This window comes from Dipteris shenzhenensis, chromosome 7 (assembly GCF_047967505.1).
Source record: "Dipteris shenzhenensis isolate YYH24624 ecotype China chromosome 7, Dip_SZ_1.0, whole genome shotgun sequence".
Lineage (NCBI taxonomy): Eukaryota > Viridiplantae > Streptophyta > Polypodiopsida > Gleicheniales > Dipteridaceae > Dipteris > Dipteris shenzhenensis.
Genome location: NC_141602.1, coordinates 39,629,375 through 39,773,553, shown reverse-complemented (window position 1 = coordinate 39,773,553; position 144,179 = coordinate 39,629,375). Strand labels below are relative to the sequence as shown.

Genomic DNA, 144,179 nt, shown 5'->3' with positions numbered 1-144,179 from the left:
TGAAGCCTATGGGAGCAGTCAAAGGTGTTCACATGAAGATTGGTGGAGTTACATTCCTGTCCAACTTTGTCGTTCTCGATATGACTGAGGGTGAACAAATGTATCCTCTACTTCTTGGTAGAACATGGTTGCAGGTAGCAAGGGCCATTCAAGATTGGTCAATTGATGAAGTTTGGTTGCCCTCAGGATCCACGTCCTTACAAATAGATATGATTACTGGTCAAAATTGGGGAAGAGGATTTTGAAGAGGAGGCAAGAGTGGAGGAGTGATGGGCTCTTGGGGATTGGCCCATTTGGAAAAAACAATTGGCCTACGTTGAGGACTCACCCTTTCGAGATGAAACCTATTATGTAGCAGCTTGAGATGATGGTGACAGCTTGACATATTTGTTGCAACGTGCTGGACCATACGAGCTCTCATCTTGGATGGGAGCCTTGGGATCCTTAGTAGTCAACATGGTGGAGTTATGCCCACATGAGGATTTCGAAGCCCATCTTGGTACTTCAAGGATAGTGCAAGATGTAAGCCAGGAAGCATCTGCACCTGGTTTAGCTAGTGTATGAACATATGCCTTTTTGTCTTTGTAATAATCCCCACACGTATCAGCAAATCGTGACTACAAGTACAAGACAAGGTGGTGGTGAGGTCAGCTGGGTGACTCAGGGACAGGATCATGACGTGGCAATGGAGACACAAGATATGGATACCTCATACCAAAAAAAGGACCATGTGGCACGAATAGAGGAAGAGGAATCTGATGAAACTGCTAGTACTACAGAGGAAAATGATGATTCGCTAGAGCACAATGATGCTATTGTAGAAGACACAGATGGAACTGTAGAGGCTGTCAACCCATGGGATCCCTGTGATATCGAAGAAGAGGATGACTAGATGGTGACCACTGCTACCCAAAGGCGGGTAGTCCCTAAGATAACTCCTTGAAGGACAATTGGCACCATTGTGCATACTAATGGACCTAGGGGGGGCTAAGAGTAGCAAACTGGACAACTTGGAGGAACCGTTCACATTCATACTGAGATGTGGAACTTCAGGAGCAATGGGCAAGCCCACATCAAACATGGAGAAGAAGATGTCACGAACCTTGGCCTACTCGACTGTACCTGTGTGAGGATGACCTTCTACTGATAGAAGATGTTCTCAGAACTACATTCGAGGTGGAAGGATTACCATATTGGGGAATGCTCAAGTAAGCACAAAGAGGCAAAAAGAAGATGCACCCACGTGTGGCCTCCATATCTCAACCCATTCAAGAGACACCCAGCCATCTTTTCCTAAGCCTTGGTTGGAAGAAGTAGTGGCAGATTTTCCTTTGGATGATAATCCTACACATCAGGCATTGGGAGAAGTAGAGCCGAACAACTCCACAACAACAAGCATGCCTTAGGTTTATCATGCCTGGGATTGGAGGTACCTCATATTGCAACAGAGGACCAACCGTGACATGTCAAGGTAGCCAATTGGGTTTGGGAGCATGATTATCTTCTTGATATATTGTCCGACTTTTTTCAAGAGTATTTGGATGTCTTTTCTTGGTCATACAAAGATTTAAAAAGAGTCCTTGTTGAGTTCATGGAACATTGCATCAATTTGTATCCGAAAGTAGACCCAGTGATCAGAGGACCATACTGTATGAATCCCAAGTATGGTAAGGCTGATATTCAAAACATGGAGCAAGTGGAGTTGATCTTCCTAGTTGACTACTCTGACTGGGTCAGTGGAATTGTCGTTCGAAAAAACTAGACGAGAAGGAAAAATATTTTCTTTGACAAGTGAGGGAGGCATGGTACTAATTTATTTAGCAGCAAGGGGAGGCAAAGGAACTAGATGTTATGGAAGAGAGGAGGAGGCTCTGTTTGTGATGACGATGAAGATTCAAAAATCAATTTGAATTTGAAGGAGGTTCTAGCCCTTCAACAGGTAGACTTGACTTGGTTGGCTTTTGAACATATGGTACTCATGTGGAAATAGGAAAAACTAGCTTGGAAATAGATGGGGTTGGCTTGGAAGCTGTCGTCGGCTCAAGAACCAACTCAATCAGCGAGAGAATTGATGGGGAAGTAAGCTAGTTCTCGTCATTCAAGTTTGATGATCTAGTTTTATACATGAGAGCAAGTATTGAGGGCCCAATCTACGCTTCGGCATCTGAAAAGGTACTTCTCCAATTATCAATCTGTGGTGGATCATGCAAAAATGATTGCCGAGCTTATAGTGTGCCTAACCCTTGCCCCTTATTTCCCAAAGTTGGTGCTCAAAGTTCTTTTGGAACACAATGAGCTAGCCAACTAGAACTTGCTGATAGTGCTTTTGCAACATATGGTCAATTTTTTTATTGGATCTACTTGGAGAAGAAACAAAAGAATGGTCGGATCTCGAGATCCAGAGTATTATTGATGAGATAGCCATGAGATACTGAGTAACTATTTCCTTCTAACAACCTATCACAAGACATTTCTTGGCACTAGTGTGGTCTTTGGACTATTTGGGGGGATGGGAGGAAACATGAATACTTGTCAAAGAAATGGCTTGTTGATCTAAACGTGATGATTCCTAACCAAAAGGTTGTTGTCCTTCTTTATATAAGACTCTAAAAGGTCCTCTACTACAAAAGTGTTCCAAACACCAATCATGGTATCTCTGAGAACTACCCGAGTTCGTTGCACTTTATAAACACTTTGCAATGTTATTGATGTCAAATGGGTGTGGCTTAGTCGACTTCAATACCACATTCTATCACTTAATCGAATATTCCTCAAGCTCATGTGAATCAGGAAGGTTGTTGAGACATGTAGTCTGAGAGCACAAAAACTAGCCTAGTGCCTTGGCTACAAACAGGAAAATGAAGTGGAAGCAATGGAGATGACAAAGATCTGTAGGTGCAAGTAATGATGCAGGGAGTGTAGAGAATAAAGGAATACACTAAAAATTGTGAGGCAATATACTTTGGACTCCCCCTTAGTCCCCATGCACTAATGGGTGGTTTGGGAGATGCTTGCTAGAATTAATTACTACACATGACACTTCGACTGGAGTGATATGCTATTCCTCTTGGTGATGATAGATTGGTAAGGCTCCCTTAATTACTTCACCTCCACGTGGCAATTCCTCATGAATTTTTGGATTAAACAATACTAAAAAGCAAGTAGATGCTCGAAACGGCTTCACGCAGCTTTCATTAAAGAGCTTGGGTATGATAGGCCTTACAAATCTACGAGTTGTACCATACCATTGCCAAAGATCTTAGTTAAGTTGTAGGGCCATTTCAACCAAGTTTGAGATTGGTTTTGAGTGGCCCTAGCTAGGCATTATACAATAAAATGAGCACACTTTTCTTCAAATGCTTTCACACAATGTGTCAATTTGCCAAGCCTTTTGCCTTCTCTGGATTATTTGTAGCAACTACGCTACTTCGATTCTTGATCATCCAAAAGTGCTAGTAGTTGATGAAATCGCCCCTTGATTGCCTCAGGTTCCCCAAGCTTATGCTTGGTTGACTACTCAAAGACTCAAGACCAAAAGTTCCAAAGGAATCACTACCTCTAAGCCAAACACCATTTTAGAAAAGGGTCAGGTTGGTGGTCATCTTATATGCTTCCCGGTTTGGCATCCCAATCTTGTCGATGGGTACTACCTTCTTTGCAAGAATAGACTTGAGTCTCATTGGTGGACTCAGTTGGTGGACTCAGTTTAGCAATTGCACTAGGGGTAGGGTAATAAATTGTGGCAACTTGGTGCATTGGCGTAAGCTCCTTTGTCAAAGTTTGGAGAATGTGATTCATAAAATGTATCCCCTGATCACTGACACACCTGCCAGCTATACTTATAAATGATATTTTCAAAAAGGAACTTGGCTTGGCTATGGGCTAAGTTATCCCATAGTGCTTTAGCCTTTGAATGGCAAAAATAATGTACTTGTTTTAGGTGCACTAAGCCACATTTTTAAATGGGCCAGTATAGTCCAAGCCCCATCTCTAGAATGCATCCCATGGATGGCTTGGTTACAATGGCATATGATGCTGTGGGCCTACTTGAGCTAATAAGTTAATAATTTAAAAGCTAATAAATAAGTTAATAAGCTTTAATTTATAACTTCAATAAATGATAATAAATATCTTAATAATAAAAACATATTCATAACAAGTTAAATATATACTTGCTAATAAGCTAATAAGTAAAATAAGTTGAATAAGTAAAATAAGTCTGAAAGCTACAAAATTTATCATTATGAACTTTATAAAAAAATAACTTTATAATTTCGGGATCCGAAGCCAAATCAAATACAAAATTTTGCAAATCCGCCATCGTCAAGATTTCCCTCTGGTGTTGATTCTCTAATACGAGCAAGGCTATATTGTGAAAAGAATTTCAAAGCTGGTGGCATAGTGAGACTCCAAAAATTGTACATGCATAGGTTGAGGGGCCCTATCCCTAGGAACCCTAATCTCTCCACCACTTATTCTCCATCCTTTCTCATTTTCCTTTTCCACTTTGCAACCTCCTCCACAAGCGTCTTCTCTGTTGCTGCTTCCTCTCTATTGTTGGAAGATGTTTTTTTCCATGCCCAAGAGTTATTCCAGAGCGACACTGAGGTAGGCTTACTTCAAAATTCATTCTTGCTTCATCCATTCTCGCAACCTCTCGTTCAATCTGGATTTCAAAGACCTCTTGTTTCTTTTGTGGAACCACCTCATGCAGAATGCCTTCCCTGAGCTCAAGCCAGGGGTTGAAATGCCCCCATATCTGCAACAAAACCATGCTCCAAAGAGGGCACGCCAGTGCCTTCCCTGAGCTCAAGCCAGGGGCTGAAATCACTCTAGACGAGGCCAAAAAAGGCCCCCAGAGAGGGCGCACTGGCGTGCCCTTTCTAGGGGCCTTTTTTTGGCATCAGCCAGGGTGATTTCAGCCCCTGGGCCTAAGCTGGAGTTTCCCCATAGTTCAAGTAAAAAAAAATTGTGCTTGTATCATCAAAAAACAAGAATCAATCACAAAAACCACAGTCAACATAATCGACATTTAGAATTAACTTAGATATCCCTTTTCCTAAAGCAATCCAATGATCACACAAAAGTCACTCATAGTCAATGAAGATGCTTTGCCCTATTCCACACTTGGGTAAGACACTTTCCACATACCAAAAAAAAAGAGAATGAGATGGCTCAAAGGCAAATTTGGTTAATCTTTAGGACATTTCAACATCACCAATGCATCTGGAGTGCCCCAAAATGACTTTTGAAGCACCAAAATTGGACTCTGGAGGAGGGAGAAATTACTTTTTAAGGTAAATTTTTTTACTTAAAATAGGGCACGCCGGCATGCCCTCTCTCAAGCAAAAAAATTTGCCTCTTCTTCTTGAAACTTTCACATGCAAATTTTTTTGCTTGGGAGAAGGCACGCCGGCACGCCCTGTTCTAGGCACAAAAATTTGCCTAAAAATGTCATTTCTCCCTCATTCGACATCCGATTTTGGTGGTTCAAAAGTCATTTTGGGGTGCTCCAGATGCATTGGTGATGTTAAAACATCATGATTCTATAACCATTTTTTGGTACAAAAATTGATGCAATTTTAATAATTTTTAACATGACCAATGTATTTGGAATGCCCTAAAATTCTGAAAATGACTTTTGAATCACCAAAATCAGACTCCACATGAGGGAGCAATGACATTTTTTGGTGTGTATGACATTGGCGCGCTCTCTCTGGGGGCCTTTTTTTGGCTAATTTCAACCCCTGGTTGAGCGGATGCCTGGGGCTAAAATGCCTCAGGCAAAGGCAAAAAAAAGCCCCCAGAGAGGGCGCGCCGACACGCCCTCTCTGGGGGCTTTTTTTTTGCCTCTACCTGAGGCATTTTAGCCTCAGGCATCAGCTCAGCCAGGGGATGAAATCACCCTAGGTGAGACAAATTTTTTGTAAGTTGAAGTTCATGAATTTTTGAAGTTGAAGTTCATGCCTTTTTGTTTGCTTCAAGTTCATCTTCAAGTTCCAAGATGCAAGTTTGAAGTTTGAAGCTTCATGCTTCATTTTGGTTTTAAAGATTGGAACTTTTCTGCATTACTATTTTAGTACTTGCTTTTAAGTTTCAAGCTATTGTTTGTATTTTGTTTGTTTTACATTTTGTAGAAATGTTGACCGATCAAAAGTGGGTCCTAGCAAGCGTGGGAGGTGAGGAGGTAGGGGAAAGGGAAGAGGAAATCATGAGCCTCTTGAGGTTGTTGCCCCCATTCCTAATGTCCATTCTATGGGAGCAGAGGATATGGGAGACATGAGCGAGGGGCTTGGAGAGGGCTCTGGAGCATGGCATGATTTTGACCATGCGCTTCCTTTTGAAGAGTCCTCCTTATAGATTGTGCCATACATAGTTCAACTAGAGATCATACCTCCTAGAGAAGGGGGTTCTTTGTCTGAGAACTCTGGATAGGGGGGAGGAGATTCTCCAAAAAACAAGAATATTTTCTTGTTTTCAGTGTCCTCTAGTTCCTTTGTGCAATCTTATCCCTTATGCCAAGGTGAGAGGGCTAAAGGATGATGTATCTGGATTGAAAGACACCTTCAGTAGAGAGGGTTATGTGCAAAAGAAGGGGACTTTTATTGTTTCTCTTTGGACTTTTGGGTGAGAGGACTGCGATGTTAATGAGGCTATCATGTAGGAATGGGACCCTATATGGGTTTCCATTAATGCAGAGTTTAAGGCAGTGCTTGTTGGGCATCCTGCGTGGCAGGTTATGTCGAACAAAATGTTCTATGTTTGGGAGGGCAACCATAGGACCGTTGCATGGCAAGCAGCAATCAAAGAGCGATTTTCATAGACACGTGAGAAGCATTACAGAGTCCTCTGCACAGTCATTGATCCTACACATGTTAGTGAGATTGCTCTGCTATCCATCTTGCAGAGGATGACCTTGTAAGAACTATTTTCCCTTTTCTTAGAAACATTCTTTACTTGGTTTATGAATTCAAAGAAGTCAATTGTTTCCTTTTAGTAGAAAGAGTATTTGATGGCTGATTGCTTTTATTACATACCTCTTATTTGAACATTCATAGCATGAATACAAATGCATTGGATGCTACCTCTTTGAGAGATGAGCTCGTGAATTGTAAAAACATTTGTTCAATCATGAAGAGTACATCAAGGATTTTCTAGATAGAGACAAGAGGATCATTGCCAGCATTAGGCACAAATACACGAAGGGGAGTGAGAAGTGGTATCCTCTTACAAGGAGATACCTTGGCAAGTTGGTTTATAATGTATGTTCTTCTCTTTTGTTATTTAGCAATTAAGGTGCTTTTGTTTGCAGGCTAACATTTGAAGAGATGTGCTTCATGCTACTTGAATATTCAAATCTCTCAAGCACTTAGAAAGAAGCTAGAGCAAGCTAAACAAGCTATGTTAGAGGAGGAGCTTGGGAGGGTGGAGGACAAGGAGTTGGAAGAGCTTGCCACACGATACGGTGAACATATTGGGATGTTGATAGTGTCAAGGAAATGTTGGTATCAAGAGCGAAGATGGATCCTTTTACAACACCAAAGCAGCTGGAGACAAGTGTGGGTAGGGACATGATTTTGGATATGCTTATGGGTGATTCAGCCGAAGAGAATAAAGAGATTGGGGAGGATGAGTTCAAGTTGCTAGAGTATGCCACTCCATTGTCCAGTGGATAAGTGGATTGAGAAGTGCTTATAACATGCTAAAAAGGCACAATGTTTAACATCTAAAGGACTTGAGGCCGTCATGGAACTCAAGAAGAAGTGCAGATATCCTTTCATGCATAGTGTTTTGTTTCCAGGTCAATTGGGTGCACAACACCAACCCCATGTGTTTAAAATGTCCACCAAGGGTCTAGGAAGTGGTGTTGACCTCGTCAATAGAATGAGACCGAGGGGAACTTGGAGAAAATGTGGGTGCATTTGGATCATGTTCAAAGAGTTCCACATTGGCCAACAATGTCAGCACATGTGTATGATCCTTTTGTGCACGAGCTTTTGAACATTGCAACATGTGAGTTCAGGGTTAAGGATAGATTTGCCCAAGCTGAATTTTGGAAAATGCTAAATCATGCTGTTGAAAACAATGGGTTTGCGAAATCCGAGTTCAGAGGTTTTATGGCAGATGAGGCAAATGCAAATTGGCTTGCAGTACAAAATGTGTAGTGTGATGGAGCAAAGAAAGAGGATCCAAATAGGGAGAGAAGTTGTGTTTTCCACTAGGAATAGAGCATGGTGCGTCACACATATGAGTGCATAAGGCCATCCTTCCAGAAGGAGCACAAATCGCTTGGCAGGAAATGGAGGAATGCACCATCTGCCAATTTTATTAACGTGTGCAAGAATGAGTTTAGGAAATTTTGGCATGTAGGTCATGGTATTTAGGGGGAGATTCCTACATTGGAAACATGGTTGGCTTGGTGGGACACTAGAACATTTCACTAGGGCTCTTGGTTTGTTTCACAAGATGATTCAGGTATCTTTGTCCCTACAACAAACCTCTCTGAGTCCAAGAACCAAGCATGCAAGCATGAGGGTGAGTGTGGGGCACAAAGAACGTATCTCTCTATTTGAGGCTAGTGGTGCAGATTTATCCATGGCCATTCTTCAGAGTGTAAAATATAGTGCATATCTAAAGGGGGTCAAGTCTGGCTGTGGGACTAACATGGATGATATGGCTGAGCATTTTTATAGAAGTGCTGGTTCATCATCTAGAAAGCAATTGGTTGATATGGCAAATGCTTCCATGAATGAGATGGGTGTGGCTAAAGATGGTATGTAGCAAACGAGTGACTATCAACGCAGTGTCCAGAAGAAAAGGCCAGTGATTGTGCAAATCCTGATGAACTATTGGATGAGGATAGTCATAGACCAGAATATGTCATGGCTATAATAAGCAGGCAATGCAATCAATCTAGCCATAATGAAGGGCCCAATCAGGTGGTGGTGGAGGAGAGAAAGGTGCCAAAAGCAATGTGGGTGATTCGAAAACTAAACCAAACAAAAAGATGACTTGCTTTGGTAGGTTGCATGGACAAGGTGGGCAGTGTGGATGGTACATTTGTGAAGGGGAAGGTAAGAGTGCTTTGGGTGTGCCTGCATCATGCTTTTGGGGGCGGCACAGATATCCTGGAGGCACAACAGAGGGATTTATTTGGTTTTGCAATATTTCAAATACTCACTCCTTGAATGTCGATGAAAAGGCAATCGTGGGAGTGCCACGTCCTACACCTGGAGTTTGGCCTGTTGATGAGGATTCTCTCAAAATTGGATGGATTCGCTGGGATTCCTCCTTCGCTTGGAAAGTCTTGCTCAGAGTACAAAAGATTCCTTATTTCTTGGAGTTTGTTATCAAACAAATGGACACTGACCACAATTGTTTGTAGCTCCTTAGTTATCCAAGGTTGAGTTCCTGAGTTGGTTTGTTACACCCCAAGAGCAAGAGCGGAAGAAAGGTTGGAATAGGAATGGACTATTGCCTTGGCATGGCCAAGTGGTTGTAACATAAGAAATAGGGAGAGTGGCGAGGAGGAGTAGGGTTGGCCCTCCCTTCAAAAGGTGCTATGTATAAAAGCTATAAAGTTGACTTTTGGTCTTCATTTGTTTTTTTTTTTCCAAAAAAACAGTGCTAATTATATTACTTCGAGAACAAGATACAAAAAGTCAGCTTGTAGCTGACGGGCTGCGTACACAAATCGGACACAGCCCTAAAAGGTAACACAATAAGTCACTCTCTCATGTCGGGATGAGGCTAGTGTGAATGAACAGCCATCGGGGTGGTGAATAGCACCACCGAAGGCCCTGCGAGGTTTGCTCGAAGAAGAGGCCCTGAGTGTTCCAAGCCCGAAGGAAGCGTCTCCGCTTCTCTTAACCGGACCGGGAATCTCCCTGAATCTAGTCCCACTGGCCTCTGAGGGTATGAATAATCTCGCACCAAATATCAGTCATGACCTGGGCAGTCGATAAGGAGGTGCCACCGAGGATCTGCGCGCAACGCGAGGTCCAAATGTGCCACCCTGCTATGCTGCTGATAATCTCCCAGACTGGCTGCCTCTCCTGAACTCCTGTATCCGCCTCTGCTAGGTGCTGCGGGATACCCTCGAGCAGCCCCCATGTACCCTGCATGATAAGAAAAGTGGGGTCCTGCTGGCATGCCTCGAATAAGTGATGTAGACCAGGTGCGGTGCTGCACCAACAGAACGCGCCCCACGTGATCAAGCCTAGCTCTGGTGCTGCGCGAGTGAGAATCCCGAAAGTCCACCTCCACACTTCCTGGGCGCGAGTGCAGCTCCACAGGCAGTGCTTTGGTGACTCCTCAGCCACATGGCAGATCTGACAGCGTCCGTCCTGGCCTATCTGTCTCAACCAACTCCCCACCGGAAGACCTTTGTGGGCGAGAAGCCACAGGAAGTAGGAGATCTTCCGCGGCCGCCAGCTCTCCCACAAGGCCTTCCAGAAGGCCTGCAAAAAGAATCTGGAAATACCCTGTGCATACCAGCTGGGCCGCTGGGTGGGGGGGCGACTCTGCATCCTCCCAAGAACTCGCCTGCCCAAAGTCGTGTTGTAGGCGAAGAAGGAGGTCGGCCCCTGTCCTGTCACAACCTCTGGCCAGCTCCACTCTCCTAGGTCCCACTCAAGCTCTGACAAGGCCCGCCCCTCCCAGAGCCAGAGTCGCCAAAGCTGCAGCTGATCTTGCTCGATGCTAGGGTCGGTACGCCAGACCTTCCCCAAAAGGCCTATGATCCGAACCCTCTGCCATGGAAGTGGGGGGTCGATGAGTACATCCTCTCTCCTGAGTCGTCCATCCCCCATAACCGCGAAGAAAGAAATAGAGGAGTCGACCATACGTCCTGCGACCACCAGTGGGATGCCACGGGGGGTGAACTGTCCCAGCCAACGGTCGTCACCAGGCATGAGGATCTGAGGCTCCGGTGGAACTAACTAGTCAGCTGGGATCGCGCCGTCGATCTCCGTGCATCTCGCCTGGGCTCCACGAACTCCTCTAGCAGCGTCTGCGAGATCAGTCGTCTCCAAATATCTGTACGTGTCCCTCCAAACTCGAAGGGACCGGGCTGGCCCCCTCATCCAACCATCCCACCTGATGTGTGATCTCTCCCCCAACTGAAGGCCCTCGGCATCTCTGACCTGGTCGTTCCAGATAAGCGGCTGGCGATCAATCTCCTCCTGACAGCGGGGAGGGGACTGAATGAGACTGAGGCGGAGCCGCCTCCAAACCATAAGGAGGCTACGAACGAGTGGGGAACGGGGCTGAGTAAGTGGGGCGGAAGTGAAGATCCACTTGAGGGACGGGAGCCACTCTCCACCTCGTCGCGGGACACAAGAACCGACCCCCTACTGAAGTAGCATCTTCCACGTCTGCCCCCCCGGGGTCAAACCGCGGATGACTAACTTGCCTAGCAAGGCCTGACTCTGCAGCTCTGGATCGATGACTCCAAGGCCTCCCTCAGCCTACGGAAGAATAACTGTCTGCCAAGCAACCCTGGCTCTGGTATCTCTGAGGCCATCCTCCCCGGACCAAAGGAAGTTCCGAACCAGCCTCCTAAGCTGTGCCACACTGGATCTCGAGAAACACCAACAGGAAGCCACATACCAAGCCGTGGCAAGGAGGACTTGGTTGACTACCAAGGCACGACCTGCAAGGGAGAGCTTAGCAGAGCTCCAATAAGCCAGCTTCCGTTGGATGGAATCTAGCACCGGGAGAAACTGCTGAGTTGGCGTGATGTCCAGACCGACCTGAAAACCCAAATATCTAGCTGTCTGTCCCCGCGGGATCCACCTGAAACCCAAAAACCTCCCCCACTGAGAACGCGCCCCGGGGTCTGTGAGGAAACCAACTGATTTGTTCCAGTTGATTTTCGCACCAGTAGCCGAACTGAAGACCTCCAGGGCCAACCTCACCCTCTCCAGCATCAACTCATCGTCCTGGACATACAGGGCTATGTCATCCGCGTACTCCGAGTCCAAGAGCTCCGTGTCCTCCCGGAGGGGTAGGCGAACACCCCTGATCCCTGTAGACCTCGCCCGGAGATAGTAAGTCATAGCGTCGGTGAAGAAGAGAAACAGGTAAGGGGCAAGGGGGCAGCCCTGACGCACTGATCTCTCCAAGCTAAAACGCTCTCCCATCCTGCCTCCAATGATGACTCTGCTAGAGGCTGTCCTGTACAAAGCTGAAATGCCCTGAATCCAACCTGCTGGGAAACCTAGCCGCTCCAGAGTCCCCTCCAGAAAGGACCAGTCCACCCGATCGTAGGCCTTCTCAAAGTTGAGAAGTAGGATGGCAAGGTGTGATCCGCTATGCTGAGCCCACTCTACCGCCTCTGAAAAGGTGAAGACATTGTCCAGGATACTGCGATCCTGAACAAAGCCTATCTGAGTGTCGTGAATGATGTCTGGAAGTAGAGGCCGAACTCTGGCGCTGATCATCTTGGCTAGGATTTTGTAGGCAGTGGTAAGGAGAGTGATCGGGCGCCACTGACGGATCTCTTGTCTATCTCCTCCCTTCGGGATGAGGCAAATCAATCCCGAGGAGAGGCTCTCTAGCATATAACCACTGAAAAGCTGCTAAGAGGGGCTGATGGATCTGGTCCCAGAAGGAGGTGAAGAATGCCCGGGATAGCCCATCCTCACCTGGGCATTTCTGTCCATCGATGGCCATCAAGGCCTCCAACATCTCATCCGTGGTAAAGGGTGCCAACAGCGTCGCCTGCATGCTAGGCTGGACCAAGGAAGGAGTGTGTCTCCACACCTCCTTGCGGGCACGACGAGTGCGAGGAGCAAGTGGCTCCTGCTGAAAAAAGGTCCTATAGAAGTCGGTGGCCAATCCCAAGACCTCTCCCGGATCCATGACAATGTGTCCCGACGCTGTCCTGAGACTCCGAAGCTGATCACCTGCAGCTCTCTGGCCATGTGTCCTGAAGAACTCCCTGCACATCCGGTCACCCTTCCGAGCCTAGAAGGAGAGAGAGGCGTGATAGGAAAACTCTATCGAGGGCTCCCAATAAGTGTGAGAGCGACCAGTGAGGATCTTCCCACATCTACGGGAGTGAGCCGCCGAAAGCTTGTGTTCCTGTAGCAGAAGTACATCCACACGTCCTACCACTGCTGGCTGAAGTTCCTGTCTCAGAATGAGCTTCCTGGGACGACGGGTGCCAGAAGAGTGAAACCCGTTCACATTCCAGGATACGAGGTGTAGGCTCATGGTGAGGACTGGGAGGCAGCGAACAACTGGTCTGCTTGCAATCGAGGTCGAAGAAGAAGCTGACATTTCGGAGGAGAGGCGCTGGCGCTTATGGGAAGGTTTGGAGGGGGAGGCGGGGTCGTCCTGCCCGTCCTTCAACACCTTCAGCAAAGGCGAGAGGCCTTTGGTACCATGAACGAAGGCTTTCTCAAGCCAGCTCGAGATCTCTGAGGTGGACATCCCGTAGAAGGCACGGAGTTTCTGAGGCATCCAGGCTCTGACATCTTGGGGGAGGGGCCAAGACAGGGGGGCCTGAGGATCACAATCAGTCTGAATCGTTTGGCGGCGCAACACCACCACAGGCGCACGTCACCCTCGGACCACTGAGTCTCGAGAAGCTGCCCACCGGGAGGAACAAATCTGAGCATGCGTCTGCTCCCTGAGAGCCTCCCAAACCGAGTCGTCTGTCCAGGTCTCGGTGCCGTCACTGAGGAACGTGAAAGCAAAGCTAGGGCCATCCCTAGGGGCCAAGGCGGCTATCTTCCCATCCGCCCCTTTGCGGAGCAGGAAGATACTGATGTCGAGGCAAGCAGGGAAGGTCCCGAGGTCGGCCACATCCAAGTAGTCCCAGGGGCCAGATCTGTAAAAGTCGCGGGGGAGCTCTCTCTCCTGAGGCTGAGGCCCATCAGAGTCTGCCACTGAGGGGCAAGCGGATGGAGAAGCCTACATCGGTGATGGTGGAGACTCCGGGTGTCCTATCAGTGGAGGGGGAGGGGGAGGGGGAGGAGGCTGGGGAATAGGCAGCTCAGACTCCTCAGGGGCAGCTGGCGGAGGAGAAGGAGGACGGGGAGCGGGAACTGCCCTCGGCTGGGGAACCGACGGAGCAGCTAGCTCTGCGGGAGAACTGAAAGAGGCGGGGGGGGGGGGAGGGATGGGGCTGCAACTGGAACTGGGGCTGAGAAGGAGGGGAAGAAGACTGAGGAGGACACGGGGGCTGAAGCTGCGGGTCGGGAGGCAAGGGGTGCCGTTGGGGGACGGCGGGCTGGGGCTGGTGGGGGGGAGGCTGGGGAGAGGGAGAGAGGGGGACCTGAGGCTGTGGAGGGCGGGCTACCGTCGAGGAAGATGCTCTCCCAAGTCCCTGGGGCAGCTGCCTATCGAGTCTCTGGGGAGCAGCTACAGGCGGGGTAACCTTACAGGCGGGGTAACCTCTGCCTCCTTGCCTTTATCAGAGATCTTCTTGTTCTTTCCCTTTTTTCTTCTAACCTCAGTCCAGCCGCCAGCTAGCTCTGGCTCCGGCTGCCTCTGCTCCTCCTAGCATGGCTGTCCGGAGGGGGGAGGAGGGGGCGGAGCGGGGGGAGGTGGGGAGGGGCGAGAAGAGCTGGCGAAACGTGGGCAGGCAGTCGCCAGGTGTCCAAAGCCGTGACACCTCAGACACTGTCCTGGCTGTCCGGTGACTACCATGCTCTGGGTGATGCTGCCGGCACCTGTCACGATCTCGATCACTGCCGGGAGAGTCGCAGGATCTGCCACGGCCACACGGACTCGGGGGGCTCCTGCCGTAGTCACCGCATCGGCGAAGGTATCGTGCATAACCCAGCCGAAGTGGGAACCAAGGTCCCTAACAATCGGCCGCAGCTCAGCAGCAAGACCAGGAAAAACCAGCGTCACTGGATGGCGAGGTATACGGAATCGGGCATCAAAATCTGCTGCGCTGAATCCACGGTACCACGGGACTATCATGATAATCTTCCCGTCCACTGACGTGGGGGAGCCAGCAATCAGGTTGCTCGCAGCTTTCGCACTGGAGAGTTTGAGCCAGAAGATGCCCCTTCCCATAAGGGCCACCTCCACAATATGGCCGTCCTCTAACATGAGAGTGGACTGGAGCCAGTCCCTGATGGCTGATCTGGAGGGGGAATGTCCAATGACTCTGCTGTAGACTGATGGAAGAGCAAAGTCATTGGCCACCTCCTGAACCCGAGATGACTGCTGCTCAGTCAGGATGATGCGGTAGGCATCTGGAGAGGGAGGGACCGTCTGGGCCTCCGGTTCCGGACAGGGAGCCGCCATACCGCCAAGACAAACTGCGAGGCTTCGGATGAGGAAGAGGCTGTCACCCAATAACGGGGGGGGTAGAAGCGGGAGGGTGGAGCCTGGGTGTGGCGGGAACGGAGGTGGCGCACGAGGTGGCAAACAGGGGGTGGGGAGGAATGGAGAGGCGGAGGGGGGGGCGGGGTGGGGCGAGTGAACAGGCGGGGGGGGGCGAGGGTGAGGGCGAAAAAAAAAAAAAAGGCGGGAGGCGAGGGGTGAGTGGAGGCGAGGGGTAGTGGACGGGCTAGGGCGGTAGGGCAGTAGCGGCTAAGGCGGGGCGGTAGCGGCTAGGGCGGGGCGGTAGTGGCTAGGGCGGTAGCGGGGCGACGGGTAGCGGGCTAGGGCGGTAGGGTGTAGCGGGGCGGGGGGTAGCGGGCTGGGGCATAGGGGGGTAGCGGGGCGGGGGTGAGCGGAGGGGGTAGTGGGGCGGGGTAGCGGGGCGGGAAAGCGGGGTAGCGGGGCGGGATAGCAAGAGTGAACGGAGGGGGTAGCGGGGCGGGATAGCAGGGCGGGGGTGAGCGGAGGGGGTAGCGGGGGCGGGGGTGAGCGGAAGGAGTAACGGGCGGAGGGGGAGGTAGAGGTACGGCGGGGGGGAAGGGAAGCTCGCAGGCATCGATCAAAACAGAAAGCTGGACTTAAAGTTGGTCTTCATTTGTAAGTATGCAAGTTTGAGGAATAGGAGACTTCCTTCTTCTCAAGTGGTGTGCTATATGTTTCTCATGCTCTTGCCTTTGTGAATGCCTCTTCCCCCCCTTCCCCCTTCTGTCTCAATGCATTCCCCCTCCCTCTATCTCACCTTTCCCCTTTCTTTATTTCTCTCTCTCTCTCTCTCTCTCCCTTTCCCCTCTGAGCAATCATATTGTTGCTACTCTAGAAGCCATTGAAGTGACACCTTGGACTGCATGGGCTTGCATTACTCCCACAAGGAGTAGTAGGAGTTAGAGAGTTCCCTCAAAATTCCTCCAAGATCCCCTTTCCTTATGAGTCATCGGCCGGAGACTACATTTCTTTGGCACCATTGTTGGGGAGATAGAGGTATGCTTTTGCTTGCACATGCTTTTTCTATTATTTTCCATTGCCATGAAGCTTGGTTGTGGAGTTTAGTGTAGAGATGGAGCTGAAAAAGTGAAGGAAAGTGAGTGAGAAGGAAGAGGAAAAAGACTCAAACTATTTTTTTGGGGAAGTTTTTGGGTGGTTGGTGTAGTTTGTTGTGCATTGGAGGTCTCAAAATCTAGGAGGGAGTGCTTTGAATCATTGCTAAACCTTGGATCAAGTCCCACCCCACTAGAAAATGTAAGAAGTTCTTATTGGATTGAAGTTCCAAGGTCTTGGGAATGACAAACAGTCTGACAAACAGTCCATCTTGGGAAAGAAACCTTCCGTTTTGGCCAAACTTCCTTGTTTTTTGGTATTTTTGTTTCTTTTGGTTGCTTCTTGTTGTTTAGTAGTTATTCCAGCTAGAAAACAGGTCCTCACACACTCTAAACACTGCACAAAGACCCTAGAAACTCATAAAATCCCAAAAATTCCATCGACCCAAGTGTTAACACCAAAGAGAGAAGCGTTCGATTAGCCTAACACAACACACACATCGAGGGAGTATCCCTATGCACGTCAAGCTAAATTTTCCACCAAGATAGCTTTGATTGTGTTGCGATATTGCTAACTCCAACAAGTTAACTTTGAATTTATCGAGATAGTGTTGACTCCATTGGGTTAAGACTGTTGACATCTTAACATGGACTGACAGCAAGTTGACGCTAGAGATAATATATGAGAACATGCATAATTAATGACCAAAGCTTGTCCAAAATAAAGGTCAAATCTAACTTCACGCATGTCGAGTTAGTAACTCCATGCACATGAGATGCACGTTGCGATAGGATACATCGGGTAGTAATTCCATGCACGCTGCGATAGCAACTCCATGCATAAAGGGTTAGTATTCTTGTGCATGCTGGGATACTAAGCCGATGCCCATGCCAGGTTAACAAACTGACTGACAGAGGGAAATTGAGAAATCTACAGGCTGAACTTCTGAGTGTGCACCCATCTTGAGCTACCCACATGCTATTAAGATCTGGAAAAATCCTAGGAGTTGAGCTAGAATAGGAAGATGGTGCATCCAACTATCTGATATTAAGCCAAGGAACCATCTTAGTGTCAGCCTCATTGGGAATCTCAATCCCTAGCTCTTACTCAATACACGGTCCTGACAGTGCTCTCAACGGAAGATGCAATGTCGCTACACCTATATGAATCCCCAAATCTCCCACTAGCCGATCAAGCCATATAGCCTCCTTGCAACCCTCTGTGGCTGCAACATACTCAACCTTTGTGGTAGACAAAGCAATGCACTTTTGTGCACGAGACATCCACGACACTGCACCACCTATAAAGGTGAACACATAACCAAAAGTGGATCTCCTACTATCCACATGCCCTGCATAGTTTGAATATGTGTACCCAAGTACACACATGTCTCCACTACCAAAGCAGATGCACATCTCCTTGGTACCCTTCATGTACCTCATGATGCACTTAACTACCTCCCAATGCCTCGTTCCTGGATTAGCCATATACTAGCTAATAACTCCCACTGCAAATGCAATGTCTGGTCTAGTAGCTATCATAGCATATATAACACTCCCAACCACTGATGCATAAGGAACCTTGGCCATCATGGCCCTCTCCTCATCTGATTTAGGACTATTTGTATGACTCAGTTTCACATATGGAGGCAATGGAATACTCACGGCCTTCCCCCCCTCCATATTGAAATGCTGCAATACTTTTGTAACATACTCCTTCTGTGAAAGCCAAAGGAGTTTCCTACTCCGATCATGCGTGATGCGCATACCAAGAATATGACCTGCAAGTCCCAAATCCTTCATATCAAAGGCTTCATGCAACTTGGCCTTTAATGCATCTAGCTCATAAGTATTATTGCTAGCCAATAGCATATCATCCACATATAGTGCCAAGGTTATTAGGCTATTATCCTTAGCCCTTTTAGTGTAGAGGCAGTGACCAATTTCACTCCTCCTAAAACCCTGGGACTGAATGAAAGCATCAAACTTCTGATACCATTCTCTAGGTGCTTGCTTAAGACCATAGAGACTCTTCAACAACTTGCAAACTAAATGCTCTTTGCCCTTTTCTTCAAAGCCTTCCGGCTGCACCATGTAAATTTCCTCATGCAGATCCCCATGCAAGAAAGCTATCTTGACATCCATGTGCATAAGCTCCATATCTTGTGCTGCCACTAGTCCAAGCCTGCATCTAAGTGTGGTCATCTTCACAACAGGAGAGAGTATCTATCAAAGTCCACACCCTTCTCTTGCTTGAATCCTTTAGCGACCAAACAGGCCCTGTACCTAGGCACATCATCACCTATGACCTTCATCTTGTAGACCCATTTACATGGCAATGCTTTCTTTCCATGTGGCAAAGAAACCAAGTCCCAAGTCTTATTTTTCATAAGTGAACTCATCTACGATTGCATAGCATACCCCCACTTGCATTGATTCTCGCGCATCATAGCCTCTCTATAGCAAGAAGGCTCCCCGCAATCAGTAAGCATCACATAGTCTACCCCTGGAACAAACCTATCAGGCGGTCCAGACACTCTAGATGATCTTCTCAAGGACATTTCAGCTTGCTGTCCCACCTGCATATCAGCCACATTTGGCTCATCATTTCCACCAATAGATGATCCATCATCTACCCTTGATTGTATACCTGTGGGATTACTTGATGGTCCCATTTCTTGCACATTTGGTGCATGGACAGCTTGCTGTCTATCAACATATGTAGGTGGATTTACATCCTAGAAAGTGATTCTCCTCATTTCCACATCCCTCATGGGTGCCTTATGCATCTTCTCTTCATTGAAGACTACATCATGGTTGTGTATGATCTTCTTTGCTTCTGGATCCCAGAGACAATAGCCCCTCTCTCCACTTTCACCATAACCTAGAAAGATGCATTTCCTAGACTTAGGATCTAGCTTCTTTCGAAGCTCTTTTGGCACATGTGCATATGCCTCACACCCAAAGATATGCAAATGAGAGTAAGAGGGCTTCTTGCTACTCCATGCCTCTTCAGGAATACCATCATCCAAACTCTTACTAGGTGATCTATTGATCACATGCACTGTAGTCTTCATTGCCTCAGCCCAAAAACCACCACAAAGACTTGCATTGGAAAGCATGCATTGCAACTTTTCTTGAACAGTACAATTCATCTTTTCTGCAACAGGATTTTTCTCTAGAGTACGAGGGATGTGAGCTCCCTCTTAATCCCACGTGTATCACAGAAATGCTAAAAGTCATGAGAGAGATACTCTCCACCATTGTCAGTTCGTAGGCATTTAAGCATTCTACCTGACTGATTCTTAACCAAGGCCAGCCATTTCTGAAATACCCGGAACACATCACTCTTCCGAGCTATAGCATAAGCCCACACTTTCCTAGTTGCATCATCAATGAATGTCACATAGTATTCAGCCCTGCCTAATGATCGTGTAGGCATGGGACAACATACATATGAATGCACCAAATCAAGCTTTTCAAACTCTTTCTTTCCCCTTATTTTATGGGCTGATTTAGTCTACTTCCCATAGAGAGTGTGCTCACAAAATTCAAAATCAGAGAAACTCAAATGCGGTACATAACCCAAACGGCATAAGAGTTTCATCCCATTTTGGCTCATATGGCCCAACTGACAATGCCATAAAGAAGTACTTGGCTGCAATTATTGCAACAACATGATCAAACACCCCTGATACATGTAAGGGATACAAAGTCCCACATTTGGCACCCCTGGCCAAAAGCATAGAGCCCTTCGGAATTTTCCAACTCTGAAAGCCAAAAGTGGTGTGAAAACCAGCATCATCTAGCTGACCCACTGAAATAAGAGTCTTGGTCAACTTAGGCACATGTCTCACATGTTTCAAAACAAATGCAGACCCATTTGCGAAAGAAAACTTTATGTCACCTCCTCCCACTATGTCACATGCATAGTCATTCCAAGATGCACACAACCTGTCTTTCCACTGTCATAAGTGGAGAACCATTCCTATGGGGAGTAACATGGAATGAAGCACCAGAATCCAAAATCCAATCCTAGGAATATGCATCATCTGAAGTGGTAAGAAACTCTGTTGATAAACTAGACATGAAGAGAATGTCATTGTCACTATCATGTGCGACTGCATTGATCTCCTCAATCTTCACTTTTCCTTTGTCCTCCCTTGGACTCTCTTCCTTCTGCACCCCAATTTGCATTCTTTTTCTTATCCTTTTGCTGTCTTTTCAGCTTGTAGCAATCCTTTTTCATATGGCCCTTCTTGCCACAGTGGTAACACTCAATGTTTCGTGCCTTGGATTTGCTACGAGACTTCCCTCTTTCTTGGGACTTCCCCCTGAACTGTGATCTGCCCCTTTGCACATTTAAGGATGCATCCTCCTTTTTGCCATCCATAGACTTCCATCTAATCTCCTCGGCCAACAAACTACCCACAACATCATCAAACTTCAGTACTCCACCAGGTGCAGAGTTACTAATAGTTGTATGGAAGGTATCCCATGAGGATGGCAATGAACATAAGAGAAATATTGCCTTAGTCTCAGCATGAAATTCATCTTCTGAGCCTGAAGTTGGCTGAAAATAATATTGAATTCATTCAAGTGAGAAGCCATGGAGACCCCTTCCTTCATCTGCAGCTCAAACAACCCCTTCATGAGGTAAACTTTATTAGAGGCAGTTTCCTTCTCATAAGTGGCACACAGTTTCTTCCACAAATCTTCCGTAGTTTGCTCATTTACTACAATGAAATAAACTGACTGTGCAAGATGAATTCTAATAGTAGACTTTGCTAATGCATCCAACTCATTCCAATCATCCTCAGACATATCTACAAGCTTAGCTTCAATACCTGCCAAGGGTTTAATCTACTTCTTTTAAATAAGCACATCCCTTATCTGTTCTTTCCACAAAGAAAATTTTGTTCCATCAAAATTTTTAATGCTGAAAGACTCATTTTCAAACATGGAAGAGGATGCCATGATACAAATGAAGCAAAATCCCAACTGCAAAAGAGAAATCACACCAAATACCAGGTGCACCCAAATGTGTATGCCACAATAGGGTGAAATATCACCAAAACTCAAAGCTCAAAGCATCAAAAGATGCAGCTGACTCAAGTGCATGTACTATGCATCCATATGAGCAAACCGGGCCCAAAAGAAAATGCCAACTACAATGGCAATCCAAAATGCCAATAAGTGCCAAATGGCTCAAGCATAAACACCGTCCATGGGCATATGCATTACCAATATCTCATCCAAGAGAGCATAACACTATCAATGCATCACCTGCAATGTGTCAAAGCTGTCCCTCAGCATAAAATAGCATCCATGTGCAAAGCGTCCATAAAAATAGCATCCGACAAGGCAATCTGGGCCTATTAGCGCATCCAATAAGGATCGCAATGCTTCCAAATGGCCTATAAATCATCCACTACAACCCAATGCACACCACAAATGAGCGCACACCGCTCAAACTACAACGAGAGTGATCTGCATAAGGTATGCTCAAGAATTCATGGTCCCACGACAATGACTGCTATTGAAAATAGAACCTGAGATGCCTCAAAACATGGGCGCCATTGGATAATCGGACTCAGCAAGAAAATCTACAAATATCTCTCCTCTGCTGGAACTCCAAAATCCTAACCGATGAGTGAGAAATGGGAGTCAGCACTTATCCCCTGCCATGTGGCATAAATCTAAGGTTTCAAAACCTTAGAATGAAAAATGCATAACAAAGAGACGAAATCCAATACACAAAGATCTATAACTCTGAAAATACTCCACCGAATCGCATAAGAACTGACAAGTAGGGGTTTTTAGGCATCCGAAACGCAATGGGACAGACGGTTTTGGAAACCGTGGTCCCAAGCACTGGGTCCAACACACAGATTGAGAAACGTTTTTGGAAATTGAACTGTTTGTAAACTCCACCGAAGTGCGAATGATGAGCAACATAGAAGTTTTAGGACCTCCTGAGTCCACCGGAACTGACAGATCTGCAAATGGTTGCTCCAAACTTGAGTTCCGACACCCGGGCAAAAAAAAACGTAGAAACTGACACAGTGAGTCAGAAATCCGATGAAATGATCCAAATTCAAGAATGAAGGTGTTTCCAAGCTCTTGAAGTGGAATGGACACCAAAAGCAAGCAATAGTTGCCTCTACAAGTTAATACGGAGTCTCTCTCATCGAACAAAACAGGGAAAAGCTTAAAAAACGACTTTTCTTTGAAAACACTTAACAGGCTCTTGAAACCACTTTGCAAAACCAAAGTGACTTTTCCAAAGGTTCCTTCAAGGTCTCTGCGCACTCAGATACAAGTAAAACCACCCACAAAGCTTCCCACAGAGCTTCTCCTTCCTCCCATAGAGCTGCTGAGCTTCCAAGCATTCACGCACGCTCAGCTTGATAACTTGGCTCTGATACCAGTTGAGAGTGCTCTCAACGGAAGCGGAATGGAAGAGGGAGAGAGAGAAACAGAGAGCCACACAAGTTTTTGGTGGGTGCAGAACACTCTAATCTTCTTTTTCATTCATTTATATATGTGTTTGAGTATTCTACATAACCAGGGTAAAGGCACATTGACCTTCAACCCCCATAGGTCCACCCATAGGGTGACACTTCAAGTTCAAAAGACTCAATGAGTTTCCATGTTAAAATGGGGGAGAACCCAAATTTGAGAGCCACTATAGCTCCCAACTCCAGCTCCGTTAGGCCCCAATCCCCCACCCCCTCCACTACAACTATGTGTCTGAGGGAGACATTCTCCAATTTTATGGGATGGTTCGGCTTGTCTAACCCCAACCTAGTCAATCCCTTTGTCAACATAAACATACCAATGTAGAGGCTTATACCAGTGAGGCTAGTAAACCTGAGCCCACCATGTACCTTGGGCTCCAGGTCTTACAAGGCCACGACTAGCGGAGCACAATTCCTATTCGGCCAATGAACTTCTATAATCCACCCCAAGGACCACCCAACTATAGTACTGTGCTAGCCCCTCAAGCGCCTCTGCATGCACCGTAAACAACACTCACTAATGAGGCAATGAGGATCCTAGTGCAGGCACTAGGAAGGGGGGCCATGCCACAAGTGGTTATGGTGGGAAGAGACACTAACTCTTCATGAAGCCATCCGATTCCCATCTCCAAGCTCATGTAGTAAGTTTCTAGGAGAAGGAGATCTGGTCTCCTACGCTGAAAGGTTCGATCATATATGCAAGACCTTTGGAGACATTGGTGACCTGGATAAAGTAAATGCATTTGGGCTAAGCCTTGATGGGAAGGCGAGCCAATGGTACAAGACCTTAGGAGCTGATGAAAAAAATCAGGTGGGAGTTGTTAAGGAAGGCCTTTATAGTGGCATTTATGCTTCAAAGGTGATGCTTTTCGAGCTCACTAATGCTCCTGTGACATTCCAAAGGCTTATGATTACGACATTCAAGGAATACCCGAGCGAATTCCTAGAGGTTTTCCTAGATGACCCATGTGTTCATTTCCATTGGGATGATCACCTCAAGTACCTGAGACTGGTGTTTGAAAGGTGCCATCTCTATTTGATTTCCCTCAATCCCTTAAAGTGCCAGTTTTGGGTTAAACACGGGGTCATCCTAGGATAAGCGGTGTCCAAGAACGGGATCTCCATAGATTATAATAAAATCAAACTTATCTTGGAGTTACCCCCACCCACTAATGCAAGGGGTGTATAGAGGTTTATCGGGCGCACGGGCTACTATTGTAGATTCATATACAACTATGTCCAGATTGCCAACCCATTTTACAAACTATTGGTCATCTTCTACTGGATGGAAAAGTGTCAAACCTCCTATGAAACCCTCAAGCTTGTCCTGGCATCAGTTCCAATCTTGTGAGCACCTAACTCTTCACGAAGCCGTCTGATTACCATCTCCAAGGTCATCTAGTAAGCTTCTAGGAGAAGGAGATCCGATCTCCCACGTTGAAAGGCTCGATCATATTTGCGAGACCTTTGGAGACATTGGTGACCTGGATAAAGTAAATGCATTCGGGCTAAGCCTTGATGGGCAGGTGAGCCAATGGTACAGGACCTTAGGAGCTCATGAAAAAAATCAGGTGGGAGATGTTAAGGAAGGCCTTTATAGTAGCATTTATGCTTCAAAGGTGATGCTTTTCGAGCTCACTAATGCTCCTGTGACATTCCAAAGGCTTATGATTATGACATTCAAGGAATACCCGAGCAAATTCCTAGAGGTTTTCCTAGATGACCCATGTGTTCATTTCCATTGGGATGATCACCTCAAGTACCTGAGACTGGTGTTTGAAAGGTGCCATCTCTATTTGATTTCCCTCAATCCCTTAAAGTGCCAGTTTTGGGTTAAACACAGGGTCATCCTAGGATAGGTGGTGTCCAAGAACGGGATCTCCACAGATTATAATAAAATAAAACTTATCTTGGAGTTACCCCCACCCACTAATGCAAGGGGTGTATAGAGGTTTATCGGGCGCACGGGCTACTATTTAGATTTATATACAACTATGCCGAGATTGCCAACCCATTTTACAAACTATTGGTCATCTTCTATTGGACAGAAGAGTGTCAAACCTCCTATGAAACCCTCAAGCTTGTCCTAGCCTCAGTTCCAATCTTGCGAGCACCTAACTTAGACCTTATCTTTCATGTCCATATTGATGCTTTGAATTTTGCAGTAGGTGTGTGTTGGCGCAGCCAAGCGAGTTCAATTTGGAATATCCGAACTAAACAATCTTGAAATGAATTATACCATGACGGAGCGAGAAGGACTCGCCATGGTGTATGTAGTTAAAAAGTTCAAACATTACTTGTTGGCAATCAAGCTTTTCTTTTTTGTAGATCACCAATCACTCCTTTACCTGGTCAATAAACCATGCATGGCTGGAACATTGCGCGGTGGATGCTCATCCCATTAGAGTTCAATTTCACCAGCGTTGTAAGGAAGGGACGCATGCAGTTTATGGCAGATCACAGGTCCCATATCCCCAATGGTGAGCCAGCCATGGGAGTGGAAGATGATCTTTCAGATGCCCCACTATTCCTTATTACCTAGTATCGGAATGGGCACAGGAGATCAGCCACTTCCTAGCCAACGGATTCCCTCAGGATAAGGCCCTTGATAAAGATCAGGCCAAGAAACTCATCAAGGACATGGCTCCATATCAATTGATAGCCAGTCAGCTCTATCACATGGGCAAGGATGGCATATTGCACTGTTGCATCTATGAGGATGAATTTGTAGAGGTATTGGATGAAGCTCGCAGGTGGTCACTTCACTAGAAAGCTTATATAAGATAAATAAATGGAGGCTACTTTGGGATTACATCAATTCTCAGAAGCACATATTGTCTGTTTGCAAGAACATAATCAGCACTCCTTTACTGGTTGCAAGGGATTTGTTTTGTAGGATTTCACGTGGGTGCTACATTAGTGTTTGATGCACAATAAATGGAGATAATTTTCACTTTACTTCGGTCTATGCCTCTCATACATCTCTTGCTCGTGCTAAAATGTGCCCATATTTGGGTGACTATCCCTAGTGCGGTAATGCTTTTATCTGTGGAGACTTTAACAACTCCCTTGTCACTACTGACAATACCACTCATCGATCTCATATGCTAAGACAGGAACAAGATGCATGTTCCCATATAGTTGATTCTTTGCATGCTTGTGACTTATGGCGATAGCTCATTCCTAATAATGATGGATACACATTTCATAATAATGCATTTATCTAGTATTGGGCTCACTTGGATCCGTGGAATTGTGATAAGATGGGAACAAGATGCATGTTCACATATAGTTGATTCTTTGCATGCTTGTGACCTATGGCAACATTTCATTCCTGATAATGATGGCTACACATTTCACAATAATGCATTTATCTAGTATTGGGCTCACTTGGATCCATGGAATTCTGTTAATTTTACCGCTCATATAAATGTGGATTATGCCTTGAGGTTATTTGATCATTTTCCCATCTTCATGACATTGGGTTTTGGCTTGCTAGTGAATGATGTGCTGTTGCTTTTCAAAAGGTTTTTATTGGTGAACAACTCCTATTTACAGCATTACCCCTTCTCAGTCATGGTTAACGGTCTATTACTAGACTCACCCTGCACTCTTTGGTAGATCTAGATTGGGCATGGAATCAATTTTCTTCGAGAATACAGATTTTGATTAAAGAGTATGGTAAGTGTTATCTAGTGATTTATGGTCTAAATTGGATGGTGCAAAGCTTCAAATTCAACATTTTACTATTGTGATGCGGAAACATAGATTGTCTTCCAGTGAGCAAGTTGATTTTCATGTGCCCTTAATTGGTTGGCTCAAAATGATCAAAGGAAATTAAGGAAATGGCAGCTCTACTCCTGCCACCAAAAAGCCGTGTGGGATACATGTTGTTCATCTAAAGATTTTTTTTTAAGCCACCATACTTCTTGCAGAATGCATTCCCTACATCGTGTTTTATGTCTACATTCAATAAATAATCACTAGCTTGATGAGGCAGTTCAACATTATTTTGCAGATTTATTTGCTTCTCCTTTGCCCTCTTCATTTACAGAGTTTGTTGATCGAAAATTTTTTCTTCAACATGTCCATTCAATCCTCTCTTCTGAGGGGGCATATTCATTGGATTGCTATTCATAAATGCTGAACTTAAAGGGGAATTGGCTAAATTGGGATGTTCTAAATCCCCAAGTCGGGATGGCCTCATGGTGGAATTACTTGTTCAATTTGGGACCAATTGAGTCCTCTTCTTTTATCCATGATCATTGCTGCTTGGCTTTTTGGTACTTTGCTCTCTTCTTGGAAGAAAGGTCTGCTGCGTTTGGTTCCCAAGAAGTCTCTATATCAACATCTATTGGATTTGGATTGGAGGGCGATCACCTTGATGCATGTGATTTACAAGATAATCTCTAAAATGTCGGTGTTACGTATCTCACAGATCTTATGTAGAGGCTCACATCTTGTGCAATTTGGATTTGTGCCTCGTAGGCAAATCATGGATAATATCGCAAATACTTATGTTGGTATTGAATATGCCAAATACATGCATCAAGATGTTCTGATCATGCATATAGATATTGAAAAAGCATTTGATACAATCAAATTGCAGATGTCATGCAAAGATTGGGTTTTCAATATAAGATGCAAAGGCTGGTTTACTAGCTATATGACAGTGGCATAGCATCCTGCCTTTTGTCTGATGCTCTCTCTTCTTCATGGTCATTTAGGACGCTCTGTCCATCAGGGCTATCCACTCAGAGCTCTACTTTTTGCCATTGCTACGCATCCCCTCTTGATGCATATGGATGATTTGGTCTCTCACCAATATTTGTGTGGCACTGATATTCTTGGAGCTGCTCCTTTTGTCAGTAAGGATTATGCTAGTAAGGATTATGCCAATGATTCCTTCTTTTTTCTCAGAAACTCTGCCTTGGATGTCTACCATCTTATGCAAGCTCTTCACTCATTTGGCTTTGCAGGTGGATTGAAAGTGAACATTGCCAAATCCAAACTCCTTCCTCTCCATGCAAGTGATTGGCACCGCAGTTAATGGCCTGGATTGATTTTGCCTGCGGATCGAATAGCCCATCATTTGGGCTATCCCATTGGTTGACCTATTTCTCTTCCATAGGAAAGACTATGGGTTTTGTAAAAGCTATTTCATAAGATAGATTATTAGAAATTCATATCCAGGGAAATGGAATGCCTTTGGCACACTAAATGGATCGTAAGGTGATTTGCCTACTGAAGTACAGCTATGTCTGTTCATCCAAGAAGCATGGGGGTTGAATATTGACACTCATGTGATAGCTCGCAAGGCTACACTTTTGCTTACTTTTTTGGAGCAGAGCAGCATCAGCCATGGATACTTATGCTCTCTTGTATGTTTGCTTCTTTTCATTTTGATGCATTTGGACAGTGGATTCTGGCTCTATCGGATAATATCTTTGGGCACCTACATGGTACTATTCTTGGTTTTGGCTTGCTTCAGGATTGGAAGTTTCTACTACAACACCTGCATTGGCCAGGCCGTCCCCCGGATCTTGGGAATTCCCTCCCTCTGCAAAGTATTCATTGGAGCTGGGTCTTTGATCCACCATTGGCTCCATCTTCAGCCTAGGAAGGCCTACTTTCTACATCGAATGGGTATCTCCACATTGGACGATGTGGTGGATGACAAGGGCCTCACTCTTTCTTTTCCACAGGCTAGGACACATCTCTCTTTGGGTATGCATCATAGACCTATCAAGCGTATTCTCACTACCATGTTGCTTCCTTTCCAACCGATTTCCTTAGTGATCTTTCTCTTCTAGATTGGAGATTTGATCGAGGAATTCCAGGTTATTCTACTTTCTCACTTTCTCCTTTACGGATCTTCCTGGCACCAATAACCTCCTCCTCAGGTTATGGATGTTCCTCTTGAAGAGGGGATTATATAGGATACTGTACATGTTTTATCTCAGGTTGATACTCGCAGTGAAGCTGAAACAATGAGTCGTGATTTTTATCCAATGCAGCTCCTTCATATGGTACTGATGTTGATCCAACTCCTTCGCTTGTGATGATCATGCCGGAGTCTATTTCTGTTCAAGATGTAGATGTTCCTTTTTCTCTGGATTCTTTTCATCCTTGGGTACAACAGGTTTTTGACCCTGTGATTCAAAAATTCCGACTGCCAGCTTATATTAAGAAGAATCACAAGGGCAAAAAATAGCTAGCTTTTATTGATGGTTCAGTTACTCCATTGCATCACTTTTTACAAAGCAACAATCTGAAACTAGAGGATCTTTTGTTTGATTCTCCTCCAGTGGATATGTAACTTTTTACTGGGCTACCTCATGAGTTTTTCTCTGAGGCTTAACTTGTAAATTTTTTCTTTATACGTATTGGTGGGTTTTTATCTTTTTTTTTTTTGGGCAAAAAAGAGACTTCTATTAAGTAAGAAAGAAACTCGTTAGAGCAAGCTTTGTGCGGAAATACAACATGTTAAGCATGTAATAAAAAACACCTCAGAAGAATGAGGTAGAAAGAAACCAAGGTTGAGACTGAAAATGCCAACTCAACCCTGTAGAAGTCTCAGCAAGGAAGGGAGAGTCTCTCCAATCCTTGAGAAAAGTAACTCTCCTGGAGGAGGCTGCTCGAGAGGATCCCTACATGGTCGCCCATATGACCATCAGAGTGTATACCGTATCTGTCCAAGTACTGGCCAAGGTCTGAGAAGGGTGAACCTGAGAGCCCTCCATAGCCTCAGTGCATCTGGCTCTCCAAATGTGCCATGCTGCAATGCTAGCTAAAACCTCCCATGGAGAGTCAACCGAGGAATGAGTAACCCTAAAGAGTGGCCGGAACATCCTCTAAAGAGCACGACTCCACAAGGTGTCATCGGATGTGAAGAGCCCAAGACGAGTCATGTCTCTCAAAGAAAACATGGGGCCCTGAAAGAGTGAGCCAAGCCATTGATCCCCAGGTCATATAGAAGGGGAGGCGAACAAAAGTGCTGAAAAGTCTTGCAATCCCCTTCCATAACAATGAGGAGTTTCAACTCCTTGAAGGTCAGAGTCATTTCATATGAGCAATAGAGATAAGACACAAACATGCAACAAGTTGATAAAAATACCAAACGACCCAAAGTCTATTGCCAGTTTACATACACAACCATCGCTTAAGGTCGAGATAATTGTGGAGATTTACTCATGCTTTCCGAGTACTTGCTAGGGCAAGCTTTTTTGGTTGTCAGAGGCAAGGATATGATTTGTTCTTTTACTAGTTCGCTACTAGGCACTCTGGACCCTATGGAAGGATTGCAATCACCGGGTCTTTGGTGATCCCCCTCTTGTTATATATCACTACTTCCGTGCTTCTCTCTGGCAGTCATTTTATGATCGTCTTCGGGCGCAGGAACTTGACTATCCTGCCACCTTGTCATATAATGAGATCTTTTAATGTTGGTAATTGGATGTTCCTTTCTTTGGGACTGTTTTTTGTAATATAATGACAAATGGATTTCACCCCCCAAAAAAAGTGTGTGTCTACTTGTCTTACAATGAAATTTTCTTATCTTGTATTTGCTGGGCTCCACTGCGGGGACAGCCTGTTGTAATATAAAAATACATGGATTTCTCCCCAAAAAAATTGTGGGGTTTTTTTTTGACGCTGCTAGTTTTTCATCTTGCCAATTGGAAAAACTCATTAAGATGTATTTATGTCTTATAGTGTCCTACACAGTTTTAACTTCATGCCAAGGTTTCATTTACTACATCAATATCATGAATGACGCTAAGAGGAAACAACTAAGAAATTTTAAGTTAAAGCATCCACAATTATATTTTCATCTTTGAAAAGGATGTAATCATATTTGATCACAACGTGCAAAAGAGAGAGAGTCTAATTTTCTTTGGAAAACCATAATTGTGTTCTTTTATTGAAAGCTGTTTTGTACAGCTTCTTATAAAAGCCCTGATGAATGCTAATAACAGATATCTGTGAATGATTTCCTTGATTTCAAAGACAAGGCCTTATAAAATACATAATCTTGACCACTAAATCACGAAGTCTTGCAATTAATGCAACACTAGAAGTAGTTGCTGTGATGGCAACACCAAAATTTAGAGTTCCAATTTTATTTCCCTTCAATCAGTGTTCTCGTGATCCGTGTTCTCTTGTCTACTGTGTAATATCTTTATGCTGAACAGATGCATCTAACAATTCAACTTATCCGTGCATATGTATATTTTGAAACATCCAAGGTGTTCCTCCAAGCGCCGTACTAAAACAATAAACAAACATCGCATCATTAAGATATCCTTTACTATATCTAACAAAGAAGATTTTCAACATGCGCTTTAGAAGGACCAGAAACTACAAATGACTTTTATCAAAGTTAAGTGGAGTACCTTGATGGATAAGCAATGTAACTGCACTGTGGAGATTGTCCACATCTGTGAAGCTACCAGATTTAACCTGAAGTAATCTACAAATCATATCACAATGCCGGAAATGGAGAATTAGTCTTCCTCTTCTTCTTCTGCTTCTTCATCACCACCAGGCTCTGCCTCACTCTCAGCTGCCTCTTCATGTACTTCTGGCTCTGGAATTGGTGGTAGCTCCTGTGTCTCAATTAATTCCCCATCGTATTCCTTCTGTACTTCCGGAGGAGATGGGGGTTCATAGGGGCTATTTTTGAAGCCCCAGCCAACGTAAACATTGCTGAAACTATCCTTAGTTGCCACCACATATGCTCCAGGCCAGAGAAGGGACCGCAAGCAAGCTACCTTATGCTTTAATCCCTTAATGTTGGAACTAAATGAGACTGACCATGGTTTGATTCCCTTTAATATTTCGGCATCATTGTCCACAGAAGTCAACATATCAGGACTTTCTTGGGGTTCTTCTTCAGCTTTTGGGGTCTCTTCCTCCATCTCTTCTTCGCTTTCTTCTGGAGGCTCAATCTCTGGAATATAAAGTGAGCACCTACCTTGTTTTCTTATATGAGGATTTTGATGCACCCATGCCTCTAAGTTGCCAAGTTCAGTAGGTGAAGGCATAACCCATTCTTCATTTTTTTCAAGTCTTCCACTAGGTTCCTCTTCTTCTTCGGGCTCTTCAGCCTGCCAAAAGCAACAATAAATGGAAACTTTTGGCATGCAGACAATCTTGAAATTATTTAAAGACATTTCAGATTTGCATTCTTGACTTTGATTACAAGCATACAATTATTGAGTGCGAAAAGACAGAAACAATATAGCCATGCTCAAATCAATGATGAACTTATTGCAGATTTTCTGCTTCAAGGCTCAACAACAGAGGGAACTGCATGATACAATAGTTGATTTGGTTGCTTGAGGTTCTGGGGAAAACCTTTTATGACATGGACCTATCAGCAAGTGGATTTGGACCAGATTTGAAGGAATAACTGGCTAGGTTGTCCTGTCTTCTTCACACCCATAAAATTCAAGTGAAGGAAAGCTAAATTCATTGATTTGGGGCTTAGGCCACCTCAATAGTTTAGTTCCTCTCTATAGGTGGGTCAGTTGCTCCAATATGTTCTTAAAAGCCACAACACAATGATGCAAATCTCAGACTTTAATTGGGAAGGCAAAAGGGTCCTTTCTCTCTTTCTAAAACATTCACATGATTGAGATTATTTGTAGTGCTCAAACCTGTTTGAACAGAGCAATATGTTGGTTGTTGAGAGTTCACGCTCAACATCATGTGATCATGTGTGCATAGCACCATCACGTGATCATATGTGCATAGCACTAACCTTATAGAGTGCTATAAAGGAAAGGGTTAGATCCCCTAACCCTAACCCTAAAAGGGTTTGTATATATTCTATTTTTTCAACTAATTCTAGTGTACAGTTAGTCATTTGTGGTGTGCTCTCTAGCTGTGCCCTCTCTCCTCATCTCCACTCTTCTCCTCTCCCCTCTTCATATTTTGTCATGGTATCAGAGCTACCTTGCCTTCCGCTGAGGCATTGCGATTCTTGAGAGTGTGAGAGAGATTGTGAGATTGAGAGTTCTCTTGAGTGATTGTGAGATTCTTCCATTCACTTCCGTTGAGAGAAAATTTCTGTTCATTGTGGAAGAAATTCCGTCCACTTCCGTTCATTGAGTGTCCATTTCTTTGAAAGATTTCATTTCTTGAGAAAGAGAGTATTCCTTGTTTGTGAGAGGGAGAGCTTCCAAAAGCTGTGAAAGACTATTTTGATTGCAAGGGAGAGACAAAAAGATTTCTGAGAAACGAGCACGGGCACCTCTTCCTCCAAACTTCTTAGGCTCGCAGCGACGAGGATCGGCGACAAGCAATGTCCTATCATACCTCACAAGAATGTCCCTGATCTCCTTCTTGGACTGCTCGTCCACGTACTTCTGATAGTAGGCGACAAGAGCCTTGGCGATACTCTGTCGAATGGCATAGATCTGAGAAGTGTGGCCTCCGCCGCGGACGCGGATTCGCATGTCGACGGCAGCAAACTGGTTGCGGCCGAGGAGAAGGACAGGCTCAAAGGCCTTGTAGCGAAGGATTTCGGGTTCAACGAGCTCGATGGGGCAACCATTGATCTTGATGAGACCACGGCCACGCTTGCAGTAAGCGACGGCAACAGCGGGTTTTTTTACGGCCGAAGCATTGCACAGACTCGACGGAAGTCATGGCGAGGCCAAAGGAAGAGAGAGATGGGGGAAGGAGGTGGGGAGAGGGGGGCTATGGCGACGGGAAGCTCTAGCTCTGGCTATGGCGACCGAAAGCTCCTGAGGTGCAGCTTGTGACGGCTGAGGCAACTCAACAGCACGAGCCGCCTCCATCTTCTGCGACCCATGCCACGCCTCTCCAAAGCTAGCGCCTCTGACTCAAACGAAGCCTCCTTCAATGGCGACGGGAAGCCGCCTCCTATGAACAATTTCACTGGTACAAAAGGATTAGTCAAAGATGTGCTCTATGTTCCGAAGCTCAGCAAGAACCTTTTGTCAGTAGGTCAAATGACGGAACACAACTACAAAGTCATCTTCGACGGTGATGAATGCACTATCAGAGACAAATCCAAAAGAGGTCAGCTAGTAGCAAAAGGTGTCAAGGAAGGACGCTTATACAGGATGCTAGCTACAGTACCAGATAAGCATGCCATGTCAGCTCAAATGCAACAGATGCCACTATCTGCAAAATGGCACAAGAGATATGGTCATGTCAACTTCAAGTACTTGTTAGATTTAAGGAATCAGAATATGGCAATTGGGATTCCGAAGCTACAATTTCTTGGAAAAGTTTGTGAAGCATGCTGCTTCGGCAAACAAAAGCGAACCAACTTTGTCAGAAGTACCTCTCGTGCACGAGGTATTCTTGATTTGATTCATACAGATGTATGGGGTTATGCCCAGACCCGCAGCATCAATGGTTCACTTTATTACTTGACCTTCATCGACGACTACAGCAGATATTGTTGGGTCTACTTTCTGAAAGAGAAATCTGAAGTGTTTGCCAGATTTCAAGAATTCAAAGCCATGGTAGAAAACCAAACAGGCAGAAAGATCAAGGTCATGAGATCAGACAGAGGAGGTGAATACATGTCTTCAGCATTCATGAACTTTTGCAAAAATCACGGCATTCGACGACAATTCACATGTGCAGATACTCCTCAGCAAAATGCAATAGCTGAAAGGAAGAATGGGACTTTAGCAGACAGTGCTAGAGCAATGCTTAGTGAAAAGCATCTTCCGAATCAGTATTGGGCAGAAGCAATAGCTACAGCTAACTACTTGCTTAATCGGCTTCCTACCGAACCGATACAAGGTATGACTCCTTATGAAGCATTCACTGGACACAAGCCACGCATTGGGCATCTCCGCATATTTGGTTACATAGCATATGCCCACATACATGATGATCATCGCAGGAAATTGGATGCGAAGTCACACAAATGCATCATGGTTGGCTACAGTGAAGAAAGCAAAGCATACAAATTGTATGATCCCATCAACCGCAAAGTCATTATCTCCAGAGATGTAATCTTCGATGAGGAATCAGAATGGAAAACCTCACCTACACAGGAGATAGAAGTATCGACTTCACAGTCATCTACAGAACAAGTTGATGAAGAAGAGCAAGAATTGCCAGCAACACCCCAATCAGCGCCACAGCAGCTCAGACGGTCTACTAGGGAAAGCAGACCACCAGCCAGATTGACATATGCTCAGAAAGGCAAAGCAATTCAGGTGGAAACCACCAACTATGCTCTTATGACTACCATCATGGCTACAGAAGAGCCTGTGTACTTCGAAGACGCAGTAGATAAGCCAGAATGGCAAACTGCTATGACTGAAGAAATGGATGCTTTGTATAAAAATAACACTTGGGAATTATGCGACCTTCCACCAGGAAAGAAGGCCATAGCCAACAAATGGGTATACAAAGTGAAGTACAATCCAGATGGCAGTATTCAGAGATACAAAGCCAGATTAGTTGCAAAAGGATTTGCACAACAATATGGCCAAGATTATCATGAGACTTATGCTCCAGTAGCAAAGATGGATTCCATACGGTTCTTGATATCACTAGCGACACTCAGTAAATGGAATGTGTATCAGCTCGATGTCAAGAATGCATTTCTCAATGGTTATCTAGACGAAGAAGTCTACATGCAACAACCAGCCGGTTATGTTGAACCAGGAAAGGAGAACCAGGTTTGCCATCTCAAGAAAAGTCTCTACGGCTTAAAACAAGCACCCAGAAGTTGGTACAGCAGAATTGACAAATATTTTGCTGATCTGGGATACATGAAGTCCAATGCAGATCATACTCTCTACTACAAAGTTCAAGGGGAAGATATTACTATTGCACTTTTGTACGTAGATGATCTGATTGTGACAGGAAGCAAGGATAGCTTCATCAGACAATTAAAACAAGACTTATCTGCAGAGTTCGACATGAAAGATCTTGGACTTATGCACTATTGTCTTGGAATTGAGTTCTGGAGAGATTCAGATAGCACATTCATGAGTCAGCTCAAGTATGTTGACAGTCTCCTGAAGAAGTTTCATATGGCAGATTGCAAGATTGCAGCCACTCCCATGGAACAGAGTTTGAAACTTACTAAAGATTCAGAAAAGCCTACAGTCAATGACAGATACTACAGGCAACTCATTGGATCTCTTATATATCTGACAATCACACGGCCAGATATTTGTTATGCAGTAAGCTCACTAGCACAGTTTATGGCAAATCCAAAACAGTCTCACTGGAATGCAGCCAAAAGAGTCTTGAGATACATCAGAGGTACAAGAGACAATTTGGGATAGAATACAGAGGAAGTCATCCACGGTTGCATGGATACTGTGATAGTGACTATGCTGGAGATCATGAGACCAGGAGATCGACACAGGGATATGCATTTTTCCTTGGTCAAGGTGCTATATCATGGTTGTCAAACAAACAGCCAACTGTTTCTTTGTCTTCAACTGAAGCAGAATATAGGGCACTCACTACAGGTGCATGTGAAGCTATATGGCTCAGAAGACTATTGTCAGAAACAGATTACTTTGATGAGTCAAAGCTAACAACAATATACTGTGATAATCAATCGGCTCAAGCATTGGCCAAAAATCCAGTATATCACTCCAGAACAAAGCACATTGATGTCAGAGAGCACTTCATCAGAGAAAGAGTGTTACTTGGTGACATCACACTGCAGCATTGTGATAGCAAAGAAAATGTTGCAGACATCTTTACCAAACCACTCGGTAAAGAGCTATTCGAGAAACACCGACTAGCTCTTGGTTTGATGCAGAGGAAGGACATTCCCATCAAAGGGGTGTGATGGAATGTAATGCTCAGTCCTTCTTCAATTCCCCAGAATCATCATCTTGAAGGAAGGCCTACTTCATGATGTTGATCTTGAGGGAAGGTGTTGAGAGTTCACGCTCAACATCATGTGATCATGTGTGCATAGCACCATCACGTGATCATATGTGCATAGCACTAACCTTATAGAGTGCTATAAAGGAAAGGGTTAGATCCCCTAACCCTAACCCTAAAAGGGTTTGTATATATTCTATTTTTTCAACTAATTCTAGTGTACAGTTAGTCATTTGTGGTGTGCTCTCTAGCTGTGCCCTCTCTCCTCATCTCCACTCTTCTCCTCTCCCCTCTTCAGATTTTGTCATTGGTCCCCTGAAAAGTTTCCTTCTGACTTTCAAGAAGCTTCTGACAGGGTGGACTGCCCATACCCAGAACGCTGGATGCAATGACTTTCATTTCAACCAACAATGGGTGATTCATGCCTCTTGTGTGTATTTCCAATCTTCATGAAGGCATACGTTAGCCATTTTAGCTGACTACATAATTAGATATGGATGTCCCTTAGTGTCATGTCTTTCTCATTCTGTGGCTAAGACTATTGGGTTGAAACTTGCTGTAACTTTGGTCTCAATGTACCATTCAGATGAAACGAGGACTTGATCCCAAGTTCAAAATGAAACACAGCTGTTTGTTGGAAAATATCAAGGAGGCCTTAGGGTATTTTGGCACAGGATTGTGACCACTTTGACAATTCTCCAAATTCTATTTTTTCTAACTTGGGGAACATTTACAAGGCTGCCTTAGGAGGGACCATCTCCTCATTGTCAAGAGTTCAGAAGGGAGCTATTCTAGAGTGTTTCGGAGAGCTGGAATTGGGTGTGGGCTCTCAATTTTGGAAGGACAGATTTCTCTACCTCAGATATACAATGATCAGTGTAACAAATGATTGGGACCATCAACATATGGTGGCTGTTAGGTGTTAGATGGACATACAACTCAGTGCTCATGCCTCTAAGATTCTTATAGGTTTTTGCTGATCCTATCCACACTTTGTGACTTTTGAAACCACAATCACGTTGCCTTAAAGAGGCTTACTCAAATTTTGACGTCACAGTTTTCTTTTCACCGCCTACACGTGGCATAATTTGCTGCATTCTCCCCCTTGTTGGCTCTTTCTAACAGAGTTAAAACTTCTTCATTCTTCATTACTTTGCATTTTCATTTCCGTAAGTTGCTTTGGCTGTCATGGTCAAATTTTGTGTAACCATGGAATTGATTTGTGCTTGTTTCCCTTCGGTTCCTTTGAGCCACAGCCTGACTTCTGTACAACCAAGGTGCTTATTTTCACAAAACAATATGATAAAATCGCAGTAGCTAGCAGACCCAGCAAAGGGAAATCAATGAATTTCGTCAGGTTGACCAAGAACAGTGACTCCCAATTCTGACCAATATAACCAATAAACTGAAAGAAGATGCCATGATTCTCATGCAGAGGAAATTATAAGAGCTCCCTCAGAGTCTCAATGCATTTAACTGCACTCTCTCTCCATCTCTTGCATGAGCAAGATTATTTCCTTAGCTAGTATCATCATCTTGGGCACTTTTCCAAGGAAAGAAAAAAAAGTGTGCCATGCATTTAATTTTTTGAATGAAGAAATTGTGAAAGTTAAACTTCCACTACATTGAAGGATTATTTTCAATGCCATGTTAAATGTCAATCAGGGGACTAGCTTGGAATTTCACATTTGGAAAAGATGTCGCACTCGATTATCCATGCACAGGGATACATGAATTTCTGCAAAAGGGAATACATGCAGGATGTGCCTGTGCACATCCACCCCACACAGACATGCATACGGGGAATAAGAGAGAGAGAGAGAGAGAGAGAGAGAGAGAGAGAGAGAGAGAGAGAGATGTTATATGCATCTTTGAGAAGAACTGACCAGTAAAAACTATATATTTTAGGTTTAAAGAGACTTACCACAAAGTATCCTTTGGGGGCTAAAACAGTGTTTGCTGATATGCGTGCTATTTGTGCTCTCAGGAAGTTGATTTCTAATCCTGGGAATGGGGGATATGCCGATACCTCTGACTGCACAACATAACAAAACAAGTTGTAAATTTTCTGAATATTCACATCATACAAGAGTATCACAGATGTGACAATTTCAATATATTACACATTACAAGAGTATTGTTGAAAGTGCTCATCTCCTGCTACTTAAATGCAGAAAGCAGCCTCTGAACAAAGTCATGTACATGACTTGTATATTTAAAACAACCCTAGTAACTATTGCCCTGATCCCTAGAGTAAAGTTACCTACTAACCAGTTGAAGAATGAGTCAATGGAAAAGGACTAAAAAAAGCAAAGACCCAAGTAGAGATGTCGTATTCCAAAATGAAAGGTTCTCTTAAACATAATGCATGGCTACTCCCCCAAGGCTGATCCAACACCCATCATTGTGGGTATAAGTCCTATGCCACATTTCATTCTCCTCAATTCGCCTCAATAGTGGGTCTCAGGTGACCTAGGGTCGTGATGTCCAATCAAAGGGCTCCGCCTCAAAGAGCAACGGTTGACAAGGGTGCCGAAGCCCATAAAGCACTGCCCGAATTGCAGTGGTCAGTCATCTAGATTCGTCGGCCAATCCCAGACCAAATATTCTTGGGATGAGTGCAATCCCATAGATATTTTTTTGCGCTCTCCGAATGTGGATGGCAGGGCAAACTCGCTGAATATGTTCCTATCATTTGTGACCATGTAGACACTGCCATGTCATGCTCCGAAGTAAGCCAAAGAAAGAATGAATTCCTCCTCTCAGTGATAATCTGCTGGTGATGACACCTGTGAGTGAGCAACGTCTCTTGACCCATTAATTGATCACTACATTATACAATGAGGACCATTGCTAGGTTGATGCTGTCCAAAACACTTGAATAAAACTTAAATATCACTTAAGCAATCTTGGTGTTCTGCTGGGAAATTTCCATGTCCTATCAGTGGTTGTCTCCATTCTATCAGGTCCAAACGCCCGTTATAGCTAGGGCTCGAGTCAAGTTGGTTAATGACTCAGGTCATGCAGAGTGTCTCAAGTCAGTGGTAAAAGAGAAATATTGGACTTGCACCTATAAATATAGCCACATCAAAACAGGCACATCCTTCAAAGCATAAGAGGACGATCACGAAGTAGTTTCATCCTGGATGCATTTCACATCTTTTTATTTTACATCATCCATTTGTTGAAGCTACCTCTTGATTGCTTGTAAAGTGGAGACTTAGCCATGATGCTTCAGAGTCATCAACATAGAGCTCTTTTACGAAATGCAATCTTGAGCAGAGATCTCAAGCCCCAAACCTGTGCATTAATACCCAAGCGGATTAGAGCAGGCACACTCATTCCTAATTGGAGTCAAATGAACAGTACTGACCTACGGAGGCTTTGTGATAGATGCATCAGTGCTATTCAATAGAATGCCTATGAAAATGTTGCATATCTGGATGAGAGAATCTTTCAAAGGTTATATAAGTCCCTTTCACAAGTGTCCCAGTGCTCCTCCCTGGTCTTTCTCTCTAACTCTCTTTGATTGAATGCCTCACAAGGTTCTAAATGCAAAATGCCTAGCAAAAGTGTTTTGCAGATCATTGTGAGGCTTCTCTCAAAGTGGCATTATGTCTTTAATAAAGCTTTATCAATGACAAATGGGCTTGCAAAGTATGATGGGAATCTTGTTGAAGGTTACGCAACTTCAAGTAGACATAATGTGGATGATATGCACATTTGCAAACAAGACAGTGGCAGCCTTCAAACTCGTATAGAAACTTCAAGGTAATTAGATAACCACACATCGTGATGGTTAGTTGTTGATACACTAGGCAAATATACATATACGTGTATATATACATATATCTACATACATACCTGACTTTTTATGGGTTTCTCATATATAACCTAGCTCTCTCTTGTATTTTGCATGTTTTTTTGTTGGTTTATTGTGGAATACATTCATGTCTTGCATTCTCCACTCCAACTTTCTTGCACTTTCAACACACTTTTGTCTTTTCGGTAATAGGAAGTATATCATTAAAACAAAATGTACATTCAAAGCTGCTCCAAAGAGGAGCAGCTTCTACTCAAAACTAAAAACAGTGAAAGAAAGCTTCTAACTTTCTTGCACTTTCAATACATACACTTCTTTTTTTTTGGGTGAAATGATTTTATTACAAAAAGCAGTCTCCAAAGAGGAGACATGCAATTACAATATCAGAAGATTTCATTATAAGAAAAGTAAACAGAGTAGTCTATTTGACGAGCAGAGTGGCAATCATAGAAAGTTTGCCTAAGCGACATTCCGAAATAGTGAAACACGGAAAAGGTACACACGCGTTTTCTTTGTGTGAAATCCATGTATATTTATATTACAAGAAGCTGTCCCAAAGAGTGGACATGCAATTATAATATCAAAAGATTTCAATGTAAGACAAGTAAACAGTTACATTTTACAAAGTTTGGAGAGGATCTCCTTTCTTCTCTGAGTCTCCTTCAGGCTTAAGGGCTTAAGGTGGCATTTTCAGCCTCCACCTTGGATTTTTGTTGGCTCTTTTTAAGCTGGTTTTTTTCTCATGCATGGCATGATGTACTCCCGCATTAGAGCTTGCTCTTGTGGTTTTCATTCATCCATATTTGGAACGTGTGTCTCATGAAAAGGAGTGTTTCGGTTGCTGCTCCTCCCCACTCCAAGCTGCTCCCTCCCCCTCTCTGCGCCTCAGCCCTCTCCTCTCCCTCTCCCTCAGCCCCTCCCTCTCCACCTACCTCCTCCCTCCCTCAGCCCGCCTACCTGTCCCCCTCCCCCCGCCCTCAGCCCTGGCGCCAACTCAATATGTAATATGTTACTACCCTCGTCCAAAATCCAATGTATGGGGGGACAAGGTGCATATATAATATGCATGGATTTCCTTTTAAAATTTCAAATATGCAAGGGAAAAATATGAGAATTTCATGTCCCCCTTCCCACAAAATATAAGGTATATACCTTGAAAAATATGCAAGATTTTAAGATTTGTACATTTTTTTCATAATATGTGAGGCCCAAGGGGGAAGGTCTTTTGAATGAGGGAGGGTAAAACAAAAAATATACTAATATATAAAAACCCATCTCCTTTCAAATTAATGTAACTTTTTCATGTGTTACCTAAATTTCAAGGTATGAAGACATATTTGAAGCTCTTTTAGTGTAGAACACGACCATGTTAATTTGAATAATTCATACTCATGGTGACATATTGTTAAATTCATCTCATACTCAATATTTTGATAGATTTTCTTACTAAAGGGAGTTGGCGCCCCAGGCCCTCAGCCCCCTCCTCCCCCGCCCTCAGCCCTACCATTCTTCCTGCCTCACTCCCTCCCTCCTCCCCTGTCCTCAGCCTGTCTCCACCCCCGCCCCTTCTCCCCCTTTTCCCGGCCCCTTCCCCGGCTCTCAACCCGGCCCTCGCCCCCTGCCTTTCTCATCTCTCTTCCCTCCCCCTTTCCGTCTTCCTATCCTCTCCCCCACCCCTCCAGCCTGCCTCTTCCCCTTTTCCTGCCTCCCTCCTCCATTATGCTTTCCACATTTCCATTCTGTTCCTAGCTAGCTACTAGATCTCTTCATATGGTATCAGAGCCATGTTCCTAGCCCTGCTCTCTCTTTCCCTTTCCCTTCCAAGAGGTTGAGGTGAGGGAGGCCAATGAAGCTACTCTAACTCCTCCTCCTTGGAAGGTTGCCCTCTTCTCTCCTTCCTTGAGCTCTCTTCTCCACGCCATGATCTACCACCTCTCTTCTCCTTCCTTCAGCTACATCTTTCTGTGACATGCGGACGATGTTCTGCTTCTATCCTGAGGTAGAAGCAGAATCACAGCTTTGTGTCTTCAGCAAAGTTATAGAGGATCTTGAGTACTACAAATTTCGTTTTTACATCATTGCAATCCGAGTTTTCTGTGAAAAGTTACAGCCCTTGCAAGAAGTGACGAAATTTGTTTCTGTCCGCGAATTTTGTTCTGGAGCTCAATGATTTGACAGCCCAAGCATGATGCAACCAGCTCAACGTGGAGCTGTCCATCCTCTTCATTGTTGACTTCTGCTCCAGCCTGCCATTTTCTCCTTCTGTCCGACATTCTCTTGGAGCTGCTGCCCGCAAGTTCGTGCCCGCATTCTGCCTGTCATTCTCTTGGAGCTGCTGTCCACGCTGCCTCTATCTTCTCTGCCCGTCAGCTGATGTGAGCTCTTGACATTACATTGCGGTGACTCTTTCACGTGACTACTCCAAACTTTGGTAAAGACTTCTCGAGCTAAATGTGAGTTCTCCGATACTACTTCGACACACTCCAGTGATCTTTCTGATTAGTGTATTACATTGAGCTTGATGTAGACCACTCTACATCAACAAGTGACTTCTTCAACATTGCTTATTCGATCGGTGCCTGAGGTACTTCACATTGATTGACTTTTCGATTGGTCTTGGTACCTGAGGCTTCTACTTCAACATTGGTGACTCTCCTTCATGCATTTTGAGAGTCATCATGCAATTGCTCCATGTAGCTACCCATGGACTTCACCGACACATATTTTGGGACATTCCTACCTAGTGCTTCATTGACATCGTCATTGACTCGCAGGGATGTGCACACATGTGCATTAGCTACTTGGAGGACATCTCTTTCACAAAGAGAGATTTTTATTTATTACTACATGCTTGATGTATTTTGGGGTCCTCTGCCTTGGGTAGTCTCCCTAAAATGATATGTATTGAGTGTTTGGTTTTCATTGAGTTTAAAGGTCCTCTACCTTGCATAGTCCTCCTAAAAAGATATATTGGTTTTCTTATTTTTTTGGTGTGTGGCTTCTTAACATGTCCTGTTATGAAGCCAAGGGGGGATGCACTGTGAGAGCCATATGTATTGGCTTTGATAAGTCTATTTGTTTATCAGGCCTAGCTTGAGAGTTCCAGGATGTTGGTGCATTGGTCTCCTAGACCTCTGAGTTGGTCATGCATGCATGCATGATGAGCCTCTGAGCCATGCTAGATGAGATTTCTATGTTATGCTCACTAGCCTCTGAGCCATGCTCACTTGCCTCTGAGATTGTGTGGGAACCATATCTAGTTCTAGACCAGCATGCACAGTTCTAATGACTGTCATTGTCATGTTCTATTCTTGGTTCCATTCCAATAGTCTCTCACCTTGCCTTCATGGGGGGGTGTTGGAATATGAAGCCAAAGTGAGTCAAAAGTGAGTGTACTAGGTGTCTAGGGGATGTTTTATAGTCTAGTGAGTCCTAGACATGCCACGTGTCATATTGGGAGTTATCCCATATACACTATGGATTTCTAGAGTCTAGTGTCACACTATATAGTGTTGTACTTGTCTTGAGTCTTTGGAGATCAGTCAACATCAAGCTATCTACATGTGAGTATTTTGGTTATCATTGCTTAGCACTTCTTCTTTCATTTTCCTTTCCATTTTGCTTTTCCACATTTCCATTCCGTTCCTAGCTAGCTACTAGATCTCTTCATACATACCAACCTGCCTACCACGTTCATCAAGTATACTGTAATCAGCTTCTTGTCAATCTCTTCGATAGAGGAGGAAGGAACTCTCCGAAGGGTACTTCTAAAGCTGGCCCAACCCTTCAGAATCGCAACCATAAGCGGGGAGGAAGGAGACCTGAGATGGGCTGAGGTGAAGATCCATCTAGTGCTGTCCATCCAATCTCCCCCTGAGGAGGGGCTGCAAGCCTGAATATCGTGAATGAATAAATTTTTCCAAGGCTCATCCCCAGGCATAAGTCCTCTAACCACGAACTTGCAAGCAAGGCTCTACATTGCAAGTCTGGATCTATGATGTTTAGACCCCCCTCCTGTGTGAGAAGGATCAAGGTGTCCCAAGCTACTCTAGCAATAGTGTCTGTAGTGCCATCTAACCCACTCCATAAAAAATTCATGATAGGCCTTATGAGCTGAGTGATACAATCTCTGGAACTGCACCAATAGAAGCACACATACTAGGCTGTGGCTAGCAAAACCTGGTTCACAACCACCACTCTGGATGCAAGGTCCAATCTAGCTGAACTCCAGAAAAGGAGTTACCTTCTAATATTCTCCAACACAGGAGCAAACTGCTGCGAAGAAGAGATACCCAATGTAACCGGCCTTTGACCGACAAAGGGCAGTGTAACTGACTCTATTATCTCACAAATCTGAAATACAGCCAACTTGAAACATTGCCATTGCCCACAAACAAAACTTAGAGCATATATCTTCACTGCATAGCATCATTGAACCATTTAAGACAAGGGAGGCTAGAATCCCCTTCTCAAAAGCATGAAAAGTGACACCTGTTGGCCCCAACACTTGGCGCCCCTTGCGGTATTTATTTAATCACTGGTTAGCTCAAATACAAGGGACTCCCTTCAAGAGCTCACCCGCAGGTGCAACCCAGTACAATGCCAACTAGTGGCTGTGCTAGTGACCAACTCCCACTGCTATTCTCTTGGTTCCTTTCAATACCCATGCATAACACAAGTAGAAAAACCTGACAGCATGCCAAGCAATGCATTCACATATATCCAAGCCATTACTGAGCCCAAGGCTTGCCAATGCACCCCCAGGAAGAGGGTATCACAACCAGTGACCCCAATCCTCTCCCGGGCCAATGGCAGGGCATCCAACCTTGCAAAATCTCAGTAAGAATGATAGTAGCATAGAGTAGAAAGAGAAGATAAGAATACAGCCAACAGGAAGAGCCTGTTTCACCTCAGAACAGCCCTAGAAGTTGGTTGAACAACAGACAGCAGACTCTGGTAGGAGGGAGCTGCCTATGAGTGACTTCCAGCACCAAAAGAGATCAAGAAAGAGAGGGTTCAGCAAGCTGAAACAGATCCGCCATGATTGCGACCACCAGAATGGAGATTCCAGCCTACCAGCAGCTCTCTTGTCAGTGCGCCTTGCACCAGGCAGGAGCAGGAAGTGAGGCGTCCAAGAATATGAGCTCAGATTCAAGAAAGGAAGACTTTTGTCGCGAAGAAAGTCAAGAAAACCTCCAGAAATGGCCCAGAATGGAGGCGTCCAGGTCCAGGAAGCATGCTAGCAGCAGAGAGCACCAAGGGGAGGAGAAATGTCGCGAAGAAAGCTCAAAAAACTACTTCAACCAGCAAGAAAGAAAGAAAGAAAGAAAGAAATTTTATTAGAGTCTTCAGAAGACCGATGGGTCTATGAGACTGAAAGAAAACCTGATACAAATCACAGTAAGGGTGGAGCTACTAAAACGAGCATCATCACCCGTGCTGAATCCTAACATAATCAAATACATCTGGATGTAACAATGAAAAGAAAAGGACTCGAGCGGAGCGGAATCCTCCGTATGTCATGTCACCCTGGCTGGTGCATAACCGGTGATGGGACGCTATCGCCCGTCAAGGGGTGCCGTGCGTCTCGGTCTCTTGGAAGAGGCTCGATGCAAGACCAGAGCCACCGTGACTCCCGTGGGACGTATCCCGGGTCTAAACAATGATGGGAGGTCCCCCAGAGTGATCTGTGTGTCCCCTCGATGTCTCGTGTGTCGTGTTGCGGTCGTCGGGTCGGGGTCTCTGTCACGTCTGCGGCTAGAGACTGGACGATCAATGTCACTCGATGGGAAGAACTCTATGATCCTGCTCTGAGAGGTGTCTGATGATGTGGCCAAGCCCCGTCGCCTGAGTTAGTGCTCTCTATGTCAGACCCCCTCGTGAATGAAGGCCGCGAGGCATCTCTGATCTGGGTAGGCGAGGAATCTGGAAAGGTGCCCGGAGCCGTCTCTGAAGAGGCAGTGGTAGCAACCTCGGATCTCGTAGTACACTGGGCACCTGAAAATAAAATGCTCCTCCGACTCAGCCTCCTGACAGTCGCACAATATGCATAAGCGATGCTCCCTAGGAATCCCCTCTGCTCTCTATGTGGAGGCGGTGTGATGATACCTAAAACTGTCCGATGGAGATCCGTAGTGAGTGAGCCATATGAAGCTCAGTGTACCCCGGTTGACCTCCAAATCATGGGATAAACAAAAAGCCTACAGTGCATCCAGGTGTCGCTGGAGCCCGTTGGGTGTGGGTGTGGACGACAAGAGTGCCACGTCATCTGCATAAAGAAGAATCCTGATGATGATCGCGGCAAGTGAGCAACCGGTCCCTCTGAACGCCCCCATGAAAGTCTCAAGCTCATCGATGTAGAGGCTAAACAGGGTCGGTGATAAGGGACAACCCTGTTTGATCCCTATAATTCTCAAGATCTCATTTGTCCAACTTGCGCTTGTTCGAACTCGGCCTGAGACTCTTTCATATAGTGCCATGACTACTAGAGGGGCATCTAAACTGTACTGATGCCCTGCATACGGTGGGGCATGACTTTCAGTGAGCACTTAATGCCTCAATGGCTGCGTTACACACAGCTTTCCATGCATCATTATAAATCCCTCCTTAAGTGTATAATGATCATGCCGATTGCCCTCCATAAGCTGATCATAAATACGTGCAAAAGCATCATCTATAACATACTGCTCCTTCATGGCATCAAGCTCATTGTAATAAGCAATAGTAACTGCAGATACTTGTGCTTTCTTGGACATAGCTTCCGTACGTGGCCTTCTGGAAAGTGCATCAGCCACTACATTTTTCTTTCCAGCCACATGAACAATCTGAAAATGAAAAATGGAAAGGAAGTTTGCCCATCTCATGTGCTTCTCTGACAACTTTCTCTGAGTGAGAAAGTATCGCAACGATTGATGATCAATTTGCACATAAAATTCAGCAAATAAAAGATAGTGCTTCCACACAGTAAGAGCATGAATTACAACTATCAATTCTTGCTCATACACATTCATGTTGTGTTCAGCATCTCGGACCAGCCTGCTCTCATATGCAACCACTCTGACTTCCTGCATAAGCACTCCACCAACATTATTGCCGCTTGCATCACATTGAAGAACAAAAGGCTTTCGCAAGTCTGGCAAAATAATGACAAGATTAGAGCATAGCTTTTCTTTCAGCTCATGGAATGCTGCAATTTCTTTCTTCCTCGAACGAAAAGGCACTGCCTTCTTCTGCAAAGCATGTAAGGGTGAAGCTATCTCAACAAAATAGCGAATGAAGCGCCTATAATATGAACACAAGCCAAGAAAACTACAGACTTCATGTAGGTTCTTCAATGGAGGCCAATTCTTGATTGCGTCAATCCATCCTCACTCCATCTTGTGAGATTATGTGTCCCAGGAAATGTATCTCTAGCATGAAGAACCCACTCTTCTTTGTGTTGACCAGCAAGTTGTGTTTCCTGAGTTCTGCAAATACAAGTTCCAAGTGTTGCCTATGCTCCTCTTCATCTTTCGAGTGCATAATAATGTCATCAAAGAATGTACCCACAAACTTCTTGTGCTCTTTGAAAATGCGATCCATCATGCGATTGAAGTTAGCAGGAGCATTAGTCAACCCAAATGGCATGACAAGGAACTCATAAAGCCCAAAAGTGGTCTTGAAGGCAGCCTTATGTACATCTTCGGGCCTAGTAACCACTCTTCAAGTCAATGCGACTGAAGATGGCTGATCCCTCTAATCGATCCAAGATGTCATCAATGCGTGGAATGAGACATTGATTCTTGATTGAGATCTTATTCAAAGCCCTGTAGTTAATACACATTCTCCAAGATCCATCCTTCTTCTGCACAAGTAGGATGGGAGAACAATACGGAGAAGAGCTTGGCTGAATCAGCCCCTTTTGTAACAATTCATTCACCTGACACATGATCTCCTCCTGTTGTGCCACACACCCTGTATGGTGGTCCGTTAGGTGGAGAACTGCTAGGAATGATATCAATGGTATGATCTTCTGGCCTCTCAGGAGGTAACTCCTCTGGGAGTTCATTTGAAAAACAATCTTGAAACTGAAATAAAAACTCAGTTTGCTGTTTTTCCAGCTTGAAAAAATTAGATTCATCCTCAACTGGTTCTTTTTCTTTGACAAAAATTAAATACGCTGAAAGATGCTTTTTCATTATAGAAGAAATTGCCGAAGCGGATACAACTGGGACTGATTCCCCTTTCGAGTTTACATCTATGACTTGGGTTTTACCCCTATAAGTCAAGGTAAGCTTCTTATCATGTGTATCAATGATAGCATGAACACTGTACATCCAAGGTATCCATAGCAAACAATCACACTCAGGTAAAGGCATCACATAGAAATCCTCATAGTCCACATATCCCTGAATGTGAATCCGTAGCTTCCCTATGATAGGAGTGACATGGGTACTAAGCTCCGGATTAGCCATGTTGGCCTCACAAAGAGGGCCAATCTCCTCTGGTCGAAGACCCAACTGAGCTGCAAGTTCAAGAGTAATGAAATTTGCTTTAGCTCCTGAGTCAACGAAGTACAGACAATGCTGATCCCGTAGCTTGCCCCATGCTCTACACATCTCTGTCTTCTTCTCACCATGCTCACCCCCAATGATGTCAGGAATGTGGCCAACACTTGGCTTGGGTTTCTTGCCTCTGGGGTCCTCTCTTGTGCCTTGATTAGAGTCAGCTCGAGTTGCTGCAGGTTCTTTCCTCTTCTTGTTAGGGCAATCTGCTGCCCTATGACTCGTCTCTTTGCAGAGAAAACACCTCCTTTCCGCAAACAATTTATTCCTCTCTTCAAGTGTGAGAGAAGAGGGCTGCTGTTTTCTCCTTTGACCTACCACAAACTTTGATTTAAGAGGCACTTTTCCAGTTTGCTGTGGTTTCTTTGGCTCCTCCTTGAAGTTGCTTTTGAAACTAGAGACTCTGCCCTGCATGAGTGAGTAAGCTGTATTGGCATTCTCTATCAACTGTGACATGCTGGAAATGTGTGTCTTAGTACAATAGTCCCTCAGCTCTTTAGGAAGACCACAACAATACAACCAGCTCTGAAATGGGGACTGTTCTGTAAGAGCTCACAGGTAGAAGTGCATCCCAAAAGTTCTTGTTGTAGTCTTCTAGATTCTTGCATTCCCTAGCATTCAAGTTATGCCACTGAGTCATGACATCCACTTCAAAAGTAGTGGTGAGCCATGTGGCTGAGAATGCCTTCTTAAATTCAACCCATGTAGCAGGTGTCTGGCCCTGAAGGAGAAGGCTAGACCACCACTGCATCACATTACCCTTGAGAAATGTGGCTTTTTTCTGATTTTCAAGGACTCTCTGAAGTAACCTCCAGCAAAAGCCAAGTCAAATTGCTGCAAGAAAGTAAGAGCCTTCATCCTATCTGCATGTCCATTGAAGGTCTCAAACTTTACTGCTGCCCCCCCTTCCGTGTAATCCTTCATCTTGAGCCTAGGCTCCAGATGATCATAGCCAGGGGCTGCAAATAAAGAGGTTGCTGTCCTTGGGGTCCTTCTGGAGCTTGAAGAACACCCCCCACAGCTGGGTTTGGTGGCACCACTGGTACTGCTGTGTGACACCATGGGACTGCCTCCCTGCATTCCAAGCTGTATCCCCACATTAGCATACAAAGAGTTTGGGGCTGGCTGTGAGGTCATGGCCTGATATATAGATCCGCCTTCAAAGTGTGTTGGCTGAACCACATACTGTGGTTGGGCTTGCTGCCCTTGCCGCGCATTCTAAGCATTGCTACCATGCTCATTCCCAGTTGCTCCCTGCCTCTGTGGCATTGCAAGTGGCTGTATCACTGGTGTCTGTGGCTCTGGTACTGGCTGTCCCACATGCATTTGTGGACCTTGAAACTCTGAGTGAGCTGAGTCAAAACTTGCAACACAGAAGCCATCTGTGTTTGCATTACTGCCATAGCATTTGGCTATACACTTGGGTCAACACCCAATGCAACTATACCCACAGGATTGTGCACTTGTGGAGCTGGCTGCCCCAATGCATCAACCTGAATATTCTGCCCTTCATGGACTGCATCTTGCACTCTTATTCCGGGGTGTGCTCCCCTTATTTGTGGCTCTGGCTCAGACTCTTTGAGTCCGCATCATAATCAAGCCTTATATGCTCCATATCCAAAACAATGAATGGCTGTACCAAAAATCAGCAAATGCTGTCTCTAACCAAGCTGCCCAGGGACGACTCTGGATGATTTAATGAGGGTCCCGGCAACGGAACCACTGTAACTGGCCTTTGACCAACAAAGGGCACTGTAACTGACTCTATTATCTCGCAAATCTGAAATACAGCCAACTTGAAACATTGCCATTGCCCACAAACAAAACTTAGAGCATATATCTTCACTGCATAGCATCACTGAACCATTTAAGACAAGGGAGGCTAGAATGCCCCTACTCAAAAGCATGAAAAGTGACACCTGTTGGCCCCAACACTTGGTGCCCCTTGCGATATTTATTTAATTACTGGTTAGCTCAAATACAAGAGACTCCCTTCAAGAGCTCACCCGCAGGTGCAACCCAGTACAATGCCAACCCATGGCTGTGCCAGTGACCATCTGCTATTCTCTTGGTTTCTTTCTTTAACCATGCATAACACAAGTAGAACAACGTGACAGCAATGCATTCACATATATCCAAGCCATTACTGAGCCCAAGGCTTGCCACTGCACCCCCAGGAAGAGGGTATCACAACCAGTGCCCCCAATCCTCTCCCGGGCCAATGGCAAGGCATCCAACCTTGCAGAATCTTAGTAAGAATGATAGTAGCATAGAGTAGAAAGAGAAGATAAGAATCCAGCCAACAGAAAGAGCCAGTTTCACCTCAGAACAGCCCCAGAAGTTGGTTGAACAACAGACAGCAGAGTCTGGTAGGAGGGAGCTGCCTATGAGTAACTTCCAGCACCAGAAGAGATCAAGAAAGAGAAATTCCAGCAAGCTGAAACAGATCCGGTATGATCGCGACCACCAGAATGGAGATTCCAGCCCACGAGCACCTCCGTTGTCAGTGCGCCTTGCACCAGGCAGGAGAAGTGAGGCGTCCAAGAATATGAGCTCAGATTCAAGAAAGGAAGACTTTTGTCGCGAAGAAAGTCAAGAAAACCTTCAGAAATGGCCCGTAATGTAGGCATCCAGGTCCAAGAAGCATGCCAGCAACAGAGAGCACCAAGGGGAGGAGAACTGTCACGAAAAAAGCTCGAAAAACAACTTCAGCCAGCAAGAGAGAAGCTGTAAAAATCCGCCATCTTGAGGATGAGGGACTTCTGGTAAGGGTGAAGACTCAAAACAGCATGGAAAGGCAAGGAAGGGCTCGAGGGACTTCCAGAGGTGACACCTAGGTGCCACAAGGCAAGTATAGAGGCCAAACTAGAAATGGCCCAGAATGGAGGCGTCTAGGTCCAGGAAGCATGCTAGCAGCAGAGAGCACCAAGGGGAGGAGAAATGTCGCGAAGAAAGCTCGAAAAACTACTTCAGCCAGCAAGAAAGAAAGAAAGAAAGAAAGTTTATTAAAGTCTTCGGGAGACCGTGAAGGTCTATGAGACTAAAGATAACTGATACAATGAGCATAACGGTGGTGGTCTCAAAACGGGCCAACCAACCGTTTCTACAAAAAAGAGGTTACGAAGGACTATATGTCTAGTCCTGATACAAAAAATATGTGTCTACCTCCAGATGATACAAAGAAGAAGAAGGGGGGGGCACAAAAAAATGGGGCAGAGGGGGGAGATACAGTATACATGTGCAAGTGGTGATCGTCAGAGACCAATCATAGAGGGGCCGTCAAATGGGAAGTCGAAAAAAACCCTGCGATAGATGATTGGCCTCTGACGTCACGCGGCCTAGTCGAGCTCAGTCGTCGGGGGCGGCGGGTGGCCCTGTGGATGAGGGCAACGGTAACCCCAGTGGGGCGGGCCGAGAGCAGAGACGAGATGTCATGGACCTAGATGTGTGAGTCTGTCCGCTGACGCAGCTGTCGTGGCTCTGGCTCTCGCTCACGTCCGCATCGTCGGCTAGACTGAGAAGAGGTATCCTGTGGCTGAAAGAAGTCAGTGATAGGCCGCTGGGTGTCCTCACGCTGTGTGTGCTGCTCGTGTCGCCGTGCTCGGAGAGAAGTATCTCGGTGGCGGGTCATCTCATGTAAGAAAGCGGCTAGGCACCGCTGATCCGGGAATTGTAGCATGTGTGGGAGGGAGCCGAATCCGTTGCGGAAGAGGCAATGGTATCGGCCTCGAATGGCATAATAGATAGGACATCTGAAAGCAAAATGCTCCTCCGACTCGATCTCCTGTAAGTCGCAAAGTGGGCAAAGGCGGTCCTCTCGTGGGATACCCTCTGCGCGTCCACTCTCGATCCGTAATCGGTGTGACAAGACCCTAAACTGACCGAGGGAGATCCGGAGCGCATGTGGTAGATGAAGTTGTGTGTAACCCGGAGGTGTGATGAAGCCCTCCTGTGAGATCTGGAGGCAGTGTCGGCGGTAGAAGTCGAGCTTCACATGAAGCTCGGAGTGAAGAAACATGTCCGCCAGGTGTGGAGCTGGAGCAGATCCGCCCGAATGAGCCGGTTGACCTCCTGGTCAGTGGGGGAGAGAGGAGATGGTGGAGCGTCGAGGCTGTACTGAAAAGGAGGCAACCGGTCTAAGTCGAGGCCCAGTCGGGTGAACCAACTGGAAAGACGACTATACCAGCATCGCTGGTCCCCATCAACGGATAAGGCCATAGAGGAGGATAGGGCTAACCAAGGTAGGCGGAGGCGACCGTCAGCGGAGGAGCCAAAATCCCTGACTCTGTGAAGGTAGGTGATAGCCTGAAAAGCCGCATCAAGCTGTAGGGGTGAGGCGCCGAACTCTGCTAGAATGATCTGGTGTGGTACCGATGGTTTGCTACGGATCATCCGAGCAAACATCAATATCTGCAGGCGCTCAACTCGAGCCCACTCTGTGTCTGAAAGGTCGACTCCCCACCAAGGGCTACCATACATGCCTGCTGGGCGGACCAAAGAATCAAAAAGGAGAGACTTGGTCCGCGGGTCCTGGAAGTGGGAGTGGTAGCACTGTCGCTCCAGCCTGGCAAGAGCAGCGTATTCCCGGCTGATCCTGGCTTGCATGGCCGGGCGCATCGTGAAGATCAAGCCTGAGAAGACAACGCCCAAGTATGTGTAGGAGTCAACTATCTCAACAGGGTCGCCGACGAAGAGAAACTGCTCTCGGTGCATAGCGGGTCTGGAAGTGTTGAAGATCATCACCTTGGTTTTTCCAAGGTTGACCTTCAAGTCATGTGTATCACAGAAGGCCTGAAGTCCATCCAAGTGTCGTTGAAGACCAGTAGCAGAAGAGGATAGTAGTACTACATCGTCTGCGTATAGGAGAATTTGGATGGCAGTCTCCGCAAGAGAGCAGCCTGCACCTTCGAGTGTCCTGATGGTGGTCTCGAGCTCGTCGATGTAGAGGCCAAATAGAGTCGGTGACAAGGGACATCCTTGTTTGACTCCGATAGTGCTCGTGATCTCTGGGGTCCAGCTGGTGCCAATCCTGACTTGCCCCGTCACCCGCTCATAGAGAGCTACTACTGCCTAGATAATCGCCGAGTCGTAGCCTAACTCCTGTAGACGTCTGATGAGTCACGTCTAATGAGTCGGGTGCGGGGAACGGTGTCGAATGCCTTGCGGAGATCCACAAAGCAACAATATACTCTCTGTCTCCTGTGTCTAACCTCCTCAATGATCCCTCTAAGTGTAAAAATGTGATCGTAAGTCGAGTGATCCGTCCTGAAGCCGGCCTGTCCGGATGCCTTGAGCCCCTGTATCTCTGCGCGAGCACTGACCTCGCCATCTAACACTGATGCATAGATCTTGGACATAACATGTCCAACCATGATGGTCCTGTAATTCCCTGGATCCATGGGATCTCCTGCTTTGTGGATGGGTGTGATAGTGTTCAGGGTCCAGGCTCTGGGGAACCCGTGACAGACAGCTTCATTGAACAGCGTTGCCAAGATGGGGGCTAGAGTTTTGATGCCATAGGCAACAAACTCTGTGCATAGGCCCTCATGATCCTTAGCTCGACCGTTATGAAGCTTATGTGCTGCGTGGGTGACTCCCTGGGTTGTGAAGAGGATACAAGAATTGGGGCGGGGGGTGGCTGAGAGGTCGGGAGGGGGCTGATCAGGGATATCATAGAGTGTGCGTGCGTAGGTGTGCCAGAGGGAAGTGTCCGTGAGGGGGGAGGGGGATCGGCGTTCTAGGAATTTCCTCTAGAAATCCTTGGAGTTGCTACTAAACAGAATGTTCAGTAGCGTATCCTCATTCTGGCGCAGGAAGGCTAGCTTCTTGCGACGGACTAGTCGACGATAATCCCTGGTGAGACGTGGGTTGGCCCTAGCATTTCGCTGGGTTGTGAGTCGGAGTGTGCGGCGTAATGCTTTGCACTCGTCATCATACCATCTGTTGCAAGGGGTAGAGCCAGCGGGTGGAGGGCGGGTGGACCGGGCAGTGGAAGGAAAGATGTGGCGGGCTGCATTGTGAAGGGAGTGGGTGATAAGGGTGGCTCGGTGATCTAGAGAGGATATGGTGCCTATGTGTCTGAGGAGGGAGGCTAGGTGGGCTGAGTAATCAGGTGAGAGGTTATAATCGAAGTGTCATGATAGGTAGTATAGTGCGGGGTGTGGCTGGGAGGGGCTCGGGACGCAAGTATATGAAAGAAAAGGTAAGTGTGATCGGCTCCTGGGGGTAAGGGTGCAGTGCGGAAGTCAGTGATCTGTGGGGCTAAAGCAGGAGATCCTAGAATATAGTCGACGACACTGGCTCCTCCGCCATGTGGGAAACATGTGAAACCAGAGGAGGCAGGCCACCGATCTAGTCCATTGTAGATGACCAGATCATGTATACGTCCAAGGTCCAAAAGAGCCTGCCCATACCCAGTAACGGGAGCGCGACTGTCAGCCGAGGAGCGAGGGAAGCCCGAGTCGCCGAGGAGCGAGGGAAGCCCGAGTCCTCTGTGTCCATCTCAAGTAATAGGACCGGATCTGAGTGGAAATCCAGGAGTGATGTCTGACATGCACCTGTCCTTGCGTTGAAATCCCCAACTAGGAGGACCTCTCCGCGTCTGGAGAACTCCACAATGTCTGAGTAGAGATCTAGATAGGGGGATACCCCCGTATCCTCGCGAAGCATCCGTGCGAAATGTGACGTCTCAGGAGGAAAATAGCAGACTGCAATAAAGAGGTCGCGTGTGGAGGGGCGTCGGAATCGGAGCCATAGGTAACGGGCATGGGCATCCCGTCTAACCACGGATGTCAAGCTCGTGAGCGCTGAGCGAAGGAGTACTGCAACTCCGCCTGACCCTCGGACCCCCCCAGTATATCTGGTCTCCTCACGGAATACTGACTCCCAGGTATAGCCACTGACCAAGGGGAGAGGGCACTCGGGGCTCTCATGTGTCTCTGTATAGAAAGCGATGTCGCGTCCAGTGTATGACTCTGAGAAGTTCCCAGGGTCAAACCAGAGCGTACCATTACAGTTCCATACGGTGCATGCCAAGGGTACTGTGTGCTGAGTCTGAGTCTCATAGACCATGTCTCCCTATTTGGGGGGGAGAGTCTGCTACCATGTCTGGAGTACCTGGTGGGGCTCGACGGCGGGGGCCAAGTAACAGGCGGCCATCTCGGACGACAGCCCACTTCCCCTCCTGACGGGCTACATCTCGCTGCTGAAGCAAGGTGCGCCGCTCTTCCACCTGCATAGGTGTGAGATCCTCATCCATGAAGATAGTAGGGTGGTCCCGTACTGTAGCACGCTGCCTGAGTGCTGCAAGTCGAGCCTGAGTATCCTTGAATCGGATGATGAGTGGCTGTGGGCGCGTGGGATCCCGTCCTGTGCGCCATGCATGCTCGATCCCATGCTCGACGAGGCCGAGGGTAGAGGTCACAAAAGCAGTCGCGTCCGCTAAGGGGGTGAGTGAATCTGCGCGAGGGATACCTCGTACTCAGATGTTGAGAGCCTTACTGGCCCTCTGTTCCTTCTCGGCGATGGTGGCTGAGACTGCTGCTTTGGGTGCCCGTCTCGCAACGTCCACCCATCTGGTAGTCTCCGCAATAGCAGTCTGGATAGTAGCGATCCGCTCCTCTACCTCTGGTGTAGTACGCGGGGCCGCTGTGGCTGTAGCAGTGAGAGAGACAACCTCCTGACGGAGGTGAGTGATCTCCTAGCGCATGCTCTGAATAAGCTGGTCTTGTGCTACGGTGTGATCCCGTAGTCGATGTAGCTCCGCAAAGATGTAATCTATCGTCTCAGGTGGGACCTGGGGGGGTGCGAATTGGGACATGGCGTATGGCTGTGGAGGCATGGGCGATAGGCTAGCTGTATATGGCAGAGGAGTGGAGAAAGGCTACTGGGTGAGGGGAAGGGGGGACATAAGAGTGGTGGAGACAGAAGGAAGCTGTGTGGAGGGTGAGGGACTGTGACCCTCTCCTGTGGGGGGCAGGCTGAGTGGTACAGTGGTGGGGGGGGCAGTGATTGGAGTAGAGATGATGGCTACGGGAGAAAGAACTGCATTGGTGTCCATTGCACCCGATGTTTTCAGGGCTGGTTGGCTGTCAATTGCTAATCCACTCCTGGAGATGCGCTTTGTGATCTCTCCCACAATTGGCTTCGGAGACTGTTTGGGTTTGTGGGCCATTGTAGGACTTGTTCAAGTGCACGATTTCCAGGGGAGGCAGATCTCTTGTTCAGCATTGCTGTAGGGGTGCGCAGGCTTGCGCAAGGCCAGTGGCAAGCCAAGGCTTGCAGTAGACAAGGGCCCTCAGACCACGGGAAGGCTGCGAGAGGGTGTGGGGCAGAGGCTACAGGAGGGGGGGGTGGTGCAGAGGCTGTGGGATGGGGGGGAGTAGAGTGGAGCTACGGGAGGGGGGGGGCAGAGTGGAGCTACGGGAGGGGGGCAGAGTAGAGCTATAGGAGAGGGGAGGGCTGAGCGACGAGGGAGGGGACGAGCGACGAGGGAGGGGGAGGCTGAGCGACAAGGGGGAGGGGGCTGAGCGACGATGGGGTGGGAGGGGGGGGGGCTGAGCGACAAGGGAGGGGGAGGGGGCTGAGTGGCGAGGGAGGGGGCTGAGCGGCGAGAGGGGGGAGGCTGAGCGACAAGGGAGGGGGCTGAGCGGCGGTGAGGGGGAGGTGGCTGAGCGGCGGTGAGGGGGAGGGAGTTGAGCGGCGGTGAGGGGAGGGGGCTGAGCGGCGAGGGGAGGAGAGACGACGAGGGGAGGAGCGAGGGGAGCGGCGAGGGAGGGGAGCGATGAGCGAGGGGAGCGGCGAGAGAGAGCGGCGAGGGGGAGGAGCGACGAGGGAGGGGAGCGGCGAGGGAGGGGGTGGCGAGGGAGGGGAGCGGCGAGGGAGGGGGTGGCGAGGGGGAGCCGAGGGAGGGGGCGCCGAGGGGGCGTCGAGGGAGGGTAGCGGGAGGGAGGGTAGCAGCGGGAGGGAGGGTAGAGGGAGAGCGGCGAGGGGGAGGCGAGGGAGGGGGTGGCGAGGGAGGGGGCGGCGAGGGGGCGTCGAGGGAGGGTAGCGGGAGGGAGGGTAGCAGCGGGAGGGAGGGTAGCAACGGGAGGGAGGGTAGCAGCGGGGGGGCGTCGAGGGGGCGGCGAGGGGGCGTCGAGGGAGGGTAGCAGGAGGGAGGGTAGCGAGAGAGAGAGAGAGAGAGAGAGAGAGAGAGAGAGAGTGGCAAAAATCCGCCATCTTGAGAATGAGGGACTTTTGGTAGGGGTGAAGACTCAAAACAGCATGGACAGGCAAGGAAGGGCTCCACGGTCTTCCAAGGGCTTCTAGAGGTGACACCTAGGTGCCACCAGGCAAGCAGAGAGGCCAAACTAGCTCCACACATGGACACATGGCAAAATGAGGAGTGGGATTTTAATGCCCCTAGGGGAGTCAGATGGCACACCATGACCCTAATGCTTGGGAACCAATGATCCTAGTTTGTAGGATCTCTAGGGGGTCAATTTTCGAAGGATGACCCCACTGAACCAAACCAATGACCTCAGAAATTGAAACCACTCTAATAGCACTAGGAGTTGCACTTATTGCACATGAAATCATAGCACTTATTGCACATGAAATCATAGGTACCTTTTGGGTATTAATTAAGGCCCCTAGCTTGGTACCCTAGGCTAAATTCAGTGACAATTAGTTTGGACACTTCACCATCACCACCACGTCCCCATGACACCCAAATCGACCTCGCATCCTAGGTATCTGACTGACACACCCCTCTGAATCCATGTGAAATCCAAATCAGCCTCCCAATCTGGAGTGTTGTCATCACAGAGCCAAAAGCCATTGGACTTGTTCCAATTGATGTGAGCACCTGCTGCATTACAAAACAAATCCACAGCTATCCTAAAGGAAGTGAGAGTCTGAGGAGAGGCCTCCAAGAAGATAGCAGTGTCATCCGCTAACTCGTAATCAACGAGGTCCTCTTCCCGTCTAAGCAGAAGTGTGAGACCAAGAATGTCAGCTCGAGACCTAAGAAAAATGCTCATAGCCTCAGCCACAATGAGGAAAGAAAAGGGGCAAGAGGATGTCCCTAACGGACTGACCTGGAAATCTGAAATGTGTCTCCCCTAACCCCTCCTATGAACACCTAGCTGTGGGCTGACCTGTACAAGATTGAGACCCCTCTGATCCATGCATCTGAAAATCCAAAGTGATGAAGGGTGCCCTCCAAGAAGTTCCAATCTACCCTGTCATAGGCTTTTTCAAAGTCCAGGAGTAGAATTGCATTTTCCAAAAGGAGAATATATTATCAAAAAATGCTTTTGCCATGAACAAACCTTGTCTGCGTATCATGACTAAGATCAAGGAGAAAGGGATGCAACCGCAAGTAGATTGCTTTCGTTAGGATTTTGTAACAAGTACCCAATAGAGTGATGGGTCTTCACTATGGCACTAGATATTTGCACCCCCCTTTTGAGATTAAATGTATGAGACCCTCTATAAGTGAGCATAGACATCTCACCGGAGTCCCAAATGCCCTGCAAGGCTAAGGTGATGTAATTCCATTAGGAAAAAAGGGAGCTCATTTTGGGGCCTTTTAGAAGAGAGAGAAAATAGGCTCTCAACCAATCAGGAGTGGGCCAACGTAACGTTGAAAATTCAACAAAAGAAGATGAAAATAAGATAAAGAAATAGTACTATATGTTCGTAGAAGCATGTCACATTAATGAGGTGATCTGATTTGAATCTTTAAAAAATTTATTTTCTGTGCAGAATTTGGTGATTCTGACACCACAGACGCGTCCGGAACGGCCCAAAACCCCAAGAACGGCACTGGAAACGCTGGAATCGGACATCCGGAGGCCCGGGAACGGCCAAAAAAGGCCGAAAAACGCGATTTGCAACAAAATGCGGTGTGCTCAGCTATGGATAAGTCCCTTTGCGTGAGGTACCTATACTCATCCCATGCTCTAGAATCTAATTTCAAAAGTGCCAAATCGCATTTTGCTGCAAATCGCGTTTTTCGGCCTTTTTTGGCCGTTTCCGGGCCTCCGGATGTCTGATTCCAGCGTTTCCAGTGCCGTTCTTGGGGTTTTGGGCCGTTCCGGATGCGTCTGCGGTGTCAAAATCACCAAATTCTACACAGAAAAGTGTTGCTCTTATATGAACATTGAATGTAAAGCATGTGAAAGAATATATTTATTTCTTTTCACACTGACATTTCTCATGCAAGTATCCATATTTTCTTGCTTTTGTAGAGAGAGAAAAGAGAAAATAGTGAATTTCTTACAGGGCCCCAAAATGAGCTCCCTTTTTTCCTAATGCCCAATCATATCCCAAAAGGTCAAGAAAAAGGAGGGTGTAAGCCCACATTTGAACCTGGGCATGCATTCATACAAAACACATTCAATGTGATGTGATTAGATGGTACTTCCTCTCAACTTAAATCAGGGTTTATATCCCTGACTTGTCCAAATATGTCATTGACAAGGGAGAACATGATTAGATGTGCTTCCTCTCAATATAAATTAGGTTTATATCCCTGACTGGTCCAAATATGGCCATGGAAAGGGAGAACATGGTTTATGTGCTGGAAATCCCTTTCAGATGTAAGCAAGAAGAGTGCCTGGGTGAGTGGGTTTTAGCCTCGTTCTAGCATGTGAGAAGCCAATGAGATGCATGCTTGAGGATTTATGGATGAGGACCCTAATCCTTACTATTGTAGAAGTACACACACATTTGAAGTGTGTAGCGTGGAAATGAAATCCAAATTAAGCACTAGGAGTTGGATAAGCTCGTCTCCCACGTTTGAGTTCTTTGTTCTCAAGCTTCCACCACGTGTCTCTCTTGCAATTTGATTTCTCCACATGGCATGAGAGTTCTCTTGTTCTCGAGCTTCCACCACGTCTCTCTCTTGCACTTTGATTTCTCTACATGATATTATAGCCCCGAATTTCTCTTTTCACACTTTTCCTTTTGTCACTCCAGTTTTTTTGTGTTGAAGCAAACATCTGAGTTGCTAAAGGTTTTATAAGCTTGGCATGGTTCATTGGATGCAAGGCCCACTCTATCCTTAAACCTTTGAGTATTCACTGGTTTGACTGGTCATATTGTCCCTTCAAGGCCTCTATTTTAAATTGGCTAGCAACAGAAGGTTATTCCTGGTTCAAGTGCTACTAGCTACCCATCAAATTTTTTTCTCAGCCTCCAGTTACCATAAACTCTTCATTAGTCAACTAAGACTATGTATCGAAGCTTATTGATCCATCTTCTTTGTGAAGGAAATCTACAAAGATGACTATTTTGTATTTTACAGTATCATCCCTGTTTCTCTATGCTTGTGCATCTTTCATTGCAATTCTCAAAAGTAGCTATATATTACTTTTTTTTTTTTGCACTTGTTTTCTCGGAAGCTTGGGTATAGTAGCCATTCTTGCAGACAAGAATTGGCCAAAAGTTCTTGCTCAAGTAAGGTTACAGAAAGCCAAGTAACATTGTTGTCGGTGATTCACCGTTTGCTAGGAGAATCTATAGAAATGGAGGACCTTATCTTTTTAGAAGCTATTCGTGGCTTGGAGGTCCTATTTGCTATTGGCTACCTTGTAGATCATGCTTTATTTTGCCTATTATATGGGCACTTATGAAAGGAGTTTCTTCTTCTTTGTAATTTGTGTTTTTCAAATTAAAGAAGAGAACACTTTTTCCAATTGATAATACTATACATTTTTGGGTTCTGGAGTAAAATGTAAGTGATATTTTATGCATTCTTTTTTCATAAAAGTACTAGTTTTTTAAAATGTTTGACATGAAGTATATATTTTGTCCCTCTAATTTTGACAAAATGCACTTATGAAGGGCAAGAGGAGCAGTCTTGAATTCTAGGTTGGTAAAGGTGCATCAAGAGAGACTCTCATATCTAGAGTAACCAAAGGGATACATTGCCAAATGACCTATTCCGCATCACCTGCAGCCACACTACCAGGATCTGCTGAAAGAAGGGAGGCATTAAAATCTGTAGCTATGCGCATGACAACATCTAGATCTGACTGCAAAACTCCGTCTGAGTCAATAAGCTGAGAGACACTCTCTCTACTATGTCTAGGGCCATGAGTAGAGAAGAGCTGCTTATTGACTCTACCTCCCATTTGTATCTAGAAGAACTCTCATGCATGAAAGGCAAACTCTACTATCTCATCCAACAAAATCTGTTGATGAGCCCTTTCTACAGCAAGGTGCTCGTGAATCCAAGCATCAAGTGGCATCTTCTACTCTTCCCTCTGCAAAGCTGCCAACTATACCAATCTCTCGCCTGAGAATCTCACGTCTTATGGTACTAGCAACTAGATGATAATTCGCTAATATCAGAGAGGGCTGCTGCCATATGTGAAGGGGACGGCACTCCACCTTGCACATGAGAAACCTAGATCTACAAAGCTGTCTCTGAGAGGTCCTCCTCTGCATAAAGGGTATCAAGAATCCTAATGTTGGCAGACCGTCCTCTCAAATGTGGCTCGGAAACCATGAGAACCACTGGAAAGTGATCCAAAGTGAAAACCCCAAGGGCAAATGCGAACAGATCCTCCTCTATCCAAGGCCCAATCATCAACATAAAATCTATCAATCTGTGCATGGATAGGCATCTGCGGCCTCCTGTTCGACCAAGAAAACAAGAGTGATTGTGACTGAGTGTGAAAAGCATTGTCAAGCCAAACATCTCTACCACTAAAATTGAAGAGAAAGACATCCCAAGCCGCCCTCTCCAAAGAATGGATGCTGCCCTCTTTGCTCCCTTTTTTATCTGAGGGTAACTCTACCATGTTGAAGTCCCCTCCTATGACCTATGAATCTGCAATGGGGGCCCAGGAGAAAGAAAGAAAGAAAGTTTATTAAAGTCTTCGGAAGACTGATGGGTCTATGAGACTGTGAAAATCCTGATACAACAAGCTGTGGTAGTGGAGCTAGTAAACGAGCGTCCATACCAATGCAAAATGGCAGTACTAAGTACTAAGTACAACATAGTCATGTCAATGGTCGACTAAATATCAATCTCAGCATCGTCATCAATATCATCATCATCATCGGCAACAGCAAGATATCAAGATGGATGAGGCAGTGGAGGCATGAAGTCGGCAATAGAGTGCTATTGGCCACTCAGAGGTGCGGTCTTGGCACATCTCCTGGTCGTAGCTCTGCGTCTGACCAGGGCTATTGTGACCCTTGTCGGTCGGGCTCCGACTCTAAACAAGGAGGGGATGTCCCCAAGTGTGATCTGTGTGTCGACCCTTTGTCTGAACTGTCGGGTCACACGCTCCGGGTCACGGTCATGTCGAGGCCTCATCTCGTGGGGGTCCATGTGATCTAGCTGAAAGAACTCCGTGATAGAGCTCTGAGAGATATCAACCGAGGAAGAAGTCTGCTCCTGTCTCCGTGCTCGGAGTATCCTCTCACGGTGTCTAAGTGCCTCATGAATGAAACCTGCCAAACATCGCTGGTCTAGGTAGGAGAAGAAACATGCTAAAATCCCATAACTATCCCTGAAGAGGTAGTGGAAACGCCCTCGAATCTCATAGTACACAGGACACCTGAAGATGAAATGCTCCTCTGTCTCAACCTCGTGCATGTCACACAGTGTGCATATGCGCCTCTCCTTGGGTAGTCGCTCTACTCTGCCGCTCTCGATGCGAAGTCTGTGTGAAGAGACCCGAAACTGCCCAAGAGAGATCCTCAGCGAGGGGTAGGTGAATCTCTGTGTATCTTGGTGGGTCAATGAAACCCTTCGCTGTGATATGTAAGAAGTGATCTCTGTAAAAGCTAAGCTTTACTAGCAGTTCACTCGGTCCCAACCAGGTCCGAAATGCATGTAGCTGTAGTAGATCCTCACGGATAACCTGGTTGACCTCGTGTGGTAAGAGGGGAGAAAACGAAGCATCCATGTTGTACTGGAAGGGACGTAGTCTATCCATGTGGAGCCCCAATCGCTCAAACCATCTCTCTGTACGTGCATACCAGCACCTCTGGTCTCCTCCTGCTGCAAGTGCCATAGAAGAGGATAGAGCTATCCATGGTAGCCCGCTACGCCCCGAGGTATAATCCCCATATTCCCTAACTCGTTACAGATACATGATGACCTGAAATGCAACATGTAGGTGTAAAGGGGGTGACCCAAACTCATCCTGAATGATCTGGTGAGGAACAGATGACTTACCACGAATCATCCGTGATAACATGAGAACCTATAGCCGCTCCACATGGGCCCACTCTGTATCCGACAAGTCTGTCCCCCAGCAAGGGCTGCCGTACATCCCCGCTAGGCCAACCAAGGAGTCAAAAAGCAACCCCTTGGTGCGTGGATCCTGAAAGTGCGAGCGGAAGCACTGCCTCTCTAGTCTGGCCAATCAAGCATACCCTCTACTCAAGCGTGCCTGCATTGCCGGTCTCATAGTGAAGTTGGGTTCGGAGAAGATAACCCCAAGATAAAAGATAAGTGTATGATGAAACTATCTCAACAGATGACCCCGCAAGTGTGAACTGCTCCTGACGCATGATGGCTCGAGATGTATTCAAGATCATGACCTTGGTTTTACCCAGGTTGACCTTCAAATTATGAGACTCACAAAAGTACTGTAGTGCGTCTAGGTGTCTCTGAAGCCCCTCTGCTGAGGAAGACAAGAGAGCCACGTCATCTGCGTAGAGCAACTCCTTCCAAAACAATACACTATCCCCTCTATTATTGGGGGTGTAAATGTTAAAGAGTCCAACCTTGCGACCCCCAATTTAAAAGAAGAACCCCTTGTGCTCTAGAGTGTAAGATCACACCATGTTCCACAACCAAGGAGAGAAAAGAATCCGAAACTGAAATACAAGTAGCTCCCCTAGTACCAAAGGCAGGTGACCAAAAGGTGTGACCTGATAGTAGCTTGCCTGACTTGTACAATCACTGGCATCTGTTTGTATACCTGCAAGAGTAAAACATCAATAGAGCCACCTGTAACACTTGGATGAAGTTGATTCCGAATCAGCTGTCTGCAGCAGCGATGAGGGACGTGACCAAGGCCCTGTATGTTCCAGCCTGACAATCCTCATCGGCGGGAGGATGTAGAATGAAACATCTTACGTGACCTAGTGGCGGAAACAAACCCCTCAATAGGGGAAGACCTACTCAAAGAGCGAGGGATGGAACCAAGTGGCTAGAATCAACATGAGAAAACACCCTGCCACCTGAAGAAGAAGAAGCCCTATCAACAGGAATCCCAATCACTGCCTCACCAAAAGTAGAGGGCACAAAATCCTCCTCTGAGAAATCTACCATGGTAGAAAAGGAGTTTCTGTGAATCAGGCTTGACACAGGGGTGTAGAGGATCCCTTCAGAGGGAAGTGTATCAACGGGGTACCCAACTCCCGTTCCTCTATCCAAGAGAGGAGTTGAAGATTGCTCATGAGAAACCTGTTTCTGAAAAGCTACAGAGGCCCCTCCAACTAGAGAATGTGCAAGGTCAGGGAGAGGGGCTACCACTGTGACATGGAGAAGAAGATGAAGAAGATATATTAACGTCCACAGGAGACCTCGCGGGTCTATGGGACAAAAAAACACACACCAAAATCATCAACATCAGTTAGAGACTGAGAAAGAAAGAAAGAAAGATGTATTAACGTCCGCGGGAGGCCTCACGGGCCTATGGGACAAAGTGCAGGAACAAAGTAAACTTAAACAAGCCACAGTGGGCTGGAGCGAAGGGTTCGCTAAGGCCCTTGCTGAGTACTAGAAAACACATAAACTGAAATACTAATGTAGTACATCATATCAAGTCAGGCTAGAAAAGCCAAATAGTGTGTAACATGAGTGAGGCATGTCAAGCGCTCAGGGCTAATGCTCCAAGAACATGATCTGGCTCCATGTATCCAGGCTCCATGATAGCTCTCTGGTGTGACACAAAGAGCTCATGTATCTGCATCTATTGAGCTGTCTGGCGCTGTGGTGGGGGGTGTGGTCTCCTCGATCTCTGGATCCGATGGGTGATGTCAAGTGTAATGCCGCGTCTCTATCGATTGACTCTGAGAAGAGCTGAGATAGGTCGAACCTCAATCGTGTGTGCTCTCTGATCCCCGTGACCCTCGTCTAGTAGTGGTGTCGTGTCGACTACCTCTACTGACCCAACTATCTCTCATGTCAGCTAGCTCCTCCTCCTCTACTCCTGAGTGCCCTGGAGCTGACTCAAATGCATAGAAGTTGGTGACCTACCTCTACGCTCGGTCCACCTCAGTGTCTTGTGACGTGGTGGTCGCATCCTGCTGCTCTTTGATCCATCGCAGTAGTGTCTCTCTGTGTCTCCGCATCTCCATCAGGTAGAGCCCAATACAGACCTGATCCTGGAAGTGGATCAGCCGTGAGACTGGGCCAAACCCGTGTCCCTCCTGAAAAAGGCAATGGTAGCGCCCTCGGATCTCGTAATAGGCGGGACACATACAAAGAAAGTGCTCCTTAGTCTCGACCTGACCCATCGTGCATAGCATACAATTCCGCTGCTCTCTGGGTATGCTTGTAGCTCTCCCTGCCTCAATCCTCAGCTGATGGGAGGAGACTCGCATTTGTCCAATGGCAATCCTCATTGCATGTGAGACTCCTCTGTCCTCAAGATACTGGGGTTTGATGATGAGGCCATCCTCCGATACTCTCAAGAAATGGTCATAGTAGAGCTGGGTCTTGGTGGGGAACTCTTGGTCCCCCCGCCCTAGTCCGAAGTGTGTGAAGCTGGAGGAGGTCTAACCGTATGATGCGGTTAATCTCATCTCGCAGAATCAGCTTAGGGGGTGCATCCATGCTATACTGAAAAGGAGGGAGCCTGTCCATCTGAATGCCATGATTGGCGAACAAGCAGAGACGCATGCATACCATGCTGTATCAAACCCACTCTCTGCCAGTCGGATAGAGGATTCCAATGCCAGTCTCGGTAGCCTCTCACGAGGTAGGTCCCAGACTCTATGGAGGAAGGTCACTGTCTGAAAGGTGGCATCGATCTGAAGAGGGGTCATAGCAAACTTTGCCTGTACTATCTGATGGGGGACTGAGGGCTTACTACGAATCATCCTGGATCCCATGATTACGCTCAAATATCTTCCACTTTGCTGCTGAAATATCACACCCCTAGAACGGTGCTGCATACATGGCAGTTGGTCTCACTAGGGTGTCGAAAAGCCAGCACTTCGTCGGTGGGTCCTAGAAGTGCGCCTGGGAAAACTGTCGCTCTAGCAGGGCTAGAGCACCATATCCTCGTGTGAGGCGTGCTTGATCTGCATGGATCATCGTGAAAGCTGGCCCAGTGAAAACTGCACCCAAGTATGTGTAGGACTGCATAATCTCTACTGGCTGACCTCGGCAAGTGAAGCTATGTCGATGGAGCATTGGGTATGAGGTGTTGAAGATCATAACCTTGGTCTTCCCAAGGTTAACTGTCAGATCTCTCTCTGTGCAGAACTCCTCAAGGGCCTCTAGATGTCTCTGTAAACCCTCTGCTGAGGACGACAAGAGGACTATGTCATCCGCATATAGTAGTATCGGTACCAACAAATCAGCCATGACCCCTCGCCTTCCAGGCAGTCTATGAAGGATGTGATCTCATCAATGTAGAGGCCGAAGAGAGTCGGTGAGAGTGGGCATCCCTGTTTCATCCCAATTGTACTCTCCACCCAGCCTGATAGGCCTCCTGGGGCACGAACTCATCCTTTGACGGACTCATATAGGCTCATCACCCCCCAAATCAGAACCTCTGGGATCTCCATCTCCTGGAGTCTCCTGATCATGCGGGATCGTGGGACAGTATCGAAAGCCTTCCGAAAGTCTACAAAGCAGGCATAGACTTTATGACGCTTCGACCTCGCCTCCTCAATGATAGCCCTCAGTGTGAAGATGTGGTCTAGGATGGAATGCTGTCTCCAAAATCCTGCCTGTCCTAGGGCACGCTGCCCATGTGCCTCTGTGTGACTGCTGATCTTTCTCTCTAGTACAGATCCATAGATCTAGGGCAGAGTGTGGCCAATCATGAGAGTGTGGTAATTCCCAGTGTCCATGGGGTCACTTGCCTTGTGTATTGGGACGATGGTGGTAGTGCTCCAAGAGGGTGGAAAGCCGTGGCATATGGCGTGGTTGAACATCTATGCTAGGATCAGGGCCAAAACCTCATGTCCGTGTGCGAAAGGCTCCGTCTGTAGCCCCTCATGATCCTGTACTCTCCGGTTATGTAGCCGATAGAGTGCCGCCTGCACGTTCTGTGCAGTGAACAAGTGACAAGCAGTGGGTCTGGGCATAGCGGACATATCAGGTGGTGCCTGCATCCGAACATCATAGAGAGAGCATGCGTATGTGTGCCAAACACTATGGGTGAGGAAAGCCCGCCGGTTGCGGCGTGTCAGCCGTCGTTAGATCCTTTATGCCTCAGGTGGTGTCAGGTGGCCCAGGGCTTGCTCAGGTGTGAGGCGAGCTCTCATCTCTCTGCACTCATCATCATACTAGGTTCTGAGGCATCTTTCCCACCGAAACGCGCCCAAGCCGAGTCGTAGGGAAAGATCTGATAGCTGTGTTCGTGACCACTGTGGCAAGGGTGTCTGATGCATGGGTGAGGTCTACCTTGTCCCCACGTAGTAAACCTGGGAGCTCGTGTGCCAAATGGCTCACATAAACAGGGTCAAGGGTCTGGTCAAGAGTCTTTGGGGGAGTACATCAGCTTAGCCCCAGTTTATTTAGATGCATAACTAGCTACTAATTTACCTTAGAAAAAAACGGCTTGAGCAACATCAGTTTAAGACTGAGAGTCTTTGGGTTTAGATTTGAAATCACGGATCAAGGCTTGTCCATCCCTATATACTACCCATTTTCCATCTTTGCGTGCATCCTTCACTTTAGTAAGTTCAACATTCCTTTGTTTGAGCTGATTTGGGTAAGCTCCTCAGATATCCATACCCGTGTGCCTTTCAATTTGTTTGTTTGTCGGAGAATCTTGACTTTACCTGCCCTCTCTGTGAACTCAACTTGTACTTGTGTTCCCTTCTGAGAGATCCAACTGATGTCAGTTTCATCCCATTCTATCTGTGGTATCTCCTTCTTGAGACTGGTGCTCTTCTACTGTGTATCCCTCCATAAAATCATCTACAGGACACCCCATACAATCCTCTGGCAGCCCCCCTATGCACAATCTCTTCTTGTTTTTTGCTATGGCTTCCTGCTCTTTTACCTCTGTATATAGATCTGCTTTGTTGAATTTGTTGTTGGCTAAAATAGCCATTTCTTTCTTGGCTGAGCTTACCTAAGTCGTGATCATCTCTTCAACCGTGGAGACAAGTGTTGGCGCTATTGGAGATGTGTTCTATTATTCCATAACCTCTGCAATAATTTCTTGATTGCCTTTGCTCTCCATCTCCTTCACCTTTCTTCCAAGAGCTGCAACCATAAGCCTGAGCTCTCTCACTTCTTGCTGTAAAAAGCATATTTGCTCTTGTGGATCAGATCCAATCCTCCGCTTGTAGTGCAATGCATAGAGGCTAGGTGTCGATATGGAGGCTGCAACATCAGAGTAGGTGGGCTTTCTAATCGGTGTAGAGGTGAAAGTCTTCATCTTCGGGAGTTCCATAATGGCCTGTGCAAACTTTAATGTGCCCTTTTGTTGACGCTAACCCCGAAGCTAAGCCAAAGGGCTCAGCTCAGCCTGGGGTGAGGGAAAGGACTGTACGGAGAGGTATTATGGGGAGAGAGTGTACGATGGAGGTACAACTAATGGAGAGTTAGGTACGACGGGACTATACAGGACTGATACGACAGGGCTGTACAGAGAGGCTAACGATGTATGGAGAGGGGCAACCAATGGGTCTGGGGGAGAAGCTGCAATCGGGTCAGCAACTGTAGCTGAAGCTTTCCGGACTGCGTGAGGTGCAACACTGGGAACAACCAAAACAGGAGACTCCAAAGCTCCTAAGGAGGTGGAGTAGAGGATGGCGTCCCCATGAACTGACGGGGGTGGAGGCTAAGTACAAACTGAAACCCAATGAAGTGCTGTAGTTTGTGGGTGCCACTGGGGGACGTGAGGCACCGGAGGTAGGAGGCGGTAGTACCGAAGGGGCACTCTGCCGAGGAGGAGGGCTCTGAGGTCGAGTAGTAGTACCACCACCTTGTCGAGGTCAGGGAGCAGGTGTAGGAGCTGTCCCACCCCCTATCGAGGTCAAAGGGGAGTTGCTGTACTAGAAGGATTTTTTAGCCTTTTCTTCTTCCTGGGAAAAATGCACAAGGGTCCTGCAGATCCTGCACTGGTCCTATCTGCTTGCAACCTCTAGTCTTTGCCGAAAGAAAGATTCATCCAAGCATTGAAGCAAGATATAATAATCCGAAATGTTAGGGTCCTCTGTAAGGATCCTAACTCTAGGGACCCCGGTAGACCTGGTTGCCTCTGCAGCTGTCAATGGCAACCCAGGGAGGGGAGTATCTCAGTGATCGTACCAAAGTGCTCCCCAATGACATGAAGAAGGCGATGGTAGACATAGGGGAGCACGAGAAACCTAATGAAGAGAGAAAATGCCTCCTTATCCTCCTCCACAAGGTCGAAGCCTAGAGAGAAGGCAACGAAGAAAATCTTCCTGTGTCCTAGGTATAGAAAACGGGCTTGGAGCACGGCGCTCGCAGCCTCTGGAGAGTCAAAAACAACCTGGAAAAAACCTCGTCCCAAAAGGAAAACATCTTTAAATCGAGGGGTGATGTTTGGGGGAAGCGTCGCAAGCATCCAGGATTTAGCTTGTGATGTGGAAGGGTGAGACCCATACGTGCATGCGATCAAAGTGGTCGAGCATTCATGCTCTACATCCTTCTTGAGTTGCTACAACTCGTCTTTTGAAAATGTGATAGTTTTCACGACTGGTGGAGGCGGAGTAGGATTGATTGAGGGAGGATTCATCACCAATCGAGGTTCCAAAAATGCTGCGAGAAGGGAGAAAGGCGGAGAGGGGCAAGAAAAGGAGAGACGACGAGAAGGGATCAGAGGAGGAAGCAAGCAGGAAAAGCAAAATGGAAAGGAAAATGAAAGAACAAGTGCTAGGCAATGATAACCAAAATACTCACATGTAGATAGCTTAATGGCCAGGGTGTACGAGGGATGGACCTAAGATCCCTCTAAGACCTCTGTGAATCTGACCCTCCAAATCTACCAAGCAGTGATGCTAGCCAACATCTCCCAAGCGGTATCCCCATCAGCATGTATTGGTCTATAGCGGAACATAGGCACATCCTCTAGAGAACAAGTCTCAACTAGATGACGTCGAATCGATATGGTCCAAGACTCTGCTGAAAAGAAAGAATGGACCTTGCAGAATGTGGTTGAGTATTGTGGTATGGCAAGAAAGTTTAAATCTGTTTTTCTAGAGGCAATATGTGTTGACGCAATGTTGCCTAAAGGTTTAGTAGAAGAGGAAAAGGAGGTTGATGATGTGATTGTATGTGAGGAAAAGGAGATGGTACGTGACCAGAAGGACACTAGTTGTAGATAAATTAGTTCCAATGGACCAAGACCTTAACTCGTTTGGCCCTGAAAATGAAGTATTGAGATCAAGGTCTATGAAGATGGAATACTAGTAAGTGTAATCTCGATAAGACAATGTTGTGCGCTAGCCCAATTACGTCATGACATTCTTGTGGAGACAAAGGACAGTATTTCAAAAGAATTCTCATTCATTATCAACAATAAAAAGATACATAGAATGTTTAGAAAATGGTTCGTTATTATATTCATTTGTTATATTTACATGATTCATTCATTGTCTTCATTTGTTACTAACAAAACATTGCAACAGCTATTGCGTAGGAGGGAGAGCACAATTCAATGCAAATGCATCACTAGAGAGATTGTTTATATTACTTCTCAATTATAACAATGTATAGAATTTTTCATGATTTTTGTATATGTATAGTACTTCTCAATGATTTAGTGACCAACAGCCACACTGATCTTAGTAATTGTTTACATGTGTAAATATCTACTATGGTCCAACTCATAGAGGAGGCTGATCCTCATTCACAAGCTGCTATACGGGGACCTCCCTAGTTGTAGGGGAGCTCCTTTTTTGGATCCTATTCTCAATGCAGTTTCTATTGCTGGCTGTGATGGAAACTTTCAGCTTCCACTATACCTAGATGCTCCTCAGGAGGTGTGCATGATGAGGAGGTTGAGGTCTTAGATGCTTTGACAAAGGAAGTGAGTGAGGGTGAAGCTCTCATTGCAGACATGATACATAGTAGTCAGTGTAATGATATGCCTAAGGGTTGGTGCCATTCAAATCTTTTCTATGAGCATTCTTCAGATGGGAAGGATGTTCATTTACTCCTAGATTTCACTGATGACTTAGGTGATGTGTCTGAGGGTATTGGAGCTTGCAGAGATGAGGCAGTGGAGCCTGTTGAGGAGTCTTCAATTATAGATCATGGACTGGGTGGCTCCGAAGGATCTATGTTTGTGGAGGTGACCTCGAAGGCTGTGGCTTATGTGGAGATGAGCCAGGCTCATGCTACAGTTGTGATGCCTAATAATCAGTGGAGTTATGTGCTGTCTTTGGTATTGAGATAGTTGCAGAAGACTCTTGTTTGGGGATGCCCTATGACGGTTCCTTTTAGATGTGGCAGTGTTTTTGGGCCTATACCTTGGCCATGTTGGGGAAGGCATTATGTGGCATGGATTGATGCGCTACATGGTAGTTTTTTTATTCGGATCTTGATATTTCTACTGCGGGCAGCAGGCATGTGGGGGCTAGTGGGGCCTTGATTCTCTAGATGAGTTCTTTTATATGGATGGCAATTTTGCACATTTTGTTTTTGATACAGGTTGATGGCCCTTTCTTGGGAGCTAAGCACACACTGCATACTCCACAGCTGGGAGGAATATGTTCGGTGAAAATTTATTTCGTTGCTATTTGGAGTGGTGTGCAGGTTTTAGTAACACGTGTGGGAGGCCGTGTCAGGGTGGTTTGTAAACTCACCTCTACCATGGAGTCCAAACGGAGGTGCATTGTTGCAAGAGCTTTTGGATGTGACTAGGTTTGCATTGAACAGGTAACTAGAGCTCGAGTACAGGGTCATGTTCCTTTTGTTTTTTTGTGGGGGTGTGGGGGGTGGAGGGAGGTAGAGTAGTTAGTTTTTAAAAGGAATAAGGTTCAGTGTAAATGAAAGGATAGAGGAAACATCTAGAGGATGAGGGACAGGATTTCTCTAGAGATAGAGGGCGTGGAGAAAAGCGGATCATGAGATGAGGATTTCGGGTGAGAGATACTGTATGAGATACAGTTTTTGGATGTGGAGCAACGAACTGAAATCCACAGCAGCAAACTATTACAGAACCATGCAAATAGGTTAAGAACATGTATGAGAGGAAAAAAAAGAAAATCCATTGCGCATCCTACCACAGCCCTTTGCAACTCCTAGCAAAGTATTAGCAAATGAGGGGCAGGCAGGAGCGCAGTGAGCAGGTCGTGAGAACCAAGCGAAAACAGTCCTATGAAGGAATAGAGAAGACAGCATATGCATTTTCTTTTTGGACAGTAGCCCCTGGAGAGGATGAGAGGCTGCAGGTCATGATGCTATCCTGCATGATCTAGGGGAAGAATTAGCCCACACGAAATCCTAGCAGAGTTTGCAGGGAGACCCTCCACACAAATGCCTCATTCCAGATCATTACCTATCTAGACCGAGTCAGATAGGTTGGATGGACAAATGTAGGTCAACAAAGATCTGGTGTAGCACCATAAAATCACATAACAGAATCTCAGAAAAACCATTCAGCACCATCTTCTTGTGCCTTGCTCAGCATAGGAACATTGCATTAGGTACCTGTTCACACAATATTGGAGTTGGCTCTTAGAAGAAGCAAAGAGTACAAAGCATTCTAAAGGTTTGCTCCCCTCTAAACAAGGTGATTAGGATATAGCAATTTCATTTGGAGAATAAGGCATACACGATGCAGGCACCATATCGAAGGTGGTCAGATAGCGAATAGAAGGAATTCATTTATGAATTTGGTTGGACATGATGCACAACCTATGAACCTAGTGGGGTGGAATAGGTTTAGGAATTTGGTTGGACATGATGCACCCCCTATGAACCTAGTGGGGTGGAAGTCCATAAAATTATTAATTTCCTAGAGATAGAATAGCAAAGTCCTGCAGGGTGTGGGATTGTGGCACTTTCTCTTTGTTAACACTGTATGTTATACACACTGACTTGTTTATTGTTAAAGGCTTATCTCAGGAATGGGATCTGCCTATGCTGGCCTAATACAAATTCTTCATTTTTCAATTTTCTCACATATAAAGTTTGTTTACACCAGGGACCTCCACCTGATATATGTATTCTCTTTTCCTTCAAGATTGGGAGTTGCCATTGTTGGCTCTCCTACCTGATGTAGGTTATCCTCCAGAGATTTTATGTGTTATCTAACAAGTTGAATAAAAATAAACTCAAGAACCTAGAACCCCACATGCTTCACGTACAGATCTGCTAATAATATGAGCATTGTATAGATTAGCTTTTGGGCCTCTATTGTCATTGAATCCATGAAACTTCTATGTTTATAAGTTGAAAAACCATAGAATACAAGAAGAGGCCAACCCTTCATGTTGTGCCCCTTGAGTGAAGGCGAACCCTCTACTAGTCCAACCAGATAAGTTCTCTTCCGGTAAGTTATAATACATGATTCATGTTAAACGGCTAAACATATCACAGAAGCCTTGCCTTTTTGTATTTAAAAGGGATAAACTGCCTCTATTCTATCCCTATATGATTTCTTGTCAATCATTATCCATCCTTTCTTAAACACATATCAACTCCCAAGGAAAAAATGCTTCTATGAAAGAATGCAGCTGTTCCATTCTGATATGAAGATCTAACTAAGTAACGTGTCTACAGTTTATCTCATTTTAACACCTTTTTTTCCTAAAAATGAATAATATGTTGAATAAAGATGTGTGTACATTGAGATTGCCTGTCAGTAACTTTTTTAAAGATCTTGCTGTGTTGATTTGCAAAGGCGTAACATCAGGCAAACGGGTAAATGTTTCTCCTAGCCTGCTGCAAGCCCAATAAAGATGTGCATTTGTTCCTTCTTTTTCCTGAGGTATAAGTTCAACTGGTCTTCCAAAAATAGAACTTTTCGTCTCCATCTCATTAGAATTTTCTGTCTGATCACCTTCAAGCTTATTGGTCTCAAAAATATAATAGTTCCTGCAGAAATAATGTTTTTTGAAACAAAGCTAATGTTCTAACATGAAATTTTGATCTTTGCTAGTTCTTCACTAACTCCTAGTTAAAAGTATATGATTTTCAGAATATACCGACAAAAAAACCTGTTATTGTGACACTAAGATTTCAAAAGAAAACTCAAGCAACGTTAATATTAGGCCTTGACGCAGGTACCTATATGTAACATGTGATACAGTTCATATCCAAACCATGACTTGCCATTGAAATTGGGAAGAAGACCTCCTTAAGTATTATGACCATATGCATATTAACAACACATCAGTGTTTTAGAATCATCACAGGTGCACTTTAGCAGAGAGGATATGTCATTATCAAAAGTTTTCGCTAATTCAGTTGTCCAAAAAGATCTTCCCCCTTGAAATAGACTTCTATTAAGTATGAAAGAAACAGCCAAGAGAAGAAACTCAAGCCATAGATGCATCATGTGGAGCATGAAAAACCTGTGGTAATATACCACTCAAAAAGTCTGAGCAAATGAAAAACCTGATAAGAACCAAGACTTTGGCTGGAAAGAAAGAAAGTTTATGTATGTATGTATGTATAGAGAAAGAGAGAAAGAAAGTTTATGAAAAGTCTTCAGAAGACCAAAGGGTCTATGAGACTAAAGGAAACTTGATACAATGAGCTGTGGGGTGAAGCCTCCAAGCGAGCCACACCATGCTTGTGATGGTCTGTGAACAGAAAGAACAACCCCTCCACTCTTTGAGAAAATCGTCCTGTTGGCTGAAGAAGACCTAGAAGATCCCTGCATCCTCCAACCAAATAGCCATCAAGGTGTGTACAATTTCTGTCTAGATACCGGCCATGGTATTAGCTGGGTGGATCTAGGTGCCATCCATAGCCTCTATGGATCTAGATCTGCATACATGCCCGGCAGTGATGCTCATTATAATCTCCTAGCAAGTGTCCCACTGATGCATGTGTACTAAGAGACATAGGTGCATGAAGTTGACAAAACTGTACACAATGGTTGCCGCACCATGATAGTCCAAGAGGAGTCTCGATTCATAAAATACATGAGGCCTAGAAGTGAAAGCCAGGCAACTGAACCCCAAGCAATGAACAAATAGAGGAAAAACCTGCCTAAACACTCTGCTATACCAGTCCAAATGATCTTAGCTCTACACTACAGAGGTAGGGCTGAAAAGACTCCTCAGTCGATAAGCACCATGGACAAGAGGGATCGACCCCAAAAATATTTCTCCACTGATTTACTGCAATCCCTCCATGAATAGAAAGCGAGAGTGAAGTTTCTATACCTGAGGGGATATCCAGAACCTCCTGCGAAATGGACTCTGATCTCTAAAGTGATCTAAAAGCCTCCCAATGGTGAGCTCTAGAAGGTCTCCAATTTCTCGCAATAACCTGGAATTTTCTCGCATTATTTACTATGAAGTCAAAAAAGTAAGACCCTTTAAACGGTTGTCTCCTACAATCCACTCCCTCTCATTTGGATCCCAATCAAGTTACTTTTTGGGGCCACCGCCGCCTCCAAATTATATCTTAGCCAAAAGCAAAGTAACTACTCAACAAGGCCCACTACTCCGAGTGGCTCTAGGTGTGCATCAAAAACCACATCATAATCAAAAATTTAACCAACCTACCTCTAAACTGCACATTGAAAACCAACTCACCTCTATCCTACAAGAGACGTATGACCTAAAGAGGGATGCATGTGCCTGAGAAAGCACCCATCCACCTGATAGGTCTATGCTGTCTTCTATTCTAGTGGCCCACTCCAAATGTATAGCTGCATCTATCTACGCAATCTGCCTACCATTCCCTCTGAGATTACTAGTCGCGACGGAAGTCTATGTTCTTCAAGAAGGTTCTTGAAAACCTTCCAAGGACCCACACATGAAGCAAGACCTTTCTTCCATCTCGACCAATGCATATATACTGAGGCACCAAGAGGTCTATCAAGCTCATCCAATATACAATCATTCCACATAGCTGGCTGCCTATCAATCTCATCCTACATGATGGAGTAAACCCTCTACGATGAGTTCTTGAAGCTCTGCCAAGCTTTGACAACAACAGCCATAAGAGGTGAGGAGGCATCTTGATGTCTGTAGAAGAAAATTTCTATCTAACAGTATACATTCAATCAGTGCCCAAAGAGGGAGTGCAAGACCCAATGCATCAAAGGAAAAAATATTTCCAAGGCTCCAAACCTAGCATAAGTCCTCTGACCACAAGCTTGCAAAGCAAAGATCTGCATTCAATATCAGGATCAATAACATAGAATAGCAGTCCCGCCAGCACCTCGTTTCCCGCATGCAGTGAATATGTCGAATTCCTTGAAGAGGGTTGCTAGGAAAAAAGCATCCTCCTCACCAAGCTTAATCTCCTGAAGGCATACTATGTTCACCCTCCACTGACGTATTCTCTCCACGAGTATCCATCTCTTGGCCTTGAGGCCCATCCCGTGCACGTTCCATGTCAGTATAGTTAACCTGCATGCTTAACAAAGAGATTAGAGTTGCCCAACACCTTGAACATATTCTGCCTACTGTTTTTACCTTACTTCCCGCTGCTCTTGCCAGCACTGTTTTCCTTCTGATGATTTTTCTTGGAAAATATTTGAATGTCCTCCTCCGAAAGGCCAAGCCTCTGAGGTAGAACCATCTGGTTCGCTGAGGATGTCTCACCCAATGGGGAAACTCTAGACCTCTACGAAGCCACCGTCAAAGCAAGAGGTCTTTAGGGGGCCTTGCTCTTGATGCATTCTTCCACTATCTTCTCAAGGTTGCCTTGCCTAGTTCGTCCTTCCTTTTGTGCCACATCCACCAGTGAGGCTTCCACCTACATGTTGTGTATCGGAGCTTCCACCTACATGCCGCATACCAGAGCTTCCACCTGCATGTCACCTTGGGGGATCTCCTTCTTCCCTGCAGTAGCTTTATGAGGGCATTGTCTCGCGAAATGACCAATCTCTCTGCATGCGAAACAAGCGTTAGGGAAGGGACTGAATTTGACCCGGATCCTGATCGGTTCGAACGTCCCTGAGTCCAAATCCACCACATCGGGTGGTTTCTGAGAGATATCCCACATGATACATACTCTCGGGGTGGGGTTTGTCTCAACTGCCCGAGGCGGGGGGGCAAAGATGACCTGCCCAAGTTCCCTTGCAACTTCATGAACCACCAGGTCTGAGCATGAAGGGAAGGCCTAGGAATGAGATCCATACTGAGCAGACATTTTGGAGCTCTATTGCCGAGTCGAAGTTGGCATGATACACCACTGCATAGCCAACAAATCATAGAAGGGGACGCTGCCCCGGTCCAGGATCTCTTCCACCATTTTAGCAGAGTCGAGACGGAGCAGATAGAAGCCTCGTCCGACATAGGATACTGTGGCAATCCCGAATCTCCGCATGGCTAGACTCATCCTCCATCTTTGCTTTACCCTCCCTCTTGGGTCGTAAGAATCAAAGTCTCCCAAGCCACTCTAGATCTCCCATCTATAGACCCATCCATCCGCTCCAAAGAAAGTTTTCGATAGGCCTCTTAAGCTGTGAAATGCAATCCTTGGAGTGGCAAAAATGGGTAGTGGCTAGCAACATCTGGTTAACAACTACCACTCTAGAGGCAAGATCTAGGGGTCGAACTCCAAAAAAAGAGTTTCATCATGATACTCTCCAACATGGAGCAAATTGTTGTAAAGAAGAATGCATATGCCAACCTAATAGCCCGAAAATCCAACAGAGAGGCCTCTTTCAACCCATATGAAGCCGAAATCCAAATCCCAGCTAGAAGAGTCCTCATCATTTCCCAAATCCATTGGATTTATGTCAATTAATCTCTTTCCCTACTGCAAGGTAAGATAAATCCGAATCCGTCTTGAATACTGTAAGGGTCTCAGGAGAGGCATTCAAGTAAACCCTTGTGTCATCTACAAGTCCATTGTCTAATAGCTCCTCATCTCATTTGAGGGGAGTCTCAAACCAAGGATGCCCACCTTATATCGAAGGTAGAGACTCATAGCCTTTGCCACAAATAAATATAATAGGGAAGCATATGGGCAAGGTTCTAATCATTGGGAAAAGACACCTGCAACACACTTTCATGTTTGAGAGAGAGGATTTGGAGGTGGTACACTCCTACAAGTACTTGGGCCTAGAATTCATAAAGAACTACAAGTGCAACATGTGTGTGGACAGCATCCTAGTGGGAATGAAGGAACTTTTCAGCCTACAAAGCAAATGCCAAAAGTCCCACATCTTTTTTTTTTGCAAAAAAGAGACTTCTATTAAGTATTATAGAAAACCGTTAGAGCAAGCTCCATACGGGAATACAGGATACACCATGCAATGCATGAAAAGCTCAAGAGCCAAAAAGAAAGGATTGGGGCTGATAGTGCCATTTCAATCCGGTAGCAACCTCCGAGAAAAAGGGAGAACCCCTCCAAACTCGAAGAAATACAGTCCTCCTAGAAGAGGCTGCCCGTGAAGGGCCCTGCATGCTAGCCCATATGGCTATCAAAGTGTGAACCGCGTCACTCCAAATAACCGTGAACACTTGTGATGGGTGTATCTGGGTGTCATCCAAGGCCTCTGTGCATCTGGCTCTCCAAATGTGCCAAGAGGAAATGCTGGCCAAAATCTCCTAAGAGATGTCCACTGAAACATGTGAAGTTCTGAAAGGTATATGTGGTACATCCTGAAGAGAGCAGTGCTCTATCTCCTGTCAGCGGATCGAGAGTGCCTAAGAAGAAGGCTCACCCTCATAAAACACCTGGGGCCCAGTAAGGGATAACCATGCGACCGAGCCCCAAGTCATGAAGAAAGGGGAAGTATGAAAAATGTTGAGTATCCGAGCAACTCCTTTCGAAACAATTCTCGCTTGATTGCAGTCCCAAAGGCAATGACGCACTGACTCCTCGCAGAATGACAACGAGGGCAAGAGGGATCAGCCCCAAATCGTGATCTCCACAGGTTCACTGCAATCCCAAAGCCAGAGATGATGGCCTTTTACAAAAGAGAAATCCATCCCATGCTGCCCTATGTGGGACAATAATATCTCAATGAGTGATCTTTTTAAAACGAAACTAATATGCTAGCTACGAACCAGCTCCCACGAACTCCAAGTAGAGACTAGTAGATGGAAAAATGTGCCACGAGAGGATCAACTTTGCAGCCTATGCCCATCACGGGACTACAAGATGAATGCCATACACTTCTCACCTATCAAGCCTATAGCACCTCAGGGAGAAATATGAGATAAAGATGCCCACACGCACGACGTCCACATTCTCTTTGACCGACCACCGAAAAGGATAGGAGCTTACATCAAGGAGGTATTGGCACATCGCACTAAAGTCTTGGACCGAGCACACACACTCACAAGCATTCTTAGGGATGCAAACACATGGATTGTTGTTGTTGACAACTATTTTTAGAGATGCAACATATACCTTTTTCATGGATTCACCTTTGTCCTCTTCCTCCCCCCATCTGAACCCAAAAAGACTCCTGTGCGAGAAGAAAGCTCATTCATAAGAATCCATTGGTGAGCCTTTGCTAAGCAAGGCACTCATGGACCCAGACATTTGAGGGTCTTTTCTGTTCTTTCTTTTGCAGGGCTGCCAACTGTTGACAAAGGCAACCTCCTACCTTAGGCATATTATATCTCCTGCTCCTAGTAATGGAGTTATAATAACCACTGACAAAAGAGAGAGCTACTCCAAGCCACCCTAGAGACCTCCACTCTGGTGGCACTGTTTGTAGATATGGCTAGATGAGAGCCGACTAGTCCAAGTCCTCCATCAAGTAGAAGAACCTGCTGAGTTGGTGAGGTTGATCAAGAGTCTGAGATAGTATATGATGGACATGAGACAGAGTCTCCTGATCCGTGGGAGCAGAAACAACAAACCTAACATCTCTGACTATCCTCCATTTCTGTTGAGGAGGAGCAAGCGCATAGATGGATCCTGCCCCGAGAAGAAAGAAAGATACATTTATTAATGTCTATGAAATACTGAAAGAGGCTTATGAAACCAAAATCTGAGTACATCATGAAATGCACCCCATGTAGGGGAGAGCTAGAGGTGTCCAATACACCCCCCCAAAGTACAAATGACATAAATAAAAAAATTGAAGTATCTGAGATATAGTGCTGAAATGATGGAAACACTAAAGATACTAGTACACTGGTACTTTAGCCCTAATCAGTGTCTAGGATCTGGTGGGCTCTAATACCTCTGCATGATGTCTGAAATCTGCAATGTCGCCCCTTCATTTGCCTTGTGTCTCACACATGGGAAAAGTGTGCTGGAGTCTGCTAAGACATGGGCTGACGAGTAGGGAGAAGCATTCTTTCTTTTCATCTTGGGTCTTTTGTCTTCCTTAGGCAATACTTGACAAAATGCCCAAAGAGTTTGCAAATATGACACTCATCCTAACAACCTAAAATCTCAATCCTTTGTGAAAAAAGGGAGCCATTTAGTCGCTGGAGCATATGATATGATCATCAATGAGGTTAGGGCCACAAACAATGACCCTAACAGGAGGGGCTCTGTCAGACCTAACTACCTCTGCTGCCGAAGAAGGCAAACCAGGAAGTGGAGGAACCTCCATGACCACTCTGAAAGAAGCTCCAATGGTGGGGAGGAACCAGTAGTATATCTGTGGAAGGCCCAAAAAACCTGATGAATAAAAAGGTGATCTGCCTATCCTCTTCTATTGGGTCAAAACAAAAGGAGATACAAGAGAGGTCTAAGAAAGTGTCTGGGAAAGGGGAGGAGGGGCTGGAAAATAGGGTGACTGAGAGGAGAGGGAAGGAGCAGGCATGAGAGGGGCATTGGGAAGGTGGGCAGAGGGCTGAGAGGAGAGGGAGGCAATATGGACCTGTGCGTCCGTACAGGCTGTTTGTACGTCATACAGGCTGTACAGCAAGAGGAAAGGGAGGGACTGGGCAGGGTGGCGGGGAGGCTGCAGAGGGAGGGCGGCTAGAGGGGGGGCCAGGATAGGGAAGAGATGAGGCAGAAAGGGGGGCAGGCAGCAGGTCACGCAGCAGAGGAGCAGCTGTGTTTTAGCTGTCAAACTTTTGCTATCCAAATTGAAAATTTTAGCTGCGGAGGAGGGCAACTAGAGGGGGGGCAGGGAAGGGCAGAGATGAGGTAGAAAGGGGGTGGGGAGCATTCCCTCGTTACAGCATAAGAATCACATGTAAATGTTTACTGTTGTCATCCATACATGTAAATCAGCATGCTAGTTTTGAAAACATTTTTTTATTTGCGCTTGGGATATAATGAACCTACCCTGATGTTCCAAAGAACTTCCCAAAGAACCTTGCTTTAAGAATTCCAGGCTTAGCTGCAAGCTGCTTTAGGGTTAACACAATGAGATATGTCTCCGTCTGTCCTACACCGATTCCCACGGTCTCAAAGAAAGCACATTCACTCAATATATCAGGCACGTCAGCATCATTTTCAGCATCAACTGTCTCTTCCTGATCCTCTGTCTCTGCATCTGGATCAGCTAGAGCTTTGGTAGTTCCACTGCACAACAGTCCATTCCAACAATGGCAAATCAGAGTTAAAATCTGTAGAATATTTGGCAATTGAATGTCTTAGACAAGAAGCATAAATTTTATGACAACATAAGCTCAGCCCTCAGACGCTTGAGCTATTTTGGCAATAAAAAAAGCAAGAGAAAATTCAAGTGTGCCTATCATTTCTCCTAGGATGAGACCTTGCTTAACTCTCAGCCGATGAATCTTGTCATAGGCATTCCCCTTTTTTTTTTCTCATCCAGACTTTGAGATCACATTTGCTTGGCTAGAAGCCTCAAGATGCAAGTGCACCACATTCTTTTAAGATTTGGTGTCTATAACTTACTTTTCTTTTGCACATCATATATCATTAGAGCTTCATCTTTAAGATACACTGCTTAAAATTGTTAGGACACTCCATTCCATTGAATTGGTTTCAGATGCAGGCAGAAGCAGCAAGAAACCAAGAATACAGTCCACCTCCACAACTCTTAGAAGAACCAGATTGTGATGACTCCTTATGCAGTCTTGACCCATCAGGGCCTAGTTTTCCTTTGTCTTGAAGTGTTCCAAGGAGTGGTTTTGTTCTAGCCAGGACTCGACGGAGTCCTTATCATAGGCTCATGGATATACACATTGTGCACAAGAGGGATTCCCACTCGGGACAACATAGGATCAGCAATAAGCTAGAGTTAAGAGTTTTGGAAATATCCCATATAGGGTTGACAGCCATGCAAAAACATTTTTTCCTTTGGGTTTTTTCATGTGTTGAGGGGTAATATTGGGGACACACTGGTTATGAGCTCTGGGACCAACAACTTGTAAGAGTGCGGAGCCTTAAATAGTGAGGACCTACTGGTTATCAGCGAATAGTGGGGACCCATTGATTATCAGCTATGAGGACCAACAACTTGCAAGAGTGTAGATCCCTAAATAAGAGCCTCTCAATTCACTGGAAGGCAGCTCAGATGTTGTCAAGAAAAGGAGACATGTGATTAAATTCACTAGGGGTTGGAATCACTTGGCTAGCAAAGTGATTTTCTCACAAATCATGTAGACGGAGGCAGCTCGGCACTAAATCAGGTTCCAATCTTATTGACCTAGATGGGGACTCAACATGGGAGCTCATGGCTGCTGTTGTCTTACCAGACATGGTGTTCTAGATGCACTACTACCAAGGGTGAAGTAAACCTGGAAGGACTCACCATGAATTTCAATGGACCTTCTGTATACTCTAAACCATACATGGGACCTCGGCATTCAAGTGCATAAACATTCAGGATCCCAATTTTGGCATTCCCATTCCTCATACCTCATCCCACCACTAGGGACAAAATCTATAGGCCCCTCCCGAGAAGAACGTGGCTACAGTGCCAAGGTTGAGAACATATGCTCTTGAAGCATCAAAATATCCATTGATCGCTCTCTGCAACTCCTACTATAAGATCAAGTAGTGCAACTACTATTGTGCATGTTCCAACACACTAGCGTCTAGCCCATGGAAATGATGGGGGGTTGAGGAACAAGGTCCATTTGGTGCCTAGAAGCCTACATGACCACTTCTATGAGTACGTGGATTTTGTTGGGGGTTTGGAGGGGGAGTAATCCAGATTTGAACGACAATGGACTAAAGGCATTATTCGCTCAAAACCCATCTTGAGAGCCCAATGCATAAAAAAGGAAGCCTCAACTCCCAGTCAATTGGCACACTGGTCCCATGGACAATGAGAAAACTAACAGAGCTTCTCGCTCGTGCACAAACGGATCACTGCCACTACACATCCGCATCTAGGGTTGTCTCTGGGAAAAGCAGCCTAGAAAGTGGCATGGTGACGATGTGCTACACACGGCTCCTACTGCCCCAACCAATGCTCAAGCATTTAAATCAAAGACCTTCACATCATAAGGTTGAAAAGAATAGGAGCCAATTGCTCCTCTCTATGGAAGTGAAATTGAAGTCCTAGAGAGGATGGACGGAACGCCTTACTACCACTCTAATGGCGCCCCCTTTCAAGGGCTATGAGATCAACTCTTACAGGCAGCCTAAGGAGAATCGGGGGGCTGAGTCCTTAAGTCAGGCCTAAGGAGGGGTCATGAGTGGCAAAGAGGGTGGTGCGGGGAGCCAAAAACGCCTCAAGCAGGGCAGGAAGGAAGCAAGGCCTCTGTTCTCGGCCTTGCACAAGCCAAAAAAGGTCTAGAATCCAACCCATGGGCTGGTGAGAGAGGGCAGTGCACAAGAGATCAGCAATACTCCAAGACAGGCTGTTGGCAGCCAAAGCACAAACTGACTAGAAGAAAGAAAGTGTATTAAGGTTTTCGAAAGACCAAAGGGTCTATGAGAATGAAGAAAAACCAAATACAATAAAAGCTAAAGGGTGAAAGCGGGCATCCACACCCCAGACTAATGTCTGAGAACAAAGACAGAAAGGGGGGTGGGTAGGAAGGAGGAGGCGGTGAAGCAGGGAGAGCTATCACTACCAATGGTTACAATTCAACTAGATTCCATGGAATTGCCCCCATGCCTTGGAGATTAGTTTCCTCCTCCTTCAACTAGGGAGAGGTGGTTCGATTGGGGTAGTACGCAATGCAAATTACCCTACATTTGCAGTCCACTTTGCAACTTCTGGCAGCCGGTCATGCCAGTTGGAAACATAGGGTAGTTGCTTGCTATTAGTTACCAAGTACAAAAACTGCCAACAGATGTACCGATGCCTTCAAGAAACAACCACTAAGGTAAGTACCAAATCTAGCTCCAATTGCTGCACCCTCTCTGAAGTGAACAACTCTTTTGCCACGTACTTGTAAGTAGACTTCAGTATCTCCTGGAAGGTAGAGCACTCCTGCAAAGTTCTGCCCTAAGGTTCACAGCAAACAAAGCTCCCTCCAAGGCACCTCCTTACGTTCTCCTATAGGGTTTTACGTGCACCTAGAATTGCCGCAGATGTCTGGGAGTAATGCTCTGAAAGAACTGCTCAAACTCTCAGGCTCCCTCTGCTCTTCTTCCTCTGCAGGCTGAGCACAATAGAATACTAGAACCCCCTCCCAATGGGCGGCCCTCATATAGGCATTAGGCCTTTTGATCTGGCCAACCCGACTGACAGACTCACCAACCTGGCAGACTGCCAGCCAACCCAATCTGTGGCAGTTCCAGCCCCAAACGGGCTTTTGCCTATATATTCAGGTCGCTCCTAACGGCACTTGTCTGCTGGACACTCTCCCTGCAGTGCAGTCTTCTCCAGGACCTGCACCAGCCCCGACTCTGCTAGCTCCAGTCACCATACATGCTGCTGTACTGCCGACCTGTTGCAGACAAACCATTGAAGTAATGTACCAAATCTGGCTTAAATTGCTGCACCTTCTCAAGTGGACAACTCCTCATTTGCCAAGTGACTACATGTAGGCTTCACTGTTGGTTCAAAGGGTTCACTACAAAGTTCTACTCTAGGGTTCACTACAGACAAAGCTCCCTCCAATGAATCTCCGTATGCTCTCCTATAGGGTGTAGTTCAGCACCTGGGTATGCTACAGATGGCTGGGACTGCTCAAACTCTCAGTCTCCCTTTGCTCTTCTTCGTCATGATGATCTGCAGGCTGAGCACAATAGAACACTGGAACCCCCTCCCCCCAAATGGGGGGGGCCTTATATAGGGCACTAGACCCTCTGATCTGGCCAACCACACTGACAAACTCACCAACCTTGCAGACTGCCAGCTGACCCAGTCTGTGGCTGTTCCAGCCAACCAAACAGGCTTTTACTTATTATTCAGATCACTTGTATGCTGCACACTCTCTCTGCATTGCAGTCTTCTCCAGGCCCTGTATCAGCCCTGATTCTCTGCTGCTCCAGTGTCCGTACCTGCAGCTCCTGTACCGCTGGCCTGTTGCAGACATTCCACACCTGCTGTACCTGCTGCTGCAGTATCTTCCATACATGCTGTACCTGCATTGGTAGCTGCTGTTCCTGTGTTCTGTCCTGTTCCATCCCTTTGTCCCTTTCCATAGTCTCTTGGCTGGACTACAAACAGCCCTAAACTTCAATCTGACAAGATCTGTGTACTGCCCATGTGGCAGCAAATCCAGTGCCCACATGGCAGCCCTAAACAAACCCCCTTTATCCCATCCTACGTTGTATTTCATCCTCCCCCATATCCTCCTAATATGGGGGCTCACAAGTGGGGAGGTGACCGGTCACTACCGTGACGCCAAAAATTGATATTTTTTATTTGGCATTGGTATTGTTTTCTTCTATGTTTTCTGCTCGGTAGTGAAACTTATATCAGCGTGAAGCTCTCTTCAAGGCACATGTTCCTATGTGATTAGACCTTGAATCAGATACTACTGTAAAAAGTTATGAGTCTCTGTATCTGACAGTCTGTTTTCATGACACTTTTTACCCCCGTCGAGTAAACCGCCCATAACTTTCTAGCCGCTTCTTTGTTTCTTACGAAACGTATATCAGCACGAAGCCCATCTCAAGGCGCATCTCTATATGTGTTTGAATCTTTGATATCATGTCTCTACTGAAAGTTATAGGCCTCTGTCTCTAATAACAGTTTGTTGAGTGTTTTGAGCTAATTATAAAGGTATCTATGAAGCAGGTGCAATGTTTCCTCAGAACCTACCCATCTGACCCAATCAGCCCCTTCAAACTCCTCGATATATATCAATCCATGTCATGTTGAGCCGCAAGATCTTCTTTCAACAACGTATCGCTCTTCTCTTTGGCGCAGACCGGCTTGCTGAGATTATGGCCTCTGCTGATCCTTTCCTTCTCCCTATGCTTGAGTACAACATCACTTGGGATGTTACCATCTTCATTCTCATCTAAGGGAGGAAAGTATGGTGTAGTCTCTTGGTATAAAAGCTTCTTTTTAATGTCCTTTTCCCAATGAAAAACATCTCTATTCCTCAGTTCGAAAGCAGTAGGAAGTGAAGAGGTGCGTGAAGTTTATTACCGCCAACTTCATGTCACATCTTTTGGTGGAGACGCCGGATACGTTTGGTATTAGATTCATCCCACCTTACTAAACAGTCTCGGGTGTACTTAATTGCATGTTACGCCTAGTATAGGCATGTGTTTTCTTATGTGATAAAGAAGATGCCTGGAAAAACTCCGTTAAAAGAGATTGCAGTCCGTTTAAGAGAACTAGAAGATTGTGAAAGTGATGCTCAAGCTATTCACACGGTCATCATGATCATATTCTTTATGTTTGGATTCTTGAATATGTTGGTGAATCGACAACGCCGTCAACATGCACAATGATAGATTGGAAATTGTTTCATGCACTGGCAGCTTGGTGTGAAGAAGACTTGAGTCTTTGGATAGTTTTGGACTATAACAGTGGAGTGGTGATTCTCAATGCTTTCAACTACTCTAGTTGTTATTTGATCTTAAAGAAAAGGAAGCTCATATCACCTTTGGTCAATTACTTGCTTTGTTTCCAAAACTACGGAAGGAATGGGGAAAGCTAGCAAGCACAAGAGTGTCAAAGAAGAAAAAGAAGAAAAGTGTCATTCCTGTTGTTCAAAAGGTAGATATAGATGTTGGTGATGATGTACCTGTGATTGATGTGATCATTGATGGTCAAGTGATTTCTAATGTGTACATTGATGGAGGTGCATCGATTAATGTCATGAGTGAGAAGACCATGATAGATGCTGATTTAAATTACTCTAGTACTACCTCTCCTTATCGCATCAAATTGGCTGACAACACTAGGATAAAGACCTTGGGAGTTGTGAAGAATCTAGAGGTGGATGTATGTGGAATTTCTATGCCGACTACTTTTTAGGTGATCCCTACCGAGCCAGATGCACGTGCCTATCCATTGATTTTGGGAAGGCCTTGGCTACGCAAGGTAAAGGCTGTCAAAAATGGGATACTGGAGAATTGATTTTGCAGAGAAATGATAAGAAGGTGCGCTACAACATTAGAAGTCGCAAAAAGGAAGCTGTCAAGGAGGAGTCTTCAACATCAAAGAGTTCGAGCTCTGACTTAACCGATGAAGAAGAAAAGACAGGGTGTAGCTCCGAGGAGTCCAGCTCAGAGGGTGAGGTGGAAGGAGTGGCCTTTGGTCTTTGTCTTGGTGCTGATCGGGATGAGTCAGGAGGAAACAAGGTGGTGGTACAAGAAGATCCTGTAGAGACACTTCATGTGGAGGATGTGGAGCACACTAAACGACGCCAACGCAATAAAGAGCTTCTTGGTGATTCTCTATCAGGTAGTAAGAAGCTCCAGTACTTGGATATGTTAGATGATTTTCCATGTCTCTTTGCAACAAGCTATTCACAGGTTTGACTAGTCTCTCTTGTGGAGCACAAGATTGAGTTGAAGCCAAAAAGCAAGCCAGTCGGATCCAAGCTGAGGCACTAAAGAAAGAGGTAACACAACTACTTGAGGCGGGATTCATCTTTCCTATTGATGATTCAAAATGGATATCTCCTGTAGTTGTCACACCAAAGAAAGGAAATAAGTGGCGGGTTTGTGTGAACTTTTGTCCTTTGAATGCATGCACTAAGAGGGATCATTTTCGTTTGCCATTCCAAGATGAAATACTAGACCAAGTAGCAGGGCATGAAATGTATTCTGTATGTAATGGGTATTCTGGATACTTTCAAATTCGTATTCGCGAGGAAGATCAAAAGAAAACATCATTTGTCACACCTTGGGGAGTTATTGCTTACAGAGTGATGCCTTTTGAGTTAACCAATACACCAGCTACATTTCAAAGGTTCATGAGTCAAGTGCTCAAGCCTTACTTGGAAAAGTTCATAAGGGTGTTTTTAGTTGATTTTTGCATTTATTCTCGGCGCATAGATCACATGGAGAAGTTAAAGACGGCCTTAGCTAGGATTGATGAAGCAAAAGGGTTTCTAAATCCTAGTAAGTGTCATTTGGCTAAAACAAAAGTAGTCTTATTGGGGCATTTTGTGTTTGAAGAAGGCCTGCAAAGGAATCCTGACAAGGTTCAAGCAATTATGGCATTGCCAAGTCCTGAGAGTGTCATTGGTATTCGCAGAATTCTAGGAAAGAGCAAGTATTATCAACACTTTTGTGATGATTTCACAGAAATAGTGCATCCCATGAGCTTGTTGACAAGAAAAGGAGTTTCTTTCCAATGGGATGTGGAGCAACAAGAGTCTTTTCAGCAACTTAAGGAGGCCATGAGTAAGGGCCCAATATTGAAGCCCCCTGATTGGTCTCAAGACTTTTATGTAAATCCAAGTGTATCTTTGCATTCAGTTGGTCCTATATTGCTATAAAAAGGGGAGCCACGTAGAATGTAACCCGTCTATTATGCCAGCTGACAACTTACAGAGGTGGAAACAAGGTATGAAGAAATGGAGCAGCAAGCCCTCTCTTTGGTGTTTTCAGTCAGAGAGTTTTACTCCTATTTATTACCTCAGCCATTTTTCTTCCTTACCTCTCAGTCTGTATTAGTATATCTAGTTCGCAAGCCTAATCCTGGGGGGAGATTTGCAAAATGGTTGTCAGAGCTTCAAGAGTTCTCTTTCTCTTTTGTCACTGAAAATACCACTAGATCCACTATGACAGATTTACTCACAAAACAACAGGATCTAAGAGAAGAAAAGAAATATAAGGAGGACATTAACGATGAAAGGGAGACACCACCAATAGCTTTTGTCTTGTATTTTGATGGAGCTTTTAGTCCTTCACGCCAACAAGGAGCCGAGGGGATAGTCTTGATGAATTCTGAAGGTCAAGAGGTGTGGGCAAGAGGACAAGAGCTTCCAAGTATCACAACTAACAATGCAGCTGAGTATAATGCTTTGATTCTTGGTTTGAAGGGTTGTCTTCAAAGTCAAGTTAAAGAATTGGAAGTAAGAGAAGATTCTCACCTTAATATAAAGCAAATGCAAGGGCATTACAAGACAAGAAGTCCTCATTTGAAGGAGCTTAATCAAAAGGCTATGGCACTATGTAGTCGATTTGATTTTTGCAAGTTTATTCATATAAACAAAAAAGAAAATCAAAGGGCAAATGAGTTGGCTACTCAAGCCATTGTAGTACAAGACCGGGGGGTGGTTTCTTTGGTAGACACTGGATGGCTGCAAGATGTTCAGCAATATGTGAAAGAAGGCATGTTTCCTGGAGGGTTAACTCCATAACAAAAGCAGAGATTGGTTACTTTTGGCCACGCCTCCATAAGGATATATATGAATGTCACCAATGGAACCTATCAGCTTGAGGATGTTGACGGCATGGTAATACCCGGACGCACCAATGAGTATCGCCTTAAATTCTTCTATGCTTGACTACCTTGAGGGCCATCAGAGCCTCTCTGTCACTAGAGAGGATTTGCTGGGGAGGGAAACATGTAACGCCAAAAATTGATATTTTTTATTTGGCATTGGTATTGTTTTCTTCTATGTTTGATAAGAGTTTGAGTATCAAGTGATAGCCTAGCGGCTCTCACTTATTTCTATTTTCTAAGATATTGTATGAAATTGAGAGGATGAGTGGAATGGATCAATGTAAGTACCATAGGTATGAATTATAAATACCTTGGTATGGGGTGAGAGTTATTTATGTATGGGATATTATGGGGTTTTTAGAAAATAGGAAGAGTGAGTCATATAAAGAGATGGGCTCATGTCCATGTGTTCCAATAATATAAGAGAGGCCACATGCCAAGCGTGTGGAAGGCATGTGAAGGAGTGTGGAGTCAAGAGGAATCCTTCTAGAATTCCCATGTGGAATAAGGAGGATGTCGACATATGGAAAAGAGAGGGTCCCTATGGGCTCCATGTGGGGAGACTCTTGACTTTCTCAATATTTTAAAAGTCTTGAGCATCTTTTGATGGGACACATGGCAAGAGTAGCCAAAAAGGACATGGATGGTGACATACAGGCTTATGTGATTGATGGGAAAAGAAATCTACAGACAACAATTGTAAATGGGTGAAGGAGGGTGACAAAATCTCTATAAAAGGAGCCCTCCTCTCCCTTGTTCATCATCTCTTCCACCATTAGGTCTCATGTTGCTGTAGCTCTAGTCTCCTCAAGCCTCTTCCATGAGCCTTCTCTCCCTCTTGTAGATATTCTCTTATATAGACTCTTGAGTCCATCTCTCTCTAGTTCATTCTCTCTCTATGAGTAGTCTTGGAGCTTCCGCTCCCTCTTGTACGTATGAAACCTCTTCTTCTCCCTTGTGTTTGTAGTATTTTGAGTTGCATTGGAGTGGAGCCTCACTCTATTGACCATGAAAATCACTTCGTATTCCCTCTCTTAAGTCTCTCTTCCCTTTCCTTTCTTTCAAAGCCTTAAAAGTTCTTTCTATTAGGCCGCTCATTGCACACACATGGTCCATCCATTTCTCAAGCCACCAAGGGAGTTACTTACTCTCTTCCAGGCACAATCTATGAGTGGTAGATCGTTGATGAAGATGGAGTCTTGAGGGAGCATCTTGCTCAGGCGAAATTAGCATGGGTGGAGGGCAGTTTTTATGACAATTTGACCCCCTGTTAGTGTTTTGCTCATAACTTTCTGCTCGGTAGTGAAACTTATATCAGCGCGAAGCTCTCTTCAAGGCGCATGTTTCTATGTGATTAGACCTTGAATCAGATACTACTGTAAAAAGTTATGAGTCTCTGTGTCTGACAATTTGTTTTCATGACAGTTTTTACCCCCGTCGGGTAAACCGCCCATAACTTTCTAGCCGCTTCTTTGTTTCTTACGAAACGTATATCAACACGAAGCCCATCTCAAGGCGCATCTCTATATGTGTTTGAATCTTTGATATTATATCTCTACTGAAAGTTATAGGCCTCTGTCTCTAATAACAGTTTGTAGAGTGTTTTGAGCTAATTGTAAAGATATCTATGAAGGAGGTGCAATGTTTCGTCAGAACCTACCCACCCGACCCAATCAACCCCTTTCAACTCCTCAATATATATCAGTTCATGTCATGTTGAGCCGCAAGATCTTCTTTCAACAACGTATCGCTCTTCTCTTTGACGCAGACCGGCTTGCTGAGATTATGGCCTTTGCTGATCCTTTCCTTCTCCCTATGCTTGAGTATAACATCACTTGGGATGTTACCATCTTCATTCTCATCTAAGGGAGGAAAGTATGGTGTGGTCTCTTGGTATAAAAGCTTCTTTTTAATGTCCTTTTCCCAATGAAAAATATCTCTATCCCTCAGTTCGAAAGCAGTACGAAGTGAAGAGGTGCGTGAAGTTTATTACCCCCAACTTCATGTCACACTACTATTATAACAATGCCATTAGTGCATTTCACTGGCTATCCCTCTCCAAACCCCCTTGGAAGTCCGCACATGTTAGATATTTCTCATAGGCCTCTATATCCCATGGATCAATATTTGTGCCCCCTTACCCCCAAGAACCTCAACAGGAGCTGAACCTTTGTGAGCTAAAATGTGCATGGTTTCCATGAATATGCCTATTAGCAGCCACAAAGGCTGATCCTGTGGTGAGAGCTTCAAAGAAATTTGAAGGTCTCACCACAGCATAGTAGGCGAGAAGTTTCAAAACGCAAAGTTTCGAAATGGGTTTTGGGGTTTCGGAAACGTTTCGGGGGAAACCTGAAACGTCTATAAAGAGGTTTCGTGCATAATAGGATATTTAAATATCCATTTTTTCTCGAAAATTATTAAAATACTTTAGATTATTACCACCAGAAGTCCAATACTTGAAACAACTCATGAAACATAGTGCACAGACACTTCATATGTCACTTAGAACTTGAAATTGGATGCCTGAAACATATTACGAATTTCTAAATTGGAAAATTAACAACACATCATTGTAGATTCAAGCATCAATGGTCATATTTCAGAATTGAGAAAGATACATGGAATCATGAATCATGATTCATGTCCGTGCTGCACTTGGAAGGGCTAAAGGCAAATGTATGGATGAAGATCGATTTCAGCATACGGGCGACGTGTGCACAGCGATTTGAGACGTACGGGTGGCAAAAATGCAATGCAACACTATATTTTCCAAAATCGGGACAAATTAGGGTTTTTGGAACATTGCGGGGTTTTTTGGGGGCCAGAAACACGGGTTTTAGAACCGAAACATTTCGTACGTTTCGGGCTGTCCTGAAAGACGTTGCGGGCCTACTATGCACCACAGGATATTCCTCATAGGCCTCTATATCCCATGAAGCCCTGTTTGTGCCCCTCCTCCCCCCAACAACTTCAAGAGGAGCTGAACCACTGTGAGCTCAAATGTGCATGGTTTCCATGACTATGCCTGTAAGCAGCCACAAAGGCTTAGCTTGTGGTGAGAGCTTCATGGAAATTTGAGACGCAACCCAGAAGACATCCTAATGCTTCAAAGCATATGTTTCCAACAATAGACAACTGATCGAGGTATTCGCTGGTTATATAGCCCCTCAGATTGGCTCCTTTCCGTTACTTTCTAAGGTTAATCAGAAGTTTGTTGGTTCATTACATAAGCTTCCTAAAACATCTCTACATTGATTAAAGATTCACTATTAAAGGAAAATTATCAAAGTTTTCGCTCAGCAATGTTAAGGGTATCTTCCTTTCTCATAAACATGTTCGACATGTTGGGAATATGAAGCCAAAGTGAGTCTAAAATGAGTGTTCTAGGTGGTCTAGGTGTGTTTTACATGCCACGTGTCATATTGGGAGTTATCTGGTATACACTATGGCTTTCTAGAGTCTAGTGTCACACTATATAGTGTTGTACTTGTCTATTGTCTATCACATCAGTCAACATCAAGCTCTTTGGTATCATGTGAGTATTTGTCTATTGCTTTCATTTTCTTTCCATTTCATTTCCATTATACTTGTTATCATTCCTTTCCATTCCTAGTGTTAGCTTGCTTCTCTCCCTACCACTATGATCTTTCATGTGGTATCAAAGCCATGTTCCTAGCCTTGCTCTCTCTTTCCCTTTCCCTTTCCCTTCCAAGAGGTTGAGGTCAGGGAGGCCAATGAAGCTACGCTACCTCATCCTCCTTGGAAGGCTGCCCTCTCCTCTCCTCTCATTGAGCACTCCCTCTTCTACCCAAGCCTCACCATGTTCTTTCGTCGCCATCAACTATCCCCTCCTCTCCTTACTTGAGCACTCACCATGCTCTTTCCTTGCCATCAACTACCCCCTCTTCAGCTACTACACCCCGCTGCAAACAGCCCATTGTAAGCAGGCCGTACAATCCGTACGGACTCTACGGACTGTTTTCGTACAGTCTGTGCCGTACCAATCTGCCCGTACAGCCTCGAAATACATGCCAACTCCAGCTGCTCCTGCCCTCAATTGAAGCGACACTAGCAATCGTCACATTTGCTCATTCTGCTCGACATTCTCTTGGAGCTGCTGCCCGCAACCATGGAGTCTTCCAAATCAAATACCATTTCGTTCGAGAAGTTTAATGGTAAGGATTTCCCTACATGGCAAACCAAGATGCGTCTTGTACTTATGAAAGATGGAGTGTGGAATGTTGTGCGTGGCAAGGAGAAAAAGGCACAATCAAATGAAAAGAAAATTGCATAGTGGGAGAATCTAAATTGGGTGATGACGTTATTCATCATTTTGATTTTGATTCCACTGCTCACAACTTAGGGGATAAGTTTGAAGAATTGTTCGGCAACAAAATCATCAATTCAAAGGTATTCCTCAGATAGGAATTCTTCAAGCTACAAATGAAGCATGAAGACTCTCTTCTTGCTCACTTGAATTATATGGAATCCCTTGTCACTCAGCTTGCTAGTCTGGCGGCCCTTGTAGGGAAAGATGATCAAGTTGCTGTGCTCCTCTCGAGCATTGAGGAAAATTCTAAGTACCGGGAGATCATACCAACATTGCGTGTGACACAAATGGGTTATCATGATATGGTTGCTATGCTTATTGATCATGACAGACGGTATGCAGACACTCAGGACTCCACTGTATTGTACTCCAAGGGCAAAGGCAAAGGCAAATTCAAGCCTTTCAAATGCAATCACTGTGGGAAGCTTGGTCACATCGAGGATCGCTGTTTCCAGAAGCTTGCCAAGCAACGACACAAGGATCATGTCAACTTGGTTGGGGCTGCAACAAGTGAAGACGAAGAAGAAGATGATGCTTCGACACCGACTCATGCTCTTACTGCCGACATCAGAGATATCTCTCTCTATTCAGAGGTCTATGTACCTGATGATCGGGACTTTTGTTTCTGATCTATTATTCCTACAGCTTGACGTATTTTAGGGTCCTCTGCCCTAGGTAGTCCCCCTAAAATGATATGTATTGAGTGTTTGGTTTTCATTGAGTCTAAAGGTCCTCTGCCTTGGATAGTCCTCCTAAAAAGATATATTGGTTTTCATATTTTGATGTATGGCTTCCTAACATGCCCTGTTATGAAGCCAAGGGGGGATGTACTGTGGGAGCCATGTATTGGCTTTGATAGGTCTCGTTATCAGGCCTGGCCGAGTTCCAGGATATTGGTGTATTCCTAGACCTGTATTCCTAGACCTATGAGCTGGTCATGTAGCCATGCTATAACGTGAGCCTCTGAGCATGTTGAGTCTCAGGCCATGAGAGAGCTTGGATCAACCTCTAAACAAGCTCAGACTTTAGCCTCTGAGTTACATAGGGTGCACAGTTTGATGACTGCCATTGTCATGTTCTGTTCTTGGTTCCATTCCAGTAGTCTCTCACTTTGCCTTCATGGGGGGGTGTTTAAATATGAAGCCAAAGTGAGTCTAAAATGAGTGTTCTAGGTGGTCTAGGTGTGTTTTATAGTCTAGTGAGTCCTAGACATGCCACGTGTAATATTGGGAGCTATCCCATATACGCTATGGCTTTCTAGAGTCTAGTGTCACACTATATAGTGTTGTACTTGTCTATTGTCTATCACATCAGTCAACATCAAGCTCTTTGGTATCATGTGAGTACGTGTCCATTGCTTTCATTTTCTTTCCATTTCATTTCCATTATGCTAGTTATCATTCCTTCCCATTCCTAGTGTTAGCTTGCTTCTCTCCCTACCACTATGATCTTTCAGGACACCTTAACTACATCTTAGAACTAAATTAAAATACACCATTTTTCAAACAACGTATTATGATTGCAACATAAAACTTGTCATTGCATATCTTTCTTTTTTTTCTGAAAATGAAACACTGTTAAAATATACTTTTTTAATTCCTTCAGATTTCAACAAATTTGGAAAAACACCAAAGATCAATAAATTTAGGGAGTTGAAAACATGAATAATGAACCATTAATGATGTTCACTTACTTGAATAGCTCCAAAAACATTTGCACTGTCTTCTCTTCATTGGGATTCCTTCCTTCCAAGGGAAATGTTGATGCATCCTCTAGAAGCAATCGTGTTTGCTTCAATAACATGCTTGTCTCCAATAGATCGATAGCATCATCTGCTTTTGTCTCTAAAATCTGCATACGTCAACAAAGATGTAAAAGCCTCTAAATGGGTGTAGTACATCCATATGTCTATATACATATACATACATCTATCTATCTATGTATGTTGATAGATAGATAGATAGATAGAGAGAGAGAGAGAGAGAGAGAGAGAGACATACATACGTACATACATAACTGCCCGTCTGTCTGCAAATGAAATGCGCGCACACACTTTTTTTGGCCCAGCAAGGGTCCTCAGGGATGAACTTGTGCTAATCAGGTCGATCCCAAATTTTGCAATGCATTTGATCAAGTTGACTCGTTTATTTAGTATTTAATGTTATGATTAGTGATAGTTTAGGCCATTGTCATGAGTTTTAGGTTCGAGGCTTTCACTCTTTGTGGAGATCCTAAACGACTTTGTCACTTTGTGTGGATTAAGTTTTTGGCCTACATGAGGGGTAGTGAATTATTTTGTCATTTACCTTGTAGGATACCACCTTTAATAAAAGCATGTGATATTATTTAAATGAGGATCTCTTGCTAAAATGGCCACGTCTCCACTCATATTTAATGCTCCATCCCCTCTTTCATCTCTTTTCTCTCCTCTCTTTTCACTCATCTACCTTTCCCCATATCCATCTTCACTTGCATTTTTCTCTTTCCCTTTCCTTCCAATTTATGCCTTTCCTTTCCTTTGCAAAAGTCTCCTCATAGTCGATTGTTGGCCACTGAGCATAGCCCTTTGCCACAAGTCTAGCCTTGTGCTTGTCAATGGAACATCTGAAGTTAACCAATAATCGACCAATCCTCCAAGTAACTGGCCACATCCAACCCCTCCTCTTACATCGAGCCCCTACTCTTACATTCATCTTATATATCCAGCCCTACATCCAGCCTTGGCAAAGCCCCCCAACTACTAGCAGAAAACCAAGGAAAGAAGAGAAGAGAAAACTACCATCATCGGGCAAGCACACCCACAATAATCGCCCTCGCTCCCTATGGTATAGATAGGAGATGAACATAATTCTAATAGGACGCAGGCTGGAGGAGCAACTATGCATTTGAGAATGACTGCATGAAAGTAGATATATGGTATTGGCACTTGAAGGGACATCAATTTGGCACCCCGACCGTTTCCCCCCGCTCCCTCAGCCCTCTCCCCCACCCTCTACCCCCACCCTTTCCCCCCCACCCTCACCCCTTCTCTCCGCCACCCCAGCCCCTAACCCCGCCCCCTACCTCCGCCTCATACTTCAGCCCCTTCAGCCCCTACCTCCTCCCCCCTCCCCCGGCTCCCCCTTCCCCTCCTCCCTCCTCTCCTCTCCTACCCCTTCAGCCCCTCTGCCTCTCCCGTCCCCTCCTCCTTCATCCCCTCTCGTACTTTCCATCCCACCCCCCCCAAAACTTCTCCTTTTCAGCCCCCCCCCCCCCCCAACGGGGATCCCTCCCCGTTGACAAGGGATCCTAAGGGTCACGGCCACCCTTGGATCCAACATCATCAATGGCCCCTAATCGTGCCACGGCGGATCGCGAGGATTCTATCCTAGAGGCACCGCGAAGATTAAAGCTAGACGCATGGCGCATCGAACAGCGAACCTGCCAATCGGATGGCCTAAGAACTCACCTAGTTGGCACAAAGGATCCAATCACCCACGGGCGATGATGGTGTGCCTTAAAGGCTTGGATGACATGGCCCTAGGCCTCAGAGGTACCCAGTACACGTGGCAGTACGCGTGGAGGACTGTGGGCAGACAACTAACTGCGTGGCAAGTCGCCGAGCAACATGGCATGGCGACAAAAGACGGAGGAAAGCCACCTAGGCACTCTGACAGTGGGAACGTGGACGGCGCACGCAGCCACATCGCGAATCACGCACTAGAGGATCTTAGTGGACCGCAACTCCAGTGGCGGCGGGTCCCGAGGTGGATCTGGTGGCAGATCAGCACATGTGTCGCGATGCCACTCTACCACGGACCACGAGGTGCCACAACAGCAACAACGACAGACGAGTGGATGGAGCGCCCGAGTAAAGCGCGCCAACAAGGCGGCTAACGGTCGCAACGACCGTGGACTACCAACCGCAAACCGACACTTGGGATCCATCCAACGGATCGACGCGGGCATTGGACGGCTACGGAGCGTCGTCTCCGACCATAAGAGATACACTTGCGACGTAGTGCAAGTCGACAAGTTGGAGCCGGGAGAGTGCGAGTGCCACAGCGAACCAGCAAGAGCGCGTCAAGAAATGGAGATCGAGTCTGTGAGGCGAGAGGCTTCATGGAGTCGCTGGTCTACGAGTCCAATAAGGAGGAGAGTAGTGTAGGATCTCGTTGGCCTTCGAGTTTGTAATGTTGCATCTCGCAACAGAGTCATGAGGTCCTATGAATACGAACTTCTTCGTCTCTTTATCTACGAGTATGCTGTGTTTAACTGTGTGCTTAGTGTGAGTTCTTTGCAAGCATTTGTGTTAGAGTAGGAAGCGACTCGTGAGTCTTCGTGAGAGTTAGATGTCGAGGTCCGTTTGCGTATCCATGGCTTTCAAGCTCGTAAAACGTGAACCCCCACCCTCAATAATGTTATAAGCATAAAGATCACCTAGTTAGGGGAATAGTGGTCGAAGTTATCAAAATCGAGGTGCTTTGCGCGAGTCTCGGCCGGCAGGGTGACGAACTGAGGTCTTCGGACCGGGCATATAATATTGCCTCAGGGAAAGCTAACGGAAGGCAACCAAGGACGGTCAGCTCCCTTGGTTAGCCCTATGATTCCTCTGAGGGCATGTCCCGAGTTCGAGACCCGTTGGCCCCTTCTGCACGCAGAGAACCAAGGAATACTCCGAGGGTGACCTACCCTGACCCAACTAGAGCGGTGGGGAGTAACCCTTTTGGGGGTTTGGTTAGATAGTTCTAGTTAGGACGAGCGGGTAAGGTTATAAAGTTGTGGGGAGCTAACTAGGAACCAAGGCCCCATACCGGCTCTCACATGCTGAGGACGCAGAACTCAAGCGGCAGTTACAGGAATTGCTAGATGCCGGTTTCATACGCCCTTCCAAATCCCCGTATGGTGCTCCAGTATTGCTCGTCAAGAAGAAAGAAGGAGATTTGAGGCTCTGTGTAGATTATCGAGCCCTCAACAAGATCACGGCCAAAAACAGGTACCCCTTGCCCAACATGAGCAAATTATTCGATTCACTGGTCCATGCTAGATATTTCAGTAAGATTGATCTACGCTCAGGGTACCATCAAATCCGAATATGTTAAGAGGATGTAGAGAAAACGACCATGAGAACAAAATATGGCTCATATGATTGGCTTGTCTTGACCTTTGGCCGGACGAACGCGCCAGCCACCTTCTCGACGCTCATGACCGAGATTTTCTAAGATGTGCTAGACGACTACGTTGTCCTGTACCTGGACGACATCTTAATTTATTCCCAAACCTTAGAAGAACACATGAGCCATCTAAGCGAAGTCTTCGAACGGTTGCGCGCCAACAAGCTATACCTCAAGCCGAGTAAGTGTGATTTTGCCCACTCTACCATCTATTACCTAGGTTTCAAAGTCTCAGAGGGAAAAATCATGATGGACGAAGGAAAGATACGTGCCATAACCAAATGGCCAACGCCTAGAACTGTGCACAACATACGTTCATTCAATGGCTTAGCATCTTTTTATAGGTGTTTCATTGAGATGTACTCTGAAATCACAACTCCACTCACGCACCTAACCCGTAAGAGCACTACTTGGCGATGAAATGCTAAGCATGATAAAGCATTCGAAGATCTCAAAAGAGCCGTGAGCTCTGAGCCCATGTTGGTCCTCCCGGACTTCAGTCAACCATTCGAGGTCCAGACCGATGCTTCGGACCTTGCCATTGGAGGGGTGCTTTTGCAAAACGGGCACCCAGTGGCTTATGAGAGCCGCAAGCTCATCAATAGGGAGACCCGGTACCCGACCCACGACAAGGAGATGACGGCTGTGGTACACTGCCTTTGGACGTGGAAGCACTACTTGATGGGAAAACCGTTTACCATCTACACCGACAATGTTACCACATCGTACTTCGTGACCCAACCCAAGCTGAGTCTCAAAGCAAGCGAGATGGCAAGATTTTCTTGCCAATTTCGACTTTGAAATCAAATACAAACCTGGACATGAGAACACGGTAGCAAATGCCCTCTCGAGACGACCGTACCTATCTGCCATTCAAATCATCCAAGGGGCCACCCTCTTCGATGAGATCAAGAAAGGGTATGCTGAAGACGCATTGGCTCGACAGATTCTTTCTGAAGAAGGCAAGCGTGCCCATGTCGAGATCAAGGACGGTCTGATCTATTTCAAACAGAGGCGAATCTACGTGCCAGCAACCTGTGGATTACGAAGACGTCTGCTGCAGGAGCATCATGAGGCAGCATGGGCCGGGCACCCAGGTCAAGAACAAACCATGGGGCTGCTGAGCAGGAGTTTCTGGTGGCCACTCATGGAAAGAGACTGTGATTCCTTTGTGAGGACCTGTCAAATATGTGCTCAGGACAAGGTGGAGAGGAGGAGACCTGTAGGGTTACTTCAACCTCTGCCGATACCCGAACGACCTTGGGAGAGCGTCTCCCTCGACTTCATTACGTGCCTGCCAAATTCTGAAGGGTACACTCGCATTCTAGTCATGGTGTGCCGATTAACAAAATATGCTCATTTTATACCTTTTAAAGCGCCATGTGATGCTGAAGCGATGGCTAGGCTTTTCTTTAAGCACATTGTCAAGAACCACGGTCTGCCGAGGGAGATCGTGTCTGATCGGGACGGCCGGTTCACTAGAGCTTTCTGGCGAATGCTCTTTGCACTGTGTGGTACTACCTTAGAATTTAGCAGTGCGTACCATGCCCAGTCGGACGGCCAGACAAAGCGGGTGAACCAGTTGGCTGAGGATTACCTCAGACATTATGTTAAGGGTGATCAGGCGGATTGGTCCCTCTACCTCGACATAGTCGAATTCGCATATAATGCATGGCAGCACGCCTCAACGGGTTTTTCACCATTTGAGTTAGCCTATGGCTATCAACCATTAGCGCCAAGTGAAGCAGCGGTGGTTACCTCCAAGCATACGGGTGGAGTCTCGCCAACAGGCGGGTCATTTCATGAGTCATGGGTTCAGAGGCTAGCTAAGGCTAAAAGACGCTTAGAGAAGGCATAGAGGCGCATGAAGAAATGGTACGACGCCAATGACGCCCACAAGAGTACCAGGAGGGAGACTATGTCTATCTAAAGCTCGATCCGGATCAGTTTGAGTACCCCAACGAGATCACGCATCGCTTAGCTTGTAGATATGACGGGCCTTTTCGGATCACGTGACGGATCGCGTCACTGGCTTAAGAGCTCGCCCTCCCTGCTCAGTACCATGTACATCCCGTATTCCACGTATCTATGCTCAAGAGTTCCCATGAAGACCCGGATCCTAACAGACGGCAAAAGGTTCGTGAACCAGCAATGGTCGTCAACAAAGGCGAAGGAGAAGATCTGGAGCAGATCATCTAGCACCAAGATCGTCCAAACCAATTTCGACCTAACAGGATATACCTGTGTCAGTGGAGAGGCCAACCGGCATCTGCTAATTCATGGCGGGCGGAGCCATCGTTGTGGAGGTTCCGAGACGTGGTGGTCGCTTACAACCATGTCCATCCTTCCCGCGACGCAGGGGAGGAGGTAGAAATCTGAGAGGGGGTACATAACGAGGATCCCTCCCTATTGACAAGGGATCCTAACAGGTCACGGCCACCCTTGGATCCAACATCATCAACAGCCCCTAATCGTGCCACGATGGATCGGGAGGATTCTACCCTGGAGACACCGCGGAGATCAAAGCTAGACGCGTGGCGCATCGAACAGCGAACCGGCCAATCGAATGGCCCGAGAACTTACCTAGTTGGCACAAAGGATCCAATCACCCACGGGCAATGATGGCGTGCCTTAAAGGCTTGGATGACATGGCCCTAGGCCTCAGAGGTACCCGATACACGTGGCAGTACACGTAGAGGACTGCGGGCGGACAACTGACTACGTGGCAAGCCGTCGGGCAGCGTGGCATGGCGACAGAAGACGGAGGAAAGCCACCTAGGCACTCTGACACTGGGGACATGGACGGCACACGCAGCCACAGTGCGAATCACACGCCAGAGGATCTTAGTGAACCGCAACTCCAGTGGCGGTCCCGAGGTGGATCTGGTGGCAGATCAGCACATGTGAAGCGACACCACTTGACCACGGACCACGAGGTGCCACGACAGTAGAGGATCCCGCAACAGCTACAACGACAAACGAGTGGATGGAGCGCCCGGGTAAAGCGCACCAGCGAGGCAACTAACGATCGCAACGACTGTGGACTACCAACTGCGAACCAACACTTGGGATCCATCCAACGATGCAGGCATCGGACGGCTGCAGAGCGTCGTCCCCGACCATAAGAGATACACCCACAACGCAGTGCGGGTCGACAAGTTGGAGCCAGGAGAGTGCGAGTGCCACAGCGAACTAGCAAGAGCACGCCAAGCAATGTAGATCGAGTATGTGAAGCGAGAGGCTTCATGGAGTTGCAGGTCTGCGAGTCCAATAAGGAGGATAGTAGTGTAGGATCTCGTAGGCCTTCGGGTCTGTAACGTTGCATCTCGCAGCAGAGTCATGAGGTCCTGTGAATACGAACTTCTTCGTCTCTTTATCTACGGGTATGTTGTGTTTAACTGTGTGCTTGGTGTGAGTTCTGTGCAAGCATCTGTGTTAGAGTAGGAAGCGAGTCGTGAGTCTTCATGAGAGTTAGATGTCGAGGTCCGTCTGCGTATCCATGGCTTTCAAGCTCGTAAAACGTGAACCCCTACCCTCAATAATGTTATAAGCATAGAGATCACCTAGTTAGGGGAATAGTGGTCGAAGTTATCGAAATCGAGGTGCTCTGCGTGAGTCTCGGCCGGCAGGGTGATGAACTGAGGTCTTCGGACCGGGCATATAATATTGCCTCAGGGAAAGCTAACGGAAGGCAACCAAGGACGGTCAGCTCACTTGGTTAGCCCTATGATTCCTCCAAGGGCACGTCCTGAGTTCGAGACCTGTTGGCCCCTTCTGTGCGCAGAGAACCAAGGAATATTCTGAGGGTAACTTCCCCTGACCCGACTAGAGCAGTGAGGAGTAACCCTTTTGGGGGTTTGGTTAGATAGTTCTAGTTAGGATGAGCAGGTAAGGTTATAAAGTTGTGGGGAGCTAACTAGGTCAATATACAGAGTTGGGTTGGCGTTAGGTCGTTGGGCTTGTGAGGGAGAGTTTCTTGGTTTGAGCCCCGGTCAGGGTTTTACGCACGGACTATGCTGGCAGGCACAGGTGGCCTTCCCTGGAGAACCGGGCTATGGTAGCGCCCGTGATACCCTTTTGCCACGTGGAGGCCTCGGTGGGCAGTCTGCAGATCCAAAGCCAGCTATCTGAAGATCCACAGCCTTAGGCCATTTGGCGGGTCGGCCGAATCGGACGGCCCCAGTTCAAAGCACCAGATCGACGGACGCGTTTCAAAGAGATCATCTAACGGCCGAGGAGCTCTGACGCCTAGATCAACGGTGCAGGGCCATCTCTCCCACACTTAGCGTTTTGTAGTACCTTAGCCTAAGGCTCAACGGGCAGCCGAGTTCAAGGAGTCTGTCGCCCCTAGTCCAAGGTCGGCTTGAGCACCACGGAGAGAGAGCTCCATTGAACAGTTTGATCCTTAAGGGGAGCACACGGAGGAGAGTTTTTTTTTTTTTAAAGGTGATTCTCAGAGCCTCCGTGACACCCCCACACCCTGCCTTCTTCCTCTTCTAGCCTCTCTCTCCATCTCGCCCTCATCCTCTTCTTTATTCTAAGCAAATTTTCAATCGGACGGATCTCATTAGTGTTCAAGTCGGCATTTCCACCCCGAGTGACAATGGCTTTGCCTCCAGCCAATCCTCGCCTGCTTCTACCGGCCGCAAAAACCATCACCTTTTCAAAAGACGAGTTGGAGTAGCTCAAAAAAGATACAGAGCAGGAGAGCTTGACATCGCTCTTTGCTCACATCCATGGGTCCCACCCTTCCAGGTTACAGGCCAGGGACTAGATGCTCACCGCTCTACCTGGAGATCTCGCAAGGCACCTCACAGATGTTCGTCTGCTTGGGCAAGGTTTCTTCCAGATTGTTTTTGACTCCTCAGAGGTAGCATGTACAGTGCTTCAGGCTAGCTCGTTAGCACTCAGCTCCAAGAGGATTTTTTTGACCCCTCTCTCCTTGGGGTTTGATCATGTCAAGCAGGACAGCCGGACGACGTCACTCTTCATCAGATTTCCCGGCCTTCCTCAGGTGTACCATCGACTTTTACATTCCATTGGAGCCGCCTTTGGGATGGTGACCGAGATACCCCCTCTCCTTGGGATGTCTTCCTCAGCAACAGAGGCAATCTGGTCAGATGGGGTACCGCATGTTAGGTGACAAAATATGAAGAGGGGAGGGGAGAGGAGAAGAGTGGAGATGAGGAGAGAGGGCACAGCTAGAGAGCACAGCACAAATGACTAACTGTACACTAGATTTAGTTGAAAAAATAGAATATATACAAACCCTTTTAGGGTTAGGGTTAGTGGATCTAACCCTTTCCTTTATAGCACTCTATAAGATTAGTGCTATGCACATATGATCATGTGATGGTGCTATGCACACATGATCACATGATGTTGAGCATGAACTCTCAACACCTTCCCTCAAGATCAACATCATGAAGTAGGCCTTCCCACAAGATGATGATTCTAGGAATCGAAGAAGGACTGAGCATTACATTCCATCACACCCCTTTGATGGGAATGTCCTTCCTCTGCGTCAAACCAAGAGCTGGTTGGTGTTTCTCGAATAGCTCTTTACTGAGTGGTTTGGTAAAGATGTCTGCGACATTTTCTTTGCTATCACAATGCTGCAGTGTGATGTCACCAAGTAACACTCTTTCTCTTATGAAGTGCTCTCTGACATCAATGTGCTTTGTCTTGGAGTGATATACTGGATTTTTGGCCAATGCTTGAGCCGATTGATTATCACAGTATATTGTTGTTGGCTTTGACTCATCAAAATAATCTGTTTCTGACAATAGTCTTCTGAGCCATATAGCCTCACATGCACTTGTAGTGAGTGCCCTATATTCTGCTTCAGTTGAAGACAAAGAAACAGTTGGCTGTTTGTTTGACAAACATGATATAGCACCTTGACCAAGGAAAAATGCATATCCCTGTGTTAATTTCCTGGTCTCATGATCTCCGGCATGGTCACTGTCACAGTATCCATGCAACCGTGGGTGACTTCCTCTGTATTCTATCCCAAACTGTCTTGTACCTCTAATGTATCTCAAGACTCTTTTGGCTGCATTCCAATGAGACTATTTTGGATTTGCCATAAACTGTGCTAGTGAGCTTACTGCATAACAAATATCTGGCCGTGTGATTGTCAGATATATAAGAGATCCGATGAGTTGCATGTAGTATCTGTCATTGACTGTAGGCTTTTCTAAATCTGTAGTAAGTTTCAAACTCTGTTCCATGGGAGTGGCTGCAATCTTGCAATCTGCCATATGAAACTTCTTCAGGAGACTATCAACATACTTGAGCTGACTCATAAATGTGCTATCTGAATCTCTCCAGAACTCAGTTCCAAAACAATAGTGCATAAGTCTAAGATCTTTCATGTCGAACTCTGCAGATAAGTCTTGTTTCAATTTTCTGATGAAGCTATCCTTGCTTCCTGTCACAATCAGATCATCTACGTACAAAAGTGCAATAGTAATGTCTTCCCCTTGAACTTTGTAGTAGAGAGTATGATCTGCATTGAACTTCATGTACCCCAGATCAGAAAAATACTTGTCAATTCTGCTGTATCAACTTCTGGGTGCTTGCTTTAAGCCATAGAGACTTTTCTTGAGATGGCAAACTTTTTCTCCTTTCCTGGTTCAACATAACCTGCGGGTTGTTGCATGTAGACTTCCTCGTCTAGATAACCATTGAGAAATGCATTCTTGGCATCGAGCTGATACATATTCCATTTGCTGAGTGTCGCTAGTGATATCAAGAACCGTATGGAATCCATCTTTGCTACTGGAGCATAAGTCTCATCATAGTCTTGACCATATTGTTGTGCAAATCCTTTTGCAACTAATCTGGCTTTGTATCTCTGAATACTGCCATCTGGATTGTACTTCACTTTGTATACCCATTCGTTTGCTATGGCCTTCTTTCTTGGTGGAAGGTCGGATAATTCCCAAGTATTGTTCTTATACAAAGCATCCATTTCTTCATTCATAGCAGTTTGCCATTCTGGCTTGTCTACTGCATCTTCGAAGTACACTGGCTCTTCTGTAGCCATGATGGTAGTCATAAGAGCATAGTTGGTGGTTTCCACCCGAATTGCTTTGCCTTTCTGAGAATATGTCAATCTGGCTGGTGGTCTGCTTTCCATAGTGGACCGTCTGAGCTGCTGTGGCTCTGCTTGGGGTGTTGCTGGCAATTCTTGCTCTTCTTCATCAACCTGTTCTGTAGATGACTGTGAAGTCGATGCTTCTATCTCTTGTGTAGGTGAGGTTTTCCATTCTGATTCCTCATCAAAGATTACATCTCTGGAGATAATGACTTTGCAGTTGATGGGATCATATAATTTGTATGCTTTGCTTTCTTCACTGTAGCCAACCATGATGCATTTGCGTGACTTCGCATCCAATTTTCTGCGATGATCATCATGTATGTGGGCATATGCTATGCAACCAAATATGCGGAGATGCCCAATGCATGGCTTGTGTCCAGTGAATGCTTCATAAGGAGTCATACCCTGTATCGGTTCCGTAGGAAGCCGATTAAGCAAGTAGTTAGCTGTAGCTATTGCTTCTACCCAATACTGATTCGGAAGATGCTTTTCACTAAGCATTGCTCTAGCACTGTCTGCTAAAGTCCCATTCTTCCTTTCAGCTATTGCATTCTGCTGAGGAGTATCTGCACATGTGAATTGTCTTCATATGCCGTGATTTTTGCAAAAGTTCATGAATGCTGAAGACATGTATTCACCTCCTCTGTCTGATCTCATGACCTTGATCTTTCTACCTGTCTGGTTTTCTACCATGGCTTTGAATTCTTGAAATCTGAAAAACACTTCAGATTTCTCTTTCAGAAAGTAGACCCAACAATATCTGCTGTAGTCGTCGATGAAGGTCGAGTAATAAAGTGAACCATTGATGCTGCGGGTCTGGGCATAACCCCATACATCTGTATGAATCAAATCAAGAATACCTCGTGCACGAGAGGTACTTCTGACAAAGTTGGTTCGCTTTTGTTTGCCAAAGCAGCATGCTTCACAAACCTTTCCAAGAAACTGTAGCTTCGGAATCCCAATTGCCATATTCTGATTCCTTAGATCTAACAAGTACTTGAAGTTGACATGACCATATCTCTTGTGCCATTTTGCAGATAGTGGCATCTGTTGCATTTGAGCTGACATGGCATGCTTATCTGGTACTGTAGCGAGCATTCTGTATAAGCGTCCTTCCTTGACACCTTTTGCTACTAGCTGACATCTTTTAGATTTGTCTCTGATAGTGCATTCATCACCATCGAAGATGACTTTGTAGTTGTGTTCCGTCATTTGACCTATTGACCAAAGGTTCTTGCTGAGCTTCGGAACATAGAGCACATCTTTGACTAATCCTTTTGTACCAGTGAAATTGTTCATAGGGATAACACCTGTCCCTTGAACTGGATTCGGTGTATTGTCTGTTGTGTAGATGACATTCTTCTGACCTTCTAATGGTTTCATCTATGTGAACCATTCCTGATGATTTGTCATATGAGATGATGCACCGCTGTCAATGTACCAAGGATCCTGTTCCACTTGGTCGACTTGATAACTATAATCCTCTTTGGGATTGAAATCAGTGTCTAGGTGCATTGTATCAGTCTGATGCAATTCCTCACTTGCAAGAAAAATATTTCCATGTTCATTTGCAAAATGACTGTGACTAGAATGTCCACCACGATGATTTCCTCTTCCTCGGGAATTCCCTCAATTACGCTGGATTGACCGCCTTTGTCGTACTGCTTCTTGCGGCAATCTCTTTCATAGTGTCCAAACTTGTGACAATAGTTGCACTGAATGTTTGACACATTGGTGGATGCATTTCCTCGTCCTTGAAATCTTCCTCGGTTGGAATGATTTCCTCTTTGCTTATTGTGATGTTGCTGAGGATGATGCTGATGCTGATGCTGATTTTGACTTTGATTTTGTTGATGATGACCACTTTTCTGGTATGATCTACCTATGTTTCTGCCTTTGCCTCTGCTTCTGTCTGAAGCTGTGAATGCCTGATCATTAGAATGACCTTTACGTGCTTGAATTACCTGAGTCCTCAGTTCTTCACCAAGTAGAACTGACTGAAGTTCTTCCAGTGTTGGAATTCGCCGTTGGATGGCAATACTCTGGACTAGATTCTCGTATCCTTCTCCTAGTCCATTCAGGATTACTTGAACCATTTCTGCAGGATTCATAGTCTCTCCTGCTACAGCAAGTTGATTGTTGTAGTCTTTGATGCGGAGTACATAAGCATGACCGGTTTCATTGCTGTTGCGGAAACTCTGGTTGATCTGGTTTCTCAAGGTGAGAATCCTCGATGTGTTCTTGGACTCGTAGAGAGCTGCGGAACATATCCCATGCTTCTTTTGATGTCTTGACTGTGTTGAGCTGTCCTAGCATGACATCTTGCACATTCTGCTTGATCAGGTGATAGGCATACTTGTCTTTCTTATCCCATTCTGCTTGAGCTCGGGCAATGGCAGGATCTGCTACTGGTGCGGAAACTGTTTGTGTAGATGTAGATCCCGTTGCTGGTGCTGTAAGAACAGATGGAGTAGAGCTACTGGTGACTGGATCGGCCAATGGTCTAGGTGTAGACCCATCGACATACTCCCATTTGTCCTGAAGCACAAGAATGGTCTCCATTCGGTATTTCCATGTACCGTAATTGGAGTTGTCTAACTTAGCAGATGCCTCCAGATTGAGGTTGCTAGTCGACATGGTGCAAGAAATGTACTCAAAAAGTGTCCTGAAAATCTCTGTATGAATCAACTGCAAATACACTGAAGATGCCAAGTGAAATCTCTGTACCGTCAGTGAAGATAGAACTGCAGTATATAAAATCTGATCTGTGTTACAAGGCTTGTGGAAATGATGCCAAGAATAGCCAAGAGGCTTTACAAGGCTGAAATGATGTGCATGATGCCGTGAGATAGCCGAATAGGCTTTACAATGGTGGCATGTGTGTGTGAAATCAAATGCTATCTGCCCACTGAATCAATCTGCAATGCCTCTGAACTCTGAAGTCTACTCACTGAACTGATGAACGTAAGGTTTCAGGTAATGTAATGATGTGAAATCGGATGTGAGCGTATGGACTGACTCCGAGTAGGTACTAGTCGAGAATTTCGGGCATGGCTTAGATTGGCAACTTGGGGAATTCAAAGCATCCCCTCTATGGCGATCTAGTCTACTTTGATCTAGATCTAAACCAATCGTCGATCGATGAAAGAACAGCAAATAATTCCTTTTCTTTTGTTCTTTTTCAAAGCTGGGTCAGATGCGTCGATGTAGAGGCAAATATGTGTGAAGGAAGTGGTTTTGTCGACGAGGCTCAAATGTGAGTGTAACTTGCGTCGAAATGTGCGCGTGATGTAACGAGCGCGTCAAATTCTTCCTGGATCAAGAGATATGACTTGATCTAGGTGGAGGGGCAAAAGGAGTGCAAATGGTGCTCAATGATGATGTGTCACTGTGAGTCACATGCAGTGATGATGTGGCACTATGCCTAGCAAGAGGTGTGCCTGCGGAGCTCTGTGCTGAGGTGGCAGGAGTGTGCACATGCAATGTGTGCACAGTGTGCCTGGCAAGGGACTGTGCCTGCAGAGGGTCAGTGCTGACTGGACTGCTGAGGTGGCAGTGCTGAGGTGGCACTGATGATGTGGCAGAGGTGACGTGGCAGTGATGACGTGGACTGCTGACATGTCAGTGTTGGTGATGACGTGTCCTGCTGAGCTGGCAGGGGTGACGTGGCAGATAAGGTCTGACATGGTAGTTGGAGATAAACTGATGACGTGGCAGTCGGCTGCCGCGTGTCCTTTGGCTGACCACACCTCAATGTGTGGTGAGGTTGAGGATAAGGGATATCCTCCCTTGCTACCACGTGGCGCTAGGAGGGCGATCAGAATCTTTCAAAGATTCCGACAGAATCTATTGATTCTGTCGTCGTTTTCGTTGGAGACGACTATGGAGCTACTGGTGCATACGGGAGCCACTGTTCGCTGGCTGTGTGGCGCTAGAGCGTTGCGCTAGAGACATGTGCCTCAGAAGCTTGGCTTCGCTGTTGATCAATACACTGGCACTGGAGAGGCCATATGCCTTGGATGCCCGCCGTTAGTGGTTGCGCCTCGTATGGACAGCGGCACCTTTCCAACACTACGTCTCCAACAAGCGCTTCCAAGGGATAGCGCAGCTCTTTCAAGCCCAGTGCCGGCGACCACAAAACAATTCGAAGCAGTCTCAACGGAAGAGGAGCAGCACACTTCGACCTACCAACCACCGATGGACATTCATCACCTCCTTCAACTATGGCTTCGTGGAGAGCCGTTGAGGGAGCTCGTGCTGTGAAGCGTGCAGTTGCGGCTGCTCAGATGCTATGTAGGCTTATGTCACTTGTGTCGCTGCGTGTAGTAGAAGGCAGTGTGCAGAGCAGGCGTGGAAGCTGTGGGTAGAGCGGTCCCTGTTGAAGCTGCAGGGCTGCGGCTGACTAGTTGCTGGATAGGTCGTAGAGCTAGCTGCTAGGTTGCTGAGTCATAGGGACTTCGTTGTTGTTGGCGGCTAGGTACAGAGATAGTTGGAGAGGCGTAGGTCGCTGCTACAAATGGGAGGAGGTAGGATTCAGCCTTCGGTTTTGAAGAACAGAGTATGGCGCATACGAGTTGCTGAGGGCTGGAGTCGGGGGCTAGAGTCGGCTGCACTTGGTTCCTTGCTGTGCATGCGGCTAGCTATAGTGCTATAGCCATATGTGTCGGCTGAGAAGCAGGAGGTCGATATAGTCCCTTTGATAGACTCGATAGTCGATGTAGCCAAAGATTGTAGAAGTTTGTGGAAGAGCCGCCGTTGGAATTGTCTCAGCCTCAAATTCTCTGCAGGAAAGACAGTTCTCTTTCTCTCTTCTCACAATGGAAGTCCTCTCAATCAACGGAAGTCTCTCTCTCTCTCACATGGACGGAATTGTATGACAGAAATTCTATGAAAGTAGATGGGAGTCTCTCACCGGAAGTGAACTCTGACGGAGAACACTCAAGAGAACTCACAATCACTCAATCTCTCTCATAATGATCTCAATGCCTTAGCGGAAGGCAAGGGAGCTCTGATACCATGACAAAATATGAAGAGGGGAGAGGAGAAGAGTGGAGATGAGGAGAGAGGGCACAGCTAGAAAGCACAGCACAAATGACTAACTGTACACTAGATTTAGTTGAAAAAATAGAATATATACAAACCCTTTTAGGGTTAGGGTTAGGGGATCTAACCCTTTCCTTTATAGCACTCTATAAGGTTAGTGCTATGCACATATGATCACGTGATGGTGCTATGCACACATGATCACATGATGTTGAGCGTGAACTCTCAACATTAGGGTCATTGTCTCTGACCCTAACATCTCGGATGACCACATTATCCTTCAGCATCTAGATGGCTCCTTCAAACAGAGAGTGGAGATAGCAGGGAGACAGGATCAGTGTAGGATTTGCAAGACCCTTGGGCACTTTGCCAGAGATTGCCCAAGGAAAAGAAAGAAGAAAAGACCTAAAAGGTCCACAGGTGCGACCCACAGCTCCACCCGACCTGGACCTTGCTCACGACCAGCTCCTACCTCTCCCCGCGCTGTTAGACCTTCAACTTCACAGCCAGAACCGGCCTCTCGTCTTGGTACTTCTTCAGCGCAGGCAGGACTATCAGCATTATGTCCTGGTATTTCTTCAACACGGACAAGACAGTCAGCACGTCCTCTTTCAATCGTCCGCCGTTGGGTCCTTGCCAGAGTTGGGGAGCCAATTCCACCTCAGTCTACCACTGATGGCGCCGCAGACCCGTCACTTCAGAAAGGAGACATTCCTGTCCTGGTTCCTTGTGCATATAAGACTACTCCTGCCCCTCCGGGTGTTCATGTGCAGGAGCGCTCACCTAGGGAGATCCTTACTGTAGAGACCCGTGCCTTACTTGAGAACAACGCCAAAGTCGTGGCTGATGTCATGCAGTTTGCTGCTGAGGCCTTGCAGCACCCCCCTCCTTCTTGGTCTACACCTGACAGAGGTAAGGGGGTTATTGGTTCCACTCCTCCTTCCGCAAGGCTCCTTCGCACTCCTGCGCCAGAGGTACTTTCAAGGAATTCATTTTCAGTTCTGGCAAACTTGGCTGAGTTTGAGGCAGAGGAGTTTGTACCCTCTACACTCGGGGAGCACATCTTTCAGACATCCGTGGACAAAGTTTATCCCTCAGCAAGTGTGTGGGTATGCTATCCCCAGTTGACTTCCCTCTTCTTAATAGGAGGAACTTTTCGCAGGAGAGGGCTTTCTCCGCTACCAGATCGGGTAGGATCTTCCATCTGGCCTCTTTCTCTCACAAATGAGGATTGTCAGTTGGAAGGTTCAAGGCCTCGGGGGTGTACCTCACCGCTGCCTACGGCTGATTCGTAACCAACTTCATCCAGGTGTTACTGGGGGACCCATTGTGATCCAGGAACACAAATTGGATGTCAGGGATTGTGCCAAGTCGGGTAAGCTTCTCTCAGGCCATACTTTTTTGTCACCCGCCTTGGGCACCAAGGGAGGTACTTGCTTTTCTGTTTCTTCTTCTATACTCCCCTTGGTGGTTTGGACACGGGATCATAGTCCCTTCCAGAGCTCAGTGGATTATAATTTTGATTGGTGGGCATAAGGTTGGTCTTTTGAACCTTTATGCACCCAATTCTAGAGGGGATCGTGTTGTGTCCTTCTTTGGAAGGAACTACTCTCTTAGTCACATATTGCAGAGGCTTGGATTATAGGGGCCGATTTCAACATGGTTGAAATGCCCTCAGACAAAAGGGGTGGTAGGAAAGGTGGTATCCACTCCCTAGAGAGAGCAGCTTGGGATGCCTTCCTTTTTCAGTACAGTGGCACGGATGCTTGGCACGATGATGCTTTTCACACTCAGCCACATTCTCTCTTGTTTTCTTGGTCGAACAAGAGATTGCAGATGCCTATCCATGCACAAATTGACAGATTTTATGTGGATGATTGGGCTCTTGATTGAGGTAGTACTGTTAGCATTGCAGCTGGGGTGTCCACTTCGGATCATTTTCCAGTGATTCTGATGGTTTCAGATCCTCATGTGAGGGACCGCTCTGCCAGTGTTAGGATTCCAGATGCCTTTTATGCAGAGGAGGGCCTTACAGAGACAGTATTGAGAACCTAGGTATCTCAAATGCAGGATGGGCATCTTTTTTCGTCAGACTTAGCTACAGCCCTGCTAAATGACCACTCTAGCGTCATCTGTGGCCTGAGTGTCAAGATCTGCTGTAAGAAGGGAGGCATAGAAATCGGTGGCAACTTGCAAGACGGCATCTAGATGTGTCTGAAGAACTCCGCCCGAGTCAGCAAGATGTGAGACGCTCTCCCTACTATGTTTGGGGCCAAGAGTAGAGAAGAATTGCTTGTTGACCCTACATCCCATTTGAGTCCAAAATGACTCTCTGGCATGAAAGGCATACTCTGCTCTTTGATCTAAAAGTCACTACTGCTGGGCACTTGCTACAGCAAGGTGCTCATGAATCCAAGCATCTGTAGGCCTCTTCTGCTCCTCCCTCTGGAGGGCAGCCAACTGCTGACGGATACCTATCTCATGCCTGAGGATCTCACCCCTCCTGATACGAGCAACTGAAAGATAAAAGTCACTAATACCTGGGTTGGTGACTGGGGATATGAGTGTCTCACTTTATACAGCCTTCACAACGTAGAGTTCAGGACTACTCTCTTTGCCCTTCACAAGGGCAAGTGTCCTGGTTCAAATGGACTTACTCCCTTATTTTGTATTACTTTTTGGGATCAGATTGGGGATCATATTACTTTAGCCCTGCAGAGTGTTTGGGACTCGGGTGAGATGCCAGACTCACTTACGGAGGGCCTCATTCATTTGATTCCGAAAGGGAGTTGCAAGAATTTAGTATCTCAGTAGAGACCGATTACCTTGCTGGCTACCTTGTATAAAATCTTAGCTAAAGCTATCAGCCTTCACCTGCAGCCCTTTCTTCCATATCTTATCCATGATACGCAAACGGGATTTGTGCATGGCAGGAGCATCTTTGACAACATCTTCTCATTTTGGGAGGCTTCGGATTGGGCCATGCATAATGGCCACAGGCTGACTGTTCTACTCTTGGACTTTGAGAAAGCTTATGACAGGGTAGACTGGGGCTTTCTGAAGGGCACACTTACTCGCTTTGGTTTTTCAAATGCATGGATCAGAGGGGTGTCAGCCCTCTACAGATCAGCCCACAGCCAGGTTCTTATTGGTGGAGTCAGGGGGGACAAGTTTGAGATTACCAAATCAGTCCGCCGCCAAGGATGCCCCTTAGCCCCCTTTCTGTTCTTATTTATGGCTGAAGCTATGAGCTGTGACATTAGAGCTCAAGCTAGAATTGTAGGGCTTAGGCTTCCCTTGAGGCAGGAGGATGAGCCCTTAGACAGTGGTTGGCGGATGATACAACTGTTTTTTTGGATGCCACTCCACAGACATTGACTTCATTCACGACGGTGTTGGATTTTTTTTGCATTGCAGCAAGTGCACACATTAACTGGAACAAATCCAATGGCTTTTGGATCAGTGATGAGGACACTCCAGACTAGGGGAATGACATAGGGTTCACTTGGATTCAGAGGGGTGTTTCCAGTTTATTCTGTCAAGGTCGACTTTGGATGACCATGGCAGGCCACTTGGAGTGTCACATTATATGCAGTGATCTAGATGGGAGAGGGGACTTGCTTCTACAGTAGGCTTGGACCCACACATGAGGCTTGGAGATCTTCCCTCTATTTTCAATGGCTCGAGGAGACGGCCGATTGGGGTAACAGTGGCACTTGTCCGACGGCAAGCTACTATGAGGTGGTCACAGAGGACTACTCAATGCAATCGCTAGCAGCACTCCACCACGGGTTTATCTCTCATCGATGCCAGCCTCACCAAAGCCACTGTCTGCCAAGACCCTCCTGTCCATCCTTAGCCAGCTAGTGGACCTGGTCCCTCGGAAAACATGTAGAGAAGGTGCACAGCCAGTTTTTCCAGCCCTATGCTTCCGTCCCCTCAGTAGTGAGCCCTCCACAACATTTCCCCTGCTCACTGATATGATATAATATTAGGTGTTACAGAGTGGGCAATAAACACAAGATTGATAAAATGAAACACTTCAAAGATCCGAGAGTATACAAAAAAGACTCAATTCTATTTCTAGAAGACAATCTGACCTCCACGCATCCCTACGGGGCTTGTTGTGGAGGTATTACAAGCATAAACTGAGCAACACAGGTTTACAACTAGCATAAAGCAGTAGACTGCATAAAATGACAAACCCTAAGACAATCATATGAGTCAGAGAGTCGTAGACATGCAGGTTGACCAGCTAGACTCACCACACAGGCCTATAACTCCAGAGAGAAATCTGAGAGCAATTGAATGTGATTATATAGAGGTGCGCACTGAAGGCAACCGACTTGGGAAGCAAGAACACCACTGAGCTGAGAACTGCACCATGCTCCTGCCAACAAAGCTGAAATTCCATCCCTAAGGCCCGTCCTAGAAGACCCAAAGCCCTTTCATTTTTTCAATCCCAGGCCTGCATCTTCTCCAGCCCTTGGTTATTGGCTGGCTTCTTCTCAGTCCCTGACACAACCCCCCAAAGACCCTTATCCATGAAAAGGAGCCATACGAACAGTTGCCATGAAGGAAAATTACGCCCATCAAATTTGAATACAGATGTGTCTGGCAAACCGGTCTTGCTCCAAGACTTCGACCAACTCTCCATTTCGATTGGCCAAGATTGATCTCAAGCTTCTAGACAACTCTCAGACCCTCACCGACCTGCCCTGATACCACTGTTAGGTTTAGAGCGTGGGCAATAAACACAAGGTTGATAAGAGGTAACACTTGAAAGATCCAAGAGTATAGACCACCAAAAAAGACTCAATTCTATTTCTAAGAGAATCTGACCTCCACGCATCCCTACAGGGCTTGTTGTGGAGGTATTACAAGCATAAAGTGAGCCACACAGGCTTACAACTACCATAAAGCAGTAGACTGCATAAAATTACAAACCCTAAGACAATCACATGAATCAGAAGAGTCCTGGCCACACAGGCTGACCAGCTAGACTTGCCACACAGGCCTATAACTACAGAGAGAATCTGAGAGCAATTGAATGTGATTATATAGAGGTGCACTGAAGGCAACCGACTTGGGAAGCAAGAACACCACCGAACTGAGAACTGCACCATGCTCCTGCTGACAAAGCTGACCAATCGATGTGAGCAGCTCCTCAAAGCACGGAGAAGCCACAGATGGCCTCTCTTTGCTCCAAGCGTAGCCGATTCTCATGAGGACCAGAAGGAAAATGTCTCTGCATGTGAAGAAAGAGCTGGGCTCTAGAAAGCTCCAATCACCATGTTAGTCATTTGCATGGACAATTGCCAAGTGTCCTTTCACGTGCTCACGAAGCTGCCACGTTATGCCAACAGATGCCCACTTAGTGGCCCCACCCCTTCATGTTTTCTCATTGTATCTGGGCTTTCAGGCTCATAGATCCTTAGGTCTTTCGAACACTCTAATAAACTTTCTTTCTTCTTTATTTCTTTCTTTCTTTCTTTCTTCATATGTGCTATATTGCTTTGTAATGACTCTTGGTGCACCATGGCCTAGAGTACCTGGGTAGCACGACACTGCTTTGTGATGGGGTGTAGTAGGTTCATCCTTCTACTTCACAACTCATTTCAATATGGTTTTCTAGCTAAGGAAGACGAGGATGTGCTTAGACAGCAACGAATCCTCACCAAGGCAGCTCATTTTCTCTAGAGCAAAAGGAGCTCATTTGTGTCAAATGCAATCACTTCTGCTTGAAAACCCAGAGACCTACTGTAAAAATTGTCGACTTTCCATGGCTTTTGAGACCATTTTGTGCAACTCCTCGCCCAAAATCAGGGATTTGAGAGGTTGGAACAGTGTCAGATCAGCAGAGCTCTACAAGATGCTGTCGAACCATGAAAGCCTAAGAAGAGACCTGCCCCTCATAAAAAATGAGGCCCTGTCAGAGACCCAGTGATTAACAAAGTGGAGGAACAAAACCTGCCCATGAGTTAAATCTATGGAATAGGTCTACAAAAGAAGATCAACCCGTGGACAGAAAGAGGTGTGTCACCATCACACGTAGGTATTCCATCATGACGAGAGCCAATAGTATCAGTGACCAAGGTTTTTTGAAAGTTTCATGGAATTCAAACAAGCATCAAAGAAGGTATCCAAGGACAAGGCTAGGAATTTCCTAAGGCTTCATAAAAGTTACATTCAAGTTTCGTGAGAGTATCAGCTGGACTAGCAAGGACACTGGTAGATGGCTCAGATTCGAAGGATGAGGCTGCTATAGGGGGTGATATAGGTAACGAACACAGATGCACAGATGCCCTTCTTCCTGGCTCTATTTGGCTTGTTTATCGACAAATTAAATGATGGATTAGTGATACATAGAAAGGGGTTAGTATTGTTCTTCATTTGCAAGATGTAGTTCTATTTGTACAAGATGGAAGCAGCTTGCAAAGATACACTCTTCCTTCAGCAATTCATTACGGTGAATGGACGGAAGGAAGTTCTTACAATCGAAAACGTTTCAAAAAAACGCTGATCTGTTACCTGAGACAGCCTTGGTTAAAAAGAAGAAGGCCCTCCGATAAGAATGGGTGATCAGCCCTGTTTTTATTCTACGTCCTGACGTTCCAGACGTAGTTCACGATCAATTTGGCAACTAGTAATCTTCATGTTCTCTATGAAAGAAAGAATGTGGGCCGGATTGTCATCCCTGCGTTACTTTTGCTTAAGGCTCTGCATGTGTTATTTTCGTTTGAACATCTAGTCTAACCGCTATAATACATTCGCTGTCATTATCCTTTTCGTATTTTGAAAATGTGGGTCGTACGCAGAAATGCAAATGTTGACGCGAAATCGAATCTCTCTCCCAGGGACTAGGAAGAGCATCCGTGTGCAACAAAAATTGGTCGCAATATGGTGGCAGATTACATGGCCAGTGGGAGACATGGTTAGTGCGACCATGGCAACGCGTATGAAATCATTTTGATCCCAGCGTTTTCATTATGCAATACAGTCGTGAATTAATCGAGAACAACCGAATTCAAAGAGAAACACAAGTAGGGAAAGTGGAGGGAAAGGTTAGAGGTGGCTAACGTGTTGAATGAGATGCGAGAGATGAGCGAAGACAGAATCGCCATCAGTGGTGCTCTTCTTATGGAGGAAAGCAAGTGCTCCTTCGACTGAAAGAGTGTCCATCTCGCAGTGTGGCAAAGTGGGTGGTTGATTCTGTTCTTTAGATTTATAACGGATGAGTATATTTGGATTGATGGGGAATGCTCAGTGGATTGGCAATCACGTACTTGACAGTTAAGACTTCCTCCACATTTTTCACTCCTTTTCAAATCAAAGCCCTTTCCTTAGGCCTATATATCCTTAGGCTCTTGTTATACACCGCCGCCCCTGCCCACAACCTGCCACACCCCCCGCCCCGGGCGGGGGCAGAAATGCAGTCGTCCACCAGTACGCTTGGTTACACACCGCTAGGAGGACAAGTTGTTGTGCATCCCACGACTGTATGATATATCCCCCCTTGCCCCCCCCCCCCTCCCTATGCAGTCAAAGCTGATTGGTGGAGCTCCCTTGTGGACGGAGTTGGGCAAGGGGAGCTCCCCCACCCAATTAAAAAGGAAAACAAGGCGAGGGGGAGCATTGAATGCTCCTTCAAAATCAAAATTGCCCATTGCCTAGTGTGTAAGCTTGCTCCACCCACCACTCCCAAATTAATTCATTGATTGGTGCATTTTTTTTTAACTGGGAGTCCGTTGCTTGGTGTGTAACTAGCCTTAGACTAATTTTGGCTTTAGGGGCCTTTGGGATCTTATTCATCAAGGGAGGAATACTAGAATGATGAGATATAAATTTATTCCTAAAAAATAGAAAAAAACACCACACTATCTTGCAGGCAGCAGCATAATAAGATGGTTTGTAGTGACATTAGCTTCCTCGTGATTTTCCAAACAAGGCATACTATAAGATTAGAAAGTAGGTTATAAACAATTTGTGATGGTTTGTAGCAACATTAGCTTCCTCGTGATTTTCACGACCAAGGGATACAAGAAAATTTGAAAGTAGGTTATAAACGTTACAAATTGCTAGCTCATGCATTTCATTGTTTAAAATCCCATTCACGTACTTTGCATATTCAATCATGGCCGAGAAAGCCGATACTCCAACCATCCCGATCATTCGATCGAGATTCTTAATGTCATACACTTGGTTCAATAAGACTTTAAAAAACTAATGTTTTGCTTATTGCATAGAAAGTGGGATCATCGAGAGAAAATAGAATCCAGACACTTCTATTCATAAAGTTGGTGATGTCAAGATGTGTCACAATCTAGAGACTTGTTACACTGCTATTCTTTATATAGAGAAGCTTTCATTTATATCTCTACTAAAAAAGGTACTTTAGAAAAATAGATATACCTTGTATATCCTAAACTAATCATTTACCTGTAGTAATTAGATACAAATATGGGCAACATGTTAGAGACCATTTGACAAAGGCACCATGAAAATTATAGATCTATGTAGAGATATGACAAGCACAAAACAAATATATTTTGCACATCAATATAATAGAGGAACTGAACTTCTAATCCATTGTTATAGTGTTGCTTCTAGTAAACCATGGAGTATAATCACACTGACCATATTTTGGTCTCCAGGGGACAATAATAAAATAAATCTCTCTCCTCTCTCTATCTCTCTCTCTCTCTCTCTCTCTCTCTCTCTCTCTCTCTCACACACATTGTGCTCCACACTCTGGGCAATTAACCAAATCTCCATACTCATGATGAAACAAAATACAATCATTAGGGCAAGCATGGATGGTGTCATAATCCATCCCAACCATCATCAACATCTTATTCACTTCATCTCTGGAACTGGGCATGGTGTTTGGGAGAGGCAACATCTTCTGGAGCAACCTCTTGCAATTTGCATATCGAAGAAACCTCGAGAATGAGATACTAATTAATTAAAACAATTAGGAGCGAGATACTAAGATCAAGGATCCAAACATGATTTGCATTAACCTCGTCAAGGCTGAGACACTTGTTTCTGACCATCCATACTTTGCTTGCAAATTCACAATCAAGAGGCAAGCTCGTAGTTTTGTCATCCTCGCACCATCATACAAGTGTGTTGATGCCAAATCTCTCATCACAGTCTCATGCTCAGACATCTCACCCCCATCTCACGTGGTGCCTTAAAAAAATATTGCCATAGAGGGAGATTAATAGTGTTGATATGCATAAGTCTCTAGATGGTTGCACTAGACATTGATCATTTTTGCCGTAGCAACCCACACTTGATGCCCCCTTGAACTTTCTTACAATTGACACAACAAGAGATTCATTAGATTATTCATGAGATGATCTATAGCAGGTATACATCCATCAGACATGGATGTCTCCCTTGTAGCCCCTCACAACCAAGTTGGCCTTCTATCGAGAGAATTTCCTTATCTAAGCAAGGATGACTTCATCCAGTCACCCAAGAACCTAAAAACTCTCCTTTCTCATGCAATATGAATCACCATGGTCTAGCAAGACCTCATCCCATAGAGTTTCAAATTAAGGTAGGGTGTGAGCTACTCAACATGGTAGAGACTTGAGGCTTTGTACCATTTGTAGCACACATGAGGTGGAGACGAAGGAGCATGTACTTTTACGATGCCCTGATATTATTGGATTTAGGGGAGGTATCATTGCCTTTTCCCCCATGGATACATAGGTATGATTAGTGTCATTGACTATCCCTTTTCACCCATAAATGCACAGATGTGCAAATACCCAGCATAAGCAATGTTCTCTTTCAAGAAATCTTTGTGAAAACATGCAGGGCAACACGTTGAAGGAAAGCTAACAATGTACTCGCAAGAGGATCCGTTGTGGGATTCCTATATGTATGCAAGACTTCTTCTTACTGCAAAGCATTTCAATCGTTCAAATGTCAACAGATATAGAATTATTCCTTTCCAACTCAGATGCAGTGAATCTGTAGGCTTCCCCAATGTCAAAATGGTAATTGTGGTGATGCTTCCCTATCAAGATCTTGTCAAGATATCCAAGTCAATTACGGTAATGTTCTACTGTGTGAACGGATTACCAGTGGTAGCAAGTGAGGTAATCTCAAGGGTTTGAATCTAGGGGCTGCATCGATGTCTACTATGCATCATTATGACATTTTACATTGGAATCTCCTAAGTATAAAAGTCTCCTCTTGCCACGTTCATAGAAGTCTCCTCTTTGCCATTCCCTTACTCAAGGTTCATAACCCAAGTCAGTTTTAGGGAGACAACAATCCTCAATAATAGCTAATTGTAATTGGTGTGTCTTTTACAGCCACACAAGGGTTTGAACAATTGTTACTCCAAGCCCTTGAGTTCCAGCGTGATAGATGCTGCCATCTATACAACCATTGTAGATCTTAATCCCTTTGAACTGCATGCTAGGGTCACTGAAATAGGTTTCCTTTGAACAGAAACCCATGCCAATTGGCAAGCAGAGTCTACTATAGCCAGCTAGTAAGACGCCACACTACTTTGAAGCGTACACAAGTATACCTTGCAGTGCACACTTATGACATTCATGATGCAATACAATGAAGAGAGTTGAAGGAACAAAACTGGGGCCTTGTTTCATCAAAATGGATCTCATGCTTATGGCATCAATATGGTGGATTCTATGCGAGGAATCTCAGCAAAGTTATTGATTGCTTTTGGTGCGTGGGGAGAACTTGGGTGACCCCAGAAACTTTGCAAAGTGCTATGGATTGGGCTTCTGGACATAGAGGTGTAGATTGCAACCTAATACAACTGGGAGAGCCTTACTATGTGCCAAATACTATTTTGTCACATGCCTCCTATGCTTTGAATAGTTACTTCCAAATTCATCCACAGAAATTAGGGACCAGCGATTTTGGAGAAGCTGCAATGCAACATATCAGATGTCAATCACAAGAAATTCCATACGGTTGAAAGTTGTTGTTGTGATGGGCTTAGTTTGTGGAACATGAATATTAAGGGGTTAAATGTTTGGCCCTTTCATCATTTTTCTTTGGTACTCTAGATTGGGATACCTAGCCCCAAGCTGCTTTCTCACCTTGATGGTTCCAATTTGTTTGCATCAAAAGCTAGAGCAAAGAAAGTATTAATAGTCGTTCGTGATGATTATACAAGCGTTCTACTACGATCACGGCTATTGACATTCAGGTAATATGCCAGTATCTTCATTCGCGAGACTTATTCTCAATGATTATATTCTTAGTGCATAGTGAAGGGCCCATTCCCTCGGATTATAACTCTTTGGGGAAGGGAGTGTGCCTCCTCCCCGCCCATAGTGTGTGTGGTTATAATAATTATATATTATATATTATAATACAAATATTTTCAATTGCTTGAGCATTCAAAATTTCTTGTTTTCAATATGAATTCTTACAACATTCCTCTCTTTTCATGCATGTTGTTGATGCGAGGGAGCAAGGAAATCCAAGTTGGGTGCAAGATCAAAAGATATCGACACTTTTATTCATATGCTTGTAGTCCATGTGATAATTTTGTATAGACTGCAATGAGGATCAGTTATGAGCTCTTGTGAGCATCTCCTTATTCATGAGTTTGTTGGGCTTCAACTCCCAAAACACACAAACAATATGCCCAAGTCAATAAAATATATCACCACCCCTAACATTTGTAGGGAGGATTGAGTCATAACAGACCTTTGTCGTGTCCTAACATTTGCAAGAGGGATCAAGTCCTAATAGACCTTTGTCATGTCTCATGTCCACATTTTTACTGATTCACTTTTTCCTTTAAAAGTTTGACAAAATGCTAGGATTCAGGATCCATTCTAAGTTAGTAGTTACATGCTCGATGATGGAAAGGCTGCCTACCACAACCTAGTTCATTTGCTTTATTCTAATTAATCTTTTCATTCAATTGCATTTGATCCATTGTACTTTCTCCTTCATTAAATCATTTAGTCAAATTAATGTAAAATTTTAGTTAATTACCTTTAAACTTTTTTATGAAATGTTGAGTTGCTCTTAGAATTTCTCCTTTTATATTAACACTTTTTAATGATCCTTAGTTTTATAGCTAGCATTTTAAGAACATCTTACATGCTTAATTTAATAGTGAATTATGAGTAGTGTGCCTAAGCCATCTATCCCCTTGGTCCTTAACTCTCCTATTGCTCTAGTTTATTCATTTTATTCATCAATATTTTTTATTTGCCTTATCTAAACTAATTTATTCAATCTATCCAATTTATTCTAACTTATTTTTTGCTCACACTTTGCTTGTGGACTAATGATGGTTTGAAAACACAACGTAAAGACTCAAGCCTCGTGACATGGAATTTTTGAAATATTTCTAATAAAAATCAAGGGTATGGAAAACCCCCCTTTTTTAATCTCTCTCTTAAGGGCATGGACTACCCCCCTCTCTCTTAACGGTGTGGGCTACCCCCCTTGGGATTTAAAGAAATGATCCTAACTTCTCATTTTAGGGTGTGGACAAACCCTTTGTAATTTTTCAAAATAATGGTTTTTTATCAATGCACTCTTTCAACTGTGAAATCATGATAATTTTATACTCTAGAGTATGGAGGGTTTTGCTTGTTCCTAGTGAAGCAATAACAAGCTAGGGAACACAATCATTACTTGTCTACCCCAATTAAGCTATATATGGTTTACTTGGATGGTGGCAGGTAAGTGGACCCTTACCTCGAAACCTAGAGTACCTAATGGATTAAAAATTTTTTTACCTATCTTGTATGCAAACTCAATATTAGTAAAAATTCTCAAATTTGGCCGATTTTTTTGCAAACTCTATATAAAGAAAAACTCAATATTAATAAAAATTCTCAATTTCGTCTGATTTTTTTGCAAACTCTATTTAAAGAAAAACTCTCAATTTGTTAGAAATTTGTCAAAAAATACAATTTAGTTGTCTCAAATAGTTTTGCCCTTATCTCATATATAACATTTTTATCCAAATGATGGAATTAATTGTATGGTTCATTTATGGATGGGACTATTAAATCTAAACACACACATCGATTCCCCAACTAGCCCTTGGTCCCGGGCTAATACCATACAATTAATTCATACTCATTGGATAATTCTTTGGTATGGATAGTTCTTAGTCATTTCTGATTCCCATTACTTTTGTATACTAGCTATTGAATTTAACTTGCAAAACCAATGGATTCCTTCTCTAGTCAAATTGGGCTATGTTGCAACTTCACCACTTTACCACTTATTTCCCTTACTTTCTAAAAGTGAACACACTCCACTTGATTATGATTGGATGATAATTAATATCTCTCTCACACACACAGACATACATCATAGCAAAATGGAGTAGCAGAGCACAAGATGCGCGTCATCTACGAAATGGACAGGAGTATGAGAGAGAGCACAAACCCACTCCTACGCACACATGCACACATAGAGATATGTTTACCCATACGTATGCACAGACATGCATTCATACATGCAAACATGCAGAAACGTTTACACACACACACACACATGTATATCCATGTATATGTTCGTCTATGTGCACATGTGTGCATGTGTGTGTACACATGTGCACACAGACAAACGTATGTATATACACACACAAGCGTGAATGCAAAGAAGAAGAAGCAGACAATAAATTTTTAAACGTAAGGCCCTAAGTAAGCCCCTCACGGGGTCATCTAACATCAATCCTAGGGATGAAACTCAACACAGCCAACAATGAGAGAGAGAGAGAGAGAGAGAGAGAGGCGCATGTGTTTATTAATGTCCAAGAAAGACCAAAAAAGTCTTTAAGATCAAAATACTAAAGTCAACAGGAAAGCACACCTCTTGTGGGAGTGAATTGGAGATGAGAACCCGTAAAACAAAAGATCCAATAAAGTACTAGTGAAACTAGGAATGACAGGAAAGGCTCCATGTTGCGGGAGTATTGCATGTCATGTCCTGACATGTATCATGGATCAAGTGTTGGTCATGAGTAGTGGTGCTCCCATAGGATAGAAGAATTGTTCCTGCATAGAGTCACGGGTGTGGCTATCGAGAACCTCAACTCAACCACAAGAAAAGAAATGGGCACTCTTTGACACATGGAAGCATTTTCCTTCATTCGCATTCGATCTCGCTCTGAGGGAAGTGATAAATGTAGGACAAAGAGGAGCCATCAGAGCATTTCAAATTGTGTTTTTGCTCCTGACATGTATGGGGTGGGAACTCAGTGGGAGCCTTGCAAAATTAGAAGGTAATCAAAGTCAAAAATTTGAAGGTAATCAAAGTGGACAGCATAGAGGCACGCTGTGTCTGCGTTGAAAGGCCTTGATCTGCCCGTAAGAGTCGACAAAAATTAACCTGATTCATTAAGAACCTTATCAAACTCCAAACACTAGAGTACAATCCGCAAAAATTGAGAACTTCCACAACCCACTGCCATGCCTAAATTGATCATCGATCCTTTACGCAGCCTTTAAATATGCAACCTTCACAGTCACATAGGGGAGTATTTATCCTCACGTTGCATCAGGGTGCACAAAAACATTAGAGTCTGCAAGCCATCGATTACACAAAAGAAGCACTTGATGCTTTTAAGAAAAGCTAAAGGCTACTATGTTTGGAGATGACTAACCAAATTTGGAAGAAAATTAGCAAGCGTTGGATCTTAAGCCACATCTTTTCATATCATCTAAAATTGTGACACATGGCTTCACCAGGGCTTAGAAAAGGGAAACTTCCCTCTGGGGGGTGCGTACATATTATGAGTGGAAACCCTTGAGCGGATTATCCGAGCAACACTCAATGGAGTTATACTTGAATGAATGTTTTTTTATGGAATATCTTTTTTTAAAAACCTCAATCGACAGCTCTCATATTAGCTGCATGCATGTACCAAGGTACAAAGAGCCAAAGACATATATATACCCTTGGTTTGAATGCTCTCATGATGCAATTGTGTGTATTATATTTGCACATTCATTGTATTTTCTATAAGCCTCAACATGCCAACAAAATTAGGACTAGTGGCATTGTTCACTTTTAAGTAGATATGCTTATTAATACCTCCCCTCAAGCTTGTGAGATTGCCAACAATTATTTGTTTTTAGTCTTTCGAAACTCAATAGAGGGATGGATATATATTTTAACAATCAAAGATGTAAACTATGAATTCACCTAAAAATTCAAACCTAAAAATTACAACTTGCCATACATTTCCAAAACAACTATGACATGTTCATATTATTAGGTCAAAGACCATTAAAATCACATGATTCAGAAGCCATAATCTATCAATCCATAAGAAGTTAAGGTTTGCATAAGAAGGTAATGGCTATCCATCCATAAGAAACCAGGTCTACATGAGATGATAATGAAAACATGAGAAATTAAGTTTTGCATCAATCCATAAAAAGCCAGGACATGCTCTCTAGACCTCATCAGCCAAGTCATCTATGTAGTCTAGATGCCCATGATGCCTCTCCACCAACTCATAATCGAATGTGCTATCTCCTGCCATTTGGGTAGCCACATCTTCTGCATAGCAAGGCAGAACACTAAGCTCAATTAGTCAGTATCTAACCATGCTTAAATTATACACATAGATCAAATAAATTACTCACTAATCAAGAGGTGCATCAAAGTCATAGTCTGTCTCCTCATCATCTATCATGAGGACTGCTTGATTCACACTTGAAGGCCCTGCCTCTGTGAAGTTGTCTCTAAGCATGCCTTCTAAGTATCCTGTGCAAATCTCTTTGTCATTGTCCACTGCCATGCATGGACGTCCTGAGTGAATTGCTGCTTTCGTCCCAGGTGCTGTACCTGCACCAAGCTCAAGCACAGAGCCTCCAATCGGACACAACAACTCCATGAACATCAACATCATGGAGCTACTCTTCTCCAACCCACCACGCCACTGTCCACCCTTTCCCTCTTTTATGCACCGTACACTTGAAGGCAAGTAATGAGTGATGAAATAATTGTCCATGCACACCTTAAGGGATTGGGAAACTTTATTTGCCCTATCAAGATAGTGATGTGCCTTCTTGCCAATCCTAGAGAACAATAGGATTTGAAAGGCAGTAATCTACATAAAACATAGATTGAAAAAGTTAATGGAGAATACTAAAATACGAACAAACAAGAACATGACAATCATGTAAATAGCCAAATGACATACCTTGACACCAAAGCCAACATTATCCGCAACATCAATGCAATCTCCCGTCTCCACGATCCATCTACATGTACTAACTATAAGATACCAATAGCTGAATGCAATTCACATAAACAGACATTATCAACTGTGATATATTGCTCACCTACAAGAAACCTCTAGTCTCATTTGTCTTGCCAAACGCTCAACGAATGAAGTGGATACAGGTGAACACATCACCAATGTCCATCCATAATCATCCATCACAGATGAAGCAATAGCAAGTGAGCATGAGATATGCTCCTCATTTAGAATGTTCCATCCAGGGATTCCACCCTTGATTCCACTCACTATTGATCCTGTAGGAAGGTCAATCAAGCAAAAATCCACACTCCATGCAGCATTTTTTCCATTGCGTGACTTCTTCATGCCACCAAGTTCATGGTAAAAATTTCTTATGATTTGAAAAGCCCCATCATACTTGTATTGCTTAACTTCTTTTCCAAGTGATACATAATCATACTCCCAAACTTTGTAGTTTTCTTGTGAGATACGAGTTGCAAATGATGAGAAAGTGGACAAAGGAACATAAACCATATCTGTATTACACACTTTCTTGCTAAGAAGAGACTCCTCCTTTCGTGGATCATTGTCTACAATAACAAAGAATCCTAAATTAAATTTGTAGGAAGCTTCTAATCACTTTGAAACATGAAAGAAAGAGTTATAAGAAAATAGACCTGTGTTAGAAGTGCCCGTTGGTTTAGGTCTTCCGCCTCGTTTGTTATTTGGAGTCACATGACTTGCCTTTTGCTTTTCTACTATTGCTTTTTGCTCCTCTTCAAGCCTCTTCTTTTGTGCCTCATCCATGTTGCCCGACGAACCCGAGTTTGACTTGCACTCACCTTTTAAATGGCGATCATAAGTTTCCTTCTCTTCCTCGATACATGTTCCAGCCTTCATCTCGATCCACCAAGGGCAGTGCTTCCTTTCCCACTCCGTAAGCAATATATGACCATCCTTATGCTTATTCTCTCTAAAAATATGAGAGGTGTACATGCAATAAGTAGCAGGTGCAAGCATAGTCCAAGCCTTGCAAATGGATGGTACCACCTTAAGACTCTTATTTGCAGCCAGATAATGGAGATACCTAAATGATTTTTAGGATAATATAAGAGAATGCAAGGTATTACAAAGATATCTTTCAATTGAAAACGAAAGCCAAAACGCACCTGTAAACCAATCGTCTGCTGGCATTTGTAAGATCAACTTGCTTAGATGGAACAACAGCAACTGTCATCAATGAAGCAAAAGGCTCAAACAAAAAAGGCCTGCGTCTCACTATAATGCCATCAAAGTATTCCAGAATAGAAGGACTGTCTGGAAGTGTAGCTGCACCCTCAATGCTTGATGATTTCATTACTTGGTCAAGCAATCGCCCAGCATCTGCCAACACATGGTCCATCCATATTTCTTTTGCAAGCCAAGGTATGAAACCATGGTCAGTCATAGGCATCCCATAACTCTCCTTTAGATTGTCATCTGCACCAAGAAGAGAAAGAATAGATAGTTGCTTTGCCTTGGAACAGGTTGCAATTGATACTTGGTAAAGCTTCTCCAAAGTGATCTTCATTGATGTATCCTCAAATGGTAAATTCCAAAGGATATTAAACCACTCCTTGCCATGGGAAGGATTGACTATTGAAAGCATCTGCCAAATAGTAAAGTTTTAGAAGAGACTTTGATACACACAACAAACCATATATTAAGGTTTTCAAAGTACAAACTAAAAATTTGCAAGTTGTAACTATAGATTTATAATTTTCAAATCATATATTATGGTTTATGAGTTGTAAAATTAGAATTTGAAAACTATAAATTCAAATTTGCAAACTATAAATTCAAATATCTGAGATATAAAACGTAGAATTTTGTGGACTACAAATTCAAATTTGTGATCTATAAATATAAAATTTGGTAAATTGAAAACTTACCCGTGTAATTTTTCTTCGATATGTTGCTCCCACAGTCTTTTTAATCTCATGAATCTTGGACTCTCTCTCATCCTTTGGCATGGAAGAATGCAATTTCTTGCATTGAGCCTCAAAATCTGATTTCCATTTCCCCTTTCAACATAAACATATAATCTCATCATAATGTTATTGGAACACAAAGCAAAGTCACAAAAAAAGAAAATATATAAACTAAAGAACTAATACTTACAGCAAATACCATCCTCCCAAGAATAGTTTGGGTGAGGGGATACCACACCCTTCGTCCACTTCCAACCTCTTTCTGTCTTGCCAACTCAATAGCTTTTTTCTCCTCCTCACTAAAATCCTGAGTAAAATATTGAGCATCACAAGATACGAGTGTGCTTGTGTGGTACAAATAATCCTTGAGATTAGTAACAACAATTGCATCTTCATTAAGCCTGCAACCATTGACTTAAATGGATCAAAATTGGTTTCATTTACAAGCACTTACCATCTCAATATAGAAAACATAAACAACAAGGCTTACAAGTTAAATCTTTGCAGAGCAGCAACAAGCTTAAGCTCATCCTTTGCTTCCGGTTCAATAACTTGAGCTTGCACTCTAATGTGTCTAGACTTGATATTTGTGTAAAGCTCTTCTATGCTTTCCATCCAAGATGCTGTACGATGATTTCCTTCCCACACGAAGAACATTTTGTTTGATAGAAAGCTCCATGGTGTGCCAATTATCTCTGATTCAAACTCATCATTAACTAAGCTCCAATTCTTGTCCCAACGTTCTCTTGTGACATCATCAACATCCTTCGAAGACCCATCAGGCATTTTGATAGATAGAATAAAAGATCCTTTTGTCGGAATGTATCCCTCTATTTCAAATGCTCTTTTCAAAATGGTCAAATCATTCCTAATTTGACGCACAACTGGGTTTATGAGACAACGACACAAGGGAATTCGAGGAGGTGGAATTTCTTTAGTTACTGTAAGAAGCTCTAAAATATCTGCACCTGAAGGTCTCTCAACACACTCTGGAATGATATCCTCCACATCATCTTTAACTCCTACTTTGTTGGATGGTTCATCTATAGTTTTATCCTTGTTGTCCTCAGGATCCTCAATATCATTTTCAATGTCAACTTGCTCAAGCTCCTTCAGTTCATTCTTGACCTCTGACTCTTGCTTCTTCCTTTTGCCACCTTTCCTTGTGATAGGACTAGACACATCACGTTTCTTTCTCTACACATTTGAAGAACTCAATTACAAGATTTGCAAAAATGCAAAGGTGAAATGCAACTAGAAAAAGAAAAAGAAACCAAACTTACTGGAGGCATTTGTTGCACAACTTTCAATAAGCTCACCTGCACAAGAAGAAAAACAAATAAATGACATAGTGAAACCATCTTTGAAATGATTAAATGAAAAATGACAGAGTGTAACCATCTGAAAAATGACAGAGTGAAGGCACGGGAGAAATTCAGCTGAACAGAAGAAAGCATGGAAATTCAGACTGAGAGACAGGTGAAAAGGAGCCTTGGTGGTTAGCGTGGATGGAGAGATAGGTGGAAGCGAGCCTTGGAGGGAGAGGGAAGGAGAGAGACAGGAAGGACGAGTGATGAAGGGAGCATGGAGAGAGAGGAAGGACCGAGTGATGAAGGGAGCATGGAGGAAGAGGAAGGACGAGTGATGAAGGGAGTATGGAGGGAGAGAGAGGAAGGACTGAGTGATGAAGAGGAAGAGGAAGGACTGAGTGATGAAGGCGGCAGTCAGAGGGAGACAACGAGAGAACACTAGTGAACACTAGTTTCGCCAGCGAAACTAGTGAACGAAGGGATTTATGAGACTTTGCACAGGACAAACGAGCGACAAGGGAGACTGGCTCGCCCACTCCCCCCCCCAAAAACTATCAAGACTTTATAAAAACAGTGCGCCCAAACTGAGTTTGAGAGCGTTGTTTCGAGTCTCCGGTTGAATCTGTTGAGGATCGTGAACCCGAAGTTCAAGTGCAACCAAGTGCGTGCGTGAAGAACAACGGTAAACCCCCCAACAAACAGAATGAACCTCCGTTGACGGACGAAAATTTTGTACCACGGTCGACCTGCAGGCAGCCACTCGGAAGTTCCGTCGACGGACTGGTTGCCACCTCTGAATCTCGGAGACTAGTAAAACACAGAAGCTGTCGCAAGAATCGGCGCTATGGAATGGAGGCCAAAGCGATAGGAAGATTGACGTGGCCGATAGGAAGAGGAGGCAGCTGATGGGTCACGGGGCAAGGCTTAGAAAGGCCTTGAAATGCATAAGTGATGGCAAAGGCGTCTCGTGGGAGCTATTACCATAGCCGAGCTATTCACCATAGCCGAGCTATTACCATATCACGGGGGCGGCGGAAGGGGAGAAGCAATGTGGAGCTTGGGTCCACCATAGCCGGGAGAGGATTTTCATGAGGAGAGGGTGCAGCAATGCAGCAATACACCCACCGACGGGAAAAGGCGAAGGCGAGGCTCACAGGCTCCTTGCTGCTTGGAAGTTCCGTCGACTGGTTGTTGCACTGAATTGAGCCAAAACATGTGGGTCTCAGGATTGCTTTAGCTTGCGCAAATGGACGAGCAAACCATATACTCACCACAACCGTTTTGCCTCCCCGAACTCCTGCTGTCCAGTTCCTTTTCTTAGTGCCTCTCCGTCTCCGGTAAGAGCAGGAACTGTGGATGCAAGCTTTAACTACGAGTTAAAATTGTTACGTCAAGGACAAACACTGCTAGACATTCCTTGGGGTTCGACTTTGTCTGATGTTGTAGAGCCCATTGGCGATGCGAAAAAACAAAACAGACCTGTAGCCTGAAGTATATAAAAGCCCGAAGGGCGAATATACTAAAAACACCAAGAAGAGCTGCACTCGTTATCGAGGGAAGTTCAGCTGGAACAGCCGACGCAAGTACCAAACCAGCTTCATTTCTGCAGTAATATAGAGAGTCGAAACGAACCTCAGAAGATGACCGGCAATGCGATCTAGAGGATAGTCGAAGCTGAAAGGTAAGGACACAGGAGCTGAGAAGAAAGCTCACCGCGGGAGCAAATGCGTGAAAGAAATGCTGTCCCAGACTGGCACCCTAAGTCGGCATCCAGTATACCTTCCTCCACTCGCAACATTGGATAGGCAAAAACGATCTGAACGGCTATAAATTGAACGTGCCAAAAACGGGCTACTGAGTTCGTAGCTCCCAAGAACCCCGAAGGACTGACGAGGGAGAGATGCTTCTATTGTAGCCGTCATCGCGCTCTCAAAAAGCAATAGATTATGATCTTTCCTACAGCTGTGGCAGCAACACTAGTGAACACTAGTCTAGTTTCGCCAGCGAAACTAGTGTTCACTAGTTTCGCTGGCGAAACTAGTTCGCCACTATTTTCAGTGGTGAACTAGTTTCGCCAGCGAAACTAGTGAACACTAGTTTCGCTGGCGAAACTAGTGGCGGAAACTAGTGTTCACTAGTGAACAAACTAGTGTCCGCGGCGGAAACTAGTTTCCTACAGCTTATTAGCTATGATCTTTCCTACAGCTGTGGCAGCAACACTAGTGAACACTAGTCTAGTTTCGCCAGCGAAACTAGTGTTCACTAGTTTCACTGGCGAAACTAGTTCGCCACTATTTTCAGTGGTGAACTAGTTTCGCCAGCGAAACTAGTGAACACTAGTTTCGCTGGCGAAACTAGTGGCGGAAACTAGTGTTCACTAGTGAACAAACTAGTGTTCACTAGTGAACAAACTAGTGTTCACTAGTGAACAAACTAGTGAACACTAGTTTCGCTGGCGAAACTAGTGGCGGAAACTAGTGTTCACTAGTGAACACTAGTTTCCGTTGGCGAAACTAGTGGCGGACACTAGTTTGTTCACTAGTGAACACTAGTTTCCGCCACTAGTGAACACTAGTTTCGCTGGCGAAACTAGTGGCGGAAACTAGTGTTCACTAGTGAACACTAGTTTCCGTTGGCGAAACTAGTGGCGGAGACAACGAGAGAACACTAGTGAACACTAGTTTCGCTGGCGAAACTAGTGAACACTAGTCTAGTTTCGCCTACGAAACTAGTGAACACTAGTTTCGCTGGCGAAACTAGTGGCGGAAACTAGTGTTCACTAGTGAACACTAGTTTCCGCCACTAGTTTCGCCAGCGAAACTAGTGTTCACTAGTTTCGCTGTAGTGGCGGAAACTAGTGTTCACTAGTGAACACTAGTTTCTGCTGGTGAAACTAGTGGCGGAAACTAGTGGCGGAAACTAGTGTTCACTAGTTTCGCTGGCTAGTTTCGCCAGCGAAAATAGTGAAGGCGTAGGCATTGACCCATAACCTCTGACATCTAGCTTTGCCCTTCACATTTTCACATCTAGCTTTAGCTTCACCCTTTACATTTCCACTAACACAGTTCTAAGCGCTGAATATTAGCATTCCAAGGCTGATTTGAATTATCAGACGCATGTTGGCCGGTCCTGGTCAAAAGCTGGTGATTACTTCTGTGCGTAGGCGTAGGCATAGGTGTAGGCGTAGGCGTGGGCGTGGGCGTAGGCGTAGGCATAGGTGTAGGCGTGGACGTGGGCGTGGGCGTAGGCGTAGGCATAGGTGTAGGCGTGGACGTGGACGTGGGCGTAGGCATAGGCGTAGGCGTAGGCGTGATCGTTTAGCTGATTTAGTATCAAAGAACAATGATCGTCTAGCTGAGTTGGTTAGTATAGAGTTCGAAAGGAGACAAGTGCGTGAACTACTGTTGCTCACATGCTTACTCACTTGTGCCTCGTTTGCTAGCAATAGATCTCAAAACTGGTAATGACTAATTTTCCTTTCACTTGAAGGAAGGGAGATTGTGTTCCACAAGCTCCATGGATTTTGCAATTGTGTCCAATGACAATAGGTCGAAGACACTGCAAGTTGCAACAACGAATGGTGTTGCACGCATTAGTAGGGAATACCTTCACTTAGCATTTGGACTTTCACCGAGCTCAATCTCTTTGCATCAACTACTTGATAGCAAGTGTGACGACTTGTCCTTTGAGGTTCCCTTTGTAGGTGAGGAGTCCTTGTTTCATCTTGACACTCAGTTTGGAACCACCTTCATTGTTAGAGGTGTAAAGCTTTTGACAGAAATCAGTAAGGAAGTGTCGGATAAAAAACAAGTAGATGAACAATCCGATAAGACCATGAGTTTGGTTCCTCTCTTGAAAAACCTTCCTGCAAGAAGTGCACTCAAAAAAGCTATGGACATTGTAACAACAATACAAGAAGTTGATGCACTTCCAGTAAAGTATGATGGCAATATTTTGTTTGAGCTTCCCGCTTCGGACCTCCCTACCCGTGCTGAGGGGACAGAAACCAAATACGACAGCCATGTTTGGACGGATGATATAACAAGTAATATGACAGGATTTGATGGTTTAGTTAGAATTCGAAGATGTGGTGGGCATCTACAATGCAAAAACATATTTTGTCCTTACTTGGAGAGAACCAAAGAGGCCAATGAGAAGCATTGGCAAGGGAGACTTTCACGAGTGTGTCCTCAAAGATCATATGTTGGCGAAAATAGTACTCTTAAGTGTTTGCATTGTGGTGCTCGTCCTTTCTGCGAGCAAGAGTGCCCATGTAGGCTATTCTTATGTTACCCACACCCCAAGGGTGATACACAATTTAAGAGGTGTGTTATACACTCAGGGTATCATTTGCATCCCGTTGGTGAAGGAAGTTCTAGAGGTGCTGTGAAGGAAGTTAAGGCTAGGTTGACTAAGCTCATACAAATAGATGGGATGGGAAGACCTAAAGCCTTGCAAAAAACATTAGCAAAGAAAATAATATTGGATGCCGTCATTCAAGATGATCCGAAAGCCATGAGTGATGCTGAATTGACATCATTACTAGAGAAGATTACTCCAACTTTGGACAAGAGAAGGTATGTGCATACTTGTCCTTTTAATGTAATTAAAAGTACTCAAGTTTTTATGAAAAATAAGTAATGGGATTTTGATGCTACATGTTCTTAACTGTAGGCTCGCACGTTGGAAAAGGGAGGCCCAAATTGAAAGTGGATCCTTTGCAGATGGTTATGATGCTCTTTTACAACTGAAAAGAAAGTGTGTATATGATTATTTTCAGAGCATGGTGTTCCCTGGACAACTTGAATTTTCTTCATTTGAAAGATGTCATGTTTTCAAGATGTCTACCAAGGGACATGGTAGTGGTGTTGATCTAGTGAACAAGATGAGGCCAGGTGGAGAGTTAGGATCGTGCTGGGTTTGCTTTGATTTTGTCAAACGTATGCATGATTGGAATACAATGGCATGCCATGTTTACAACCCTTTTGTTCAAGAGCTACAGACTATTGCTATTGGGGATTTCAAGGTTGAGGATACAGAAGCCCAGATCCTTTTTTGGGAAATGTTAAATAGAGTCATGGAGAAGGAGGGATTCCCAAAGCCTCAATTTAAAGGGTTTATGGCTGATGAGGCACAAGCAAATTGGCGTGCAATTAGAATGGTATTCAATGGTGATGCCAATAAGGTGCTCAAAGAAAAAGAGAGATCTTGCTTATTCCATTGGGAGCAAAGCTTGGAAAACCATGCTAAGTTCCTTCCATCATTTGATCGTGAGGAGTTCAAGCTAAGGTGTAGACAGTGGAAGAATGCTCCATCTCAAGAAGCTGCAGACATCGAGTTGAAAAACCTCCGTTCGTGGTTCAAGCATCATGCACATAAGAAGGACATCTCCATTTTAGAAACATGGATTGTGTGGTGGCATGCAAGAGTGGCTCATTGGGGAGAATACATTCTCAAGGTAGGTCTATTGTTATTTCATTCACAACTTTATTGTTTTTTTATTATTGGAAACTAATCTATGTTGTGGCACAGGGCATGGAGGGATCTGACCAGTTTTTAGTTCCTAGAGCCAACCTTGCAGAGTCAGTCCATGGAAGTTGGTTGGCATCGAATGACGGAGTGAAATATGTCACACTAAAAAATGCTTGTGAGACAGATATGACGGGTGCTTTGCTGCAAACTGCAAGATACACAGAATATCTAAAGGGACTACACTTGGGTTGTGGACCTAGTTTGGAAAAGCTATCTCGAAGGCACTCTTATGGGGACATAGGGAGCAACTCATGCAAGTTCATTGATCTCAGTAATGAGGTGGCTAGCAAGGTGGATGCAACTATTGGAGGTCAAGATTGTATGGGTGATTTGAAGACTGTGAGAAGGAAGCGATCAAAATCTTTCTCAGAAGCAGTGTATGCAAATGATTCACATCGTCCAGAATACCAGTATGTAAATCAGCCAAGAAAGAGAAAACAAAATACCACACCAATCTTGAAAACAAATCAATATGTTGAAGAAGAGGTAGTACACAAGACTATGTGGGCTATAAGAAGAACTAATGCAGGTAGTGAGGTGAGGTGTCAAGGATACTTAGAGGACAAAGGAATCAAATGCCACAAATTGATAGATCACAAGGGTAGGACGGGAAAGAGAGGTGTTCCTGCACCTAGCTTTTTTGGGAGAATCAACACCAAAGCAGGCATTCGAAGGCAATTGATTTGGTTTTGTGGGGATAACATGGACCACACATGGACACCATCAAATTGCATTGAAGGAAAACCACCTGAGGTGCCGAGGGAGTGGCCTATTGAGAAAGGGACAAGCCTGGATGAGAAAGCTGTAGCTTTGCAAGAGGAGAGGCCCAGGAGGCGGTAGAAGCAAAAAGGTCCAGAAAAAGCAATGCACTAGGGCCAAATCTGCTGATTTAACAAGTAGACCGAGCACAAGGGATGGCATGGTTGTGGAATGGGTAACTGAGGTGACATGTGAAATGAGAACAAGGATAGCTAAGTCTATTTCCTTGGAATGTGTTGTTCACAGTGTTAATATAGTTGTCCCTAGAGAGCATGTGGAGTACCTAGTTTCCACTCCAGGATCACGTAGAAAAGGGAGCAAGTACAATGTTGTGGTTTCAGTGTTTCCATCATGCACATGTCTGGACTTTATGGGCCATTCTCAAGGGCAAAACAGATATATCCCATGCAAACATCTGTATTACATTTATATGCAATACTTGGGTCTAGATGAGAAGATACACATGTTCATTCACCAATCTGCACTAAGTAGGCAAGAACTCTACCAAGCTCTACCTGCTTGCTAAGAAGGGCGTTTATCTCTACTTGTGGTTATATTAAAGGAACTTGCATAGGTGCATACAAATATTGTATGACCATTGTGGCTTGTGTTGACTTTTTGGGTGCATTTTGATAGTCATTTGCTTGACACAATATAGCTATATGTATGTAAACAGTATTTTGTTGCCCACAGCTTCTTTAAGAGTTGTGTATGAACAATGTATTACTCACCACACTATAGTTTTCGGTGACCTTTTGGTGTGTTTGAATGGTCCTTTTATAGAAATCTATCCATGTCTCTCAATTCAATCTTCATGAGATTCTAGACCATTTGACTATAAATTGTTTGGAAGAAATATTATTTTTACTTTATTTTTTTGCACATGATGTTTATTGAAAAAATATATATATTGAAGGTATCAAATTAGACTTAACTAAAGGTCCACTGCTCAGATCGCTCGTATGTTTTTGCTCGGAAAATGCTCGTCCCCCCTCTGGGCTGCCTATCATAATTAATAGGCAAAGGAATAAATCACTCTATATAGGATTATGTCTAGAATGAGAGTATATATAATGAGAGAACAATTTTTTTAAATAAAAGAGGAACATTATAATAATAAAAAAAAGAATTAAAACAATGCAAAATACAACCAATTAGATCATACATATGTAACTAAAAGCATACCAATAAAAATATATAAGGAAATACATAAGATTAACCATTAAATTATCAGAATAAGCGAGTAAAGACAAAAGGAATGAGTTGGAAATTAAAAAACATAAATTTTTTGAAAAGCCCATAGAAAACTCATGTTCTAATATCCTTAAAAATGAAGAAAGAGTATTTAAGGTGAGCAAAGGGTTTGGATGAGTTAAATGTATGCATGTACGTATCATGTATGTATGTGTATATGTATACATATATGTATATGTATACGTATACGTATATGTATATGTATATGTATATATATATACACATATACATATATATATATATATATATATATATATATATATATATATATATATATATGTATATGTATATGTATATGTATATGTATATGTATATATATGTATATGTATATATATATATGTATGTATGTATGTATGTATGTTTTATCTTTACTATTTTTTGTGTATTCTAGAGTCTTCCCCCCACTTTTTTCAAGTTGTAAACCCTTGCACCTAATTTACCTCCCTTAACTAAACCTATCGCGTTCTTAGATTTGTTACCTTACACACACCCTTTGTTGCTTTTCACACACACATGCACATATACACCCCCTCCCTGCCCCCCAATGCCCTTATGTAACCACCCCCCTTACCTAGCTTGCACTTCCCCCTTCTTTTTTCCCCCTACTTAGATTATCCTACTTTTAAACCTTGATTTTCTTTTCTACCTCTAACATAGCCCCCAAACTAATCCCTAGACCCCATTTGTAACCAATAACCTACCAAACTAACCACCTAGTCCCTACCCCCCAACATAGCTTCCCGCACCCACCGCTATCCACTTTACTCCCACATCCATGCACCTTTATAACATCTCATGGGCATTGCACCACTATCCACTTTACTCCCACCCCTTTATAACCTCTAGTACCATCTTCTCCTCACCGACTCTTCTCCTCCTTTCATTACCTTCTTGTTCGTTCCCAAGTGTCTCCTCCCTTGATACATGGTGGCTCCTACTTGCGCTTCCTTGTTCCTATCTCTTACATGCACCTACTTAAGCTCCTAAGCTTCTTGACACCTATTTGCTCACATGCACATTTTAGCAGTCATGTTTTCGCAGGCTTGTGAAAGGCAGTTTTTGGAGCACACAACTTTGACATTTCCTTCATTTCCCTTTCTTTTGCTAGCCTTTCAAACAGACTTCTCTTGTGGTGTTTGATGTGGTCACAGTGGTTGTCTCTCTTTCCTTCAAACAACCAGGGTGCTTCTCTGCTTCTCCTTTCTTCTCACTTAGCTTTTCATTTTCCCACAAACCTTCCACTACCCATCATAGTCATGTTCATAATGACGGCAGCAAATACATCCACTTCACATCCCCAAGTTTCACTTTTATGTGACTCCATCCCCTTCAGTGCCCCCTTGCCAAGGTTCCTTTATCGAGTCGTCACTCGCTCAAAATTTTTCCCCCTCCCCTTTTTCACGTACCCTTCTAGTCCATTCCTTCATGCGTCCATTATGTCTACTTCCTCTAATCCTTTTGAGGCCCTCCTTGTCTTTTAGCGATGCTTTTAGGTCTACTAGTTGCTCCTAGTAGCTCCCTCGGGTGGCACTTATAGTTTTGTTCCCCTTGAGTCTTTTTGTAGTTGGCTCTTTCAACCTTTATTCTCCTTTGTCTCCATACTTACTCACTTGTCTCCATGCTCCTACTCTTCTTCTCATGCTTGTAGTTTGATCTGACCTGACAGCTTCAATTGTTTGGCTTCTCTCGTCTTTGATAAGTAGTCATGTATCTCTCTCTCTCTCTCTACATATACATGCATGCATGCATGCATACATACATATATACATCTGTCTCTCTCTCTCTCTCTCTCTCTCTCTCTCTGGCTTGATTTTTTCATCTTTAAAATATCTAAGCCCTTTGGAAAGTGTAGCAATAAGCATGACATTCTAATCAACATTGGTGAAGGGACCTTATCCACCATACATCTAAATCACATTCATGATCTTGTCTACAATCACATTGTTTAAGTCACCGACGTCTTAGAATTTTCGTTAGAATTGGTGTGGCACTTATACTACTCAAGTGAACCTCTTGCTCTTTAACTTTGGCATTCCTCATTACTCATCTTTCTAAACTTTTGTGCATTAACTTAAAGCTATTTGGTAAGTTAGTAAGCCAAAAATACCAATTAATTCCAAGGAGCTTATCTAGGGTGGATGCTTCAAGACACTAAAGATTATGCATGAGATGAACATCAATAAATACAATATCATTGATCCTCCCATTAATTGGTGTCTTGAAAAACTACTAGTGGATGTGAATTGGGTTGAATGTTCAATCTACTTAAGTGCACAACTTTCTTCTCCACAAAAAAATTAGAAATTTCTCAATATTCTCTATGCTTTATTAATCATGGAAAAAGTAAGAATAGAATGTGCTATGGGCTTATAGTAACACATGCAAGGTTGCACTAGTATTACTTTCTAAAGCTTTGGAAATTTTTGAAGATATTTTGTCTATATCAAAACAAATACTCTTGATGTACACTTTATAAGGGTTGAAGCAATTTAGTTGCACCCTTAACGCAACAGTTAAGGGCTAAACACCTTGTTAATTTCCTTTAAGCTTGCAAAGAAATGGGAAGGTTTGCTAATTTGTGATGATCTTACCATTCTTGAGTTGGAAAATCTAAAGTTTATCGAGTTTTGTCTTGAAGTCTCATAGGCTAAGCCTCTGCCTCAACCTCAGCTTGTGCATGGATTCTATGATAATTCTTGTCTCTACTCCTACACCTACACCATCATCTATTGAGCAACAAATGGCACATTTATCTACTCTATTTAATCAACTAGAAGTTTAATTAATTAAAGTACAAGAAAGAGGGGGGACATCATCTTGTCCTCCTCCTAGAGAAAGAACCAATGTTGTTGCTCTACAAATGTGGCGAGAAAGGATATTATCTGAAGAAGTATGACAAGCCACCTTGGAGGCTACCAGGTCTCTTCTACTCATGCAACCTCGATTTCTATTAGCAACTCCTAGGGTAGTTCTCATCTCTATTCTTGCACCTACACCTCGCTATATTAATATTGGAGGGTTTGCATATTAGAGCCTCAAGTCCTATTTTTTGTGTGATTCCTATTGATGCTAGAAATGGTGCTTCACAAGATCATGGTGGCACACGTAAACTGGCCCACTACCCCATGTTGACCACCATGTTGGTACACTTTAGAGCTTATCTAGCATTTTCAAATATGTTTGTAGAGCCTTTACGAATAAAAATGAAATGGGAACTAGAGTCAACACCAACACCTTCTTTAGCATAGGATTATTGAGTATATTTTTTAATGTAAAACAATGATAATAATAATTTGATTTTTTGGGGAAACAAATAGTGGGTGATATATAGGCCCAATGGAAATTTCTACAAGTTGGATGGGAATATATAGATATTCAAAATTGATAAATTCACCCAAAAAATTAACATAAATTCCTCAAACTGAAGTTAGCCCTCTAAGTACTCAAATTGTTTGGCACATGTCATTAGAGCCATCTATAACGTTAGATATTTCAAGTGGGCAAATCTAGAGGCTTCTGCAAGTTGGAAATTATAGTTTATTAAAAACTTGTATATGAAGCTCAAATGAGGAAGTTACATTGATTTTTAGGCAAATTTATCAAGCTTGAAGCTCTATGCATTCATCTCCTTACCTCCTCTGTTAGAGTTTTGCTTTGAGTTGGGTCCCTTATGTAGTAAGTAGTTCAATTTCTATACTCTTACTTTTTTATCATTCATCATAGCAATTTTCCCATTTCCATTGTGCAATCTAGATTTTTGTGTGAATCTATTTTGACCCACGTATGTGTGTAGAGGGTTGTCACATTGATTTTGTCATATTTTATTTCATGTTATCAAAAAGGCTTGTGAACTCATCCTAGGTAGTCCACTAACATATTTGTGTGGAGGGTTGTCAAAGTGATCCTCCATTATATTCTTGTGAATCCCATCCTAAGTAATCCTCTAATGAAAGTCTAACACACTAAGATAGGGTATTCAAACCTGTTGAGTATGCATCTATGCATGTGCTCCTTTAGAGTTGGCCCATTTTTAGCCTCCTTGTTGCCTCCCTCCTTTAATTGCCACCATGGCCACTGACAATAAAATCTTATATCCCCCTTGCTTACTACCCCCTCCCCATATCCCACCACAACCTCCACTACCATGACTGAGTGCCACCATTATCCTCATCGCCACCTCCCCTCTTATTGCTGGCACTTGTGCTTCAATTAGGGTTAGGTCATGCTAAGTCAGGGTTAGCTAGGGTTAATTCAATTCGTGGTGAGCTAGCATAGTCAATTATGTCAACTTGGTTCATATCTAACGAAGTTGAACCATTCCAGTCATCCTAGTTAGGGTTGGATTAAGAAAAGAAAAATAGATGAGAGAGGATCATAGTACTTGGATGATGGGTGCTCTTGTTGTGTGGACTACAAAGACT

General features: G+C 45.0%; 2 protein-coding genes and 1 pseudogene across 5 annotated transcripts; 1 reads left to right on the top strand and 2 right to left on the bottom strand.

Moving 5' to 3' along the window:
• Positions 1–685: 685 nt before the first annotated feature.
• On the top strand, positions 686–7,676 carry LOC147900330 (uncharacterized; annotated as a pseudogene).
• Positions 7,677–30,871: 23,195 nt separating this feature from the next.
• LOC147900328 (flagellar radial spoke protein 4-like) lies at positions 30,872–119,911 on the bottom strand. 4 transcript variants are annotated; one of them, XM_087377277.1, is made up of 7 exons: positions 119,789–119,911; positions 97,101–97,258; positions 82,629–82,868; positions 75,080–75,329; positions 38,673–38,783; positions 31,294–32,007; positions 30,873–31,166 (listed from the first exon to the last, which is right to left on the bottom strand). In XM_087377277.1, the coding sequence occupies exons 1-6, from the start codon at positions 119,888–119,890 to the stop codon at positions 31,405–31,407; spliced, it is 1,464 nt and encodes a 487-aa protein (XP_087233403.1). In that variant the 5' UTR covers positions 119,891–119,911; the 3' UTR covers positions 30,873–31,166; positions 31,294–31,404. The 4 variants fall into 4 exon arrangements, with proteins under 4 accessions (XP_087233406.1, XP_087233403.1, XP_087233405.1 ...); XM_087377278.1 differs by lacking the exon at positions 119,789–119,911 and adding an exon at positions 102,802–102,936 and having other exon boundaries at positions 30,874–31,166; XM_087377280.1 differs by lacking the exon at positions 82,629–82,868 and having other exon boundaries at positions 30,872–31,166.
• On the bottom strand, positions 32,541–33,614 carry LOC147900329 (small ribosomal subunit protein uS9-like). Its single transcript, XM_087377071.1, has 2 exons — positions 33,125–33,614; positions 32,541–32,559 (listed from the first exon to the last, which is right to left on the bottom strand). The coding sequence occupies exons 1-2, from the start codon at positions 33,358–33,360 to the stop codon at positions 32,541–32,543; spliced, it is 255 nt and encodes an 84-aa protein (XP_087233197.1). The 5' UTR covers positions 33,361–33,614.
• Positions 119,912–144,179: the final 24,268 nt, after the last annotated feature.

Excerpts from the sequence above, each read along its gene's own strand:
- LOC147900328 (XM_087377277.1), bottom strand. The coding sequence starts at position 119,890 with ATGGACACTCTTTCAGTCGAAGGAGCACTTGCTTTCCTCCATAAGAAG. Across the intron at positions 75,330-82,628 it reads AAGTTCTTTGGAACATCAGG|GAACTATTATATTTTTGAGA; the intron begins GTAGGTTCATTA and ends TTATTTCTGCAG. Across the intron at positions 38,784-75,079 it reads TACTGACAGGCAATCTCAAT|TCAGAGGTATCGGCATATCC; the intron begins GTACACACATCT and ends TATGTTGTGCAG.
- LOC147900329 (XM_087377071.1), bottom strand. The coding sequence starts at position 33,360 with ATGCGAATCCGCGTCCGCGGCGGAGGCCACACTTCTCAGATCTATGCC.